We start from the raw sequence: 122763 nt of genomic DNA on the forward strand, positions 1-122763 counted from the left end.
TTCCCCATTCACCATGATAGTAATAAAAAAAAAAAGATAATCACCCCTCTTCACCTTATTGTCTCAGTATACTGGAAGATACATAATTTTGTTGTAGAAAAGCATCATAGTATGGTCAATAATTTTCAATCAAAACTTTTTATTTGGATAAAATCACAAAGGAAAATAAACTATTGAAATTTGAAATTAAAACACAATGCCATTTACATTAGAACCAAAAATAAAACACTGAGATATAAATCTAACTAAATACATAAAAGATTTATATGAAGAAAAGTACAAAGTTGATAAAAGAAGTCAACTCTAAATAAGTGGAGAGATAGTCCACCTACATGGATCAGAAGGCTCAATAGTGTGAAAATATGTTTCCCAACTTGAAATATGGATTCAAAACAATCTCAATTACACTCCAGGCAAGTTATTTTGTGTATATCAGCAAACAAATTCTAAAGCTCAAGTGGAAAGACATAATTCATAGACTAGCTAACAATATTGGAGAATAACAGAGTTAAGGACTGACATATTTCCAGGTTTTAAGATTTAACTATAAAGTTACAATAATGGAGACAGTGTATACTGACAAAATAATGGACAAAGTAATCAATGGGATAGAATAGAGGACCAAGGAATAGACCCACACAAATATAGACAATCAATCTTTGACAAAAGAGCAAATGCAATTCAATGAAGAAAGGATAGTCTTTTCAGCAAATGATACTGAAACCATTGAACACCCACATGATAAAAAGTTAACCTAGGCACAGGTCTTCCACAGTGAACAAAAATGTACTCAAATGCAGATAAGACAAAAAATCTGAACATACACTTCACTGAAGTATACAGATGGGAAGTAAGCATATGAGAAGATATGCAGCAACAGATGCCACCAGGAAGTTGCAAATTAAAACAACACTACACACCTATTAGAATGGCCAAATGCAAAAGCCAACACCACCAAATGCTGGCAGGGATGTGGAGCAACAGAAACTCATTTATTGCTGGTGAGAATGCAAAGGAACATAGACACTTTGGAAGACAGAATGGCAGTTTCTTATAAAATTAAACATGCTTTTATGATACAACACAAAAGGAACACAATTGCTCTTTGGCATTTACTCAAATGAGTTGATAACTTAGGTACACACAAAAAACCTATACACAAATGTTTATAAAGGCCTTATTAATAATTGCCCCAAATGGGAAACAACAAAGATGTCCTTCATTAGGTGAATGCATAAACAAATTGTGGTATCCACCCAGGGGAATATTTTTCAGCAACATAAAGAAATGAGCTACCAAGCTATGAAAAGATATGAAGAAACTAAAATTGAAATACATAAAGTTAATTAAAGTAGTCAATCTGAAAAGCTATATATGGCATGATTCCAACTATGAGACATTCTGGAAAAAGCAAAACTATGGAGACAAAAAGATCACTGTTTGCCAGAAGATATGGGGAGGTTGGAAGATTTGAATAGGTGCAGCACAAAGTATTTTTTTTTCAATATTTTTTAAAGTTGTTGATAGACATTTATTTATTTATCTATATGTGGTGCTGAGAATTGAACCCAGTGCCTCACACATGCCAGGCAAGTGCGCTACTGCTGAGCCCTAGCCCCAGCCCAGCACAAAGTATTTTTTTAAGGCAGTGAAGCTCTGTGAAGAGTTCAGGACATGTAACCTCCCAAAATGCTTTGGCATATTGGTTAGTTTGAACTAAAGGTGCTTGGAAAACAGCAGGTGCAGTAATGGCACTCTGACCTCCTCTATTTCTTCCTGAAAGCAGAAGGTGAAACTCCCATGTGAAAGATGCCCTTTTATACCTGGAAGAAAAAAATATTCTAATCAGGAAAGACAGAGTTGAGGCTGAGAGAAATCTGTACGAACAAACAAAACTAAACCTTATCTTCCTATTACTTTGCCACAATTGCTACTCTTACCTCAACCTAAGATATAAGCACTTATCTTTGGATGTTCATTTTTCTTGTGATAGTTTCATATATCTATAAATAAAGTTTATATGCCTTTTTCCTGTTAATCTGTTTTATATCAGTCCCAGCTAGAGACCCTACAAGGGTGAAGGAAAATTTAACCTTCCCTACATGATATTATAACAGTAAATATATGTCATTATACATTTATCAAAACCCAGAGAATAGGGCCTGGGGTTGTGGCTCAGTGGTAGAGTGCTTGCTGAGCGCATGTGAGGCAATGGGTTTGATTCTCAGCACCATATAAAAATAAATAAATAAAATAAAGTCATTGTGTTCATATACAACAAAAAAGAATTAAAAAAAACAGAAAATATACAACACAAAGGTAAACCCAAATGTATGTTATGTACTTTAATTATTTACACCAATATTGCCTTATTGTAATAAATGCACTACACTAATGCAAAATGTTAATAGGGAAAATTGCCTGTAGATAGGGAGTCAGAATATGAGAAAGACATTAATTGAAATTTTCTGCTTGATTTTTTTTTGTAAAAGTAAAATTCATCTAAAAATAAAGACTATTAAGACTATTAATTGTTTTTTAAAAAATCATACTGGAGGCCGGGAATGGTGGTGCATGTCTGTAACCCCAGCGGCTCAGGAAACTGAGACAGGAGGATCAAAAGCCAGCTTCAACAATTTAGTGAGGCCCTAAGCAACTCAGTGAGCTCCTGTCTGTAAATAAAATACAAAAGAGGGCTGGGGATGTGGCTCATTGGTTAAGTGCTCCTGAGTTCAATCCCCCATACCAAAATCCCCCATACCTGTAATCCCAGTGATTTGGGAGGCAGAGAAAGGAAGATAATAAATTTGAGGACCCCTCAGCAATTTTGCATGGCCCTCAACAACTTAGTGAAACCCTGTCTCAAATCAAAAAATAAAAAGGGATGGGGATGTAGCTCAGTGTTAAACCACCCTGGATTCAATCCCCAGCATCACACACACACACACACACACACACACACACACACTCTTTAATACTGGGAAAGTAGAATAGAACACAAGGACAAAAGAAGAATGATATAAATTTTCCATTTATTTATTTATTTATACTGGGGATTGAACCCAGGGGTGCTTTACCACTAAGCTACATCCCCTGCCCTTTTTTATTCTTTTATTTTGAAGCAAGGTCTTGCTAAGTTGCTGAGGCTGGCCTCAAACTTTCTTTCCTCCTGAGTATTCCAAGTGGCTGGAATCAAAGTGTGTACCACTGTGTCCAGCAATATTTCCTATTTTATTTTATTTATTTATTTTTAATATTTTTAAGTTGTTGATATACCTTTATTTTATTTATTTATATGCAGCGTTGAGAATCTGAACCTAGTGCCTCACACATGCCAGGTAAGTGCACTACCGCTGAGCCATAGCCCAAGCCCCAATATTTCCTATTTTGAAGGATAGTTCCTTAACTTTCTTAAATGAATAATGATGAGTATTGAATCATTATGATATCTGAATTCTAAGTGATAAAACTTTTATTTTAAAAAGTATAAATTTGTGGGCTAGGAATGCAGCTTAGTGGTAGATTGTTTGCCTAGTATATGTGAGGCTCTGAATTCAGTCCCCAAACACACACACATACACACAGATTTGTAAATTTGCAATATCCTAGTAATTATATTCCTTGCAAATATTTTAAACTATGATGAAAACTATGAGGAGGTTAAAAATAGTTTCTCAATGTTTTTTTTTTTTTTTTCTTCCTAGTACCGGAGACTGAACCCAGGGGCGCTCAACCACTGAGCCACATCCCAGCCCTTTTTTATATTTTATTTTGAGACGGGGTCTCATTGAATTGCTTAGAGCCTCCCTGGTTTTAAACTCATGATCCTTCTTTCTTATCCTCCTGAACCACTGGGATTTCAGAAAGATATTTCTGGTCTTTTTTGGTGGTGCATGCCTGCAATCCCCACAACTCCACTCAGGAGGCAGAAGGAACCGAAGTTCAAAGCTAATCTCAGCAAATTAGGAAGTTCCTAAACAATTTAGCAAGACCCTTTTTCGAAATAAAAAGCAAAAAGAGTTGGGGTTATAGCCCAGTGGTAAAGCCTCCCTGGGTTCAATCCATATCAAAAAGATCAAAAAACCAAAAAATCAGTAGCAACTAAAATCTTTGTGAATGATTATTGTCTCTTTCATTAGACAGGTTTTATAACTTTCCACAATTATTTAAAATGTGCTTCAAAAACTTTGACAATATAGAGTTTTACATTCAGATAAGTAAAAACGGGATTCATAGTAAAATGATTTGAAAGCAGGAAGATCTTTCTGCCTTTACATTGTATAGATGGTATTTATTGTGTGGTTTCTACTTGCCAGCTGCTGTTCTGTTCACATAACATGTACTGACTCATTAAGTCCACTCTACTCTATGCACCAGATACTATTATATCCCCATTGTACAGAGCAGGAAATTGTACAGAGAGGAGAGCCAGGTTTTCATTGTAGTCTAATTCCAAAGTTTGTGTCCTTAAGCTTTGTACTATATTACTTCTTGAACAGAAAGATGTAGCACAGAAATGTCACTAATGATAGAAAACAGATTATATATGATTCAATCTTTCACAAAATCTTTTCTAAAAGTTGTTTAATCAGCTAATCAAAGATCTCTGTTTACATCAGTAGGGCCAAATTGTTGGCTTGTGTGTTTGTGTCCACATTAATCATTCCACTTACTTCTCTCTAAATGGATTTGCCACCAGTATGAGTCCATGGGCAACTGAGAGAGGGACACTGTATCTCAAAACTGAAAAGGAATGGCTAAAATGCTGGCAACATTAAAACAATTAAAACTGATTACTGCATCAAAGCAAAAAAAAAAAGTCAATATATGAAACGTGCATTTTATATAACCTTCTTGGTCACTTAAAATTTGACATTCATAAATATTTGGCAAATCGTTAGAGAATCCTTTGTTTATATAAACAGAGGGTGATTAAACCATTTCCAGCAACTTTTACTGTACTTTGAATAGAGGATTAATGGATTTTTTTTTCTTTGACACTTTTTCAAAAGAATTAACCTTGGTCACAAGTGGAAAGCTTATAAAATGCCAACTAAAAAATATCTGGAATGTTTCAAATATTAATCTTTAACACCAGTACAGTGCCTGGCATTTCATAAGTAGTCAATAAATATTTCTTGAATAGTCAAAAAGATGAAAATCAATCTTCTTCAACAGTACTATATGTGACAATGTTAATTAATTATACAACATATGATTAAAAGTATTTTTATAATCTTTTCTTTTGATTCCAAATTATTTTCAAAGGGGAACAAAGTTTCCTCCTAATGTTGGGTGTTTATTCCTTTTGGTGCTGGGGATCAAACACAGGGCCTGGGCACATGCTAAGTATATGCTCTACCACTGAGCTACACTCTTATTCTTCTCCCTAAAGTTTTAAGTCCTCCTCTAGTGGGCAAAAGCTAAAACAAATTAACAGTAACCATAGAGAGAAATTCCCCTTTGAATTTAGTAATTTTTTCTTGTATTGAAGAATGTTATTGCTGGAGCTGCAGAACTTCTCTGAACTGAAGTGAATGTAAGTGTAGAATGAATGAATTCCTTTGGCTGGATACAGAGTTCAGAGGAGTCTAAGAATAAATGCATAAAACTATGATAAGCAATGACATTTTGCTAATTTTATTAATTAATTTTAATTAACCTCAATGATGTGGCTATTCTTAAGTCTTGTGATTCAATTATTTTCTGAAAAACAAAACAAAACAAACAAAATTGATGTTTTCTTTTTGTTTTTTTGTTGTGCTGGAAATCAAACCCTTGCCTGCTGGGCAAGCACTTTGTCATTGAGCTAGCCCTGAGCTCCTCATGCTGTTTATGTAAAAAAATAATTCCTAAGTTCCAGTCTCGGGCAGAGACTTAACCACTTAAAACTGAGGGATAAATAATCATATTTCATACATGAGTGATTTTAGATGTTAGGAATCATGAGACTGTGCTATTGACTTCAATTTTTATTGTCTATTTTAAATTTTTAATTGGTGGTACTGATAGTGAATTGTTATTTATTCACACTGACACACATTAATGTATTTGAGTAAACTCAAGTACTAATATACATAAAAAGATAAATCTGCTTAAACTTGATTATCTGATTTGACACTTAAACTGTTTGCTCTATAAGTTACTCTAGAGTGTTAAAAAAAAAAGGTTTTCTTTATCATGAGATATTAGTAAAAAATTAAAAACAAGGAATCTTAAAGGAGGTCTGGGGCCAGGTGTGGATCTCAGTGGCAGATCTCACAATTAGCACACTGGGGGACCCAATTTCACTCCCAGCATTAAATTTAAAAAAATTCTATAATGAATATCATTATTTCTACTATATTTTAACATTTTTAGCATAGATCATTTAATAGCAATTTATCAAGATTTTAACACTGTAAAGTTAGCTGATAAATATCCTAAAATGCAAACGAAATGACATTTATTCGGAGTTACTATATTTGTGTGTTGATGTGTATGGATATGTATGTACTTGTCTCATTATTCTTAGGAGATGTTTGTCTTGTTTCATGAAGATCTCAAAGGGATAATATGCAGGTAGCTAATCTTAGCTTGATATATTTTAAGATCATGAAAGCCAATTACACAACATATAAAACTCTGTAAGTAAAACTAAAACATGTAAACAATAAATAGCTAAGCAACCAGCTAATAACTGAAGTATCGGCTCTGTGGTAAATAGTATTGAAATACAAGTGCTCAGTAGCAAAGGATTATAAATGTATAGCTGAAATAAAAACATAAAGAAAGACGCAGATTTGAGGTGAATTAGATGCATATCTAGTTTTACTCTTTTCTGAAGCTCCATAAAACAAGTTTCCAAAGATGTTTTAATGAAAAAACTTTTTACATATATAAGAGTACATACACCCATAATCTAGACTCAGTGATTATCAAGACTTTACTGCATTTGCTTTCATTGTTCTTTTTGCCCCCTTTTCTTATTTTCTTAGCCAAAAGATTTAAAAGTGAATCAGACACCATCTCATTTTGTTCCTGTGTACCACAATATCAATCTGTAAGAAAGGACATTTTCTCGCAGGGTTTTTGTTTTGTTGTATTTTTGTGGTGCTCGGGATCAAACCCAGAACCTCACATATTTACACATGCTCTGTTTTACTGATGTAAACCCCCCAGCCTAAAGGCTATATATAAAACAATGATGAAACACATATAGAATTGAATTATATATACTATCATATATACATATTTATAGTGTGTGTTGAGTATATTTTAGGACATGTTTATACTAAAGGAATATTTGAGAAAAGAATTTGTCATTTATTTGAAATTCAAATTTACATGGGCATTCTGTGTTTTATTTGGCAAACTTTCATCAATCTTGTCTTTACCAATAATGGTAATTCCTCAAAATTTCAATATCTAACAATCTATCTCCCATCACTGCTCTTATAAGCAATTTCTTCTATCCAAACCAAATAATCATTCAACCCCATGGGGACCAACAATGCTCTTATCCTCAACACCATTACGATATCATGCACCCCTCCCCCAAATCCTCATGTCCCTTCTTAACCATTTTAAATTTCATGGTCAGCCATTTATATTTGCTACCTTACATACAATATAAATTTCTTTGCTTCTCTTTCAACTTTCTTGAACTTGGCTGACTAAATCACAGTTCTGGTTCACTCCCATTTGGCACCTCTGTAATTGACTGTGGTGTGTACATACCGATATATTCAACCAAGAAAAGATTATTTTAATTTTAAAATCATAAATGTCACAATGGGCTGGCCCTTGTTGCAACCCATCAATCATGCTGTATTTTGTTAGACTAGTAGTTCTCAAATTTTGGTGCCCATAACAGCAGCACTAGCTATCTGGCAACTTCTTAGAAATGAAATACTTGGTTAAGCCCCACCTCAGACCTGAATTAGAAAATCTGGGCTTGGGGGCACCAGGGGTGTAGTATAGAGATAGAGTACTTGCCTAGCATATACAAGGCCATGGGTTTGATTCCCAGCAATGGAAAGAAGGGAGGGAAAAAAACAGAATCTGGTCAGGCACAGTGGCACACACCTATAATCACTGATTTGGAAGACTAAGTTAGAAGGATTACAAACAAACTCAAGGTCAGCCTAAACAATTAGTGAGACCCTGTCTTAAAAAATAAAAAGAGCTAGAGATGTGGCTCAGTGGTAAAGCACCCCTGGGTTTCATGTCCAGTACCAAAAAAAAAAAAAAAAAAAAAAAAGGAGGAGGAGAAGAAAAATCTATGCTGGAACCTAGCAATATATGGTTCAACTAATGCTCCATGTGAGTCTGTTACACTGGGTCTCAAATATAGCATGCGACAGGATCACATGAAAAGCTTAAGAAACAAATTGCTGCACCCAGCTCTCAGAGTTTTTGAGTCAAGTTCAGGGTGGGACCAAGATTTTGCATTTTTAATAAATTCTCCAGTGATGCTGTTGCTGATGGAGTTGTACTTTGAGAACCTGTAGACCAATCATGCACTTCTTTTTGGCATACTTTTAAAAGTCAAACTTTTAATATCCTTACTGCTCTCTTCAAATGTTTTGTCTATTCCAAAATGGATTCTCAGCTGATGACCCTGTTTGGTACCTCATTGTCAGAAAATAAAAGCAATCAGAATAGAATTTCCCATGTTCCCACCAGAAATATCTGCCTCATCTGAGCTCCTTGCTCATATACACTATTGAGGTGTATTCCAACACTAACAACCAATTCTTCTATTTTCTGCAGACAGTAATTCATATTCTATAATTCAATTCTGATACTAACTACCTGGAGTTAGTTTTATGTCTTATAAATTAAAGGGTTCAATTCCATTACAAGCCTCCTCTCTAAAGTGGAGGCTTGTAATGTAATTGAACTCTTTAATTTATAAGACATAATATCTTATCAATATATTGTGATGGGGAGGTAGATTGTTAGATATTGATAATAGATCCCAATTGCAAGTCCCTAGTTGCCACTTGTACTTCTGACTGACTGACATAAGGGATCCCCATGACCCTAATTGATAATTTGCTATAATAACTCATGAAACCCTGGGAAATACTTTTCTTACATTTATTGGTTTATTATAAGGAATAAACTCAGTAACAGACAAATAGAGAGACACATGGGGCAAGAAATAGGATAAAGGATACAGAGCTTCCATGTCTTCCCCAGATGCACCACCTTCTTAACCCTCCATGTGTTCACTAATTCAGAAAGCTCTCTAAACCTCCTTATTTTGGATTTTATGAAGGCTTCATTATGTAGGCATGATTGAATAAATAATTAGCTATTGGTGATGAAGTCAATTTCCAGTCCCTCTCACCTCTGTAGTGGCCAGTGATAGGGCTGAAAGTTTCAACCTCTAATCAAAAGGCTGGTTCACCTAGCAACTAGCTCTATCCTGAGGGTATCTAGAAGCTTCAGTTTAAGTCATTTCATCTGATTAAATTCAGGTGTGATCAAAAAAAGGCTCTTATGAGTAATAAATGTAATCCTATCACTTGGGAAATTCCAAGGATTTTAGGATCTCTGTGGGAAGCTACTCCTGGGCTATTTAGTATCTTCACTCAGCCTTGAGCCAAGGAGATTTTGGTCAGGCATTACACGCTATTTTGTGGCCCCTCCCACTTAATGGATTACACAATGCATCTGACTTCAGTCTTCCTTGGGCTAGAAAGACTGATCTCTTAGCTCTGGAGTTGGGCGTGACCTATTGGGAACTGAACAGCCCACCTCCTACATTAGTTGGCTAAGAACATTCTGTAGAAAGTCTTTTAAGTTCCCTCACATAAATAAAGCAAACAGGGGCTCTCTCTCTTTCTTTCCAGCATTGAAGCTCCACCTTTAAGGTCAAAGAGCCTCCTGCACCCCGCCCCCCGCGACCCCCCATCTTTAAAGCTATTTTCTGTGTGGTGTGATTTTTCGCCATATTTCTTAGCCAGCCCACTCCACGTGGGGAACCCAGCTTCTGTCGCCTGCGCAGGCCATGGGTAAGAGATCTCTGTGCCTGGACCTGGGACAAAGATCAAATACAGTACATTTCTTATACCACAACTACCTTATCTCCAGATGCTGGAGATGAGCCTTCTATTTTCCTATCTAATGACACCTCTTTCAGTTGGACACTGGATCCTGTCACCTTTGGGCTACACAGGAAATAAATGTAATTGATTTTCCCATCACAATTTCACATCATGAAAATTTCCCTTTCTGCTGGATCTCCCTCAGCATTCACATATGGTATTATTTCTCACTCCTGCAAAACAAACAAAAAAACTCCCCAAGGCCACAATCTTATTTCTTAACCCTATTTCCTCCCTTTAGTTCCCAACTCATTTCTCTCCTTTTATTATAAAACCCCACAAAGGTATTGTCTGTACTTGTTCTTTCCATGTTCATTTCTCCCTATTCCAATCAATGATACCTAAATTGATATTTGAAGGGTCTGTAGTAAATTTCTGAGTGGAAAGGGGAGACTGGGCCCAGCAAAGTTACGCAGGAAGGTGGGGGCAAGGGGGAAGAATGAAGCAAAAGAATATGATGGGAGATTAAGCTGGAAGTGAACAGGGACTAAACTGGTCAGGCCTTGTGATATGAAATATATTCAGTGATGCACTGCATAGCAATATTTCTGTCAATGATGATCTAAATGTATAAGAGTGGCCCCCAAAGGTTGAAGTATAGCGTAGGTATGTAGTAGACTCTCCCATCTGGGTTGTATATGTCATTATAATATTTGTGCAATGATGGTATCAGCTACAACGCAGGCCTATCCTAAATCCCCTTTCCTGATATACAACTCCCAAGTCCTTGGGAATCTTCAAGGTAAGTGTCTTTGTATGCCAATGAGTTGAAGTTACCCTAGATAACTTCAGGGTGGGCCAGTCACTGGAAAGACCAAGGCAAGATTAGAGGACTGGAACCTTTAGCCCCACCTATCCCCAACATTCAGGAGGGAAGAGGGACTTACAGTTGAGTTGATTACTAATGGTGAATGACTTAATCAATCATGCTTAGGTAAAAAAAACCAAGAAGACTAGGTTTAGAGAGCTTCTGAAGAGCTGAACACATGGAGATTTCTGAACACATGATTTCTGGAGAGTAGCATACGCAAAGAGGAATGGAGATTCTTTTCCCCTTCCCACATACCTTGCTCTATTTCTTCTGTATCCTTTGTAATATATTTTATAATCTTCATCTGTATCCTTTGTAATATACTTTACAATAAGCTGAAAAACCTAAGTTTACCTGAGTTCTGTGAATTACCCTGTTAAATTAATGGAACCCAGGGAGGGTGTTGTGAAAACTCCAATTTATAGCTGGTTGGTCAGAAGCACAGGTAAAACAACTTGGGGCCAGCAATGAGTATTGGAAGTGTTTGGCGGGGGTGAAACTGAGCCTTCAACTTATGTGACCTGATGCTAATTCCAGATGGATAGTATCAGAATTAAATGGAGTTTGAGGACACCCTACTGATGTCCATGGCTGAAGGACGACCTGCTTAGTGTGTGAGGAAAACCCCCACATAATTGGTCATAAAAGTTTTCTATGTTGATTGTTAAGTTTGAATGGATTTGTTTTTTCTGAACTACTTTTAGATAAATTAGGTGCTATAAAGGCTTTTTCTGAAGTATTGATGCTGCATAAACCAATTTTAATTTTGGAAAAAAAAAATCACTGGCTCTGAAGTAGAAAGGGAATTGATAATAAAATTAGTTCCTGGAAGACCAATTAAGAGTTTGGTACAGTAGAGATGGGTTAAATGAGTTAGTGACAGTGGGGATAGTGAGTCCTTGGAACTCTTTTGAGAGACGTTTGAAAGATAAAATGGTGAGAACTTGGCAATTGAATTTGTTTATTTCTCTGCACTGAAAGGAGCTGGAGTCAATTTTGTAGAGTAAATAATTGGTGAAGCTTCAGTTGAAAAATGATTATGTAATTAATAAAAATTCATTATTTTATTATTTACAAAAAATGACTTGGGTCTGTGTAGTGGTAGACATCTATAATCCTATTGACTAAGGAGGCCGAGGCAGTTGTGTTGCAAATTCAAGACCAGCCTAGGCAATTTAGTGAGACCTTGTTTCAAAATAAAAACCAGTGGGGGGGCTGGGGTTGTGGCTCAATTGTAGAGCACTTGTTTAGCATGTGTGAGGCACTGGGTTTGCTTCTCAGCACCACATATAAATAGATAAATAAAATAAAGGTTCATCAACATCTAGAAAAATATTTTTAAAAAAGCACTGGGGATGTAGCTCAGTGGTAGAGCCTCTCTGGGTTCAATCCTCAACACCTCAAATACACACACAAATAAACAAACAAAAAACAACTTGGTGGTTACACCTTTTGCTTTTACTATCATATCAAAATTTCAAGTATTTTGAAAACTGGATTTTCCTATTACTTGGTAATAGAACCTATTCATAGAATAGGATCTAATTTTTAACTTTTCTTACTTAATCTAGAGATGTGATGCTCTAATCTAAATTGTAAAATTGTTTTTAACATAATGACATGCCAAACCATAGGCTTTTCTTTCTAGATACGACTAAGAACAATTTCTCTATAACCTCCTAAAACAATTGTATGAATTAGTTCCTGCTGTGGTGTGAATTGTCCCCTAAAGTTCATGTGTTGGAAATTTAATCCTCACACATGCTAGGCAAGCGCTCTACTACTGAGCCACAACCCCAGCCCCCCAACCCCAAGTGGTTTTTATTTTATTTTGAGACAGGGTCTGACTAAGTTGCCTAGGCTGGTCTTGGGAGATAGGATCTAATAAGAGGTGGTTAGTTCATGAGGACTGATTTCTCTTGGATTAATGGATTAATGTTGTACTCTTAAGAGTAGGTTAGTTATGGTGAGAATGGATTTTTTATAAAAGCAAATTGAGCACTAGAAGTATCAAAAAGGCTCTTGTCAGTTGTGGGCCCCCCAACACCAGACTTCTCAGCCACCAAAATGCAAAATGGTAAGAAATGAATCTCTGTTCTTTATAAATTACCCAGTTCTAGGTTGCCGCAGTCTGGCTGGGCACAAATCACCGAGCCGCCACAAAGCACTTGTATGTTCAAACAGGAAACTTTATTGCCTGAACTCCAACAGCACTCCACGCACACAACCCCGGGAACTCTCCCGAACGCCACCCACGCGGCTCCTCTCCGGGGCACACCACACCAACCGGAACTCCCTCCACCGGAACTTCCCCAACCAAAGCGAAATTCCCAGGAAATCCCCACGAGAACTCCAAAGTAGCCGGCGACCGAGGTGGACAGCAGGGGTCTATATACAATTGAATCAATCCAGCATCATCTTAATGGCTTGCCTCTCAACCATTACTTCTGGCAAAATGCCAGGGGCCATTCCGACCGGCTGTGGCTCTCAACACTAGGTATTATTTCAGCAGCCCACATAGACTATGGGAGTACCTCACTACAGAGCTCTCTCTTCCAGAACTCTTTTAAGAAGCCTGGCTATTGCTATAAATGCAAAGCCTCTATTCAAAGAGCTCATATGCAGGTAGTTGGGATATCCAAATTCTTTTTAGGAAGGATATTTTATCATTAGTGTTGCCTAGAATTGGCCATTGTTTGCATTTACTTGTATAAATGCTTTTCTGGGATACAACTTTTGGTGTGTGTGGTGCTGGGGATTGCATTCTTTGTACTTTTGCTGCTGTTGCTTCTTCTTCTTCTTTAGTTTTGAGAATAGAAGATAGTGTTAAGCAAGTACTTTACCACTGAGCTATGCCCTCAGCCCCTATTTTTATTCAATTTGTTATGGTCATTTGGTTAAGGGCCATGATAAAGAAAAGAAAAGAAAAAAGTTAAAAACTACGTAGGATTAGAAAATGGAAATAATGTGAAATTTAGTCCTATTATTGAAAGGAAAGTGAGGAACTAGGAGATAGGCAAGTGAGAAATGAAAGACAGAGACCAGGCAGAGATACACAGGAGAGTTTATTTGTCAGAGCTGACAAATAAAGGCACATCTCTCCATAAATGGAGAGAGGCAATACAGGCTTGGGTTCTGCAACTTTTATGGGGCAGACTCAGGGATTAGAGCCTGGTGGGTCCTAATGTGGTTGGTTAGGGTTGGGTTGGTATGAGGGAGTGGTGAGACTTTCTCAGACATGCCCATGGGCGGGAAAGTGAAATTTTTCTTAAAATGGCGACTGTCACTTAAGATGGCCATCCAGGTGCCATTACATTCCTCCCTTTTTTGTTTGTTATTGGGCTCCTTAAGATACAGGGCATAGATCAATCTTCTGTAGCCTCTTCCTGCTGGGAAGGGGCAGCATCTGGACCTTGTTAGGTGCGTGTGGTGGTGTATTGAGGCAATGGTGATGGTCAGGAGGTGTCAGGCAATGCTGACTCTCACCTTGGTGAGAGGTTAGAAGTTCTGTAACAGAAGCTAGTTCATGGTTTGCTTAGAGATCCATTGAACCTGGTCTTCAATAAATATAATGATGCAGGGGGCAAGCATTAGCAAAAGGCCTATGACAAGGAGAGAGGTCAGGAATGGAAGTGCCCACTGGAGAAGGCGTTACTTAGTTGCCATACTTCAGTCCCAATGGCAGTGGGAAGCTTTGAGGCTTGAAGGAGATCGGAGATAAAGGGGCATTAGTAATTGAAGTTCCCTTGGTGGTTAGGAATCCGCGGCCATCCAAATAGCAGAGTGGGAGAGAAGTATGTGGAAAGCATATTTAGAATCAACGTAGACATTGAGGGAGGCTTCCTTTGCCAAAGTGAAGGCTCTGATGAGGGCAACAGGTTCAGCCTGCTGATTTGACGTATTACTGGGGAGAGGAGCCGCTTCAACAACTGAGGTTAGAGAGACTATAGCATACCCTGCCCCAAGGAACTCCCTCCTGATAGAAGGAGGAGCCATCTGTGAACCATGTATATGTTGCCTGGAGCAAGAGGGCTTCCTGTATGTGGGAGGGAGTTTCAATGCATGAATGGGTAAAAGGAGAAGAGGTGGAAGAGTCCTGAGGAGCACAGAGGAGAGTAGCAGGGTTTAAAGGTGAGCATGTGTGGAAAGTAAGATTGGGATCTTCTACCAGGGAAACCTGAAGAGATAAAAGATGACAGGGGGGTAAGGAATGTAAGCCCTTGGAGGTGAGGAATTCCTTTAGGTGGTAGGGAGCCAGGAGGGTGAGTTGGGCCCCAAAGTTGTGTTTCTTTGACTCCTTAATGAGTAGAAAGGCTGTGGCCAAAGTTGGTAGGCAAGGGGAAAGTTAAATTGATAGTTTTTCCCCCCTTAGGCCTCTTATCAAGCCTGCTGAGTCTGTCCTTTGTATTTCAATGTTAGCTTCAGGGTCCCTTGTTTGTTTGGAAGTATGTCTCTGGAGGAATCCAGAGCTTTATTGGCAAGTAGAAGCTGGGAGGGGGAACAAGAGGAGCAAAGAGAAGGCTTAGAATAGAGAAAGGAGAAAGCCTGAATTTTCCTGAGAGCTCTCAAAAATTATGAAGATTGGAAGGTTGAATTGGTCGATGGGCCTTTAGATCAGGAGCCAAAACAGAATGGGGCTAAGTGGGCAAGGTGAGTCAGAGGTGAGTCAGGTGGGATTTGGGAGTTCCCCATGGCGAGTTGGAGTCTGGGACTGAGAGAAGGGAGTCACCTGCTACTTCCCTAGTCCCAGGCTTTGCCTGTAGAGAGTCTTGGTTGCTTGTCCAGGGCTTTCATGAGCTCTGCTAAGGAGCTGAAAACCGGAGAGTGAACTTGCCAAGGGGAAGGGATTGGGAGCTCCCCATGGTGAGTTGGAGTAGACTTGCCAATGGGAAGGGATAGGTGAGAATCTTGGTGCTGGGCCAAGATCTAAGTCTAGAGAGGAGACTTATCACTGCCATCTCTAGGGAGTAGACTTGTGAGGAGGAGGGGAGGGGAAGGGCGAAGTCACTTACCTAAATGAGTCTAGAGTGTGGATGAAAAAGAGCGCTAGGTGAATGGAAGAAGGTGTGTGGTGATTGTCCTGGGCCCTAAGGCCAGGATCCCAAAGCAGCTCAGATTCTCGGAGGGGACAGCAAAGCTGATGGAAGAACGTAATTGAGTCACTGGCATCAATGAAAGAAAAGTGGCACAGGACTAATCACACACACAGCTGGATAAGAAGCAGGTTTATTGTCAAGAACCTGACAATACTGCTCTGCAAAAAGAAAGGGACAGCAGCAGCAAAGAGGGAGAGCAGGTATTGTGATTCGGCCAGAAAATAGAGGAGGTTTTTGAGATGGATGTAAATGGGCTCATGGTGTGAGGCGATAGAAGGACTTGAAACATCCCAGAAGTAGGGTCCACCTCCCAAGCGGGTAATGGGAAGGCACTGGCAGACGGAATAGGGGATGGTCCTAAGGTAAGGGTGAGGATTAGGGGAACGGCAGGTGAGTCTGGATGGAAGCATATATGAGGGGAGAAGGAAAGCATAGCCCCTGACTTTGCAAGGATGTCCCCTCCCATAAGGGAAATAGGGCTCTGTGGAATGACCAAAAAGGAATGGTAAAAATTAGAGAGCTAAAAGCGCAAACAAGGCTAAATATCTGTAAAGTGTTGGTAGCAGGCCCCCAGAACTCCTTAAGGACTAAATATGTAGCCCCAGTGTCTAGGAGAAAGCAGACAGGCTTACCTGAAATACACAGAGTTACCATGGGTTCCTGTGGAGTGATGGTAATGCTCAGGTGATAGGGACTTGGGCCTCGTCAGTCCTCTGCAGCCAGTCCTAAGAGTTGAAAAGGGGAACCAGAAGGGCTGGATGGCTGGGGGGCCACTATGGACTCAGAGACAATCAATGGCCCAGTGTCCTTCCTGATGGCACTTAGGACAAGGGCCTGGAGGCTTGCGAGGCTTGGGACATGTACAAGCCAGTGACCCATTTGAATGCATTTAAAACAGGGTCTGGGTGGTCCCAAGAGTCCCTTCTACAGGCCAGTAGAACCAGGGACAGATGCTGAGGCCAGACGGATGGCTTGAGTGAGCATCTGATATTTCTGCTTCCAGGCCTTCTTGTCTCTCCCATATACACTTTAAAGGCCACTCTCAGGACCCCGCTTGGGGAATTAGGGGCCTCCTCTCAAGGCACCTTAGTTTGGCATTAATATCAGGGAAACTCTGGGAGAAAAGTAGGTCATTAGTAGTTGTCTCCCATCTGGAATTTCAGGGTCCAGATTAGTATATTGTAATAAAGCCTTGGTCAGGTGATCTAAAAATACTGAATGGTTTTCATTTTTATCTTGGATGACTTCCTGGAGCTTTTCATAATTGATAGCCTATGGGCTGCCTTTCTAAGTCCTGCCATGAGATAAGTAATACATTGGTTTCTACTAGTTATTCATCCAGGCAAATTATAATCCCAATTGGGGTCCGATCAGGGACTGCTTCAGTGCCAAACAGATGGGCAGGGGAGGTCTGATGTACCTCATCAGCGTAATTTCTAGCTTGCTCCCAAACTTGCCTGTGCTCCTTGGGCAGGAGGGTGTTAGACAAGATCATATGGACATAATGGAAGGTCAAATCATATGATTGGGTCAAACACTGAAATTCTTTGATATATGTGGTGGGGCTTGAAGTATAGGACCCAAGCCACTTTTCTATCTGTGAAAGACCTGACAAAGAGAAAGACACATGAATCCGGATTACACCATCCACCTCAGCCACCTTGAGTAGAGGATACAGAGATGCTGATTGGGTAGTGGCAGCCTATGAGCGTGTGGAGGGAGGATTGAAGGGTGGTGAGGCAGAGGGGCCAAAGGAACAGTTTCTGGGGAGGCTTCATTAGAAAGAGAATCATGGTTTGGTGGGGGCTTATCCACTGGGATGGAGTCCTGGAGGAGGTATCCTGGGTAGGATCTTCTGTCCCTTTGGAAACAGGCATAGGGGATGTGAGAGCTAAGAGGACTTATGTGGGAGAGCAAGAGTTGCAGAGAGGGGGCTTAGAATGTAGAGGAGAAAGCCTGAATGTATGATATCTCTTTTCATTTTCCCTAATGCTCACAATAGTTGAAAAGATCCCAGATAATATTGGAATCTAGAGTGCCGTTAAGCCGCAATTTAGAGTTAGGCCAGATCTGATTGCACAGATAAATTTTTTTTGCGGGGGTTTAGGTCTGGGTTAAGGGAGAGAGAACTTAGGTTACCAGGAGGCAGCCTAGAGGGCTATGGGTGGGAATGGATGAGGAGCTGCCCATAGTAGGAGGTGAATTTAGAGGTGGGGCGTTCCCCAGTCTCTAGTATCACCCAGTCAAGAGGATGGTTATGTTCAGTGAGTCATTACCACCGCTGGGTAAGTGTCGGGGGCAAGGCCCGTAAAGGTGCTTGGGCACCTGGCCAGGACTACGTGGGGGCAGAAGCCATAGAGGTTAATCTAAGGCCTAGAGATCTCACCAGGCACAACTCCCAATCACCCACAGTGGTTTTTCTCAAAACCCAGGAGTCAAATAAAAGACCACCTATAGACCCAGTCGACAGTTGGGATCAGCCACAGCTGTGAAAGCTGTGGCTGGGGGTGCCCCTGACCACATGGCAACCACGGGAGTGCCAGACAATTGATGGTCACTTCCCAGGACCCATAGGTTGTTTAGGTTGATGGAAGACAGGTGTCTTACCTGAAATGTCCAGTGGTGGGTGCAGAGAGGGCATTTAGCAGAATGGAGGGCCTGGTTCCATGATGGAATCTGGATTGGGGCCTGGGGACACTCAGTGACCCTTGAAGTGGGGCGCGGGCACACCCGGGAACCTGATCCTGGGTTTCAGCACCAATGAAAGGAAAGCAAAGAATTGGGAGACAGGTGAGAGAGAAATGAAAAATGGAGAACAGGCAGAGAGATACACAAGAGGAGAGTTTATTTGTCAGAGCTGACAAATAAAGGCACATCTCTTCATAGACAGAGAGAGGCAAAACAGGCTTGGAGTTTGGGACTTTTATGGGCAGGCTCCGGGATTAGAGCCAGGCGGGTCCTAATGTGAGTGGTGAAGGGTTGGATTGGTATGAGGGAGTGGTGAGACTTTCTCAGAAATGCCCTTGAGTGGGAAAGCAAATTTTTCTTAAAATGGAAACTGTCACTGAAGATGGCTGTCCAGATGCTAAGCAAAAACCTTACAATTATTTTCTAGCAAAAAATGAATTTCAAGGCAATAAATGTAACTTTAAACAAATTAATTTTATTTAATTTTACAAAAAAATTTTGACGGTTGGTTAAATATTTCTCTCTTTACACCTACCATACACATTAGGTTATTTACAAGGCTCACTGTATAGAAAATGGTATCAGGGCTGATGCTGTAGCTCAGAGGCAGAGCACTTGCCTAGCATGTGTGAAGCACTGGGCTTGATACTTAGCACCACACAAAAATAAACAAATAAAATAAAGGCATTATGTCCATCTACAACTAGAAAAATTTTTTTTAAAAAAGAAAATGATATTGATAATGAACAGGTAGAGATGGGCAGTGGGAACATGGAAAATGAGGGGGGGTTAATTCTAAAGACTGAGCCTATGTGCTGTCAACATGTTTTTAAAGAAACAACTTACAGTCATTCTGGTCCTGCTCTCACTTAATAGTCCCATAACACATTACTCACAGGGTTGAGGAGTGTTTGCCTAAACTCCTCCTTTGATAAGAAGACAGATTGCCCTTACTGGAGGCTGGAATGCTCAATAGCCTCAAGGTCTGCAAAAGAAAGTTCCAGATAAAATCAGTCTGTGCAATCCAAGATGATCAAAGTTGCCTTCAGATTGTTGGCACATTATTTAATCTTATTGTAATTATAAATTTTCACACCTCTGTGTTTCACTTAGACCCACAGAAGTATGACATATGCAATAAGGATTTAGAAATCTGATATAATCCAACTGTCAATCAAGAGCTAGGAGGTGGTACTCAAGTGAGACCCTCTGGAAATTTCCTCTCCTACTCTAAAATAACTGAGTTCACAAAGAAGTGAGTTGTTGATTCTTTCGGATGATCCATTTCTCCCTTGAGAGTGCCCCTGCCCTTCTTCTCTCTTCTACTAAACTTTCCTACACCTTCACTACACCTCAGGTCTCCCTTGAAATCTCATGAAGACACAAGAGTCAAAAGCACAACACAACTTTGTGATAATATGAATAATCCAGCAGATAGCATGAACACCAATTAAAAGTAGAATGATTAATATTTTGTATAATCATTTGTATTTTGAATGCTTAATAAAGTATGTAATAGCAAATGCAGAAGATACAAGATTATACAGGAGAAAGAAGTCTCCTTCTCATCCCTGTGCCCAGCCATCTTATAATTTCACTCCCTAGATACAGTTCCTCTGTATCTTTGCAGATAGATGGGTCTGTGGGATGAAATAAGGTTCCTTTGCATCAGGGCATGCAGGGAAATAAAGGACTTTCTCATCATGCCATCAAGATAAACCATAGACACATATTTAGGCCAATCTCATCTAGGGATATAGCTCAGTGGTAGGTAGAATGCTTGCCTGGCATGGGTGAGGTCCTGGATTTGATACCAAGGTTAAAAAAAAAAAAAAAAAAAAAAAAGGCAATACAATGGCAATAAGGAATTTGGTAATTTGTGGGAACACATTTGCAAAGCTGCAAACACCAGGAATATTCCTCACAATTGATTAATACTTTCTTTAAAAAAGAAAAAAGTCTATACATATATTAGTAAATATTTATTAAGTGCTAATATGTAACAATATAAATTCCCACCACCCACAGATTCTGGATTTTAAGGGTAGTTTGTTAGACCTAAGTAAACACACTATTTTGTAAGAGTTGTTACCTTTTTTTTTTGTGATAAACACGATCTAGTAAACTTTTGGTTCATTTTCAATTATTTTTCACTACATAAAATAAAACAAATTCAGTTTTTATTTTAAAATAGAATTTATTAAATACTATAGTGAATTCCATACATTAAAAATGTTTTTCTTGTCAGTATTGGCACATGATGAATAATTTTAAGGTACTGGTAAATTAACACTTCAAAAAATCTTAAACTTGAAATCATGTTCCATTAGAAAATAAAGCCTAGTAGTGTTATAAAAGTATTGATACTTACATATCAAAGTGTAAAAAAATTTTGAGTGCTTAATAAAGTATATAATAGCAAATAAAGTATATAATAGCAAACCATATTACTTTTTCATAAGGTTTTCATTTCAGCAAAATACAACAGAAGGTTAAACAATAGGCAAAAGCCAACTAATTTACATTGACTTGTCTGCCTTACTGGGAAATATTGCAATGTAAGTGGATGAACTACAGATATTTTAAAAATAAGTATATTTCAAAGGAATAGAAAAGCTGTTTACAATACTTTTTGTTTAATCAAAGTACCACATGATGACATTAAATATTCTGCTTTATTTTAGTTGTACCTTATTTGCCACTAAGGTACAACTAAAATAATTTACCCCCCAATGAACATTTTCATATATAAAGGCTGTCCTAAGTATAGAAACACTAAACAAGTTAATTTATATTTCCAGTCTTTGCTATATTAAGGCCTATATATTACTGTCAATTTTTTTTACCTTAAAAATTCAGTGATCAAACACAATAATCATATTCCAAAGGTTGAATAATTTGACTCAGATCTTTTGAAATTCACAGAGTATTTTTCTTCCAGGAAGCATAAAGTGATTTATAGTCAGCTTTTTATTTGCATTACCCTCATATAACCCCCTTTAGAATTATCTTCTAAGGTAAACAGGGCACTGAAAATGAATTTTTTGAACTGTAAAATTGATCATTTATCATCATCTTGAATAAATTCAACTTTTAATCTTACCAATGGAAAACTATAAAGCCTCTTTAAACCACTACCTCCCACTAGTCTGAAATATAATTCTTATGCTTCTGAAATTTCATTTGGCTATCAGGCTAAAATTGGAGCCCAAACTTAATAAATTAGTTCAAATATTTTTTAGTTAAATATAAAAATGCTTTTTGGTTATATTGAATGCAGAAATTGAAAGAATGAAGAAAATTGGAAAATTCATTTGTATTTATTATAAATGTATCATTCACCAAAATCTCTAGAGACATGTAACTCAAATATACAAATGACAATAGCAAAGGGGCCCAAATTCTATCAAAAGGGTAATAAACTTCAGTCTCTTACAAGGAATTGTTGATGTAAAAAAAAATCTACAAGCTAGAAGGAAATAAAATATATTAGTATACCAACAAGGTCTTTCCTCATAAGCCTATTTATTTTTGCTGACTTAAACTGATAGAAAAATAATCAGTCTCACAATCTGAGATAACTTGAGTTCTATTTGATAAGTCACAAAAATGTTCATAGGGACTTTCTAGCAGTAAATTTTTTTACAGTAAACATTAATAAGTATAACATATCTTGTTGTTTAGACACATTTGGAAAAACCCAGCATCTCTTCCTCTTAAAAGTTATTGGTGGTAGGAGAACACAAGAAGAAATGATAGAACTTTTTAAAGCCAAATTTTCATCTTCCCTATGCTTTGTTCATTTTGATTCCCAAAATAAAATATTCCTATATGTTGTCTAAATAACTATTTTGAACTAGTTTGCCAGGGAGACAGTTTAAGTTCAATAAAAAGTTGACATTGAGGGTGGAGAGACTCCAAAAATTTTACTTTTCTCTTTTTTTTTGTTAGTGGAAACTGAATCCAGGGGTCCTCTACCTTTACATCCCCAGCCCTTTTAATTTTTTATTTTGAGAAAGGGTCTTATTAAGTTGCCCAGGTTGGCTTCAAAACTGCAATCCTCCTGCCTCATCCTCTCGAACAGCTGGGATTACAGGCATCTGCATTGACTTTTTCCTTATTTCTATTTAGTAAGACTTCTTCCTTTTGGTTGTAGTACTGGAGTGGACGGCTTTGTATATGTTAGGCCAGTGCTCTACCATGCTCATAAATAAGCTTTTTTGTTGTTGTTTAAAAAGCTTTTATTTTTTAAAAGTTAATATGTGCATTACCGAAAAAATAAATAAGCTTTTAATAGGTAACTAGAACAAGATTTTACTTCCTTAATAAATAATGATTACGTAAGTTAGAATTTGTATCCAATAAGTCAGATTTCATATTTCAGTTAATGTTTTCCTGGAGTAAAATTAGATTAAGAAATCAAAATATTAGTTACTAGTTAATGAAATCAAATTATTTCAAGCAATTGTCTTACCTCAATGAAGTTTTTTTAAAAAAGCTTTTTTTCATAGTATATAGTTGAGGACTTTGAATATCATAAAGTTTGGATAATTTTGCTTAAAAAGCTGTATTTTGGTAAATATTTTATTGACATTATAAATGAAAATATAGTGGGAGTTTTAAAATGCCACTTAATTTGTTCTTCTCTTTATCAAATGTGCCAAATAAATTAGATTCCTTTGAAAAAACCCAAACTTGATATAAAACAAAGGCAAAATTAAGATTAACTCTTACTTATAAGATAAATTGTCATAAATAAGAGGACTCATAACTGTATTAAGTAGAAAGAAGAGTTGACTATAAATGTAGTTTCTCTATTTTCAATTTACTAAGCAAAAGTTAACAAATAAAAGCATCTAATGCTAAATTTAATACAAACATCAAAGGTCTGATCCATTTTGAAAGACATTAATTTTATCTTTTAATAAGTTAAATTGGTCTTAGAATGAGAGAGTAGATTTCTTCACTTTTTTTTAATGTGAAAGGATTTTGCTATGCTGTCCAGGCTGGTCTCAAATACTCCTTTCCCCAGTCTCCTGAGCATCTAGGACTACAGGTATGTGCCATCATGCCTGGCTTCTGTTCACATATTTTGTGTATTATTTCACAGAAATGCAAATCCTGTTGCTTTTGCAATCACTTGTCATTTAGAAATTTCTTAGAGAAAAATAAAAGAAAATGGAAAAACAATGTGCATTTCCAGGAAAATGTTCAAAGCCCCACCTGAGATTTTACAAAGAATGAGAAAAAAGATTTTTCCAAGTTGGAAGTTACAGAGTGAATAACTGGTTCAACCCACTCATTTTGTAGGTGGAAAAACAGATACAAAAGTACACTTGTACTTGTATGCTTCCAAGGTTAATAGTTGTTATTTATGGGGAAAAAGTGAAAATTAGAAAAAAGGTAACAGGGAGGGGAAAGGATGTTACACATAGTGAGCCACATATATTAATATATAATTGGATCAGAATTTTTTTTTTTAAAGATCAAACGTTAACAGCAGCAAAACCAAATTTCAAAGATCAGAAATACTAGCTACATCTTCAAACAATGGTGTACCACTACAAACCAGAATTCAGTTTTTGTGTCCTTTAAATAACTTCTATGTTTCTCTATATCTGGAAAAATATTCTAACACACATTGCAGTCTGAAGTAATTTAGTTTCTCAAGTTTAAAAAAAGGGTTGTAATTTTTAAAAAAAGTATAAAAATGTTTATATTTATTCCCAAATAATATATTTCTAAACTTGGTATGATATGAGGTCCAAATTTTCACTGTTATCTGCCTTCTTGCATGGTCTTAAATACTTCATTTTATAGAGGAGATAAAATATATCTAATCCTTTAACAAAAAATCTTGCTTTGATAGTTACACTGTGATCTATCATTAGAGTTGAAAGAAATATATTTCAGTAAGGAAAATACAGGGATTAATCAAGATTTTTTTAGAAAAATATACTGTATACAATACATCTTAGAAATTACACACACCATATACTTTTATTTAATGCGAAGGCACAACTTTAACATAATTAAAAGTAAATGCGTTTTAATTATCTATGAAATAATTGTCTGTATCAGCTCATAAAAATATATATTTGCAAACACATCATTGAAAATGCTTTTGAATTGTCAATTCAGGAACTGAATTAAAAAGTCAAACTCTTATTTGTAGAAAATCAATAACATTATTGCAGGTCCATATAATATTATTGTTGGGCAATCTGTTCATCGGTAGTCACTGAGTTTTCTTCATTTGTTGAACAGTCCAGATGGTCCATCATCTAGGCATGAATAAATAAAAGCTGTCAGAAAATGAAAACTTTTAACTTGCCTCCTATATTCAATAATTCAACAAAAGGATTCCTAGTTTCTATAAAAGACACAGTGGGCATACACAGAGGGCTCCATGGAACTAACATTCCTTTTGTAATACTGTTCTGGTTCAATAGCCATGCTCATAAGGAGATGGTTAGGGTAATAACAAATTTTTCAGGAAGCCTAAACATGTAACTCAGTGCCAATTTGATAACTGTTTTCTTTGGACCTTCCATTACTTTCATTTTGCAATGTGAATACTGCCCTTCATGGCAATGAAAATTCCACCACAAAAGGAAGATATTTCTGATGCTTATTCTAGGACATAATTCCACTTTATCTACCCATATAAGTGGAAAATCTAAAACTGGATCCAGATGTCACTGTGAGAATACCTACTGGCTCTGGGACAGTGTAATCTTATTGACACCTTGAACTGATCTTAAGATAATTTAAGAATGATACATGGAATTTTTGAAACATTATATAACAAAAATTTCTACTAAAAAACAAACTTGCAGGCACTTAAAGGTCAAATGATACTTGCAAACAAAACCAAGAATATGTTTGCTATATAGACTATTTTAAAAGTATTACCTTTAAGCTTTTCTCAGTTGGTCTTTTCAGCTCTGCCCATATTCCCATAAAAATCGTTTTATATTTGGGAATAAAGGAGAAGAAATTGCTTAACATTTTCAGCAATTTTTACCCTGTTCTTAAGATAAAACTACTTAAAAATAGAAAAAAAGTATTTGTCTTTGGGCTGGAGATGAAACTCAATAGTAGAGCATTTTCCTAGCATGCATAATGGCCTGGATTTGACCCCCCACCACCATCAACATTTAAAAAAAAAAAATCTTTGTTTTTCGTGAAGATCCTCGAAGACTTTTAGGCTAGTGATTAAATTTTAGTAATGTGATACACTATTTTTGTAAACTGGTTCTAAAAGCTTTAGAACACTAAGTTTTTTTTTGAAAAGTAAGAAATGGGGGTTTTGGATTTGCCAAATAAACAGAATACAACATGAGCTGAGGCTTTCAGTGACAATGTCTCAACCAATGGAGAAAACTTAAAAAGCCCAGACCTGTCAATTCTCTGGGTCATATCAAGTCCCCAGTCAGTTCTGTGGTCCTTATTTGCCAAAGATGCCCCCCGCACCCCCAGATTAATTTAGTTACATGTTCACAGGAATTATAGGGAAGAAGGGGGAATAAAGAAATTGGGATGTAGCTCAGTAGGAAAGCACTTGCCCATTATGCATGAAGTCCTGTTTTCTATTCCCAGTATCACAAAAACAAACAAACAAAAAATTAAATACAATGAAAAGTTTGGAATTATAATACCGTAGTTCAGAGATATTTATTCTCTTACATATTTCCAGGTTTGTGGTGTTTAAAAATAAATAAATAAAAGCCAAATTAAGACAGGTAACACGTATTAAGCACTTCACTATTTGAAATATAAGATGAAACTGCTGAACAGTTAATATTTTTTTTTACATTTTTTTCATTGTCAATAGACCTTTATTTTATTTATTTATATGCACTGCTGAGAGCCGAACCCAGTGCCTCACACATGCTATGCAAGCTTTGACCCCAGCCCATGAACAGTTCATTTTAGTCACAATTTAAATGAGGAAAGGAAAGGAGAAACATTGAAAGTATGAATGGTGGTAAAAGTCTTTCTTCCACAAGACCTGCTTACTCTCACAACCATCCCTAAAGAAATAAGGGCTTCCATATTCTATGTTATAAAATGCCTCTTCTTTCCTAATCCCCAGGTACCTCACCAGCATTAAAATCTTATCACTAAATATAGAAACATGAAGTAAAACACTTTTCAAAGTCAATTTCTTGAGAAGTAAGCATACCTATCCCCTATTCACTTTTCTTTATTGAATTTTTAAATACAAACTTAAAGTAAGCTTTTAGTAACACATCAACATAGATAATAAAGTTGACAAAAATGGTATAAATTTTCATAATATTTATAAATAGGCAATTTGTAGTTTGGAAAGGTGTCCCTTGAAATTGTGTCAGTTAACCTGGCACTTTCTGATAGCTCTACTTACTTAGAATTGAACCAATCTCCAGAAACAGTTTAACAAAACTCACTGAAGTAGGTAACTAGAGTTGTTGATCCTCAAGCAGAGTCATTCTAAGTATCTCTGTACTCTGACTTTTCAGTTACAGCTTGTGACTTCTAAAAATAAGTAAAGTACTAATGACATTTAACAGAGACAAACTATTTCTTAGACATCAACAAACTGAAAACTTACTATCTACCCAGAGTAGAATAGCCCACCGGAAGTTATATAAATCTAACTTCACTGATTTAATATTAGAAATAAGGAAACAAAAATCCCCTAAGATGGTTCCTCTTAATTGTTCTACATATATCAAAATAATTATGAATCTGTTTGATTTTTCTCTTTAGAGAAAAATATATTTATTTACATTAATTAGAACTAAGGCTTAGAGTAAAATTGAACCAATGGAACTGAGTCCTATAGTTCTTGAACCACTTCAGAAAAGGGTCAAAAGAAATATAGTATAACTAGCTTTGGGCTGTAGAAAAAAATAGTTAATATTTCCAAATCAGCATTATTTTAATGATAACCCTATAGAAACATTACTTCTTCTGATGTGAGAAATTCACAGAAAAGGCTGACTGTCCTGTTTTCCTCTCCCTCTCTATTCTCACTCACTCTCTGTGAATGCCAATGACATTGCCACATTTCTGTCTGCATCCAGGTCTGTCTCCTGCCCATCAGACCCATTTATTCAACTGACTGTTCTTTCTTTCTTTCTTTCTGGTGAGTCTATAAGTACTCTGAAATGTCCAACACTGAATTCACGTCCAGCACTTAACATGTCCAATATTGAATTCATCATCTTCTTCCCCAAATCTGTTCTGTCGTCCATTCTTTCAACTCTACTTCCTATGCCTCTCCTCATACTGAATCTATCACCAGACACCAATAATTTTGCCTCCAAATTTCTCTTGACATTGTTGACTTTACTTTATTGTGGGTTACAAGACTCTACAGACTCACCCTTGCTTCCTTCTCCAGATGTCACCTCCTGTAGCTCCCCTAACCTCCCTCAACATTATAGCCATCCTGAACTTCAGTTCCTAGCATGTGCCATACTCTCTCCCCTCCAAGCCTTTGAAGATTTGGTTCCTTCAAGTTGAACACATGACTCAGCCTTAAAATTTCAACATAAATTTAACATTCTTTAGAAAACTTTCCCCAAATTGCCTGTGGCCCTGTCCTGATAATACTGGATGTGTTGTCCCAACTCTTTATGAAGTAAACTTCGTTTAAAATGAGAAATGAATTTTGAGACTGACATGAGCCATTCATAGTTAGGAGTCCTAAGGTTTTTCACATAAAAAATATTCTAACATGCAGATATGCCTAAATAACATTGATAGAGCACTCATTTCAGGTTTAAATGGGTCAAGATTGGCCTTTCTTTAAAATTCCTAGACCAAAATCTTGACACCACAATGTTATGTTTAAGGTTTTTTCTTTATGGAAGTTCCTGATATTCCAGTAAAGTCTGTTTGCATTGAAATTAAGAAGTGTTGAGACACTCTTATCTACTGAGGTCAGGACCATCGCACTGAACCCTTAGTGAAGGCACTTAGTGGAGCAGTTACCTCTGCTTTGCCCTATCACAGAAAACTTCCCTCCTCCATCCATCCTTATGCCTGTGTATCAGTGGTCTCACGAACAAAATGAGAGAAATTCTGAGTGAGGGGCTGAAATTCTATCAATAAAGAAACAGTTCAAAGTTCATGTCCATCTGGTGGTTGGTCTATAGTTTCATTTGTACTGTTATTTAACAAGAGATAGTTAACACAGGCTATTATAATTGGAAAAAGCACTGGTTTAGAATTCTTCTGGTTAAATCTTGTAATTTCTTTTGAGATTTGGATAAATAATACCTGTGTTGCTTACCTCACAGTGCTGTTGTCTCAATTTATATTAAACTATTTAGAATATGTTTATGGCCACAATGTTCTTGACTAAGCTAGTAAAATAACTTTTAATTTTTCCATGAAGATGACACCCACACAGTTTTTTTTGAGTGTGCGCTAAGGATTGAATCCAGTAACTCACACATACTATGCAAGAACAGATTTTTTATTTTTAAAGATTTAAAAAGAAAAAATAAAAGTATATCCTGCAATACATATTCTACTACTAATCTTTGAATGCCACATCCCCCCAAAGAACCTCTTAGCCTTTATTTATTTATTTATTTATTTATGACAGGATCTCACTGTGTTGCCCAGGCTGGCCTTGAACTGGGCTCAAGTGATCTTCCTGCTTCAGCCTCTTGAGTAGCTGGAACTGCTGGTGTGCATGAGAATACCCTGCTCTTTTTTTTCCTTTTCCCTGGTAAAAAAGAATCATTGGTATTGACAGAAAAATCATTAGCAGTGTCTGGGATTGAAGCCAGGGCACTTTACTACTCAGCTACAATCGCCAACCCTTTCTATTTTTTACTTTAAGACAGAGTCTCCCTAAGTTGCTCAGGCTGGCCTCAATCTTGCAATCTTCCTGCCTCAGCCTCCTGAGTCCCTGGAATTACAGGTGTTACTGCATCCAGCCTAGCTAAAGAATACTATAAGTAGTTTTATATTTCTTTATTTAATAAATGTTTATTGAGCATATCTATGAGATAGGAATAAGTTATAAAAAGCCTATTCTCATGGAGCCTTGAAAATCAAAATCTTGCCTGGCATGGTGGCACATGCTTGTAACCCCAGCAGCTCTGGAGGCTAAGGTAGGAGGATCATAAATTCAAAAACCAGCCTCAGCAACTTAGCGAGACTCTCTCAAAATAAAAAAATGCAAAGGGCGAGGATGTCGCTCAGTGGTTAAGCACCCCTGGATTCAATCCCTGGTACCAAAAAGAAAAAGAAAAAAAAAAAAAGAAAGAAAGAAAGGAATAAAATCAAAGTCTAGTAGGGAATGCAGTAGTCACTAACAATAAAATGTGATAAATTTATTGGGAACAGTAGGTGCCATGGAGTCTAGTGCTTGTGAATTCAGGACAGGGCCACAGGCAATTTGGGGAAGGTTTTCTAAAGAATGTTAAATTTATGTTGAAACTTTAAGGCTGAGTCATGTGTTCAACTTGAAGGAACCAAATCTTCAAAGGCTTGGAGGGGAGAGAGTATGGCACATGCTAGGAACTGAAGTTCAGGATGGCTATAATGTTGAGGGAGGTTAGGGGAGCTATAGGAGGTGACATCTGGAGAAGGAAGCAAGGGTGAGAGTCTGTAGAGTCTTGTAACCCACAATAAAGTAAAGTCAACAATGTCAAGAGAAATTTGGAGGCAAAATTATTGGTGTCTGGTGATAGATTCAGTATGAGGAGAGGCATAGGAAGTAGAGTTGAAAGAATGGACGACAGAACAGATTTGGGGAAGAAGATGATGAATTCAATATTGGACATGTTAAGTGCTGGACGTGAATTCAGTGTTGGACATTTCAGAGTACTTATAGACTCACCAGAAAGAAAGAAAGAAAGAACAGTCAGTTGAATAAATGGGTCTGATGGGCAGGAGACAGACCTGGATGCAGACAGAAATGTGACAATGTCACTGGCATTCACAGTGAGTGAGTGAGAATAGAGAGGGAGAGGAAAACACTCAAGAACTGTGACCAAGAAGTTTCTGCCATTAGGGGCACTACTGATTAACTGTGAGGTAAAACAAGACAAGGAAGACAATATGGGGATATTTTGATTAGGGTTGACACAAAATCTTTGTTCAATTTAGAATTTGAACTTGGGGCTGTTAGTGAGAGCAACATTTACTATCTTATAGAATTATGTATGTTTCTTGTTATTTTCATCACTGACCATCTTGTTTTCTTTGATGCCTCCCACGGTTTGATGGTAGTTTTGACTCGAGTCACCCACCAGGTTTTTGGCATTAGATTGCAATGAGAGGTAAGAACTGATGTTGCAGCAGGTAGACATATATATTCTTCCAGCCAAACTCAGTGAATTGTTAAGTATAAGCACATACCTGGTAGCTGCTACCTTTCCAGAATTTTTTCATTTCCTTACGTCTCCAAGCAACAATTGAGGCAGTAATAAGTGTGCAAGGTACTAAATAGAGAAGAGCAGGTTGCCCCCTTTTCATCAGTGTCAGAACAACAAATGTAAGTATCATACCAACAGCATAGGCTGCAAGAAGAATATCAAGCATTAGATATTTCTACATGCTACCAAAGGTAGATTTCCTCCATTATAGTTCTTCAAATATTTTTGAGGACACTTTTGTAATGACTTCCTATCATAATTTCACTGTTTTCCTAGATAGTAATGAGCAGAGACAGTCTATAGAACTTTTGAAAAATTTAAAATTGGAAAAACATAATAACTTAAGAAAAAGTACCAATTGTTTCTTGTTATTAAGAATGTTGAGTTGTTTACATTTTAAATAACTCAATCTGTACCTATAGGAAGCAAGGGTTGCTTTGAAAAAAATCTTCCTAATACTAAATACATATTTCCTAGGCTTCTTTAATAAGCACACACCAAACATTATGTGAAATTTTCATAACGATTCATGGTTTCCTTATGAACATAGTTCTCGGACTATTAGAGCTGGAAGGACCTTTGCAGACAGTTTAGTTACTCATTTTAAAAATGAGGAAATGGAGGATCAGGGAAGTGGTGCAGGTTGCTCAGATTTACGGCAGAATTGATAAAGCCTCGGGGCTGGGCTCAGGGGTAGAGTGCTTGCCTAGCACATGCGAGGCCCTGGGTTTGATCCTCAGCACCACATAAAAATAAATAAAGGTATTGTATCCAATTACAACTAAAAAATAATTAAAAAAAAAGAATTGATAAAGTCTCCTATAATCTGTCTCAATGTGTTCTTTAGCCTGTCATGGTCATTAGTACTGAAATCTAACCCATTAATGTCTTTAAGAGTACCATAATTAGGGGCTGGGGATGTGGCTCAAGCGGTAGCGCTCGCCTGGCATGCGTGCGGCCCGGGTTCGATCCTCAGCACCACATACAAAACAAAGATGTTGTGTCTGCCAAAAACTAAAGAATAAATATTGGAATTCTCTCTCTCTCTCTTAAAAAAAAAAAAAAAAAAAAAAGAGTACCATAATTAATGACTGCAGACCAGCTTTCTTATTCCTGTATATTCTTTTCTTTATCTCTAACTTAGGTGTTCTTTCTTGTTGTCAGGATACTAATTCTTAGCAACATCCTTGTCTAGTACTAATATATATTTTTTAAAAAATAAATGATAAAGTATTTTGGAGGGGAGAGTAGAATCTTTATTATTCATTTATTTATTTTTAATGTGGTGCTGAGGATCAAACCCAGTACCTCACACATGTGAGGCAAGTGCTCTATCACTGAGCTACAGCCCCAGCCCACTATATTAATATACATTTTTAGTTTACTGGATTTAATTCCACTGTAGACTTGAAAACTTTGCTAGAACAGCATCTAACTGGCTCTGGTGCAGATCATTTACTTAAGCATAAAGTGCTTTGGTGTGTGAACTTTAAGATATCCATTTGATATGTTAAGAAATAGTAGGGTATATTTTGGCTTACTTTCTTTTATTAACTCTGTTCTCATTAATAAAAGTAGAGGTTTAAGTGACAATTACCTTTGCTGTTCCAGGTGAGATACTATTGTGTAATAAATTAAAATACAAACTTTGCATACCTTTTTAAAAAAATCTAGTAATAATCAATTTACTGACTCTTTGTGTGCCAGGTATTTTAATAAGCATTATACCTCTAGTTTTCTTTTTAAGACACCAAAACCTTGTGATATAAATTGTAAAGTATAATTACCCCTTTTGATAGAAAAATATATATTAATAATTTATGGCAAATAATTAGAATTTGGGACTCCTAAGTTTTAGATCTTTGTCTTTTCTTCAGGCATCCCAATTCAATATATATATAAAAAAAGAAGAAACAAAATTTACCAATTATAGAAGAAATATAGTATATAGAAGAAGAACCAGTCTGAACATCAAATCTTCTACAGTATGCAACCAACAGGCCTAAAAAACAAAAATAAAAATTCCACATTATTTCTTTAAAACAACACCAGTAATACAAATTCAATTATTAACTAAGGGGAACAATATATATTGTTCTATATTTCACCTTCCTTTTTGCATTTCGAGATCATTAAAGTACCTCAAATTCTGGAAAAGTTTGATATACTGATTTCCAAAATTTAATGCTATATTTTAAAAAGATTCCGTAGGGGCTGGGGATGTGGCTCAGAAGTAGAGTGCTTGCCTACCATGCGTGAGACACTGGGTTCAATCCTCTATACCACATAAAAATAAAAAATAAAGATATTGTGTCCATCTATAACTAAAAAAAAAAGTTAAAAAAAGATTCTCTAAACCATCAAACAGTGTTTAAAAACATGATTTTTATTACTTGGTCTTTCATGCTATGGAAAAAATTTTTTAAATGTTTCACTACAAAGTATATTGAATAGACAAGTGAGATTACATAAAACGAAAAAGCTTCTGCATAGCCACAGAAATGATCAAGAGTGAAAATATAACCTATGGAATAGGAATACTGAAAATCATACATGTGATAAGAGGTTGATCCAAAATACATGTGGTACTCCCAAAACTCAATGAGCAGAAAACATAACCCAATTTTAAAATGGACAAAGGAGGGGCTGGGGTTGTGGCTCAGCAGTAGAGTGCTGGCTTTACACGTGTGAGGTCCTGGGTTAGATCCTCAGCACCACATAAAAATAAATAAATAAAATAAAGGTACTGTGTCCAATAAACTCTAAAAAATAACAAATATTTAAAAAAAAAATAAAATGGACAAAGGAAGCCGATGTGGTGGCATGTGCCTATAGTTCCAGCTACTTGGGAGGGTATAAAGCAGTATGATCACTTGAGCCCAGAAGTTTGAAGCCAACCTAAGAAACATAGAGAGATTGTCTCAAAAAACAAAACAAAACAAAGGACAAAGGATTTAAATAGACATTTCTCAAAATAAGATATACATGGTCAACAGGTAGATGAAAAAATGTCCAAAATCACTGATCATGAGAGAAATGCAAATCAAAACCACAATGAGATATTACTGCAGAACTGTTAAAATGGCTTACATAAAAAACTGAAAAGATAAGTGTTGGAGAAAAGGGAATTGCACACTATTGGAGGGAATACAAATGAGTATAGCCATTATAAAAAATGATTATTTGATGTTCCTCAAATAATAGAAAATAGAACTATCATATGATTTAGCAATTCCACTACTGGGTGTATAATAAAGAAAGTGAAATCAGCACGTGAAGAGACATGTGTACTCCCATATTCACTGCAGCATTATTTACAATACCCAAAATCTAAAATCAATCTAAATGTGCATTAATGAATGAACAGATAAAAAAATGTGCTATATAGAAAAAAATGAGATATTATAAATCCTTTAAAGAGAAATTCTGTCATTTGTGACAACATAAATCAAACTGGAAGATGTTATGTTAGGCAAAATAAGCCAGGCACAGGACAGATACTGCATGATCTCACTTGCAAGTTGAATCTAAAATAGTTGAGTTTAGTTGGGTGTGGTAGCACATGCCTATAATCCCAGTGGCTCAGGAAGCTGAAGCAGAAGGATCACAAGTTCAAAGCCAGACTCAGAGATCTAGCGAGACCCTAAACAACTTAGCAAAACTCTGTCTCAAAATAAAAAATAAAAAGGGCTAGGGATGTGGTTCAGTGGTTAAGTGCCCCCAGATTCAATCCCTGGTATTCACACCCCCCCCTCTAAAATTTCCCCAAAACAAAAAATCCCCCCCCCCACCAAAATCTTGAATTCATACAAGTAGAGAGTAAAATGGGAGTTATCAGGGGCTGGGGTGAGATATTGCTCAAAGGTTAAAAATTTCACTTAAATTGGAGGAATAAAGCTAAGGTTTATTGTACAACATGGTAATGACAGTTACTAGCCCTGTGTTATATTCTTGAAAACTGCTAGGAGTAGACTTTAAGTGTTCTTATCACAAAAAAATTAGTATGTGATGGTGTATGAATTAAAGAAAGTAGACAAAATAAAACTAGTAGTAATTTAAAAAACCAGTATGTGAAGTAATGTATATGTTTATTAGCTTGATTAAGCCATTCCATAATGCATATGTATTTCAAAACATAAACACAATAAATACATACACATTTTGTCAATTTAAATAATATATATGTAAGTATGTTTAAAAATATACTTAAAAGGCATCAAGGAAGGCAATTTAACTGGGATCAAAAAAGTTTCCTTGGGCTAAAGATATAGTTCAGTTGGTAGAATGCTTGTCTAGTATGTACAAGGCCCTTGGTTCAGTGCCCAGCACAACCACCAAAAAAAAAAAAATAGGGCTGGGGATGTGGCTCAAGTGGTAGCGTGCTCGCCTGGCATGCGTGCGGCCCAGGTTCAATTCTCAGCACCACATACAAACAAAGATGTTGTGTCCGCCGAAAACTAAAAAATAAATATAAAAATAAATAAATAAATAAAAGTCTCCTTCCTGGTACCATAAAATGATTTGGAGTTTTAATATGAAAAATACAACAATGAAATACAAGCTTTCATTTGTAAACATGAAAATATGCAGACATGATTTATTCCGAACCCATTTCTTATAAGAAATTTATTGAACCTCTCTCTAAAGAAGAAATCTCATACTGTATTCATTAAGTAAATACTTCATAAAACAACAGAATGACATTCAACCACTTAAAAACCATAGATTAACTGGACTATCTTTACTGGTTGCTTGAATTAATTAGCTTTGGTCTGTCACATAACTAATAAAACAAGTTTTCTGTTATTTTTTACTACATTTGCTGTTTACACGTCTCTATGTGTTAAAAAAAATCACAACCCTCCTCCTATATTAGAATTTAGCTCTTAAGATTGAATCACTGTCAATAACTCTGCTCTTGGGGACATATTTCTGTTTGAGATTTACTGAAAGAATGTGATATTTATATAGTATTTTTACCAATTCTATGCCAAAAATTATACATAAAATCTTATATCACTTAGTATGACACTAAGTCAAAATGATATATCTAAATATCAAGTTTAAAGATATTCAAGAAACTATAAGGTTACTCAATAGAATGAATGCATTCCCTTCCTTCTGGATAATATGAATGAAAACTCACTGAACTAAGTTGCTATACTGGACTTCGTCATGTCAACTCATAAGGTATTATTGCTAGCTTTTTTCTCTTGTCTGTACCCACAACCCATACATACACATATGCATAGTTTTAGTAGGTAAACAGAAGGGCTTTTGCAAAAGAAAGCCAGTATTTTTCACTCATTCACAGGTAGTTAGTGCATAAGAAGACTGGAAGAATAGTAAAAAAGGATGAACTTCCAACTGATAGATAAATACTATTAATTACTTCTAAGCTATATTATTTTTATGAATATAATCTCAAGATTTTATTCATAATAAACAAGATATGAATCTTAGACCTGGATCACTGGCCCTTTCCCAGTTCACAATCTCTTAATAGCCAGCATTCTCTTAGACCCACAGATGGGCTCAACACACTCATGCCTCATCACAATCTTGGTAGTTTTAGCCTTCAGAAAATTGGCCACTCTGCTTCCAGTCCTAACACTGCTGTACCTTGGCAGAGAATTTTTGCCTTTTTTGTACTGTATTACTTAGTGGGACTGTTGCTTGTCATAGTTCTTATATAAGTCCAGCAAGTTTTAGGGACTTGCAAGAGCAGCTATTGGCACAGAAAGCTAAACTGTATCATAACTTGTCTGGGATTAAGTTAATTCAATAAGTAATCCAATAAGGACAATAAGGCACATTTCCAATATCTGTAAGGATAAGGTGAGTGAGTTCCCTAAAAACTTTCTTTTTATGTTAGAAAGCCATAAAAAATGGTGTTCTATTGTTTCTCCTCTCGAACATGACTTTGTGTAGTATAATTAAACTATTTCCCAAAACGTAACTATTATTAAAAACTAAAAGTAATAGAAAGTGAATGTTTGGCACTGTTATATCCAACTGCTAAAAAGGGTCACAAAATATACTTTATTGGGGAAGGTTAAACTAATCCTAGATGCTTGCTTTAAGGTACTTTTGAGCCATGGAAGATCTTACTTGATTTTTACTATTTGGGCTTTATCTTATATCCCTCAAAATGTTTTTTCCTACCTTGTTACTGAGTGTAGCTACAGTAAACAGCCAAAAATACTTAATATGAAATAGGTAACTTTTAACCGATACTGTACATGTGATGATTTTTTTAACCATCAGTATTTTTTACTAAAATTGTTATAATCACTTACCTGGTACAATAATGTCACCAAAACCCAATAATGAAACAGGCAGAAGGCACACATGCATTATTGAGAAATAAATCAGCTTTGGTATCTTGATGACTACTGGTAACTGTTGAAAAAAAAAAAGAAAGAAGGAAGGAAGGAAGAAAGAAAGGAAGGGAGGAAAGGAGGGAAGGGAGGGAGAAAGGGAAAACAAGAAGGAAGAAAGACAGGAAGGAAAACCACCAATAAACCTCTTCCCAATCTTTCTTTCAGAAAGGAAAGACATTAGAATGAAGAACATTTTCAAACTGACATTGAAAAAAAAAAATGAAATCAGAGGACATAAACTAGGCACATATATGTGTATGTGTATATATATATATATATGTATATATATATATAAAAAACATGTATGAGTAGATATATGCATATATGCATATATATGTATGTGTGTATGCATACATATATGTGTAACAAACTCTACATGTAAAGAAAAATTGAAAAATATAAACTTATAGTTTTGGGAAAATGAAATCCAATACTTGTAGGATTAAGCATATTAGTCCACTATACCCACATCTAACTTTTTTTTTGTTTTTACCAAGAATAGGACTCAGAATTTGAAATAATTTTTTTTTTTTTTTTGGGCAAATCTGGATTTTTTTCCCCCAAAGAAGAGTCTAGTCTCAGAGGGTATGATTTAAAGTCCAATGAACATATCTGAAATTCAGTCCTTACTTTCTCATGGGGAGCTGAGGGTTGAGCAGTGGCTTCCTCAAAGTTTCCAACATTCTAGGATGAAACCCAAGTCAATAGGTATTTAATAATCTAGAATAACTAAGAAAAGGGCTACATTTTGTGAGAAATAAGTTTATAATACCTTAACATGCACTACATGACCAATGAATTACACAGGAAGGCAAAAGTTAACTGAATACACATACATTCACTGGACAGGAATTTCTATTTAGTTGCCATTTCTACCTTTTCAGTATTTCCGAAAGGTCCAGCTGCAAGTTCAACCATGATACTCTCACCATTCTAAAGAGAAGGAAGATTAAAGAAGTTTAAAAAGAACAATTTGTCACTATTTACGAATGACTTACACATTATGGTATATGGCTTAAAGTAAAGTAATTGAAAATGGCTATAGACAGCTTTTTTCAAAACAGTCTGTGTGTGCAAACAGCAAAAATTGAACTAATCACAAACAAAAATCACACTATTACACTTTATTAAACTCAATAATTACCAGAAACTGGAGAAACAAAAACAACAAAAAAGGCAGGCACAGATTATTCAAAACTACCATGAGCTCTGGATTGCACTGACATAGTAATATCTAACATTTGTAATGGGTTATAAATTTCAAGTATTTTAATCTTTTATTATATAAAAGATTAGTATTTATATTATATACTATGTATTTACATTATATATATAGTATTTATATTATATACTATGTTCTTACTCATTTTCAGCAATATCAGTAAAGAGGGCCATACTAAGATCTCTTAATTTTAGCTTTGTAACAAACATAGACCACTTTATTTGAATAAATAGATATTTTACCTTCTGACTATTCACAACAACAAAACAATGAAGCCAAATGTGAAAAGACCCAACCCCACAGAACCTGAGGAGTTTCTCCAGCCTGATGCTGTCCAATTTCAGTGCTGCATGCTATGTTCCAATCAAAACATTTACCTTAGATGAATTTCCCTCCCTGTATCTGGCTAAAGTCTTTTTATGTGTTCTGTGTGAGGAGTTCATTTAAAAGTTTTCTTCTGATAGTCAGGTCTATTGTGAAGAGGGGAAACATTTTGTAGTAGGTTAGATGCATAAAATTCTCACTTTCTGTTTCACAGTACGATAAATATATCAGCTAAACTGGTAGATGGAAGATAAATGTTGAATTTTAGGAAAATGTGATTGATTAACTATAATATTTTCCATGTGGGTGGGGTGCAAATGAGAAATCACTGGAGTGTTTTCAAAGACCTCACTAATAACCTGAACCAAGTAGAAAGATAAAATCCCTAGCTAGGTTTACTTTGGTTCATTATTTAGTTGCTATTTAAGACATTTAGTTGAAGATCATCATGGACATCCTCCATACATTCAAAGATATGAGGAAATACTATATGAGAGATACTATAGGGTATATGCTGGTGGATGAAGAAACAATAAGTAAGACAGGCTCTTGGGGAGAAAGGGGAGGGAAGGAGGCATGGGGACAGGCGAGGTAGTGGAATGAGACGAACATCATTACCCTAGATACATGTATGATTGCACATATGGTGTGATGCTACATCATGTACAACCAGAGAAATGAAAAGTTGTGTTGCAAATGTGTACAATGAATCAAAATGCATTCTGCTATCATATATACCTAATTAAAATAAATTAATTAATTTTACAAAAAGACAGGCTCTTATGACTATACACCTACAGCCAGCTGTCCTGCCAACTCACTAGAAAGTCTAGTAATACATGGGTCAAGAACATGTTTAGAATACTGAATATTTAATCCTTCAAATTTACAGTGAATATTATAAAAATAAGCAAATAATTATCTGATTTTCATTTTGAACTACCTGTCTATAGCCTTAATTAAAAAAAATCAGACTGAGAAGAGTTAATATAAATCTATAATAGTGAATTCCAAAGATCACTTCAGCTTTTTTTCCACTGTATCAAATTGCTAGAAATCACATTCCTAGTCAGTAGGAACTGAGATGAAAAAAGAACATGAAAATTTTCTTAAGCACATAAGAGAGAAGGCTTAAAGACACCTTTATTATTATACTACACCTTCACATTTCTGAAACCTTGTATACATAGGGAACTGAAATCATTTGCTAGAAGACATGTTTGGCATTCATAAAGTGATATTAAGGTTAAATTGGAAAATTATTTTTAAAAAGTTTACTTACAGTTTCTAACAATATCCACTGTGTAATATACTGTGGGTCCTATAACTATGGACTATCTGCTGACTTATAGGCTTTGTAGAGAGAATGCTACAATTTCATTATAATATTTCTGATGCAGCATCCCATAAAAACATTTTTAACCAAATAAATTTACACAAATCAGGACAGCTTTAGAAAGACCTGAAGAAGTGTTTCAACAAATCACCAATTTTACATATCATCCTTAATACCAGTTCTATGCTTTTTTTTTAAGATTATTACTGCTCAATGAAGTCAATGAATCAAATGGCTCATCAATAAGGCATGGAAATGTGCTAGTAAAACAGTGTGGGAAGTGATAATTTAAGACAGTTAACTATTATTTGTAACATAGCTGAAATTTTAGCTTCCCACAGGGCACATATTTGTCCTTATGCCATCAAAGCAAATATTAGAAGTGCAGATTTTTATAGTGATTTCATAGATGGCAGAATATTAAAAAAAAAATGATTAAGAACCAGCAGGGGCTGGGGAGTGTAGCTCAATGGTAGAGTGCTTGCCTAGTATGTGCAACCTGGGCTGCATCCCCCGCATTGCGAATGAGAACAACAATAATAACCAACCACCACCACCTGAGGGGAAGAAAAGAAGTACACATCAAATTCAAAATATGAAAGAGTGACAAAGGAGGAAGAGATGATGTAGAAAATAAAATCAGAGAAATTGTGGAAAACTAAATAATAAATAATAACATATTCATGAGACAGGAAAAGGGTCGAAGTAAAAAAACTGGAAAAATAATGGACAACTATATATACCCCATACTTCTTATTTTATTGAGGAGCTAGTTGCAAAGCTAAGAATATATGACCTATGAGCTGCCAGTCATGGCAGCCAGTCTAAGAGAATGGACAAATGGACAGAGGCTAAAAGGATGCTTGTGGCAATGGGTTTATTTTCTCCTGAAGTCAACACCATCCTGGCTTCTAAACACACACCTGGGACCTTTTTAGGCTTAGGTTGGGTTCTGTCAGTTGCAACCAAAAGATGGTGTGGTGGAAAGCTAGCAAGACTTCCTCACATAACGAATTAGGAAACGGAGGCAGAAAGGACCAAGTCACTTACCCAGGGTTACAAAGTTACAGAGTTAAACTCTAGGCTTTCAGACTTCCAGTGCACTGCTCTTTCTTAGAGCTAGGACTTGGGAAATTAAACTAGCAATGACACATTTCTTTCCATACTTCCCCACTGCCTTCTTCCTTGTCTCCCTTCCTTCCCTCACTCCCTTCCTTCCTTTATCCATTCTCCCCTCCCTCCCTCTTTTTCTCTCTTCTTCCCTCCCTCCTTATTGACTATACTCCCTACAGTAGATATTTACTAACTTATGTAAGAAAAATTACTTTCAAAAGAAAGAAAAAATACAAACATTCTCACTATTACATCAGAAGACTTTTAAAAATCTAACATAAAGAATTAAAGGTTTGAAAATTAATACCCTCTATTAAAATACCCTCTATTAAAAGAGGGTATTTCAGTGACAATTCTCTAAAAAAGAACTGGAACTCAGCGGAAAACATCTGTAAAGTCAATAATCTATAAGCAGATTTAAGATTCTCATGTTTTAACACGCTTCTTCATGGATTAAAAAATGATCATACCTTTGTGATGAATGGTGTTATGAAAACAAAAAATACATCATAGAAGAGGAGAAGGCCTAGAAGTATCACACATGACTGTTGAGGAAAGAAATAAATTTAAAGATCAAATTTCCCATGTCTACATTAAGAGATCAAATTATTTTGCAAATATAAATAAGCACATGAAACACCTTTGAATGCTGTTTTTAAAGGTCTATTTTAGTTACTAATATGTGTACTTTTGTTCTACAATCCACATTAGAATCCTTTTCTTCTTTATCCCATTTGTTTAAAAAAAATCACTGAATCAAAGAAATGTTTCCCTGTGACATTTAGTCTGATAAGGATTTTATGAACTGGGCACATTAGATGCATGAATATTTTAGCTAACAAATCAGTGGTTGCCTTTTCCTGGGGATTAGGATTAATTTCAAAAGGGCATGATAGAGATTTTTGAAGAGAAAAGAGAAATGTTCTATAACTTTACTGGGATGGTGATTATAAAGTTATACATTTGTAAAATTTCAACAAACAGTATACTAAAGATGGGTGTATTTACTGTTTGAAAATAATATCTTAATAAAGTTGTTTTTTTAAAAGGAAAAATATTTTAACTAGCAAAGTAATACACTTTACCTTGAAGTTGGGTAACTTCAGTGTTTTAATTAAATTCAGACAGAAAGCAATCCCCAAAATATCCTGTAAAATCCAAGCCCACCTAGAATCAAAAGATATTGCCTTATTGTTTTATCCTGCTATGTTTAGATGAAACTTTTCAAAGAAACAGATCACTAAAGTAATATTACTCAATGGCTACGGTTTGACTGCTTGATTATTAAACACCTAGTATGACAGTAACAAAAACCCCGCTTATCCTTTCCATTTAGTAATTCACTGTTCTAGCAGAATAAAGAATACCATTATACTAAGAAAAAGTTGAAAGGCTACTTCAGGGGAATGTATATAAATCTTTGAGCTTATACATACATTTCTTTCTAGAAAGACAGCTGTTTACTAAGGACACTAGTGTTAGTATACATTCAAACAGCTTGAACATAAAGGAAGTGAGAGCTATGCAACTTTATCAGAAATTGACATACAAAATTATCAATTGGTAATCATATGAAGCTACCTAAAACTTGTATGAACATTGTTTTCTGAATTTTAAAACATTAAATCTTTTAGGTCATCATTACTTTTCTTAGTATGTCATTAAATTAACCTAAGTATATATATATTTTTCTGGATTTTCTTCCTGCAAAGGACAGATGCCTTCTACACCCTCTTCTTTCTGCAAAGGGACAGGTATCTTGTACATCCTATTCATGTTATCTAACATCAAAGGTACCAAACCATACATATTATTTTGTACTTTGCTCTTTTCTCTTAAAAATATATCCTGAAATCACTGTATATCAATTCATAGAGATCTTCATTCTTTAGAATTATATTATACCCCATTGTGTAGCTATATCACAATTAAGTACATATTTGAAGTTGAGGTACTTGATCATAATTCACATTTCCTTCTCTATATAAACTCAAATCATTAGCATAAGATCTGCTCATTAAAAAGTAGCTTGTTCCCATTGGCTCAGGAGGCTGAGGCAGGAGGATTGCAAGTTCAAAGCTAGCCTCAGTAACTTAGCAAGGCCCCCAAGCAATCAGCAAGACCCTGTCTCTAATAAAATATTAAAAAAAGGCTGGGGATGTGGCTCAGTGGTTAAGTGCCCCTAGGTTCACCACGTGAATGTAAAAGAAAACAAATTCTATAATAATCATAATGAATAAGTATTATGGCAAGTTACAAAATAATCCATCCTTAAATCTAAAATCAAATACATTGAGTATTCATACCTATCTTCATTTCGAAACACAGCCCAAACAACAGCTACTGCTATGCACAGTCCCGAGAGAAAAATAAGTCTCACTTCAATGCTTTTGCCATGACAAGTAATCCTAAAACAGATTAAAATATTTTAGTTTATGCTACCAATGACGTACAATGTTCACTTGGTATAAAAAGTTACCAAATATTAACCAATCCCAAGATGACTGAAATAACAATTCAGAAGCCTTCAAACAAATGAGACATAATAGTCAGTGAAAAAGAACTTTCTGTGGTGATGTGGCTACTGTGGTGGTGATTGTCCACATGTGGCTACTGAATCCTTGAAATGTATGAGACTGGGGAACTAAATCTTAAGTTTTAAAAAATATAACATTAAAATTTAATTAATATAACTTTTTTATTTATAACTTTAATTAATTTAATTTAAACATAAACAACATAGATCCAACACATATTGGACTACACAGGTTTTAAAATAACACTCTTACTTTTCTATGTATAATATTAAATTACAAATAATAATATAACAACATTTGGCATGAGAGATACATACGTGCATTGTCCACATGGTATATTATGAATTAATGCAGCAAGACAGTTGTACAGACTCATTGCTGATGCTATGCAGAAAATTGCTATCATAACATAAACTAGAAAAAAACAAGAGAAGGTAATGTGAGAAGAAAATATATAAGCAATATTAATTCTTTTGCTTCTTTACTAAATTATGATACTTTCAATCCAGTGAATATATTAGTATCTGAATTAGTTACTAAACTGAATATATTTAGTTCTTGAATTTTAAGATTGGGTATTTTATGTGTTTTTACATTCCTTTATACATGGATAGGACTGCTTAAGGGGCTGAAGGTGGCCCTGCATTTTTTATCATTTAATAATTAAAGTGACATGTTTGTTAAAGGTTTCTATGAAGTGAGGTATAGATATTTATGAATATTTAATTAAATGTAAGGAATAGAAGAGTTAATAAGCCACTAAGAAACATTTTTTTAAATGCAACTTAGAGATGGAAATGAACACTTGCCATAGACACAAACCATGTTATGTACATGTTCCTATGGAAAATTCATCTATAATAACTTGACCTGTGGTAAAACCAAATAGATTTAAACAAAATTCTTTGCTACAATATGATACTCAGGTAGTTAAGATTGATGAGTGTTTTACTATATTATTCATACTTATTTGAGAATTATTTAAAATTAAAGACATTTGCTGGGCATGATGGCACACATCTGTAATCCCAGTGACCTGGGAGGCCAAGGCAGGAGGATTGAGTTTAAAGCCAGCCTCAGCAACTTAGTGACACCCTGTTTCAGGAATAAAAAATAAAATGGGGTGGGAATGTGGCTCTCAATCTCTGGTACAAAAAAAAAATTATGTATATATATATATAAAACTTTGCTGATCCTCCTCAAAAATCTCATAATACAAACAAAAATTGTACCTGATTTTTTTGAATTCTACTTTATTTCACAAAACTATAGCTTTATTCTGTAAGAGAAAAAGAGAGACTAGTCTAGACACTGTAATTTAGGAATAGCCACTTTCTGACTGGTGATGCTGGATAAATCACTTTTTTAGTCCCTTGATTCTCATGTCTGAAATGTAAAATATAATAATACCTATTTTGGGATTATTGTGAGTATTAGATAACTAATATATATGAAGTGCTTAGAATATTATCTAGCACATAAATAAATTTTATGTTATTATTTTTATTATTGGTTATGTGTGGTAATGTGAGTAGGAAGATAGACTGCCAAGTTGATTTTGGTAAGCCGTCTATCAAAATTGCCTAATCCCAAATTTTAACACACTGGTGGAAATCATGCTTCTTGATGAATTTGAGTGAGTGCTTCATTCAATATTGTACTGTATCTTAGAAAATGATTACGTATGAGGAAGAGTTTGGTTACCATAACTCATCTTTGAGCGCTTTGTTAAAACAATGTTTTTAATATAAAATGGCAAGGGCAGCCTCAGCAATTTAGTATAACTCCGTTAGTTAGTATATTAAGAAATGGCAGCAATTTTGGCCATAGGAACAATTCTGAGAAAACAAAAACTTGCAACATCGTGACACAAGGTATTGCAAGAGTCATAATTAAATCCTGTGTCCTAGAGTAACTATAAAGTTGAATGATCTTCCTATATCAGAAATTACATTTATAAACAGAATCAACTTTTTAAATAGCAGTAAGTTTAAGAAAATTTCTTACCAAAAATTAAAATGTGCTTTAAGATAGTGTAGAGAATATTTTTCCTGTCCAAAAACCACTGATATATCAACTGAGGGTCAGACAAAGATTAAAAATTGAAGGCCAGGTATAAGATTACTAAACTCAGCTGCTCAATCTCAACATAATATAAAAATAATTTTAGTACTCAATCTCTCAGCAACAGATTGAAATGAGTAATACTCACAATGATTATTTTTTAGTCTTTGGAATTAATGCTTATTAATGATTATTTTTTAATCATTGGAATTAATTAATCATGGGACGCTACCAGGCTAGTTTTTTATTGTTGTTTTTAATTGGGAATTAAGCCTATTGAATCACATCCCCAGTCCTTTTTTAAAAAAAATTTTTTTTAGTTGTTGACGGACCTTTATTTTTTTTTTTAATATTTATTTTTTAGTTTTCGGCGGACACAACATCTTTGTTTGTATGTGGTGCTGAGGATTGAACCCGGGCCGCATGCATGCCAGGCGAGCGCGCTACAGCTTGAGCCACATCCCCAGCCCCGACGGACCTTTATTTAATTTACTTTAATGTGATGCTTAGAATCGAACCCAATACCTTACATTTGCTAGAAAAGTACTCTACCACTGAGCCACAATCCCAGCCCCAGCCCTTTTAATTTTTTTATTTTAGACAGGGTACCACTAACTTGCTGAGACTGGCCTCAAATTTATGATCCTCCTATCTCAGCCTCTGGAGTCACTGGAATTACAGGTATCCCACCATATCCGTCCTGCCTACTTTTTAAATTGCTGCCACAACTCAGGAGTAACTGAACAATAAAGTGAAATCAATAGTAGGGCCTCAGTTTTCTGGTCCAGAAATTTATGCTAATCATCTCCAAATAAGCATTTAGTGGTTTTTACAAGGGTTTTTGCTAGTTTTCATCAGGAACACTCCCCTTTTTCCTGGTCTTCCTCCTATTTGTACAGTATACTGGCCAGAAATTGCAAATTTTCACCCTGTCAGACCACTAATATGATTTGTCTAGGGAAAGAGCAAGCTATTTCCTTCAGTTCTTACACCTGCCTTCTTAAAGGAAAAAGAGTACCAGTTACTTTCTAGACCATGTAGGCAAGTACCTCTGTGTCTTCATATATGGTATGATCCTAACTGCTTGTGTAAGTAAAACAAAATCTAAGCAATACAGCATCTTGATTTGCAAATTGAAAAAAGGATAAACTACACCTTGGGAGTAAGCAGAGGCAACAAATCAGTAATTTTAATAATCTTTTATTCCATGTAGCTAAACATAGCCAACATGAAATCCTTAGTCTGCAACTTAGATAATGGGCTATCATCTCTAATCTGCAGAAAGGGAAATTCAGGAATCAGAGCCATTCTTTCAAGTCATCTATGAACACGTATTCTTATCTCAGAGTAATAGAAATGGAGCACTTTTGGCAAAATATCCAAATTGTTGACTAAAGTTTTTCAGATAGAATGCTTTAAACAAATAGATAAATCAGGCAAAGTAAATGAAAATAATATATACCAAAAGTAGCAAACATAAAATATAATTTCTTACCCAACCATTTGTAGAAAAAATAAAGCAAGACCATCATAACACAGCAGATGACCACAAATATTACAACTGTAAGAGGATTGATAGTTAAATATTCTTCCCTCTTTTTCCTCATTTCTTTATCTTCAGTGTTTGTCACTGCCTTCAAGTTTTCCCTGCATAAACAAACACAGGAACTTTGGCAAAGTTCTACCAAGCACAGTTATTTAAAAAAAAAAAAAAAAAAATTTTTTTAGCTGTAGTTAAACACCTTTATTTTATTTATTTATTTTTATGTGGTGCTGAAGATCGAACCTAGCACCTCGCACATGCCAGGCCAGCGCTCTACTGCTGAGCCACAACCCCAGCCCCCCCACTTCCCCACCGAAGTACAGTCATTTTCAAGATCTAACGCCAATTTAGTTTTGATTCTAACTATAAAAACCCCAACATAATTCTATCCTCCAGAGATGATCTATTCCTAACCACTAACTTTTGAAAAAGCAGCCCCCTCCCAGGCAAAACTGTTAAATAGATGATAATTTATTAGATAAATATATTAATATTTGGGGATACAGTAGAGGAAGGGAACTGAGATAGAGAAAGGAGGTATATCATTTGCTGAGCAGTTAAGTGTCATTTGTCAAGTATCATTTGTTGAATCAACTTCATTGTCTCTTCCCAGTTACATGGAACTTACCATATACTTTCCCAGCTCTAGTCCCCTCAACACTGTTCTATTAAACTCTAATTCCCCTTGGATGTGTCCTGGTCCTGCTCTTAAGTCTGGACTCAATACAAACTTTAGGTTAAAAAAAAATTAAAGTTTATTTTATCAAACCGCACATTTGCAACTATTTATCTACCAGCATACCACTTTCTTATTAGAAAACTATTCACTGGATGGCCACCCTGTGACTCCAGGGAGGGTGCCAGGGAAATGGGCAAAGAGAGAGTTGGTACCAAGACACAACAGTACCTATCTTGGAATTGTAGAATTGAATGACAGGGCATTAACACAAATTTCAATAATGTGGTATGTATTGCTAACCTTTGGTATCTGTCATTGCAAAAAAATGTAAAGACATTTTTATCATAGAACACATATATATCATAATAATGATTTATACATTCATATTCAGTGTATTAAAAATCTTTTCTTGGAGCAAAGCTTATACTAGATTTATATCACATTAAAATATTACAATTCACTTTTAAAAAAACATTGTACTCAATCAGCTTGAGGGCCACATGCAATAATTGAAGATAACCTTTCTTCTGTGTCATACTGAGGTTATAAAACTTGAGTACCACAATCTCATTGTAATAAGATTTTAACTCTTTGCTAAAAGTCTTTCTTTTTCTTTTTCTTTTTTTTTCTTTTGGGGTGTGTGTGTGTTGGTGTTAGAACCCAAGACTAGGCAAGTGCTCTACCACTGAGCTACACTCCCAGACCCTCCTTTTATTTATAGGGGGAGGGGCAGGTTCTAAGTTGCTCTGGTTGGCCTTGAACTTGTGATCCTCCTGCCTCTTGACTTCTAAGTAGCTAAGACTACAGATGTGCACCACAGTGCTTGGTTTGTAAAAGTTTTTCTATGGAACTAAGGCATCTTTCCTTTTTGCATAAGGTACATCTTTCATTTGGCAGAGTAATTTTGGGTTATGTGGTCCTCTTCTGGTAAATTTTCCCTTCCCTAAGCCTTATTCTGTCTTTACTTGATAAATGGTAGTCTGTATGTTTTTAAAAATTCTTGTTATAGAACTTTTTCCTTGATTCAGATTCCCTTATTCCTTATGGCCAGCCCCCTCATACACTTACTTCTTTCTAGCTTTGTTTTGTTCTTAGAATCAGCCCCCTTGATTTTAAAATTCATAATCCTGCAGGTATGGGACATCTCCTATCCCAAACTGGCTACTCAATGCAACAAGTCCTTTGTTTCTACCCACAGTCATGTTTCATGAATACAGAAGCTGATATATACTCCTCTTCAATCTCCAGTTTTCTTGAGAAGGAGTCTGTACTGACACCTATGTAAGTAAGATTGTTTCTATCTTAAGTACCCCCCAAATGCCATGTATGAAGGCCTGGTCACCAGCCTGTGGTGCTTTTGGGAGGTGTAGTTCCTTTAGAAGGTAGGCCTAACGGAAAGAAGTTAGGTCATCAAGAGTGTCCTTGTGGGTAATATTGGGACTGGCCACTTCTTTCTCTTTTTCTCTCTCTCTACTTCTGGGCCTCTATACCATGTATGTCCCACCATAAAATTTTGCTTTGCCACAGGCCCAAAGCAATAGTACCAAATCACCATGGACTAAAACCTCTGAAACCATGAGCCAAAAATAAATCTTTCCTCCATTTAAACTGTCTATCTCAGATATTTTGTCATACAGTTGCAAAGCTAACTAACACAACTTGCTAACTCCAAGTATGGTCCATAGGCAAGCAAAAATCACTGGAGACTTGTTAAAAATGTAGAATTACAGCCCATCCCAAACATACTAAATTGGAATTTGGATTTTAATAAGATATCCAATAGTCAGCATGCATGCTACAGTTTGAGAAATACTACTCTAGAAAAGAAAAAATTTACATAGTAATGGAAGTACAGTGAGAATCTATATAAAATAGTAAAACATGTTTGATCAATCAGTAGCTTTTGGAAAATTATAAAGCTTCATCAAATAATATGGAAGATGATTTTAGAGAGCTTAGAAATATTACATACTGTACTTTATGAAGAAAATTATGAAAAAACCATGCTTATTCACATTAAAAATGTGATATACGTTGAAACAAGCTTTCCAAATATATAAAATCAATCTATACATGTTAAACTCTTAAGATTTCCCTCTAAATATAAGTTAATCAAATTTTAGTATTTAAGAAATTGCAAATAAGCTCAGCTTCATGTAATTACAAATAAGCCCTTTTTAATAAAACCTATATAGACCAATTCAAAAACTAATATATTATCCTTTATACATAAAATAATATGCTGTTAGCATAGGTTTTCATTCAGAGTTACAAATATGAACTGATCCTTCTTTACTGTATTGCCTGTTTTAACCTAGAGCCAAAGTTACAAAAACTGTATGAAGATTGTGTTTAGGTTACTAATAAATAGGAAAATCCAAATTTTATGTACATTTGGAATTTTTATGTGCCTAATATCCTTAGAATTCCTAAATCATTAAGTACAATGATGAAGCCCCACTGTTGATGACTCAGGCAGAATAACTGAAAAACTTCCTTTCTTCTCTGCTTATTTTCTTCCAGTGTAAATAAATAGGCACATTAGGAATATTAAGTATTTTTACCTTTCCTGAGAGAGACAATTAAATATATAAGCTGGGTGTCGTGGTGCATGCCTATAATCCCAGCAGATCAGGAGGCTGAGGCAGGAGGATTTCAAGTTCAAAGCCAGCCTCAGCAAAAGTGAGGTGCTAAATAAACAACTCAGAGAGACCCTATCTCTAAATAAAATACAAAATAAGGCTGAGGATGTGGCTCAGTGGTTGATGCCCCTAAATACAATCCCTGGTACCCACCCAATACCCCCCAAAACTAAAAGCAAAAAACAAATAAGACATGATAGAAGACAAGACCCAAGGTTTTACCAGAATTCAAAACAAATGAATATCCTTTATGAATGTTGAATTGAGATATTTTGTGCCAAATGAGAGGTAAGTACTTTCCAAAAGGGTTTTAAAAACATTTCTTTTTAGTTGTAGTTGGACACAATACCTTTATTTATTTATTTTTATGTTGTACAGAGAATTGAATCCAGTGCCTCACATGTGCTAGGTGAGCGTACTACCACTGAGCCACAACCCCAGTCCCCAAAAAAGGGTTTTTTATGTGACTTTAATGTTTCCCTTTCAACAGAAGAGTTAGAGGAAACTATGACTCTCTTCTTCTCAGTGAAAACTTTATATGACTTAAATAAGGACAAACAAAAATCTGGTTTTATTGTCACTATGTTCTGAAGTCAGGGAAAGATTTTAAATGTCATTATATGGTTAAAATAAAATGATTACACTATTTTAAACCATTTATCACAAAACATAAAAGTTTAATTAAACTTACAATTCAATTAGTCCACTCCAGTATCCTCCTAATGCCACAGTGAACACAGCAATTACAAAAATAACCCCTATAGTATAGTCAAAGTTAGGTGACAATGGAGAGTACATTTTTACTGTAATGTCACTTCCAAAAGTCTGAAAGGCAAAAATGACATTTAAAACACAGAAATTCTATTATGGAATATGGCAGCAATATTCCACATGTCATTTTGGAATGGACACTGTACATCAGTCAAGAAGACTAGACAACATAATATATTTTCTAGCAAAAAATATGAGCATATACTTTGGTTTATAAAATCTCAAAAGTGCAATGTTTCATATAATCATTTTGTTCAGGGATTTAAAATTAAGATACAAAAAAATGACACAAAGAGATTTTAATAGAACTCAAATAAACATTTTTTGTAAAGCCAGCCTTTGAGACACTTTGTGTCAAATGAGAGGCAAGTACTTCCCAAATAAAGACTTCATAGGCTTTTAAGCTTCTTGTTAGCAAATGCACCATAGATAATAATCAAAACTAAGTATCACAGATTAAAGAGTTATATCATTTATAAATTTCAGCTACTTTATAATTACTAATGTACCTGTTTCATATCTTTAAAGTCTTTTTTACTTATAAAGGCAATCAGTATTTTCACGTCATCAAATTCAGACCTGTTCCCTGAGGGAGGAAACTAAAAGAAAAATACATATTATGAAAACTTATTAACTACTAATATATTTACAGAATAAAAGTGATACAAACTATTCTATTAAGAGTAAACATTATATCTTTCTTTAGCTATAAAACAAAGTTTGGGGAATTCTGTCTTAATATTATGAGTTCTCAAAATAGAATGAATCTTTTTAATGTGAACTTAAGCTAATATATACTATATATGATATCTGTATATGGTCCATATTCACATACACATGTATATGTGTGTTTGTATATACATATTCCTAACACAGTTTTTTCTAAGAATAGAAAACTACAAAACTTTTCAAATAAATGCCTATCAGATCCCAAAAGTTTACTGACAAAGAATCCTACCATCAGATTATTTATCTCAGTCCCTAAACCACACATAAGGAAAGTTACTTAATTCCTATAAAATTTCATGTCATGAGCTCCAAAGAAGCCACAGTTTTAAAACTTACTAAGACACTGTCATTGGCAACCAACAATGCTTCGGCACCTCCTTTTTGTGCAATTCTGGCTTTTTCAAGTATATAGCAGGTTCCCCATTGTACCACAACTGCTTTGTTCTTTAGGCCACCAGGTGGAATATCAGAAAGGCTACACAGTGGTGTAGTAGTCAGATTCAGCAAAATAATGGAAGTCTGAAAATAAGAAATGTCTTTAACATGACAAATATCACATATTACCTACAGGCATTCAGTGATAAACACCAGTATCAATTTAATTCAGTGTTCTTTTAGGCGCTGGGGGTATAGCTTAGTGATGTAGATCATATTCTCAGTATGCATGAGGTCCTAAATTCCATCCTCAGCACTAAGAACAAAAAAGTGCTCTTTTTAATTAGAAATATTTTATGACAAACAATGAGGTTTGGAGGTATTTTAAAATTACACAACTTACTTCTCTCATAGAGAGAAAAACACTGAGCAAAGGCAATAAAATAATAATTATTAATAATGACCCTGTATCTAAATTAGTTCACACACTAAAACGTAATTATCACTCATTTTCACTTTTCAATAGTTTTATTTTTATGAATAAAAAGTAACTCTGATTTACTTACTGCATTTTCTAGGGTACTTGGAAGCACTGTCCAATGAGGGTTATATAGAATGCAGTAGTCCTTAGACGGTAAATGTGTGCCATTTCCAGATGCATGCAGGACTGCTTCCTGGGCAGCTGTCTAAGACACAAATAATAATTTTCACACTGGCAATAATTGGGCTTTTAATAAAGCTATTTACATACAGGTTTCACCACATTTCCTTAAGAGGCTAAGTCTTCCAATGAATTTATTTCTTCTTGGTTTAGAGAATAAAAAGACAGGTTGGGAATATTGAAACTATCCACATTTGCACAGAACTCATTCTTTGAGGAAGACAGGTTATACCAGTCATATTCCAGGGAGTATTCTTGCTATCAGGTAATAACTAACTTCAATCCTGCCTCACAGCCTGAAACTTTCCTCTCCAATCTCCTATGAGTTATCACTTAATTGTTCATGTTGTATAGAAGAAAAAACAACTTTTTTTTAGTTGTAGATGGACATAATATCTTTATTTTTTATTTATTTGTTTTTATGTGGTGCTGAAGATCGAACCCAGAACCTCATGCATGCAAGGCAAGCGTCCTATCACTGAGCCACAACCCCAGCCCAGAAGAAAAAGTTTTAAATACACTAAAAATCCCTCAACCTATCTTACCTTCTGCACTCTACTGCTAACTGGCCTTTAAAAAGTTACATTATTATAAGTACTCTTGAGAAGAGAACCAGCTCAAATTTGATGTAAATTATTTTTATTCAAGTCTTCAAAATTCTGCAGCTCCCTATCCAAAAAGACCAATCCAAAGTTCAAAGTAAGGGAAAGAAAAGGCTAAAAGTGATTGAAAAGAATAACTATAGTACATAGGGATGAGGGGCGATAGAGATTATGAAATGAAGAAATACCCTAAAATGTTTAGAATATCAGTCCACATCACCAATTCTTTCAAACTTGGATCAGTACAGGTTCTTCCTCTTTCCTTCTGTGAGTAAATGTTTCTCTAAAACAATAAGGAAGAAAAGAGAGTGCTTGACAAATAAAGATGATATATCAAGCCTCTGCCATTAAAGCACAAATAGGTTGAATCATATGAAATTACTGATGTTTGACCATTTTTGATCTTGGGAATTTCAAACAAGTCAAACCATTTCAAACTATTCTTAATGAGTATAGAGATGTTCTAATCTATGCTCTCCTACCTGAAATGCTGCTTGAACATTTTCGATTAGAGGACTTTTTGGCATTCTTAGGGCTTCATTTGCTGTTAGTTCTAAGTAAATACAGGGAATTTCTGAGACATATCATCAAACTACACAAGAGTAATTAGATGTTGAAAAGAGTTTTTATTCAGCTATATACTTGGTAGCCATGAATGTTATGAGCTGAACCAATGTTATTTTTACTACATGCTACATTTATCTGATTCAATGCCATTGATTCACAAGTGAGGGTTCTAACACTAAAGAAGATACTAATATAACCTACCTAAGGTCATATAGTAGAATTATCTATGAGTCTATCTATATCTGCAGATATACATGAGAGTTGATTAGATTTAGGTTAAACATTTTGGGGAAGAATACTTTATAATTGAATTGGGCACTTCTTAACTGCATCCAAAAATAAATGGCATATAACATTAGGATTTCCCACCACTAGTGATACTGAGTTTGATCATCAGGTTCAGGCAGTAACTGCAGAATTTCTAAAATGCAAAAGTATTTTTTTCCCTTTGTGATTGGTAAGTGACCAATCTGTGCCCCATGTGAAGAGTCCAACATCATCTCTCCAGGGTTTTGGCATTCATGATAGGCTTTACCTGAAAATTTTTATATATTATACTAGGAACGGCAAATGGCAAATGATGTCTTTTTAATATTGTTATTCATGAGCTAGTATTCTTCTGTTTTTCTTTTTCTTTTTTAACAGTGCAGGAAACCAAATCCAGAGCCTCACATATGCTAGGCAATTTCTCTGCTACTGAACTAACACCTCCAGCTATTTTTTGGAGACAGGGTGTCTCACTAAGCTGCCAAAGTTGGTCTCAAACTTGTAATCCTCCTGCCTCAGCCTCCCAAATAGCTGGGATTACAGACAGGTGACAATTTGCTTAGCCTTAATATTTTTAAAAGGGCTTTATTGTTCCCCTCTATCACCTTTGTTCAGTATCACCAGAGTCATTTTTTAAAAACAACTCAATGCAGTATAATTAAAATTATTTGTTTGATGTTCAAATTTCCCCAAATTTAGTGAGCTAACTCTTTTAGTTAAGTCTTTATATCCTCTTTAGAAGACCTCATTTGTTTTTCAGGATTTCTTGCTTATTTGGCATAAGATATCCTGGGCTGACTTTGTCCTTTATCTGCTAAAGCCATTCCACTAGTTCCTTTTAGAGGGGAAAGATATTTAGATCAGGATCTGGATTTTAACTGTGCACACTGTTGCTGAAATGGTATAATCTTTTTATAATTAGTATTCATTAAAAAATATATAGAATCCTGAGTCATATCCTATAGATAAATAAATGCACAGATTAGATTAATGTATAAGGTTATTGACTACAATATTATTCACTTTAGCAAAAAGTAAATCAACAACTTTGACCAGCAAGGGAATGATTACATAACAATATCTATAGAATGCAGTTATTAAGGGAAACACCTAGATCTATCTCTAGAAACAGATAATGTCCATAGTAAGAAAAGCAAGTTCCAGAAAGGCATTTATAGTGCAATCCTATTTTTATGTAAATAATGACTTCTCTAAAAGCCCCTTTATATGTATGTGTGTGTATATATATATATAAATATAAATATATATGCATATATATATATATCTGTACATATGAATCTGTGTGGAGGAGACACACACATATCAAAAGAAAAAGTGAGAGGAAAATAAAGGCAAAGGCAAGGGAGAAGGCTGGGGTAGTGAGTACTTGCTTAGCTTATGCAAGGCCCTGGGTTCATCCCCAGCACCACAAAAGAATAAAACAAAACAAAAAACCCTAATGATTAGAAGAGAAATTAATAAAAGGAATAATATTCAGGCAAAATAGTTGGGTACACACAAAGTTTCTTCCTCTCATCCTCACACTCATTCTTAGGGGTTTCTTTTGTATCTTTCCAAAACTATACATAAACATTTAAGATAAATATATACATATATATTTGTTTACAAATTAGGGTCATGCTATACATACTGCTCTGTAGCTTTTCTAAAATTTAATGTATTGGGTTTTCCATACTACCTCTTGTTATATAACATTTTGTTTTTTTATACATACAAAACTCTAAAGGATTTTTTAAAAATCTTTAAGTGTCCAAGGAAGAACAAAGATGTTCAAACTGAGTATGATTTACTGCTATAGAGGGATTATTATTTTTTCTATAAGTAAGTGTACAAAATTTGTCAATGATAAAAGCAAATCTCATTGATGTATAAATTACTAAGGTAAAACAAATTTTAGTAAAAGACTAATATAAAATATGAAAGCATAAACACATATAATTTTAAAATGGTTAATACTGAATGTGGAGCATCAGTAGGCCTATACAACTTGAGCATTTCCACTACATCTTTAAATATCTTGGTAAAATTTCTCATACATATTGCATGGCTCTAAAAATTCAGTTTGCTACAATAGATATTATGTTATAATATGATAGGTAATGTTATAGAATATATAACATTATAGATAAAATGTTATTTTTTAATATAAAAATAAAAACTCTTGAGGTTTGAAATTAGAGTCCTAGGATAAAATGCCCGTTTCATGATTTACTAGCTATGTTATAAGTCATTTAACTTACCTTAAGTTTCAATATCCTCAGCTTTGAGATGACAATAAACACCTGGACTTCATAAAGTTGTCATAAGGATTAAGATATATTATGCAATTATTTGCAGATATAAAGTTCTTAGTAAATGGTAATTATTACTAATAATACTCTACCACCTCGCCAAGTACTTATATGATGCAAAAGAAATACAAAAGATTAATGGTTGGAAGATTAATGGTTACTTAGGGCTTGATGAAATGTAAAGGTGGAGACTGACAGCAAAAGGGTATGGAGCTTCTTACTTTTTAAATAAGGTTATTTTTATAGCAGTTTTAGGCTCACAGCAAAACTAAACATAAAGTACAGAGTTCCCATATATACCCTTATCTGACACAAACACAGCCTCCCCTACTATCAACATCCCTCCCATCAGAGTGGTACATTTGTTACAAGATATAAATCTTCATTGACACATCATCACCCAAAGTCCACACTTTGCATTAGGGTTCACTTGTGCTACTTTTCATTGTTATAATTTGGATCTTAAAGGACTCCCAAAGACCCATATTGCTATATAGGTTTGGTTACCAACCTATGATGGTATTAGGAGGTAGAAAACTTTTAGGAGATGGAAAGAAGCTAGGTCAGAAGGAGTATGGTCTTGAAGAAGATATTGGAACCACAGTCCATTCCTCTCCCTCTTTGCTTCCTTACCACCATGAGGTGAGCAGATTCATTTGCCATGGTGTACTGTCTTGCCACGGGCAACAGGACGAAATGATCATGTACTGAAAACTATGAAACTGTGAGCCAAAATAAATCTTTTATTCTCATAAATTGATTTTTTTCAGGTATTTCTGTCACAGTCAAAGCTAACACAGAAAATTGGTACTGAGAAGTGGGGTCATTGGTGTTAACTATACCTGATTATGTGGTTCAGAAGCCTTTGGAATTGGTCTGCAGAGGAGTCTAGAAAGTCTGGAGAAGCAGGAAACAGAAAGCTTAAAATGCTGTAAGCTGAGCTTAACTGGTAATTCTGGTGAATGCTCATAAGACCATAATGCCGACAGAAAGGTAGACAGTGAAGGCCAGGTTCACAGGTTTCAGATGGAAATGAGGACTGTACTGCGAATTGGACTAAAAGGTCATTTATGTTAAATTTTGATAAAGAACTGGTCTACATGTTGTCCGTGCCCTGAGACTTTGTAGAAGACCCAGTTTAAAGGTTATGGACTAATTAATCTGGCAGAAGTTTCAAAGCAGCACAGCACTGCAGGCTGTGCCATGGGTATTACTGGCTGCTTTTAGCCAAATACATATTTAGAATTGGGAGTAGAAGATAGAGCAGAAAGATTTGAAAAACTTGAAGTTTGGCCAGAAAAGTGTGTTTAAAACTGCGTGGAGCATTTAGTATCATTAAAAAGCAGCCAAATAATTTACATAGCAAAGATGCCTGGAGGTCATCTCAGAAATCAGCAGGAACTAAACCATCACAGGCTCAAAGGTGTAAAAGTGTAAACCTTTAACCTGAGGAGTGAGCATTGGAGTACCCCATTTGCACAGGGCCACTAGGGACTGTCTCCTCAGGATTCATTTTGTATTCAAGACCTTTGACAGTTCAGCAGTCAGGACATGCTGCAGCCATGCTTCAAGACAATCTAGGTATGGCTCCCACTGGCAGCAGACCTTGGCATTGCCCAAATGGTGCTGGTTTTGCTAGCATTGAGAAATGCAAGAGTAACGGGGTCACAGAATCTTCCACTGAAATTTCAAAGGAAAGACTGGGAGGCTAGGTAGTGTGTAGTGAAGTCAGGGTCTCTGCAAGCAGCCTGACAGGGTAATGCATAAAGTTGTGAGAGAGCAGCTGAAGATTGAGATGGAGACTCTTCCAAGTAAGAAAGGCCAAGAATGTGGAATGCCTGCTAAGGAAACTGCAGGCTGAGAGCGGAGCTAGCCCAAGAGAATATTTGTGTTGCAGGGAGCAAAGTCACAGGGGCTGGGCTATCCAAGCCCTTTAGAGCTCATGTCATGCTACTGTGTGCCCAGATTCTGAAATTAGACCTAGAGGATTTAATATTTTCCCTGATGGGACCCTTTCTTTCTATGCCCCTATTCTTCCCTGTAGAATAGGACTGTTTATCCTCTGCCACTGTATCTTGGAAATATGTACCTTTCTAATTTCTGTATGTGGTTCACAGTTGAGTTTGCCTTGAGTCTCAGAGGAGATTTTGGATTTGAAATTTTCAGCAGTGCTGGAATATTTAAGACTGGGGACTCTTGGAGATGGACTGAATATATTTTGTGTTGAGAGGGACATGAACCTTTGGAGGCCAGAAGCAGAATGTGATGATTTGGAATTTTTTTGGGGGGAGGTACAAGGGCTGGAACCCAGGGGCACTTAACCACCAAGCCACATCCCTAGCTCTTTTTACTTATTTTAAGACAGGGTCTCACTAAGTTGCTTAGGGCCTTGCTAAATTGCCGAGGCTGGCTTTGAACTTCCAATCCTCTTGCCTCAGTCTCCTGAGCTGCTGGGTGGTTTGAATCTTAAATGTCCCCCAAAGATCCATATATGCTGCAGGCTTGGTTGCCAACTTGTGGCATTATTAGGAGGAGGAGTCTAGTGGAAGAACATTAGGTCACTGGGAGCATGACCTTAAAGGGGATATATGGATACTGGCCCCTTCTTCTCTTTCTGCTTCTTGACCACCATGAGATGAGCAATTTCTTCTGTCGTGTAGTCTGTGCCAAGATATATTTCCTTGTCAAGGCTCAAAGGTAACAGAGCCAAAGGACCATGAACTAAAACCTATAAAACTATGGCCAAAAATAAATCTTTCCTCCTTACAAGATGATTTTTCTCAGTTATTTTGTTATAGTGATTGAAAGCTACACATCCATTCTATGGGTTTGGACAAATATATAATGACACATACCCACCATTATAGTATTATGCTGAACCGTTTAATTGCTCTAAACAGCCTCTGTACTCTACCTACTAGGTGTCTTTTTTGAAGTGATGAAATGTTTTAAAATTGGCTATGGTTATAGTTATAAATATCTGTGAATATACTAACACTGAATTATATACTTTACATGGGTGAAGTGTAAAGTATGTGGGTTATATCTCAGTAAAGCTGCTACAAAAGGAAATACAAGTCAAGAAATTATACTCTTATTGTGAAGATTAAAAACAATTCTCTAGTTATATTTAACATAATACCCCCTACTCCATTATCCATGCCATCTTTTAGCTCTTCCAGGACTCTACATGTTTTTCAATTTTCACCTGATACATATTAAGCTATTAACCTTTACCCCTGTAAATATTTAATTTCCTCAAAAGCCCTGCCAGATTAGTTATATATGGTTTTCTTTTTTTCTTGGATATTATACTTAGCAATTTGTGTAACCATTTCCTTCTTTTTAGTATACAGATCAATGCTTGCTGAACTTTAATGTTCTTATTAAAGTGTACATTCTGATCTAGCGGGTCTTAATCATGCTTCCTTCTAGCATGATTATGCATTTCTAACAAGCTTCCAGGTGATGCTCTGATGTTGGTCTAAAGTATATGATTAAAGAGTTTATCATGAATAACAATGAAAGACATTAGTCTTCTAGACAGTACAAGAGTGCTCTTAAGAATTTTTTCAAAAGATGAGAGATACTACATCTGCAGTTAGCTGATACAACCAAAGTTTGTATTTTGGCAAACAGTTCCCCCATTACTTTCTTTTCTTTTTATGCTGGGGTTGAACCCAGGACTTTGTGCACGGTAAGCATGTGCTCTACCACTGAGCTATACTCCAACCTCCAGTTCCATTTCTTCTATGTGTTCATTTAAAACTCCTCAGTACATACCACTGGGTCCTGGTGTACCACTCTAGGGTAGCTATCTACTACTCTCACAATCTCAAATGATACCCAGTTCATGTCAAATAAAATCTATTTTCTAAACAAGAATATATAAAGTGGCAATATAATTACTGGTAAATGCAGAGGAGGAACAGTTATATACCCATTACTCTTTAAATATGGGAAGTATCCTCTTCTTTACAAACATTTTTCTCCTTTACAAAGACATTCATTTTAAATCAATAGCAACAAAAAAAGAATTGAAAGGGGACTCAGAGAAAAAGTAGAGTTGGGACTATTATGTCTGAATCACACATATTCTAAAATCAGGCCTAAATAACTTTCTGATCACTCTTTCCTCTCTAATAACTTATGTAATCTAGCCAACTTACATTCTTACATTGTTTCCAGTCTTTTTTTCCAGTATTCAAGGATTATAAAAATGATGCACTGAAAGTGACCAGACCCAGACACACAGATTATTAAGCATAATCTTAATTACTTAAATAGAGGCTGAGTGGGAGCTAAGGCATCAAATAGAGATTTACAGGGAATCAGAATAGTCTGTGGGCCATGGGAAAAGCAGGGCCAGGATCATTTCTTGCATTTGGAGAATCTGAAACATGTAATGCAAAGGCTAAGAGGTACTAGGGTGTGGGGAAGAGACAAGGTAGTCATTCATTCATTCAAGACCCTGTAGTTTATGAGGTGTACAGGAGGCAGTAGAGAATGTCAAGTAAGCATTACTGTAATGGGTATATGTAATGGTTAAAGGTAATAAAATTCTTCCTCCCTCTCTCCCTCCCTCCCTTCCTTTCGTTGTAGGAGAAGGGAAGAGACTATACCTGGAGACTTTCTGGCCTAACTTTTGATAAACAGATCCAATTCAGGTGGTTTTATTTATTTGTTTTTTATGGTATCAGCAATCAAACCTAGGGCTTTCTGCATGCCAGGAAAGCTATCCCCCACTAAGCTACATCCCTAATCCTTCTGGTGGTTTTTTAAGAAAAAAAAAAAAAAAAAAAAATCAAACTTAAACATAACTTTTCCTAGCTTTAAATTTTTTCTTATAAATAAGATTCATAATTTATCGTATCAATCTTGTGTTCTATTTTAGACTCAGAAAAAAATTATAACTGCATAATTCAGTGGAAAACATGTTGAAAGACTTGAGTCTAGTCCCATTTTGGGGGAATTTCTATGATCTGGGACAAGCCAGAATCTTCATGAGCCTTTTCAGAATTATTTTGCATTTCAAAGGAGATTTACATGTAGCTATTACACTACTGATACACAGCCACGAGTGAATTAGAATGCAGACAATAGGATGAGGAAATTCAGACATCTCAGATGCAAGAAGGTAAGAGAAAAATCATGAAGAACATGAAAGTAAAAGGAGGAATGTGACAAAACCAGACAGCTCAGGCTGCTATAACTGTAGACTGGGTGGCTTAAAAAACAGAAATTTGTTTTTTCATGGTTCTGAAGGATGGAATTCTAAGATCAAAGTTCCAGCAGAGTCAGCTTCTGGTGAAGGCTTTTCTCCTACCTAGGAGACAGCAATCTTCTCACAGGGTCCTCATAGTGAGGAGAGAAATTGACTAAACTATCTGTATTTCTTCTTAAGAGGGCATTAATCCTGTCACGAGGGCTCAGGTTCTACCCTCATCTAAACCAAAATTATCTCCCAAAGGCCACACGCCTAAATACTGTAACATTGGAGGTCAGGATTTCAACATACAAATTTGGGGGGACACAATTCAGTTAACAGCAGCTCACCTCTAACTCTACCAAATTCTTGTCCTCTTACAGACAAAAAATGTTCATTCCATCTCCATAGTCCCCCAAATCTTAACATATTCCAACACAACTCTAAAGCCTATAGTCTGAAGTCTTATTTAAATCTAAATCAGATATGGGTAAGAATCAAGGTATGATACATCCCAAGGTAAAATTATGCTCTAGTTTTGAACCTGTGAAACCAAAAAAAAAAAAAATTGTTTCTAAACTATAAAGATGGTACCAGCATAAAATTTACATTCTCATTCCAAAAGGAAAGAACTAGAAGGAAAGAAGTGGTGATAGGTATTGACAAAGTCCCAAACTGAGTAAGGCAAGTTCTATTAAGTCTTGAGGTTCAAGAATAATCCATGGGCTTGATATCCCACCTTCCAGGCCATGGCTCTCTAGGATGACCCTAACTCTTTAGTTCTGCAGGGAATTGCCTCACAACTTAAGGCAGGTACCTCATGACTCACTGGCTGTTATGCACCCCAAAGACTCTGCGTAGAAGACATCTGACCTATTGAAACCAAGGTGACAGACCTAATGATCTCTAAATAGCCTTCACTTTCACTTTTCCCTTTTCTGGTAAAATAGCACATTCATAGCCAAATAGCTCTATTGCATTGTCTTGTCAAATACAAAATGTGTGACAGTCTTTCTTCATTTCATCTCTGTCTCCATCCCCTTCAGTTCAAACCAGCAGTATTTCTGCTTATATAATCCTATAACTCTTCATCAAATGGTTGTTCAACTACAGTGTTTTTTTCAGAAATATATTTCTCACTTTTAAATATGGATAGGCTAAATATTTTCCAAATCTTCAAGTTCTAGTTCCATTTTGCTTAAAAATTCCTTCTTTTTTTGGAGAGGGTACTTGGGATTGAACTCAGGGCACTCAACCACTGAGCTACATCCCCAACTCTATTTTGTACTTTATTTAGAAACGTTCTTACTGAATTGCTTAGTGCTTGGCTGTGGCTGAGGCTGGCTCTGAATTTGCAATCCTCCTGCCTCGGCCTCCTGAGTTGCTGGGATTATAGGCATGTGCGACCATGCCTGGCTAATAATTCCTTCTTCAATTCACTTCTCCTTTCATATTTTACTATAAGAAATCAAGATTAAGCAACCTATTTCTTCATTACTTTAATAAGAAATCTCACATAAATGTTCAATTTTTATCAACATACCTTATAATACAAACAGAGATATGATAAATTGTGGTATAAAAGTGTATTAAGAATTGTAATGCAAAAAAAAAAAAAGACAGCCCATGTATAATGACATAATTTGGCATGAACATACTTTATATACAGAGATATGAAAAATTGTGCTGTGAATGGATAATTATGATTGTAATGTATTCCTCTATTGTCATGTATGTAAGAAATAAAAAATTTAAAAAATGTTCAATTTTTTCACTCGCTAAGTTCTATCTTCCACAAAACACTAGAACATATCTCAGCTAGGTTCTTTGCTCTTTTTGTCAAAGGCTGCTTTTTATCTACAGTCCAATAACATGATCCTCATTTCCACTTCAGACCTCATCAGAATGGACTTTTTTGTTCATATTTCTACACGCACCTCAAAATTCTTCCAGTGCTTACTCATTATCTACTTCAAAAGTTACTTTTATGTGTTTAGATATTTGTTATAATAGTACCTTTTAGTACTCATTCTTGGCACTAAAAGGTGTCTTGGCTCACCCAGCCACAACACAATACCACAGAGTGGTTACATAAACAACAGAAATATTTTTTCTCCACAGTTTTGGAGGCTGGAAGTATAAGATAAAAGTGCCAGAAGGATTAGTTTCTAGGGTGGACTCTCCTCCTGGCTTGGAGATAGCCACCTTCACACTGTGTTTTAACATGGTAAGGAGAGAGAACAATATGCTCAGAGCTTCTTCTTAGAAGGGCACTAATTCTATCATGAAGGTTCCACCCTGGGGACCCTCATACTGGGGGTTAGGGCTTCAGCATATGAATTTGGGAGGGGCCATATTCATTATATAGCACAGAAGCTTAGCATGTCTTGAGTAACTTGACTGCTTGAGTAACATCTTTCCCCTGGAGGTTGGGAGAAGAGGACAGAAAAGAAAGAATTAATTAAAATTATTTGAGTTGGGATAGTGTACAAAAAGAATGTAAATTTTTTTGAAAGAGAGAAAGAGAGAGAAATTTTTAATATTTATTTTTCAGTTTTTGGTGGACACAACATCTTTATTTTATTTTTATGTGGTGCTGAGGATCGAACCCAGCACCACACGCATGCCAGGCAAGCGCGTTACCGCTTGAGCCACATCCCCAGCCCAAGAATGTAAATTTTCAGAGAGATTTTTCTTCCTGGGTTCCTAATTATCACCTCATTTAAGTAGTTCAAACAGCTATGTAATACTTCAAAACCTTTGAAGTAAAGAAAAAATGGAGAAAATTTTGATGAAAAACATTATGAGAAATACTGAAGAACCTTCAGAGAACTTTGAAGTAATTTTAAAAAACAGATCCAGATTAAACATCACTTGTTCTCTCTGAAAAAATACCCTATGACTGGGTCCACACTGTGAGATAAAGATCTAATAATTGGGACTGGGGAAGGAAAAGCATGAAACAGAATTATGGCAAGGTCAAGACAGAATTAACCACCCACTAGGAACTCTTTTTATTTCTAGACCTAAGTGTTTAACATGTTCTAAGATGATCAGAATAAAAGTCAGGTGTGGTAGCTCATGCCCATAATCCCTGGAAATGCCTGTAATCATAGGACACTGAGGCAGGAGGATAGAAAGTTTGACGCAAGTATGGAGAACTCAGCTAGATCCTATTTCAATATAATAAAAAAAAAGGCAGGGATCTAGTTTAATGATAGAGCACTTGCCTAACATGTGCAAGGCCCCGGGTTCAATCCCTAGGACCACCAAACAAACCAACCAAACCAAACCAAATAAAAAAATTAAAAAAGCTAAATACGCTATAGCTTAAGTTCAAAATATACAGTGAGGTCACTCTGATAGGAAGAAAACAAGATGAGGAGGGCAGGTTAAATGATCTTTAATGGCCTTTCCAATACTAAATCCTCTGCCTCTTCTTCAAAAAAGTGGAAGTGCTTTCTGAAAATTATGTGCTGTTCTAGATGAAGATGTTGGCCCTGACTAAGGGAAAGAAGTACCAGCTTCAAAAGCCTAGAAAGAAGAAATGAAATGACTGAGTTGGCATCATTAATTCAAATGAACTTAGGCCACCTACAACTATAGTTAGGAAAAAGAAAAAAACAAGGGCTTCAGGGAGAAAATGGTAAAAGACTTCAGATAGTGCTGGAGGAAAAAACTAGCTATTCATTAAGAAGGAAGTCTTAATGCTTCTGCTGAGAAAAAGAAAAGGAATGAAAAGAGACCATTTTAGGGGATTGAAGGAAGGAAGCTTCAGGAAGAAAATAAATTCAAAGGCAAACAAACAAGAAAGAATTTAAAATAATAGCTGGAATTGAAAAAGACCTTCACAATTTAAAGATTTTGTCGACTTATTCACAGTCATTAACAGTACCTACCATATAATAAATGAACACCAAATACTTGTGGGGTAAAAAACAATGTTACTTAATTCCCACAACAATCTTGGGGCTGAAGAGTACAGAACCCAAGATTAATATGGTAAGATATCATACAGAGGTACAATCTTAAATATCCTAAAATCTAGAGTGTGGGAGACACAAGCTAGTTACAATTTAGAACAGGGATAACCTTTAGGTTTGTGAAGCCCATAAAATTGTGAATATTCTCCTTATATTTTTCTGGTGAGATGTTCAGAGCTTTTGGTAAGAATTTCAATGTGAGTTTATGAGGAATTGATGTATTATTAGGCTAAATATAGTGGGAATATGAGATTATATCAATATTTACATATAGATATAATCAGCTTAAACAATTCAAATAAAAATTAGTGCAAACACACTTTGCTAAGTTTTATATGTAGGTTATAAGTTTGTGTACATTTACATACTCTCTGAAATTACTATCCTTTGGATAGATATGACCTGTCTGATTACACAGCAAACACCTCAAAAACCCAGACTAAGGCTGCTACTTTGATATTCATTTTATAATGTATTTTCGCACCCCCTCAAGACAATTTTTATAAGTTCATTCGGGTTTCTAATGTTACCTAGCAAAATTATGAATACATCAAAGACATTTAACACTTTGTGGCTTAGATTTTCTTAATAAACGTTAAAGCACTTTCATTTTGAATATATTCACTAATTATTATCCTTTTAAACTGGAGAGTAGACAAAATATACTCTCAGAGAAGTTACACATTCTAATGGAAAAGAAAGACATACAGCATATAGATCTTATATAAATAACCTTTAAATGTTCTCAACCTGAAACTCCCTAAGTGAAAGCCAATAGGCACAAAAACTGAAACACTGAACAATGACCTCCTAATCACCCACTGAACCTCATATTACTTGATAATTAATTTTAAAACATTATTTTCTGTAATTATGAAAACAAACTCGGGAGCACTTATTGTGTGTTTTTTCCTTCTCTTAGCTGATATTTCACGCCTTTAAAACAGACAACTGAAAAACCACTAAAGGCATTACTTTGTTATTTTAAATCATTACTATTACAACACAAAACTAAACAAACCCTGACAAAGGAATCACATAGGCCCCCAAAGACGAAGAAGGAACTAAGAGGGGTAAGGAAAAACTAAAATAATAATAATAACCAAATAAGCTGAATTAGTGCAATTAAATTAAAAGCGCAGTCCTTGAACCGCTAAACACTCAGGGGCCTTTATTCACAGGGGAAAGAGGTTAATAGGAGGTAAAATGGGCCGGACAATACAACCAACTTGCCAATTGAAAAAAAAAAAAAAAATGCCTACACAATGAAAAATTAAAGAGGCACCCAGGTCAACGTCGTGTAAGGGACTGCGCGGATATCTTTGATGGGTCGGGAGGGAACAGGGTGATGCAAGAAACAGGGATAAAAAGGAGGCTGGAAGGACGGAGTGAGCGGCGGCAGGTGAGGGGAGCCGAGAACGAAAGCAGGCCGCGGCGCGCGGAGCGAGGCCCGGCGGGGCCGTGGGGCGGGCGGAGGGGGCTGGGAAGGCGCCCCTGCCCTCCGGGCCCCGCCCCGCCCCGGGGAGGCCCGACGCCCGCCCGCCCGCCCCACTTACCAGCGGCAGCAGGAAGCCCCACATCAAGGCGGCGGCGGAAGCGGGCAATCTCCACTGCGGGCCCATCGTACTGGTGGGCGCGCAGCCTCCGCGTCGCTCTGCGGGTGCCTCAGTGGCAGTGTTCTGCCCGGACCGCGGCTGCTGCCGGGGCCGCTACAGCAGCGCGGACTTCCTCTTCCGGCCCCGCCCGGGAGACGCGGAAAGCCCCGCGTGGGGCTCTGAGTCCCAGCGCCGGCCGGCCACGCTCTGCGGGTCTGGGCGTGCCAGTGTCCAGCTGTCTGACCATCACTCCCTCCAGACCCCGGGCAGGCCAGGGGACCTTCTCAAGCCCTTTCTCCTGGAAGTAACTGCCCAGGTCCTGGAGCCACAAATCTACGGGTCATCCTTAATTCATTAGCCCATCAGTAGTTTCTGGCCATTCTAACTCACACACATACCACCCAAACGTTCACTCACTCCCAAATGTTGCGACCACCTTATCCAAGCCACCAACGTTTGTCTTTTTCCAAACTGGTCTCAGCCAGCGTCCAGACAGCTCCTTACCCCGTGGTCCCAGAGTGATCTTTTTAAAAATATAAATCAGATCATGTCATTCTTCATCAGCTTGCATAAAATACAAACTCTAGTTTGGGCATGGTGGCTTGCACCTGCAGTCCATACATACTAATCTCCCAGCTATTCAAAAGATTGAGGGAGGAGGATCACTTGAGCCCACAACATAGTGAGTCCTCATCTCAAAAAAAAAAAAAAAAAAGAAGCCTAGAAAGTCTAAATAATTTGGCCCTGGCCTTCCTCTCCGTTACCATCTTCACTATTTTCCTGTGCATTAAGAAGCATGGTCCTTCTTTGGTCTTTCCTTCCTTCCTTGATCCTTCTGGCCCTATCGCTAGTAGTCCTTTCTGCTAGAATGCCCTTCTCTCTAAAACTCACAATGTATGACTTGTTGGTATTCACTTAGCTTAAATGTCACTTCCCCAGAGGGAACTTCCTGACATACCCAATCTAAAGAAGCCTTTAGTTGCATTCATATCATGATTTATTTTAATTCTCTGCATAGTACTTTTCATTCTCTTACATATCTTTGTTTATCCATCCATGTATTTATTTATTATGTTGCATACCACTTGATAGCAAAGAGTGTCCTTACTTTGCTGCTGTATGCCTTACACCTACAAAATCTGGCAAATAGTATATCCTCAAATATTTGTTGGATGACTATTTCATACCAAACACTGCCATCTCCCAGCATGAAGGACACAGATGTGTGAGCCAACACACTTCATAGTGACTCTTTTGTTTGTACAAGGTGCTAAGAAGTATTAAAAGGAGGTATAAATGGGGTGCCAGGAAAGATTCCAGCCTGAGCTGAGTCTAGAAGGGCGAGATAATTTTAGCAAGGCAAAGGGTAGAGGAAGGGGGGCACTTCCAGGAACAGTGAAGCGCTAGGGTTAAAGCCAAAAGTGGCATTGGAGGAACTACAAAATTTAAGCTTGGCTGAAGCTGTGACAGATGAAAGATGAAATGTGAGAAGAGGGCAAAAGCCAAATCACAGTAGACTGGGACTGCTTGGGACCTTAGGATTCATCCTATGAGTGGTAGAGAAAATGAATAGTAAATAGAGCAATGACACACAATTTCTGTTTTGGAAGCTCTCTGTGATTGTCAGGGTGGCAAATGGATTAAAACAAGGCAAGAAGTAGAAGCTGGGAGACCTGTTAGACAACTGTAGAAACTTAACCAAGGCAGCGCAGAGTGAGGATCTGATACAAGAGTATGGCAGAAGAAATGGGGAGGAGAAGATGGATCTGAAAGATCTGGGGCAGATTTTGGTAACTGAGAGGAGGTGGGATAAGAAAGAGGGATGATTCCCAGGATTCTTCCCTGGGCTATCTATTGAGATGGATTGGCACAAAAAGGGAGGGAATAGCTGAAGAAGGCAAAATACTTCTGGATGTGAGTTTGAAATACTTGTGTAATATTGAAGTGCAAATGTATGTAGGTTGATGGCTACTTGGGTTGGTCTGAATCTTAGTGTCATGGTAAAGCCAAGAACTTGGGAATCCTGCCTGTCAATCTGGACTCTTCATATGTTCTGACTTCCAATGTAAAACCAAGTTCCCCTTTTATAAAATGGTTTTGATGAACTGGATGACTTCATCTCTAAATATTCCCTTGAAATGTTTATTCTTGTAGCCCATTGCTTAGTAAGTCTCTAACATGACTCCTGGAGCTATCTGAAGATTTCTGGTTTTTCTGCTTACATTTTCCTTCACCTTTATTAGTAAAAATGTTGAACTTGCCTGTGTTACAGGCTAGTTCCATGTGCAGTCTCTCTTTACATAGGTTTTTTCATTTGAAAAATGTTGACACCAATATCTGTCCTACCTACCTCATTAGTTGTAAAAATGTCATGCTGCCAGGCACAGTGAGTGGTGCATGCTTATAATCCCAGCCACTCAGCAAGACCCTGTCTCAAAATAGAAATAAATAATAAAATTAAAAAGAGCTGGGGATGTAGCCCAATGGCTATGCATCCCTGAGTTCAATCCCCAGTATGAATAAATAAATAAGTAAAAAAAATTCATAAATTATAAAATATGAATAAAGTTACTCTGAAAATTAAAAGAAAAAGGAGGAATGAGATAGAGAAGGAGAAGAAAAATAGAAGGCTGTGCTCAAAAGTGTTAGCACTGTTGTCATAATTCTTGTTATCAGAATGCTTTCTCCTTGGTCAAAGTCCCTGTGAAGGATGAAGTGAAGAATGAAAGAGTTAATGGAACACTAAAATGTCCTCATTCAATGATTTAACTTCTGGAAAGGCTACTAAGGTTTCTTTGTAGTACACATCTGTTACCCATCAATTTCCCTGCAAATATTAGAGAGGATGAAGAGTAACTGGATTTTTCTAGTAAATATTTTTCTTCTCTTCAGAAACTATAGAGTAAAATAATATCATTAGATTAAAGATCATTTTGAGCCAACATGGTGGTGTACACCTGTAATCCCAGCTACTCAGGAGGCTGAGGTAGGTAGATCACAAGTTTGAGGCCAGCCTCAGCAATTTAGTAAGACATTATCTCAAAAATAAATAAATGAAAAGGGTGGGCTGGGGTTGTGGCTCAGCTGTAGAGCGCTCGCCTAGCACTTGCAAGTCCCTGGGTTCGATCCTCAGCACCACATAAAAAATAAATAAACAAAATAAAGGTATTGTGTACAACTAAAAATAAATAAATAAAAATGATTTCCTCTTAAAAAAAAAAAAAGGGTAACGATGTAGCTCAGTGATAGAGCACCCCTGGGTTCAATCCCCAGTACCTCCAAAAAACAAAAATTAGGTGTTTTTTTTTTTTTTTAATTTTTGGTATTGGGGATTGAACCCAGGGGGAGCCTAACCACTGAGCCATATCCCTAGCTCCCCCCTTTTTTTTAGTAGTGGATGGACACAATATCTTCATTTTATTTATTTATTTTTATGTGGTACTGAGGATCGAATCGGCCACTGAGCCACAACCTCAGCCCCACAAAAAATTAATTTGATTTGTAAATATACTTAGTTAATAGAATTTCTTTTTCCAATGATAAAAAAGGATGTTATTTGTTGTCAGAAAATTTCTATTTTCTAGGAAATGAATAAGAAATATTGGCTTCATTTTACAAAAGAGGAAACTGCCAGGTTGACAGCCAAGGAGAAGGAGCTGAAACCTAGTACCCTGCTCTTCACACTAGATCATTCATACAACCTGTTGTTTGCTAGCACTGAACAGTGTTGTATTTTTAAATTTTTTTGTAGTTGTAGATGGACAGCATGCCTTTATTATATTATTTTTATGTGGTGTTAGGGATTAAACCCAGTGCCTCTCATGCACTAAGCAAGTATTCTGCCACTGAGCTGCAGCCCCAGTCCCCGAATAGTGTTTTTTACACAAGGAACACTAAAGAAGAGTGGTAGTAAGCCCCAAATAATTTCCTGGGCAAATGGATAATTACTTTAGTATAGAACAGTAATTCTCAATCTTGGCTACTTATTAGAATCATATAGGGAACTTAAAAGGATACTGATACTCAGGTTTAGTCCTGCTAACCACCTCCCACCCCCAGATTCAGATCCTGAATTTAATTGGTCTGGATGTGGCCTATACATCAGGATTATTTCAAAGCTTTCTTTGATCATTCTAACACGCAACATTCTAAGAGAAACCGTCTTTTAGCCAAGAATTTTTAAAGTATGACCTCTGGACCAGGTCCCTGATAATGGTGTCAACATCACCTGGGAACTATAAGAAACATAAATTCTTGGGCTGGGTCCCAGACTCCCAGATCGCTGGGATTAGAGCCTAGCAATCTGTTTTAACAAGCCCTAAGTAATTTTAATGTACCCTAAAATTTGAGAACCTTTGGTTTACAGCATTTCCCTATAAGTCTGGCTATATATTAAAATAATCTGAAAAATTAAGATAAAAACAAACCCTATGCTCCAACATTAATGAAACTGGAAGTCAAAATAGATGAATTCATAATTATAGTTAAAGGATTCAACATCTCTCTAAAATTGAAAGAACAAATAGGCAGAAAATCATTAAGGATACAGAAGACTTGATCTAACTGGCATTTACAAAACATTTCACTCAACAACTGCATAATTATTTTATTTTTTACTTCTTAGTTGAAGATGGACACAATATCTTTATCTTATTTATTTCTTTTTATGTGGTGCTGAAGATAAAACTTAGTGCCTCACATGTGCCAGGCAAGCACTCTACCACTGAGCTACAATCCCAGCCCCAAAACACATAATTTTGAGTGTATGCAGGACCTTTATTTTAAAAAAAATGTTTTGTTTGGTGTGTATAGGAAGGACCTTTACTAAGTAAATTATTTAGCCATAAAACAAATCTTGATTAATTTAAGAGGGTTCAAATAATACAAAATATGTTTCTTAACTACAACAGAATTAAATTAGAAATCAGTAACAGAAAAGTAACTGGAAAATCTTCAATTAATTAGAAAGTATACACACATTTCTAAATAACACATGGGTCAAAGAAGAAATCACAGGGATTTAAGAAAATATTTTGAAGAAAATGTAAACATGACATATCAAAAACTACAGGAAACAACTAAAGTTAAAAAGTGCTTAAAAAGAAATGTGTAGCACTTAACACTTTTAATAGATATATAAACCTTTAAAATCAATGACCTAAACTTTCACCTTAAGAAACTGTAAAAAAACAAGGGGGAGAAATGAATTACAGTAGATGGGGTAGAGAGAGAAGAGGGGAGGGGAGGGGAGGGGGGATAGTAGAGGATAGGAAAGGCAGCAGAATACAACAGACACTAGTATGGCAATATGTAAATCAATGGATGTGTAACCGATGTGATTCTGCAATCCGTATACGGGGTAAAAATGGGAGTTCATAACCCACTTGAATCAAAGTGTGAAATATGATATATCAAGAACTATGTAATGTTTTGAACAACCAACAATAAAAAAAAAGAAACTGTAAAAAGAAAATTGAATTCAAAATGAGCAGAAAAAGTAAATAAAAATATATGAACAGAAATAAATGAAATAGAAAAAAAAGGTAGAAAAAAAATCAGTGAAGCCAAAAGACCAGCTTTTTAAGAAAACTGATGAAATTGAAGAAACTCTACCCAAACTGATCAGAGAAAGGAATAATATACATATTACTAATATCAGTAACAAGAGAAGGGATAGTACTAAAGATCCTAAAGGTATTTTTAAAAGAATAACAAATATCATGAACAACTTTGTGCCAATAAATTTGACTTAAGTGAAATGAAGATATTCTTGAAAGACAAAAACTATTGTTTAGGGGTTGGGGTTGTAGCTCAAAGGTAGAATTCTTGCCTAGTACGTGTAAGGCGCCGGGTTTGATCTTCAGCACCACATAAAGATAAATAAATAAAATAAAGGTATATAAAAACTAATGTACAAGAAATAGATATTAGTGATAGTCATATTATCTATAAAAAATAAAATTTGTAGTCAAGTGCTGTGGCATGCACCTGTACCTAGCTACCTAGGACACTGAGGAAGGAAGATTGCTTGATCATAGGGGTTTGGGGCCAGCCTTCAGCAAAACAGCAATCCCTATCTCTTAAAAAAACAAAAGCCTGCTGTGGTGGTACATGCCTGTGATCTCAGGTAATCCAGAGGCTGAGGCAGTAGGATCCAAGTTCAAGGCCAACTTAAAGCACCCCTGAGTTCAATACCTAGTACAGAAAGAAAGAAACAAGAAATCAGCAACAAACTTTCCCACAATGAAGACCCTAGGCCCATTTAACCTCAATAATGAATTTTATCAAATATATAAGGAAGGAAAGAAAAAACAACAACTCTATATACTTTCAGAACTTAAGAGGGAGGAATGTTTCCAAATCATTTTATGAAAACTGCATTACCCTAATACTAAAACCAGATTAAAAAAAAAAAAACTACAGACCAAAATTGTTAATTAGCATAGATGCAAATATCCTTAACAGTTTTAGCAAACTGAACCCAGCAAAATATAAAAATAAAAACATGTCAATTCCAGTTAGAGTTCATCCTTAAAATTCAAGATTATGGGCTGGGGATGTGGCTCAAACGGTAGCGCGCTCGCCCGGCATGCGTGCGGCCCGGGTTCGATCCTCAGCACCACATACAAACAAAGATGTTGTGTCCGCCGAAAACTAAAAAATAAATAAATAAATAAATAAATAAATAAAATTCAAGATTAGTTCAACATTTGTAAATTAGGTTATGTAGCTCACCATATCAATACTACAAGATCAATATACATATATAGTATATATTTCTATATAGTAGCAACAAACAATAGGAAATTGAAATACCAAATATTTACCAGGACATAAAAAAATATCTAATACTCAATAATATTTTGGTAAAAGATGTGCAAGATCAAGACAATGAAAACCACAAAACATTGCTTTGAGTAATTAAAGGAGACCTAAATAAATATGGAAGTATCCTATGATTATGGATTGAGAGATTCAGTATCATTCTTTCTAAATAGATTTTTCAAAATAATGCAATCTCAATAAAAACAACTGCTAGCTTTTTTGGTAGGAACTGGCAAGCCAATTCCAAAATTTATACAGAAATACAAAGGAACTAGAATAATCAAAACAATTTTGGGGGGAAAAAAAGAATCAAATTTGAGGATTTAATCACCTGATTTCAATATTTTCTTAAAACTATAGTAATAGAGACAGAGGAGTATTGGTATAAATATAGACTACCAAAACAGAAAAGGGAGTCCATAATTAGACTTACACACATATAGCCAATTGATTTTTTTCAAGAAAGGTATCAAGGAAATTCAATGGAAAAAGGATAATTTTTCAACAAACAACTGCTGTTGGAACAACTGGATACCTTCATTCAAAAAAATGAAACTCAATCCTCACCTGTATGTCATATTCTAAACTTAATCCAAAATAGATCAGAGACATAAATGTAAGAGCTAACATTCAAAATTTTCTAAGGGAAAATAAAGGAGAATAAATAATCTTAGTTACCTTAAGATTTCTTTAGTAGGACACAAAAAGAAAAAACTATAAAAGAATGAATAAAAATCAATATATTAAACTTCACCAAAATAAAAATTTTGGCTCTTTGGAAGATACTGTTAAGAGAATGAAAGCTCCCCTAGACTGTGAGAAAATATTTACAAAACATGTATTTAACAAAAAACTTGAATCCAGAATATATAAAGAATGCTTATAACTCAGTAAAAAGACAAAAAAAGAAGAAAATATTTGAATATGTAATTCATCAAAGAATGTGTATGAAGGACATGTAAGCCCATGAAAAGATGTTCAACATTATTAGTCACTAACTAAATACACAGATATCATATACCTGAAAGAATGACTACAATGAGGAGATTTACTTCACCAAGTATTAACAATGAGATGGAGGAATCAAAATTTTCATACACTGCTCATGGAAATGTAAGACAGTATCACTATTTTGGAAAACTGGCAATTTCTTATAGTTAAACAGATACCTATTATATGATCCACCTGTTTAATTTCTAGATCTTTTCTCAAAAGAAGTGAGAATATATGAAATAGAATTATATGTCCATATAAAGACCTGTACATGATGATCTAAACCTGTTCTATTTTAGTAATCCAAAACTGTAAACAATCTGCTATGGTTTAGGTGTGGTTTGCTCCAAGGGTTCCTGTGTTGGAGGTTTGGTCCTTAGTGTAGTGGTGTTGAGGTGGCAGGAACTTTAATGGGGGGGGCTGGTCCTTAGGTCACTGGGGGCATGCCCTCAGAAAAGATTCACATAGGTCTTGTGGGACTCAGGAGTTAAGTTTTCCCTAGAAAGTTTTAATAAAAGAACAATCATGGCCACTCCCCAGCCTCTTTGCCTTTCTGATGATGATGTGATCTCTTCCTTGCACAGGAGTTCCTGCCATGATGCCATCTGTCATGAGGTTCTTATCAAAACTGAGCAGATGCCAGCACCATACCCTTGAACCTCCAGAACTGAGGTTGACACTCAACCTTGGGTATTTAATTATAGTAATGCAAAATCACTTCAAGTGCACCACAGATGAATGAAAATTTAGTCTATACATACAAGGAATACTACTCAGCAATAAAGATGAATGAATCATTGATGCATATAACAATGTAGTTAATCTCATTAATCTGAGTAAACAAAAACAAACCAAAAAGATAGTGTATACTTTGTGATTTCATTTATGTGAAATTCTAGAAATTGCAGTCTTATCTATAGTAACCAGAATATTAGTATTTCCCTAGGAATGGGTATGAAAGGAAAGATGGGATACATCTTGGAAAAATTTTTATCTTGATCAGAGTGATGCTTGCACAAATATATGCTTACATAAAAATCACGAAATTGTAGGATTTAAGCATGTGCAGTTTACTGTAGGCTAATCATACCTCAACAAAGCTGTAAAAAACAATAAAAGAATAAATGATATTTTGCCCAGACTTCATCACCAAAAGTTTCCAATTTGATTCGGAGTAAGGCCAGGAAACACACACATACACACACTTGAAATTTTTTTTAAAAGCTGGGGTTTTCTATATTAACCAGTCTGGCCTCAAAAGAATTGGGGCTTGAGCCAACCTCTTGCCTCAGTTTCCCTGGTGTTTGGGACTATAGGTGCATGCCAATGTGCCCATCTTTCAGTATATTTTAAAAGCTCACTACTATACGTCCAGAGTTGGGAACTCAAAGAATTTCTAGGAGTTTTCAGCCAAGAAGGCAATGAATCAGATCTCATTTCTTTGTTCTTCTCTCAAAGTGGGAAAAAGCATCCCATCTTCTTTTCTTTTTAAAAAATTTTAATTAACAAATAATAATTGTACATATTTATGGGATACAATGTTTCAATACGCACATAAACAAACAAACAAATAAATAAATAAATAAATAATACACACATACACACACACACACAGTGGAATAATCAAATCAGGCTAATTAATATCCCCATCAACTTAAATACTTATCATTTTTATGGTAAGAATTTTAAAGATCTATTCTTTGAGCTATTTTGAAATATACATTATCATTTTTATTATCACCATCATCATCATCATTTGCAGTACTGGAGATTAAACCCAGGGATACCCTACTATTAAACTATATCTCTAGACCTTTTTATTTTTTTATTTTAAGACAGGGTATTGCTAGGTTGCTCAGGCTGCCCTTAAACTTGCAATCCTCCTGCCCTGGCCTTCCAAGTAGCTGGGATTACAGGTGTGCACCACCATACAATACATTATTATTAAACTGTAGTCACTAGGCTATGCAACAGATCACCAGAACTTACTAACTTACTGTCTAACTGAAACTTTGAGCAACATCTCCCCTTTCCCCCACTACTCCCTGAACTCTTTCAACTTCTATGAGTTTGAGATTGACTTATTATTTTTTTTACCATACGATTTATTTTTATTTTTTTTAGTCATACATGACAGCAGAATGTATTTTGACATATAATACATACATGGAATGTACATACATCAATCATATTGTCTATTCTATTCTGCTGCCCTTCCTATCCTCCCTACTCCTCCCCTCCTCTCCCATCCTTTCTCTCTATCCAATCTAATGTGACACACTTTTTTTTTCTTTTTCTCATCATAACATCATATATGTATTCTGTATAACAACGAGGTTCTCCTTCCATCTTCCGTGCAACTCCCCTTCTCCCTCTTTTTACCTCCCACCTCTCTTCCCTATTTAGTGGTAGTCTTCTTGTCATGCTCTTCCTCCCTATCCCATTTTGAGTCACCCCCCTTATATCAGAGAAGACATTCGGCATTTGTTTTTTAGGGATTGGCTAACTTCATTTCGCATAATCTGCTCTAATGCCATCGTTTGCCTGCAAATGCCATGATCTTGTTATTTTTTAGTGCTGAGTAATATACCATTGTGTATAAATGCCACATTTTTTAAATCCATTCATCCACTGAAGGGCATCTAGGTTGGTTCCACATTCTAGCTATTGTGAATTGTGCTGCTATAAACATTGATGTGGCTGTGTCCCTGTAGTATGCTGTTTTTAGGTCTTTTGGGTATAGTCCGAGAAGGGGAATAGCTGGGTCAAATGGTGGTTCCATTCCCAGCTTTCCAAGGAATCTCCATACTGCTTTCCAAATTGGCTGCACCAATTTGCAGTCCCACCAGCAATGTATGAGTGTACCTTTTTCCCTGCATCCTCGCCAGCACTTATTGTTGTTTGACTTCATAATGTCTGCCATTCTTATTGGAGTGAGACGGTATCTTAGAGTAGTTTTAATTTGCATTTCTCTGATTGCTAGAGATGGTGAGCATTTTTTCATGTATTTGTTGATTGATTGTATATCCTCTTCTGAGAAGTTTCTGTTCAAGTCCTTGGCCCATTTGTTGATTGGGTTATTTGCTTTTTTGTTGTTTAACTTTTTGAGTTCTTTGTATACTCTAGAGATTAGAGCTCTATCTGATGTTTGAGGGGTAAAAATTTGTTCTCAGGATGTAGGCTCCCTATTCACCTCACATATTATTTCTCTTGCTGAGAAAAAACTTTTTAGTTTGAATTTGTTCCATTTGTTGATTCTTGGTTTTAACTCTTGTGCTATAGGTGTCTTATTAAGAAATTTGGGGCCTGCCCCCACGTGATGAAGATTAGGGCCAACTTTATCTTCTATTAGACGCAGAATCTCTGGTCTGATTCCTAGCTCCTTGATCCATTTTGAGTTGACTTTTGTGCATTGTGAGAGAAAGGGATTCAATTTCATTTTGTTACATATGGATTTCCAGTTTTCCCAGCACCATTTGTTGAAGATGCTATCCTTTCTCCATTGCATGGTTTTAGCACCTTTGTCTAATATAAGGTAGTTGTAATTTTGTGGATTTGTCTCTGTGTCCTCTATTTTGTACCATTGGTCTACCAGCCTGTTTTGGTGCCAGTACCATGCTGGGTTTTTTTTTGTTTTTACTGTTGCTCTATAGTATAGTTTAAAATCTGGAATCGCAATACCATTAATTTCACTCTTCCTGCTTAGAATTACTTTAGCTATTCTGGGTCTCTTATTTTTCCAGATGAATTTCATGATTGCTTTTTCTATTTCTGCAAGGAATGTCATTGGGATTTTGATGGGAATTGCATTGAATCTGTAAAGTGCTTTTGGTAATATGGCCATCGTAATAATATTAATTCTACCAATCCATGAGCAAGGTAAATCCTTCCATCTTCTAAGGTCTTCTATTTCTTTCTTCAGGGTTCTGTAGTTTTCATTTCTTTTGTTAAGTTGATTCCCAGGTATTTTTTTTTTTTTTGAGGATATTGTGAATGGAGTAGTTGTCCTCATTTCCATTTCAGAGAATTTGTCACTGATATACAGGAATGCCTTTGATTTATTGGTATTGATTTTATATCCTGCCACTTTGCTGAATTCATTTACTAGTTCTAGAAGTTTCTTGGTTGAATTTTTTGGGTCTGCTAGGTATAGGATCATGTCATTGGCAAATAGTGCTAATTTAAGTTCTTCTTTTCCTATATTTATGCCTTTATTTCTTTCATCTGTCTAATTGCTCTGGCTAGTGTTTCAAGAACTATGTTGAATAAAAGTGGTGAGAGGGGGCATCCCTGTCTTGTTCCAGATTTTAAAGGGAATGCCTTCAATTTTTCTCCACTTAGAATGATGCTGGCCTGAGGCTTAGCGTATATAGCTTTTACCATGTTGAGGTAATTTCCTGTTATCCCTAATTTTTCTAGAGTTTTGAACATAAAGGGATGCTGTGTTTTGTCGAATGCTTTTTCAGCATCTATCGAGATGGTTATATGTTTCTTATCTTTAAGTCTATTGATGTGGTGAATTACATTTATTGATTTCCGTATATTGAACCAGCCTTGCATCCCAGGGATGAATCCCACTTGGTCATGGTGCACGATCTTTTTGATATGTTTTTGTATTCGATTTGCCAGAATTTTATTGAGGATTTTTGCATCTAAATTCATTAGGGATATTGGTCTGAAGTTTTCTTTCTTTGAAGTGTCTTTATCTGGTTTTGCAATCAGGGTGATGTTGGCCTCATAGAATGAATTTGGAAGTACTCCCTCTTTTTCTGTCTCCTGAAATAGATTGTAGAGTATTGGTATTAGTTCTTCTTTAAAGTTCTTGTAAAACTCTGCTGTATATCCATCCGGTCCTGGGCTTTTCTTGTTTGGTAATCTTTTGATGGCTTCTTCTATTTCCTCACTTGATATTGGTCTGTTTAGGTTGTTTATATCATCCAGACTCAATCTGGGTAGCTCATATGCCTTAAGGAATTTATCGATGCCTTCACTATCCTCTATTTTATTACAGTATAGGGTTTCAAAATAATTTCTAATTATCTTCTGTATTTCTGAAGTGTCTGTTGTGATGTTGCCTTTTTCAACCCGTAAGCTAGTAATTTGGGTTCTCTCTCTTCTTCTCTTTGTTAGAGTGGCTAGTGGTCTATCAATCTTATTTATTTTTTCAAAGAACCAACTTTTAGTTTTGTCAGTTTTTTTGATTGTTTCTTTTGTTTCGATTTCATCTCTGATTTTAATTATTTCTTGCCTTCTACTGTATTTGCTGCTGACTTGTTTTTCTTTTTCTAAGGCTTCGAGGTGTAGTGTGAGGTTATTTATTTGTTGGCTTTTCCTTCTTTTAAGGAATGAACTCCATGAAATGAATTTTCCTCTTAGTACTGCTTTCATGGTGTCCCAGAGATTTCGATATGTTGTGTCTGAGTTTTCATTTACCTCTAAGAATTTTTTAATTTCCTCTTTGATGTCTTCTGTAACCCTTTGTTCATTCAGTAGCATATTGTTTATTCTCCATGTGATGTAGGATTTTTTCTTTCTTATTTTATTATTGATTTCCAATTTCATTCCATTATGATCAGATAAAATGCATGGTAGTATCTCTACTCCTTTGTAATTGCTAAGATTTGCCCTGTGACATAATATATGGTCTATTTTTGAGAAGGATCCATGTGCTGCTGAGAAGAAAGTGTATCTGCTTGATGTTGGGTGGTATATTCTGTATATGTCAATTAAGTCTTAGTTATTAATTGTATTATTGAGCTCTATGATTTATTTATTCAACTTTTGTTTGGAAGGTCTGTCCAGTGGTGAGAGAGGTGTGTTAAAATCTCCCATGATTATTGTGTTGTGGTCTATTTGACTCTTGAACTTGAGAAGAGTTTGTTTGATGAACGTAGCTGCACCATTGTTTGGGGCATATATATTAATGATTGTTAAGTCTTGTTGGTGTATTGTTCCCTTGAGCAGTATGTAGTGTCCTTGTTTATTCCTTTTGATTAACTTTGGCTTGAAGTCTATTTTATTTGATACAAGTATGGACACCCCTGCTTGCTTCCGAGGTCCATATGAGTAGTATGATTTTTCCCAACCTTTCACCTTCAGTCTGTGTATGTCTTTTCCTATCAGATGAGTCTCCTGTAGGCAGCATATTGTTGGATCTTTTTTTTTTAAATCCAGTCTACTAGCCTATGTCTTTTGATTAGTGCATTTAAGCCATTAACATTTAGGGTTACTATTGAGATATGGTTTGTACTTCCAGCCATATTTGGTTATTTATGTTACTTAACATGATTTGTTTTTCCTCTTTGATTAGTTTTTCCTTTACTGTACTACCTCCCGCTGTTGGTTTTCATTGTTATTTTTCATTTCCTCTTCCTGTAATGTTTTGCCAAGGATGTTTTGAAGAGCTGGTTTTCTAGCTGCAAATTCTTTTAACTTTTGTTTATCATGGAAGATTTTTATTTCATCTTCAATCCTGAAGCTTAATTTTGCTGGATACATGATTCTTGGTTGGAACCCTTTTTCTTTCAGCGTTTGAAATATGTTGTTCCAGGATCTTCTAGCTTTCAGAGTCTGTGTTGAAATATCAGCTGTTATCCTGATTGGTTTACCCCTAAATGTAATCTGCTTCCTCTCTCTTGTGGCTTTTAAGATTCTGAGATTGACTTATTTTTTAAAAAATATTTTTAATTGTAGGTGGACACAATACCTTTATTTTATTAATTTATTTTTATGTGGTGTTGAGGATTGAACCCAGTGTCTCACACATGCTAGGCAAGTGCTCTACCACCGAGCCACAGCCTCAGCCTGAGATTGAGTTTTTAATGTTCTATATATAAATGAAATTATGTGGTATTTGTCTTTCTCTATCTGGCTTATTTCACTTAACATAATGTCCCCTAAGGTCATCCATATGGTCACAAATGACAGAATCTCCTCCTTTGTAAAGGCTGAATAGTATTCCATTGTGTGTATACACTGTATTTTAAAATCTATTCTCCTGTTATGGGCACTTTAGTTGTTTTCATATCTTGGTTATTATGTATAATGCTTCAATAAATATGGAAGTATAGATCTCTTTCTGACATATTGACTTTATTTCCTTTGGATATATGCCCAGAAATGGGATTGCTGGATCTCCTCAGTTTTAGTTAAATGATTGTGTAGTTGGAATTGGGTACAAGGATCCCTATCTATCTTTGAACCCAACTTCTAGGAAACAATGTGCTTATTGCTCTTTTAGTGACTATAATCAACGTTACCATCTCAGTCTTGGTAATTATCTTGCCCTCAGATGAAATAGCTGCTCAGAGTTTCCTGGTAGTATTTTTTCCTCAGAGACTATCTGGCTTTGGTTAAATGCTTTTCCCCTCTGACGCCTTTTATAAAGTATTTCTCCTTGAGTGGAATGAATTACTTATAAATGCCTCCTGGTTCACAGACGTGACTAGGAGCAGAAAGGTGAGCCGTAGGCTGTGGTTTCATCACTGTACCTTCTATTTACCTTGTCACATATATTTATTGCTATTTTTGACAGAGTGCCTCCTCTTTGGAATTACATCAATCAGTGAAATATCCTAGATACTTCCTACATAAGAGGTGGATTAAAATGTTAACTTGAATCACAGAGAGGTCTTATAATAAATGGTAGTATTAGGAGAAAGGATTTCACATATCTCACAAGTGAGGGGATAGCCCATAACCCAAGTTAATAGACCAGAATTCAGGTTTTGGTCTTTCTTCTCTCAGAAAGAGAATCTTTATAAACTCTTAACAAGGGAACTTCTTCAAGCAAAGCCATGAAAGCTTTTAATAATGTCTCATAAACTGTTTTTTTGTTTCATTTTAAAAAAATTTTTTTTATTAGTTGCTCAAAACATTACAATGATCTTGACATATCATATGTTTGATTCAAATGGGGTATGAATTCTTATTTTTCCACGTGTACAGATTGCAGGATCACATTGGTTTTACAGTCACGTTTATACATACAGCCATACTAGTGTCTATTGTATTCTTCATTTTGTTTTCTTTTGTGGTGGTGGGAATCACACTGAGGGCTTCGTGCCAGCTAGACAAGCACTCTACCACTGAGCTACATCCCCAGCCCATTTTTTTAAAGTTGGCATTCATTGCTTTGTTAAATACATTGTATACATTGTCTAATTTAATTCATTTGAACCAATTTTATGAATTTTTCTCCTATTTTTCAGATGAGAAAATTTAGAGGAAGAACTATGCATATGAAATCTCCCAGCAAAATTTGGGGCAGGAATTTAAACCGTCATTTGGATTACTATTTGTATCATGGTACATACTTAGTCAATATTTACTAAATTAAGAAAATTTGTTAATAATTTTAAGAAGCTTATGTTGTGGTTTTGAATATTTTTGAGTTCGACTAAATTACCTTTGAAGTATCTAAAAGCATAAATAAGTCTAGGATCTACTTTCAAACAAAATCAGTTTGTATTATTTTTTTCACACTCCTTCCTCACCCATAATTTGGATTTTAACTTGCTTAAAATTCTACAGAAGTAGTTGGGTGTGGTGGCAAATTGCCTGTAATCCCAGTAATACCCAAGGCTGAGACCAGAGGATCTCAAGATTGAGATCAGCCTCAGGAACTCAGTGAGAGCCTATCACAAAATTTAAAAAAGGTCAGTGGTGTTTCATAAAAAATAAATATACACATAAATAAGTAAATTAATTAAAGGGCTGGGGGTGTAGCTCAGTGGTAGAGCATTTCTGGATTCAATCCCCAGCACCACACACACACACACACACACACAAATCCAAGAGCTCTTCATTGATAATGAGGAAATAGAAACTTGATTTGCAGATTCAACATTAAATTGTTTTTTTTTTTTTCGGGGGGGGGGAGGGTGGGTCATAAAGATTATTAGCAGGGCACAATTGTGCGTGCCTACAATCCCAGCAATGTAGGAGGCTGAGGCAGGAAGATTGAAAGTTCAAGATTAGCTTCAGCAATTATTGAGGCTCTAAACAACTTAGCAAAACCCTGTCTCAAAATAATAATAAAAAGGGCTGGGGATGTGGTTTAGGGGTTAAACACACATGGATTCAATCCCCTGTATTCCCCCCACCAAAAAAAAGATTATTAAACACACCCACCCACCCACACACACACACACATTTTAAAGTTATGCAACTTTCTGAGACAATTTTAAGCTACCAAGTGAGTCCTTGATAATAACTTGGATTTTTTTCCCTTTAGGAAACATTGCTATAGTAGATATGAATAAATATAACCTGATACCTACATTAAATAATCTTATAGAGATTTTATGTAGGTACATGTATATTCTTTTGTATGAATGAATTGTTATGGAAAAAGAGATAACCTATTGTAAACTAGAGTTATATTGTTCTTGATGTTGAGGCATAAACATAGTGCTATTGTTTGTATCAATCAGTGTGCACTGGTTAATTGAAGATGTTGCTGAGAAAGGAAAAACTTAGTCTGTTTCTAAAGTTCTCAGACATAGTAGATTGACTCACATATTACCCCAATCCCCCTCTGGATCCAGATAAATTGACATATTTTTCTTGAGTGAGCACCACAGTCTTATCTATTGGTATGTGAAGAATACTTTGGGCTTTTAAAACCAAAGTTGCATAATTATAGGAGTCTCCAAATTAACAGTCTATACCCAAAGCAAGTAAATACAGACAGGTACTTTTTGATGGACAAGGATAGTTTTAGATTTCTCAGGAGCCATTTGTTAAGTTCATTTTCACATGAACTTTCTGGCTATATTCTACTATGGTTCTATGAACTATTGCCTGCTCAAATTGAATCAGAATCAGAATTTTTGACTAACAGTGTAGTTTAAATAATAGCTCCTATTAGCAGTTACAGAATATTTTGATGATAAAACAGGGCTCTTCCCTTCCCCAACAGATCCATAATGATACCAGTTCTTAAAAATGAATTAATATCTTCAACTAATATTTTGTCAACTGTCTGATTTGGCAGGAATGTTATATTTACAACAGCATGTGACCTCCCCCCCCTGAGTTATTTGCTGAAAATGTAAAGTATATAATTATATTTTCTCATTAACAAGCCTTGCCATTATTAGCCATCCCCTCCTTTTTTTTGTTTATCATTAACCTACAACTGGCATTCTGTGTCAGGTGTACATGCCAGAGATCTTGATGATAGGGCCACGTGATATCACCAGCCTAGTTCAGGCATTAGTGTATGACCTGGTCAATAAGTGCAGCCGGTCATTTCCAGCCTCTTGGATCAGCTGAGATGGGAATATAGGTTTAAATAAAACTGTATTTAGGGAGGTGACCCACTATCACGAGATATAGACTTAAAGCCATGAGTTTAAAATTCAACAACAAAAGGGTGGAGCTCAGGAAGTAGGGAGGTATGAGAGAAGTATTTTACAACTTATGAGGATAAAGCAGCAGAATATATTCTTTCAATTTACTTTTTCTTGAAGTATAATGTACAGACAAGAAAGTGTGCCTGCGTAAGTGTACATTTTGATGAATTTTCAAAAATGAACACATCTGAGTGACCAGCACCTGCTCAAGAAATAGCATTATGAGTCTGGAGTTAGCTCAGTGGGAGAGCATGTGTTTAGTGTGTTTGAGGGACTGGGTTCGATTTCCAGTACCAAAAAACCAAACCAAGCCAAAATAACAATAAACTACATAACTAGCTCCTCAGAAGTCTTTCTTGTGTTCACAACAAGCTAGTATTTACTCCCAAGAAGTCCTGTTTTCTGACTTCTATCGACATGTATTACTTTTGTCTCTTCTTATACTTCAGGTTAATAGAATTGTACAGTTTTTACTCTCTTCATCTTGATTCTCACTTAATATTATATGTTTGTGAAATTCATTCATATTGGCCATTTTCATTGCCATATAGTATTACATTTTATGAATATCCTATAATTTATTGTCCATTGTTTGCTTATGAGCATTTGGATGATTATTATATCAGTTAATGTGCCTCAGTGGTTGTGCACCCCTGGATTCAATCCCCAGTACAGAGAGAGAGAGAGAGAGAGAGAGAGAGAGAGAGTCTAACCAAGTTGCCCAGGCTGGCTGTAAACTCCTGGGTCCAAGAGATGCTCCTGCCTTAGCCTCACAAGTAGCTAGAATTAGAGGTTTGAGCCATTGCAGAAAATATGCTTTTTTTTTTTAAACCATCATTCTTGAAAAGCAGCCTTATGTAGTTGGGTTAGATAACTGGGACTATTTTAAAGCCAGATTAAAAACAGATCTGCATCAAGGATGGGGGTGTAGCTCAGTGTTAGAGCATTTGCCTTGCATGCAGGAGGCTCGGGGTTCAATTCTCAATATCAAGCCCACATATAAAAAGTAAAACTAAAACACATACAAGTACACAGCGAGTGCAGAGGAATGGTTGTTGGTGGTAGTAGTGGGTGCTTACTGGAGAAAGAAACATCTGAATTGAGACCTAAAGGAGGAGTGGGAATTATCTAGGTTAAGAAATGGGTAGTAGAAAACAGGAATTCTAGGGAGAGAGAATAGAATGTTCAAAGCTCTTCCCTATCTGGATTCTACTACAGAAATTCAGTTTAATTGGAACATTCAATGAGATCAGGGGGAATGACAAGAGCAAGAGAAAACAGATCTATCTGTGGCAGGGCTGAGATGTAGCTGTGTTAGAGCACTCGCCTTGCATGCAGGAGGCCCTGGGTTCAATCCTGGATTTGGAGGGACTCAACCTAGTTGGTGGGTGGGAAAAGACTGGTTCGAGTTGACTGAAAGAAACTTTTAGGGTATTAGCTATAAATATAAATTTTCAGTCCCTATCAAAGATCCTCTTAATCGGAATCCTCAAGGAACCCCTCCAATTACTAACCCATATCACCCCCTTAGCTGTTATCCAGCTAGGTTTTGACAGCAAAGAATGGATGCAGCTCAATGATGTAGCGCTTGTAAGTTCAAGATCTGAAATTAAACTCCTAGCACAAAAAAATAAAAATAAAAATAAAAAAGATATCAGAGCATATACAAACCACATAAAGGACTTTCTCAAACAATTCTCCTTCCCTTTAAGGATCAATGTTCCAAAATGCAATTGTTACTGATGGGATTTTTTTATTCTTGGAAATTGACATGGTTAAAAAAAAAGGTGAAGAAATATACTCAAAGGTCGAGCACTTGGCTCATCTGCAGGTAACTAGAGGATAGGGGACCTTTTGACTACATTTCCTCCTTAGTTACTGATTGACTTAGTCTGTAATGCTATTGGACTGATACCAGAACAGAGCTGAGACCATCTAAATTTTTATCCTTATAGAATACTCTCCTTTATCCCCAATCTCCTTTTTTTTTTCTCCTGAACAAAACCCAATTAAGTCACTATAAATTTAGGGCCCTCAAGAGAAAACAAAACAAAACAAAAGAAAACCTGAAAGAGCTGTCTATACGCTCTATGAGACACAAAATGAACAGATGTCCCTTTTGCCCCCTGTACCGGCCATTTGACTTGTTTTTTTCCATTATGCCAAGGAGAAACAGGGAAATTTAGAACTTTCCTCATGTATGCCAAAAATATGAGCAGATGACCTGCTTAAATGAGTAATTCTTTAGGAAATCATTCTTTTAATCAATATTTATGCTGTTCCTCTTAGAAGTGCTTTAGCTAGGGGTGTGCAGGAGCTGTCTTGAACTACTGACTGTGCACGTAACTGCCTAACTCTATGTTCAATGACTTCTTGTTGGTAGCTTGAAATTGACCATAGTAGGAATATTTATACCATAAAATTAGGCAAATGCTACAAATCAGAGTGTTGCCCCACCCCACAAAAAGCTGGCTGTTAAATATTTATGCATACACTGCTGACTACAGAAGTAAACCAAATAAAAATCCTTGCCCCATTCTAGAGGGAGAAATAGACAAAATAAGTAAATGACTTTTCTTAGAAGTATATTAGAAAGGGATAAAAACTAGAGAGAAAGATAAAGTTGGGGAAAGAGTTAAGGAGTACAGGTGGTGGGGGCATTATGATTCTAAATACAGTTGTCAGGAGAGACCTCACTGAGACATAATATTTGAGCATTAATTTGAAGAAAGTGAGGGAGCAATCCATGCAAATAGCTAGAAGAAGAGGTCTAGGCAAAAACAAAACAAAACAAAAACAATAACAACAAAAACAGCAAATGTAAAGGCTCTGAGGCAGAAATACTGCAATGAACTAGAACTGAGTTAAGTGAGGGTATAGTGGTAGGAGCAGAGATCCCATAAGTAATGGTTGAAGATGGGGAGGGTTAGGACACCAGATCATGAAGGATCTAGAAGGCCAATTTGAACGTTTGAGAGAACTTAGTTTTTTATAAAGTTATCAAATATGTTAGATTCCTTGCTGGATTCAAAGGTGACTTCTGAATTGCTTACTTTTTTACGGGGGGCAGTACTGAGGATTAAACTCAGGGGCACTTGACCACTGGGCCACATCCCTAGCCCTATTTTATATTTTATTTAGAGACAGAATCTCACTGAGTTGCTTAATGCTTAGCTGTTGCTGAGGCTGGCTTTGAACTCTCAATCTTCTTGCCTCAGCTTCCCGAGCCATTGGGATTACAGTCGTGTCCCAATTTGCCTGGCTTGAATTGTTTTCTTTAGATTGGTTTAACATTTAGACTTGAGTTGTTCAATCAGGTAGCCATTAGTCAGTTGTGACTATTTGAATTTAAATTAATTAAGCAAAATAAAATCAAGAATTCAGTTTCTCTGTTGCTTGTAATCAGTAGCCACACTTGGCTAATAGCTACCATGTTGGACAGCACAAATACAGTACATTTTCATCACTGCAGAAGGCTTTAGAAAGAAAACCTTGCTGGGGTTAACACAGGCTGGGTCCTCATTCTTAATCTTTTTGTGCATGGTACATTTGCCCTAGCAGACCTTTGGACAAGGATACCTTGGCACAGGAATCCTGGAACCATCTGATTTCTGCTCAGATTGTAAGTTTCTATTCTAGGACCTTATTTCTGAAAGTAGCTTTACATAAAACCTGTAATCTTCTCCAGAGAAGCCTCCAGTTTACTTATACATTCATAAAAAGTGAGTGGTCCCTGGCTATTACCTTGCTTATGCAACCTGTTGTTGTACAAACCAAGGATGGGGTTGATGTAAATTACCGGTCAAAAATGGCCCAAATTACGGCCTAGAGACTTAAATTTATTCATTTATTTATTTAGTGGTTGTTTTTTGAAACTATGGATTCATGTTAAATAGTGATTAAATCTGAGATATAAATTGCTCAAAGGCAAGAAATGCAAAACAATGCCTTAACCTTTTCCTTGAGATAGAATGCTTTGTAGGGTTGACTAAAGGTTGTTCATCCAATCCTTCCCCCATGTTTCCACTATGAGTCAGTTAGGGGTCCATTAAAACTTGGTTATATGACCGGGGACTTTTCTCTAGCTTAGATTATTTGGGCTGAGAAAGCATGGCTGCCACCTGTGGTTGCATATGGATACTTCTCTGGGTTGAGGTGGGAATGAATGATCAAGGACATCTTTGGACCTCTCAGGCTTCCCTTATCTGATACTCTTTTCCCTTATCTCTTAGTCAAAAATGGCTCAGAGTTCTATAGAATGGGTATAAACTCCCTCTAAACTTGCCCTCTGGCAAGAAACTCAAGAATTTGTTCATTTTAAAATATAAATGATAAGATTTAGTGTTTACCTCTCTCATGAGCTTAATTTTGTGGAAACTGACTCAGTCTCCTTGTTGGTTAAGGTCAAAAGAATAAAGCTCTAATTTTGTCAGCTAAACTTCTTTCTATTGTTGAAATAACACCTTGTTTACAGGTAGGGGAACCATACACAGTTTGCCTGGGACAGTCCTGGTTTATACCTATTGCCCTTGTATGTATATTAATAGTGCTTTCTTTCACTCTAAAAATACACGGATGATAAATTAAATAGTTGCTGTATTTTATACCCCTTTCTGCTTGTAGTCTAGATAATATATGCTAGGCAGAAACTTCTTTTAAAAAATCACTTCCAGGAGTTGGTGTCCTCTAAGAGTCTCTATGCCTTTCTATCTTTTTTAAAGTTTCATTCTCAAATTGGAAAGCACCAGGATACAAATGATAAGGCCTAGAATATTATTTTCCCCCAGAAATTGGTTAAATAATACAATAAATCTTGGTTCTTGAATGAAATCCTAAAGGAGTGCATCTTTCCTAGGCTATCCTTATCAATTTAGTAACCCTATTTTCAAATACTTCCCATTTTTGTTTTTCAGGAAAACATGCTTCCTTCCGTCAATTATTTCTTTATACGGCATTTCAATTGGATTGATTCCATTTTCCACTTCTGGAACTGCAGTGACATTGTTCACAGAATTTTGTCCGTGAGTATCCAATTAGAATTTGTTCCAGTATTGCCTTTGGGCCTTATATCTTATGAGAGATAAGGGCCTAGAGTATCTTTCCTCCGTAAAGTTCATTCCAAGCTAATATAGCTTAGAGGCAAACTGGAACACAGTCACTCACAGTGTGCTACACCTGGATGCATATAAATGGCATTTTAAGAGGAAGAAAGCATAAAGCCACAGAGTCATAATGTTCCTTTAGAGCTGGACTATAGCTATAAATAGCACATAATTAAGACACATTTTTAGATTCTCTAAGTTCCCTATTGGTGTTATGAAAGAATCTTTAAATTCATTTGAATTTTTATATCAGGAGGTATTTTAACTGTTCTCTTCATGGGTACAGATGTTTTTCTTAAATATATTGGTTATACATCTTATAACTTACCTGTATTAAAATCCAGGCCCCAAAAGATTTATCTTGACTTTTTGTTCAGCATTTTATTTAGATTATGGAATTTTGAAATTCAAACTGACCTAAGAATAATCATGATTTTGTTTCTATTGCCCTTTGATTCGAGAGGGCTTGAAATTAACCCACTTAATGTCCTTTAAAGAAAATAGTTAAATCCTAGCATCAAGGTTAACTTAAAAACAACAGTTGACCTGTGCAAACATTCTTTTCCATTTATGAATACACTCCCACCCCGACTTGATGTGCTAGTTTACTATTCAGTGAGCTGGTTTTCCATTTATAGTGTCTTTATCTTAAATGTTATCCCTCAAATGTCAGGGGTTATTTCTAAAACACACAAAAAAGATATATCTACTTTTATTCCATAAAAACTCCATTGACCAAGAAAATTATTCACAGTAGTAATAGTATCAATATGAAAACAATTAGTGCAAATTAGAAATTTATCCATGGTTGAATAACAGCCAAACTCTTCCCAAAGAACTTAATTAGACAAAGAAAATAGTAATTGAATGTAAATAAAAATGAAAATATATAACCTCCTATCTGAAGGAAAGGAAGTTTGTATTCTAACTAACAGAAAGATGAAATCCAACTTTAATATCTAAAATCTTCCAAATTTATAGTTGTAGGTAGAAAGAGACATGATGTTTGCAGACTAGAATTTCTGGGGTGGATGGGGGCAGCTTTGATAGGTGTCTGGGCCCAAGCTCTTACTCAGCTTTATAGGCTCTTAGATTCAATGTTTTTTCAGGAGATCTATCAAATCACAAGAAAACTAAGGAACAAACAGGAATTTTCATGTACTCATTGTTTAACTTAAAATTTGTATGGGTACATATGTATATATAGATAAACATATCTATATATGTGCGTGCCTCCATGTGTTAATGTATAGCAATACATTTGGGTTTTAGGCGCAGAGGGTTGAGTTAACGATATTCTTTAATTACTGACATGTTATTGTTGTTGGTTCCAACAGGACCCCTCAGTTTTGTTTATCTGTCTACCCACGCATCCATCCATTCCCTTTTTTGTTGTTATTATTATTGGTTTTTGGTTTTGGTAGTAGGGATTGAACCCAAAGGTGCTTTACCACTAAGTTATGTCCCCAGACCTTTTTTCCCTAAGTTGCTTAGGGCCTCACTAAGTTGCTGAGCCTGGCCTCAAACTTGCAATCTTCATGCCTCAGTCTCAAAAGTTGCTGGGATTACAGATGTGTGCTACCACACCCAGAATTCTCTTTTATCATCATATTCCATTCCCATTTTAGTACTCCTATAGACAATTTAACATATTTAATGCATGTATTTTTATTTGAATGTTATGAAAATTGTTTTATTTTATGTGCTTGTATGTTTACGTATATGAGCAGTATTGTATTACATATCTTTTGTCACTAAGTACTATGTTATAAAGAGCTATTCATGTTTTTATGGTGTAATTTAATTCACTTCACTCAGCCTATTTATTCTCTCAGTAATGGTCATCCAAGTTGCTTTCAACTCCCCAGAACCATAAACAGTGCTTCAGTGAATATCCTCTTGTATATTCCCTGAGAGTCAGTCTAATCCATGTAAACTGATATTACATTTTTTGGTACTATTTTTTTTAGTATTTATTTTTTAGTTATAGGTGGACACAATATCTTTATTTTATTTTTATGTGGTGCTGAGGATTGAACCCTGTGCCTCATGCATGGTAGGCGAGCACTCAACTTCTGAGCCACAACTTCGACCCCCTAAAAATTTATTGGTTTTTAGTTGTAGTTGGACACAATATCTTTATTTTATTTTTATGTGGAGCTGAGGATTGAACCCAGGGCCTCACACATGCTAGGCAAGCACTCTACCTCTGAGCCACAATGCCAGCCCAGCATTTTTGAAATATTATTTAAAATGTGCTCTTTGCTTCTAAATTACACACACACACACACACACACACACACATTTGATGTGTGGTTTCACTATGTTGCCCGGGGTGATCTTGAGCTCCTGGACTCAAGTGATCCTCCTACCTCAGCTTCTCGAGTGCTGGGACTACCATCACTGTCTCTGGTTGGTCTGTATTTTTATCTGTTAACTTTATATTTACATAGGTAGCTTTACAATTCACATTTAGGTTTTTAAGTGATCTAGATTCCATATGTGATGTTGGATATGGATTATGTTTTATTTTTTTCCATTCAACAAACCAGTTTTCCCAACATCTCCTAAACAATCTGTTCCTTTCACAATGATTTGCAATTCTACTTTTATAGCATATTAAATTTCAGTTTGGTCATGGATATGTCTCTGAGTTCACTTTGCCCAGATGTTTCTTTCCAATAGGAACTACTTACTCTTAGAGAAACAAAATCTTCTCTGGTAGACTAATCAGAGAATGCATCCTCCATTTCTGATATCTAATTACCTGGCAAGTCAAATGAAGATGCAGAGATTTCCCCGGTAAGCCTGAAGTCAAGATAAGTCTTTTAAAGGGATAATTTTATGGATATAGATAAACCAGATGAATAATCTCTGTTGCATACAAGAACAGCTATCTGCTGAAGCAGAATCTTTGTGACTTTTCACCTTTAGGCACCAAACAAATCCATTCCCTTCTTTATAGTTCATTCATTCTTCATCTTGTGACCATGAGGAAATAGCTGAGGATGAAAAAGTAAGCTTGCTTATGATGAAACATCAAAAAGATGAAAAGAATCTGTGTCCTAAAGGAAATTGTATAGCTGCTGAATCAACCTGGAACCACTTACCTTCAAACCTCTCATTAGGTAGGCAATAAGTATTCTGGCATAGTGCAAGTCAACAGAGTATGTTTAGAACAATCATACTCTAAATTTGCCTTCTGAGATTATTCCAAGTCCCATCAGCTGTGGTTGATTCAGCCTAAGGGAGGTGATGCAACTTTGGACACAGATTGATTTGAATCCTGGCTATGCTGTTTCTTAGAACTGGCAGACAGCATATAATGCTCATCTGTGAGCTTTTTTGCCTTCTACTTCTCCCACCCCTAATTATATCCAACCTCACGTCTTCCTTGATTGTGTTTTTTTTTTTTCCAAGTTGGCAATGTGTCCAATCTCAGGGAATAAATCATGTTTGTAGTCACATATGATATGTCATGCTTGGAGCAGAGGTGGCCATCTTGTGACCATGAGGAAATAGCCAAGGTTGAAAAAGTAAGCTTGCTTATGATGACACATCAAAAAGATGAAAAGAATCTGTGTCCTAAAGGAAATTGTACAGCTGCTGAATCAACCTGGAACCACTTACCTTCAAACCTCTCATTAGTAGGCAATAAGTATTCTTGTGGCTTAAGCAGTTGCTACTTAAAGTATGGTCTGCAGTCTACCATGGGCATCATTTGGTTGCTTATAATGCAGAACTTCTTCCCTATTCTTCCATAATAAATTAGAGTCTGAGGTTTAACACAATTCCCAAGTGATTATTTTTTTAAAATTCTTTTCTTTTTTAAAATATTTTTTTAGTTGTAGTTGGACACAATACCTTTATTTTATTTACTTATTTTTATATGGTGCTGAGGATCAAACCTAACGCCAGGCGCATGTTAGGCAAGTGCTCTACTGCTGAGCCCCAGCCCCAGCCCCCCAAGTGATTCTTATACACATTAAATTTTGAGAAGCTCTGGTATAAACTCATAAGTTTTTATTTCTTGTAATTGAATCCATCCTAATTGATACTGAGACATTGGTCAAGACACCCAATAGTATATAAGCCTCAGTTTCCTTACCAGTAAAACAGGGGTGAAAATAATAATATCCACCTTGTAAAAATGCTGCCATGATTAAGTAAGTACATAAACTCTACAGTGCAGTGCCTGGCACATGTTAAACACCCATGTTAACTGTCTTTACTGGACTCTTAGTGTGGGTGGTAATACTTGTGTGCAGATGCAATGCTCTGCCCTTCCAGGATGGCAACTGGGTGTTTCCAGGACATCTGAGAGGTGAGGTTTTTATTGTCATTATTGCTGCCAGAAGTGTAGGACAGACTGCTCATAGCACCTGTTTTCCCAAGAATTGACAACTGACAACATGTACCTACAAACAGCAAGTTTGGTTTTTATTTTCTGTCCTTAAATTGAGTAATAGATGTCATTGTTTGGAAATTACTAGGTCTATTTAGCTGAACAGTAAAAGTACAGGTCAGCTAATGAAAGCAAGGCACATTAAGAAGGACTGTAGGACAAGAGTGAGATTAAAGAAGGAAGAAATTTTAAAGTTTGCTTACATGGTGACTTTATAGTAGAGCAACTGGCTGGAACCTTTGTAAACCTGCATATTGAGTCATCAAAACTTTAAGATATGGGTAGGTTTGATTTAGCACAATAAAATAATGTGTGCATGATAAGCATATACTAAATATAGTACTATATATCCATATTGCATAAAAATATAAGGCCCTAAAGTCATTAACTTATTTGTGATACTCTATAATTAAAACATACTTAAAACAAGAAAAGCATCCATTATAATACTAAATGCCAATGGGGTGGTGGGGGGGAAGGGGAGCCCAGATGCCCTCTCAACTGTGCCATGTCAGAACCCCTCTATAAGGTACCACTCAGGCTGGAGAGGAAGGTCAGGAGGACATCTGGCTTAAGGCTCACCCATTCCAGGTGGTGCAAGGTAGTCATGGGCCCAAATGCATGTAAGGGTTCTGGCAGCTCAGCAGGACAGAGGGGCCTTAATGAAGGGAAATGGACATAGTTGAAGCACATGGTTGATCTGCTAACTAGGGCCAAGGGTACAGCATAAGTGTGGGAGGCAAATTATGAAAACTCATGACTTCAAACAGAAAACTGGTTCCAGGATGCTTACCATGGTTAATTAATATGAAATGAGCATCTGTAGTAGGAGTTTTAGCTCTAGAACAGGACCCACAAGAGCAAAGCAAGTTCTCATTCTTAGGAACTCCTGGTATAATTAGGTATAATTAAACTAAAAAGCCCCAAATCAGGTCTAAGTTGTGTAAGCAGAAATGAAACTCAGGCTCAGGAAGCAGTGCCTGTTACCAGGCCAGGCCACCTCATGGGCATAAGAAACTGCTACTCCTTGGTCCTCCCATGGGAAAGCAGTAGCCAAGTCCACGGTAGATCTGTATCAAGAAGGAAGTGTGGGCACCTAGGAGTCCAGTGGTCAGCATGCACATGCAAGGACCTGCTCCTTCAAAACCCTGATGGACTGAGGATGATGACTGGGGTATCACAAGCTGTTTCAGTGCTTTTTATTCCACCCCTAAATTGGTCAGGGGTGAACAGAAGACTCTAAATAGAATTAACAATCCAAAATCTCAATGGTTAAACACAATAATTCTTCTCTCTCTCTCTCTCTCTCTCTCTCTCTCTCTCTCTCTTTCTTTCTTTCTTTTCATGTACTGGGGATTGAACCCAGAGGTGTTTTATCATTGAACTACATTCCCAACCCTTTTTTATTTTTATTTTTACACAGAGTCTCAAAAGTTGTCCAGGTCAGCCTTGAACTTGAGATCCTACTGCTCAACCTACTGAGTAGCTGGGATTGCAGGTGTGCACCACAGCAATGGCTCACAATAATTATTTCTCGTTCATGTCACAGTCTGGTATGATTTGATTGGGGGTGAAGCAGGTGAAGTTTAACTCCTCAGTCATTCAGGGACTCAAGAGCTAAGTATCTTTCATCTGGTGGCTCTAGTGTCTTTTGGGGCTTGGAATTCTCTACTTGTTCCTTAGCATCTTATCCAAGGGGTAACAAATGAGGTAGGATTTCAAGGACAGTGTTTTATGGACTGGGCCTGAAGATAGGTACATCAGTTCTGCTTACTTTCCATTGGTGAAACCTAGCCACCAGGCCCTTCCTGGTTGCAAGGCAACTCTTGAATGTTTTCTGTAAGTATGCTAAGGAAGAGAACACAAATGTAAATGAAATAGGTAGCCATTCTGCCATGAGAGAAGAACTCAGAGATAGCAGCAGAAGGAAAAAAATAGGAGTGTATAGGTATTATGTTAAAAGGGTTTCCTTTTTAAAAGTTAGTTTACTTATGGGGAAAGACAAGCTATAAGCATGTATTAGTTGGTTGATTCGTTAGTGTATTCATTCAATCAATGAAAAGTCTATTGAGTACTGACTCTGCTGAGAATATCATGCTTATTAGTTATTAAATTGTGATATCATGAGATATAATAACATATATGTATACATTTGATTTTCATCCTTGTTTCTTGGCATATAGTCCTTAAAACTCTTGAAGTCTCAGAAGTGTATCTTTTATATGCTAATAACATGACTGTTGGCAGGGAGTTCCTAAATAGCATTGGGATGGGACAGGTCATCAGAAAGACCAAGACATGACTATAAGGACTAGTTAGGACTTTCAGCCCTACCTCCCAAACTCCCAGGAGGGGAGTGGGGCTGAGGATTGAGTTAATCTCCCATGACCAAGGATTTAATCAATCAAACCTATGTAATGAAGCCTCCATTAAAAAAAAAAAAAAAAAAAAGAACTGGGTTCAGAGAGCTTCTGGAGAGCTGAACAGTAGAGTGGTGGTTCCCAGAGGGTGATTCCCAGAGTGGTGGTTCCCAGAGCTCTCAGAGGAGGCATGGAACCTCTGTGCTCCTTTCCACATACCTTGCCCTATGCTCCTCTTCCATCTGGCTGTTTAACTACGTACTTTGTGATCAATGGGGAAATGTAGTTTCTGAGTTCTGTGAACCTGAGGAGGGATTCATGAGAATACCTGGTTTATAGCTAATGGGTTAGAAGTCTAGGTGACAACCTATTTCTTGTGACTCGCATGTGTTGTGGAGGCAATGCTATGAACTTAAGCCCTCATCCTGTGGGATCTCCAGATAGATAGTGTCCAAATCAAATTGAATTAGAGGACATTCAGTTGGTATCTGTTCTGGAATTGTTCAGTTGGTGTGTAGGGAAAAACCTATACACATCTGATTTCGAATGTTTTGTGTTAAGTGGTTTCTGTAGTAAAAACACTTTGTTTTTCTTATCTTTAATACAAATATTTATGGAGCACCTATTATTGCAAACAGTGTTCTAGGTGCTGAGACTAGATTGTGAATAAAATAAGACAATGCCATTTTCACTGACTTCTAGTTATTCAGAAGTTAATGAGGGACATAGACATGGATACAAATAAATATAGTACAAGTCAGTAATGTGAAGGGGTATAGAAACCTAGAGGAAATGATTTCTCAATTCAGCTGGGGTGTAGTGGCCTGGGAATAATAATATATTTAGTATTATTGAGCTTTTTCTATGTGCCAAGCAATTTACATTGTGCTAAGAAATTTGCATATACTATGTTATTTAATCTCTTAATCACTTAAAGAAGTTGTAGTCCTCACTCTATATTTGAGGAAATGAAGCAAAAAAGGTTAAATAACTTCCCCAAATTCACTCAATTTGTAAGTGATAGAACTCATGTTTGAGCATTATGTTTAAGGGACTGCTGTAAATCAGGACAGATTAAATTAAGGTATAATGACCAACAACTCTCAAACTCAGTGACTTAGTACAACAAAAATTCATTCCTCACTTGCATACATTGTTCCAGTAAGGCAGGCAGTGGTCTTGCTCCACACGGCTGCTCAGGGACCCACAGGGCCACTTAAGTTAGAGTGGCAAAATAAGGAAATCTAGAGAATCAGGCTTTTTATTTGTCTAAACCTGAAACTGACACACATCGACTCCTTTCATAGCTCATTGACGAGAGCTAGTCATGTGGTCCCAACTAACTACAACAGGCTGGGCAGTTTACGAGAGAAAATGGAGTATTATGTGTTACTGTCTGCTATACCTTGCACTTACTTTATTTTTTTTAAATAATAAAGATAGCCAGAAATGATGGCACATGCCTTTAATGCCAGTAACTTAGGAGGCTGAGAGCAGAAGAATGGCAAATTTGAGGTCAGTCTCAGCTTCTTCATTAGATGCTCAACAACCCTGTCTCAAAATATAAAATAAAAGAAACTAGGGATGTAGCTCAGTGGTAGAGTACACCTGGGTTCAATCTTCAGTACCAAAAAGAAATAATAATAACAACAACAACAATAATAAATGTAGAGTGCATCAAAGAGAAAAATTCTGATTTTGACCTAGACCTTGGTGACAAGTCTGATTTTTACTTGTCTCAAGTCATTCTCATTGAAGGATTTCTGGAGGGGCTAGATCAAATTCTAAGTCAAGCCAAGGTTTTGAATCTTTCTGAGATAGCAGACAGGACCAGACTTTTAGATCAAACCTCCCTTAGGTACAGAACTGGACCAGTGGGCTCCATGGAACATAAGATCAATGTGCGTTGGGTCAAACCCCTTGGCATTTGGATCAGATAAAAGTGTACTGAATAATATAACTTCAGGATGTTTTCAGTAATTTCATGAATGTTTTTATCATAATATGACTTATGATATTTTAGTTTTTAAATGAAAGTAAAAATGATTTTTTATTTCATTTGTCTATAAATCTTTTTTTTATATACCTGGGATTGAACCCAGGGGTGCTCAACCACTGAACATAATATCCCTAGCCCTTTTTATGTTTTATTTTAGACAGGGTCTTGCTAAATTACTTATAGCCTCACCAAGTTGCTGAGTACAGCCTGTTTGCTTTTTAATCTCATTTTAACAACAATAAAGCGGCAAAATCATCCCCTGGTACTTGCCACTGGTCAGTCACTATACTTAGAAGTTGGTCATTTCATTTAATCCTAATAAAAAAATTCCCTTGTGTGCTATTATAATCCCACTTTACATATTAAAAAAAAGTGAAATAACTGTCCAAGATGTCAAGTTGGCATTTGAAACCAGACTGACTGATTTCAGAGTTCAAGCTTTTTCCAGGTTCAGGTAAACCTGGAAGTTCAGTAGACAGGGGGAGAAAAAAATAGATAATTTTTATCTGTTGGAATGTATTGAAATCTGGGCCATCCAATACAATTTTCAAAGAAATTATTTGTCTATTTTAGTAATTCTCCCATGCAGAAAGTGTTCTTGTTGCATACCCTTGGGGATTCCTATTTAAATCCCTGCAAGTGTAGTTAGGCAGAGTCTACTAACATTCTGTAACATGAAATCAGCTGTGACGGTTCTTTCTGCCTCCTGTCATCAGCTTTTCAAGTGTCAGAGAGGTGGCACAACTAGTACTTCCAGTTTATACTGTCACCAAACAGGAAAAAAATAAAAGTACTAGGAGTACAATGTGCTAGTCAAAGGCAAAAAGATGTTAATTTCTCTCTCCTTTTTTAGACTATTGCAAATATTTTATTACAAATAATTACATGTCTCCATATGTCTCAAATAGTATCAAACACCATTTCATAACTCTAACACAGAGAAAATAGGCATTCAGTACTTGAACTGAGTGAAAAGTGTTAAATTTCAAGCTTCTGATCATATCACATGGTGACCAGGCAAAGCTTAGATGTCATTTTCACACATAATACAACTGTGTGTTTCAAACATCTCATCGTCTCAGTGGAGACAAAAGCTTGGATTTCATATTTTAAGTGCAGGAAGTTGAGAGAGATAAAATCCAGTGAAAACACATAAACAAGAAGAAGAAGGAGAAGGAGAAGGAGAAGGAGAAGGAGAAGGAGAAGGAGAAGGAGAAGGAGAAGGAGAAGGAGAAGGAGAAGAAGAAGAAGAAGAAGAAGAAGAAGAAGAAGAAGAAGAAGAAGAAGAAGAAGGAAACTTAAATTAGTTGTTTATTCAGGGGATAAAGGGAAGAGAAGGCATGGGATTAGGAGCAAAACTGTGACAAGGGCTGATAGCTATAGATGGCATGTTGTAGCTCTGGAAACTATCTGTCATATGATATTTTAAAATAAACTGGCTTTTGTCTCTTTTGGTATTGTAAACATGTGCTATTTAATATTTTCCAAATTTAAAACTATTTTTTGCAAACAAAATTTAAAGCCTTTAAGACAAATATCTTTCTAAGAAAAAAAGAAAGTCATTTGTTACAAAACTGTGAGGATACCCAAGCAACACCCCACTTAAGATTTGTTAGCATGAACTTGAGAGGTTTTGTCCACTGTTCCTTGAAGTTAAACTGGGTTTTGATGGAACAGGAGCTGCCACTGCCTCCTGTGTCTTCAATCTTGGCTTTTTCCACATTCGTCCTGTAAGGAAGACAAAATTGTGTTTTGCCTTTCTCTACCTCTTCTTTGAATTGCTGTACACAGTCCAGGAACGCCACCATTGCATAATCAAATTTGTTGTCCCAGAAAAACTGCAAACATCCAGAACAATATAATGGCAGCTCCTTAGATTTGTCTGTCAGAGACTCCAGATATGAATGATTTCCACAGGGAACAAGTCAATATCTCTGAAATTTCAGGCCCATCTTATTGGCCAGGGCATGAAGCAGCAACACAGTCTGTCCCCAAGCAGCACTAATCTCATTCCATTCCACAGGAACACTGGGCAGATGACCCATCTGAAATTATTAATTGTGCCAAATTATCCACTGTGCCAGACATGGAAGGTCGCATTAAAGATGTTGGTTTTCTTCAGCTTGTCCAGCTGCATCTGGGCATACCGCATCTGATTTTCTAAACTCTTCAGCTCATCATCCAGCTCTAGCTGTTGTCATTTAAATTCACTATATTCTCTCTGATTCTGAGCTTCCTCCTGATCCAGTCTCTTAGTCTCAGCCTGGACCTTCTCCAGATTTTTTGCCACTACCTTGCAGTCTTTTTCACATCTTCCAGCTCCTGGATCAGCCTTTTCTCCTCTAATGCCAGCTCCTTCAGCTCTCTCTGTAGTTGTTCACTGTCATCCTCATTCATTTGCTCTAGGATATCCAGACAGCATTTGTAGTTCTGACACTCATTTTCAGTGACATTGAGCTGAGTATCCAGCTGGTTTAAAAGTGTATCTGAGTATCCAGCTGGTCTAAAAGTGTATCTGTGCATTCTTCACACAGCTGGTGATCCACATCTGTCTGGCCCGACATGAGGTCAAAAAGGTCCCCAGTGACCTTCAGTTTTCGGCTGAGATTCTCCATAGTGCTACCATCAGATGCCTCCCGGATCAAAGTGAAGCTGTTAGCACTTTCTGTAGACATCATCCTGGTTGGGGGGATGAATCTGCAAGAGACACCATCCTGGCATTTCAATAAATGACTCCTCTCTTGAGTTAGCCTTTTCCTCCAGGGTGTTTCCTGATTTTGCCTGGGCTGTGGCAAATAATGGAGCTCTTGGATGGCAATACAGTCCAGAATCTTGAAGCTTGTGTCCAGTTTCAGAGGCTGGCTGCAGCACTGGCTATGAAGCTCACCTGTGTGGTGCTGCTAGACATCTTAGACCCCTTCATCCCTGGAGACCCAGAGTCTGCTCTATCACTGGGGCCTAGCAGCATCAAGCCTTGTCCGGAGCGAGGCTTCCTGAACTGCCATCATCCAGTCTTCTTAATTTCTTTTTAATAACACAATTATTCCATTAGGCCAGATATTTACAATGGGAAGTTCAATTCAGTGGTGAATAATTTTTTTTTTAACTTGAGAGATCCAATTTTGTAATTCCAAGTGATCGAACTACATAACAGATGTATTCATTGTGACTAAGCCTTATCAAATGTAACCTTTACAACTAAATTCCCCCAAATAAAAGAATAATTTAACAAACAAAGAAAGTAAACTTTAGTGAGAAAGACTTGTTTCCAGTCTGATATTCAGATACTTTCAGAAGATTTTAATTGTTCTGTTTTCTAGTTTTTATTTGCAATGGAAATAGATTCAAATTTTTTATGTCTCTTTCCTGGTTATTTTTTACTGGAACTTAAAATTCTATAGGGATGGAAAAGGGTAGATTGTCAGGGTCCCCAGAATCACAGGTTTGTGTTCAGACTGATAACACAGAGGCATTGATGACAAGGATTCATGGGCTAGATCTTGACGTCCCAACATTTATTGTGGAAACAAGAAGAAGGTAAAGCATATGCTGCCCAGTGACTCTGGTTTCTGGCCCACAACCCCGAGGAGCTGTAAGTGTTCCTCTTCTACTTGGCTGTTTCTGACTTGTATCCTTTATGACTAATAGATTGAGTCTTTCCCTGAGTTCTGTGAGCCATTCTTACAAATGATTGAATCTAAAGAGGAGGTCATGGGAGCTTCCCACTTAGAGCTAGACTGTCAGAAGCATGGGTAACCACCTGGACTTGGGATTGTTGTTTGATGTAGGGGCAGTCTTGTGGGACTGAGACCTTAACCTGTGGAGTTTGCACTAACTCCTAGTAGTTTGTGTCAGAATTGAGTTAAAATGCAGGACACCAATTGTTGTCCACAGAGATTTGGAGAATTGCTTGGTATGGAGAAAATCCCCACTTATTGGATGTCAGAAATGTTGAGAGTGGTATAAGTACAGAGAAAAAAATGCTTTTCTCTATACCTTTGGTGCTTTTCCATTTTTACACCTCCCTTCTCCCTCTTTTTACACCAGCTCTGTCTTATACAATAAGGGAATTTGCATACATGTGTGCTTATAGCCCAGTTTGCACATCCAAGCTCTGTTCACTCAACATGCCACCCCTGCCCTAAAGTCACTTTTTAACTATTTTTTCAGGTGAGGGGATGTTCACAGGGCACACTGCCTTTGGGAAAATGGAAACTGGAAAGAGGCTGGCTCAGGCTCTAGAAGTTCAGGGCCATTGGGCTGATAATTCTGGGGTCTCATTTAAGTGGAGCACATTTTAGAAAGGAGAGGTGTGGGTTTTGGGTGTATTTGTCACTTGCAGACCCTCTTCCCCATACAGAGAGGCATAGTGCAAAAGGGCCAAAGTAGACCCCCTCCAGGCATGGAATCCAGGAGGGAGCTCATTTCTCCTGTGTCTAGGTGGTATTGTCTTTGGGGGTGGATGATTCTACTACTTCTGAGCAAAAATTGAACCAGAGTTCCACACTAAAATTGGTAGCCTTGAAGTCTATGGTCAACCTATCTTGCCCCCTCAGATGTACCACACCGTGACCCAACTACTGGGTGGAGAATATTATAGGGTACATGTTCCTGATTCTCTTGAAGCCCATAAATGCATCCCCCTAAACATGGGGACATGCTTCCCACAGTTTTTCTCCAATGTTGGCCTATACTTCTCCCACTCCTTTGTGTCTCTTGCTACCTGGGACAATCCAGCAGTTATTACTTTCAAGACAAGATGGAATGTTGTTTTCTGGTTGTCAGGCAACTTTTTTTTTTTTTTTAATTCAGGAGGTATAACCCAGGGCCCTGTTCTTGCTAAGCATGCCCTTTACTACTGAGCTACTCCTCCACACCTCAGACCAACTTTTAATTTTGGCCTATAGCATTAAAGTCATTAAATACCGCTGGAGGCAGATTTGGTTACTTTTCTTGGGTGGGAGAGGCAAAAATACCTACAGCCAAAGAAAGACAAAGATTAACATCTTAAACAGTCACCCTACCAGATACACCTTAGCTCCTTCATTTCTTACAACAGTCTTATTGAGGAAATAGAATTTCAGGAAGATTAAGCAACTTCCTTAAGGCCATTAAAGAAGGAGAAGATCAAGAAGTCATTCCCAAGGCTGACTAATTTCAAGGCTTTTGCTTTTTTAACTACTCACACTACTATATTTTTCTTTCTTTCTTTCTTTTAATTGATTTTATTTTTTAAAATACACGACAGCAGACTGCATTACAATTCTTATTACAACATATAAAGAACAATTTTTCATATCTTTGTATATAAGGTATGTTCATGCCAATTCATGTCTTTATACATGTACTTTGTTTTTTTGCATTACAATTCTTATTACACATATATACCACAATTGTTCATATCTCTGTTTGTATATAAAGTATGTTGACACCCATTTTGTGTCTTCATACATGTACTTTGGATAATGATGTCTATCACATTCCACCATCCTTGCTAATCCCCTGCCCACTCCCTTTCCGTTCCACCCCTCTTCCCTATCTAGAATTCATCTATTCCTCCCATGCTCCCCCTCCCTACCCCACTATGAGTCAGCCTCCTTATATCAGAAAACATTCAGCATTTGTTTTTTTGGGATTGGCTAACTTCACTTAGCATTATCTTCTCCAACACCATCCATTTACCTGCAAATGCAATGATTTTATTCTCTTTTATTGCTGAGTAAAATTCCATTGTTATATATGCCACTTTTTTTTATCCATTCATCCACTGAAGGGCATCTAGGTTGGCTCCACAGTTTAGCTATAGTGAATTGTGCTGCTATAAACATTGATGTGGCTGTGTCCCTGTAGTATGCTGTTTTTAAGTCCTTTGGGTATAGACCGAGGAGAGGGATAGCTGGGTCAAATGGTGGTTCCATTCCCAGATTTCCAAGGAATCTCCATACTGCTTTCCATATCTATCACACCCAAGAACTTTGAAGAACACAAATTTGTGAGACTGCAGGCAGAAGTGTGTTATCTTGTGTAGCTGTGCCATTTGTTATGTTTTTTTGAGATTCCAGAGTATTACAAAGGATGTAACAAGAATCGAGGCCTGTTAAAAGATGTATTTCTATTATGGGTTGAGTGATGATGTATCAATCAGTACATATGATTCATTTTATCAAGTCATATGCCAGACAGCATCAGGGGATTCATCAATTTGTTTTGCATTGCCTTTTTAGTTCTAAAATACCACTGAGGTTCTCATCAAAAAAAGCAGATATTGGGGCTGGGGTCGTAGCTCAGTGGTAGAGCGCTTGCCTAGCACATGTGAGTCACTAGGTTTAATCCTCAGCACCACATATACATAAATAAATTAAATAAAGGTATTGTGTCCATCTACAACTAAAAAAAGAAAAATTAAAAAAGAAAAGCAGATGTTTTTTAAAATGTCACCTATAAATAAATTAGAATTGATTGTGAAATATTTGTTCAGTTCTTATTGTTTGTTCATTTCCTTATTCCTATCATGCTTCTCAATGCAGAGCAAACATGTCCTCCTAAAGGGCAGGGCAGAATGATTCCTCTGTTCTAATTTTGTTGATGGTTTATAATGTTCATAGTGAATTTCAAGAATATACACCCAGGGTGAATAATACTTCAAAAATTTAAATCATGGAACATAAAACATTTTCCCCATTATTTTATTGCTAAAATTCAAACACTATTAAATTCAGAGCTTAACTGCCTTACTAGCTGCTGTTAAAAAAAGAATGGGGGTGAGGAGAATGGGGGGAGCAGGACAAGTGACAAAGAAAGAAGCCAAGCAAGGATGCAGTTTCAGATGAAGTCCTGGCCTAGCCTGATCCTGTGGGAGCTCTGGGACTTGAGTTACACCCCAAGGCTTATCTAACCTTGAGGCATCAGTCAGGCAATGACTATGGTTACCCTGGGGCAATTCTGGGTTCCCCAAAATAATAACAAAGCAGCTTCATTGGAAGGGAAGCAAACAGAAGTTGGGAGATGAACCCCAGAACTGATTTTAAAAAACAAAACAAAACATCAGAGGGGCTGTGGGCAGTGACTGACAGCGGTGACTGTGCCTCAGACCATCTGCTCTGTAGTTTGTAATTCTTTTACTGTAGGTCTGACTCTGAATCAGCAGACACAAGTCCCATAAATAACCAGTATTTGTGGAGAAAGATACTCTTAGGGCTTTGAACTGTTACAGTAGCCTAAGGAATTAAAAGACCTCCTACCCAAGGTTTTTGGGAAGTCAGACTGGCAGGAATATGATCATATCTATATAAAGAGATGTTAAAAAAAAACTTTTAAGCAGTTGCTCACTAAGTATATGCCATGCCACCAGCACTTCAGGGAAGGCAAAACATTTATGAGATTTAGACAATTTTTATCTTGGGATTTTTATACTACAGCTGGATAGATGAAATTCACATGCATGAAACTAGTATGCTCAACACCAGATACTATATAATTAAAGGCTGTTGTATTCCAAGAAGAGAAATAGACGCCCTTTGGTCATACTTTTTCAGAGTCTTAGAGTATGAATGGTGAATGAGATCAGATCAAGCCCATGCCTGCAGTCATTCAACAAATCTGAGATGTCTTTTTGCCAGTTGATAAGCACATTAGGGCTGACTGGTTACATGTCACAAGATAGTGTAACAAGTATAATGATACAGGAGACACTTTGGGGGATTATTTGGGTACTGTAGTATTTTTTAGTTCAATCCCTTATAGTTCATGGAATCCAAATGTCATGAATTCAAAGATAAGCCATTATTTTACTTTTTCATTGAGAAAGAAAATATCAGTCAAGCAATACAATGCCACCTTTTTATTTTTTCAGTACTGGGATTTGAACTCAGGGCTGCTCTACCACTGATCTATGTACCCAGCACCACTCCTGTCCTTTTTGTTTTTATTTTAAGACAGGGTCTTTTCAAGTTGTAGAGGCTGACCTCAAACTTGGTGATTCTTTTTTCTCAGCCTCCCTAGTAGCTGGGATTATATGTGTGTGCCACTGTGCCCGGCTTGAAATTTTATTAATTATAAGGCAATAATTTTTTTTAAAGGCTTCAATAAAAAAGTTCATTTTAGGAGGCTATAGAAGATTGCATTTCCTTGTAGAGAATAGATAACAGAGGCTCACTTTTCTTTTATAGTTCCATATTATTAGTCCTGAGTGTTTCCTAAGGGAAGAGGAAAAGTGCTTGATAATAAGAAGGCCTTTGGTTTTTATCTCCTACTGAGGACAATAATAATATTTGAAACAGCAGCCAAATATTCAGGTGCTTGGTATGGATCTGGCCCTGGAATAACTGCTTTTTAACTATTAGTTAATTTAATTCTTTCTTAATCCACTGAATAAAGTATTTGTTTTGTGGCACTGGGGATTGAACCCAAGACTTTGCACATGCTAGGTGAATGCTCTACCACTGAACTGCACTCCCAGTCCAGATAAAGATTTTAATATCCCCGTTTTACTGACTGGGATTCAAGTCAGTAAGCAACTGGCCTGAAGTCATACTGCTGCTAAGTATCTGAACTGAGATTGGCATGCAGGTGCATCTATCTCTGTTTATGTTCATGTTTTTAACCATTTTGCCAGTAAGTTGTTTGATAAATCCTGATTTCCTGCAAAGGAAAAAAAAAAGACATTTCATTTCAGTCAGCATTTATCAGTAATGTCTCTTCTTAGGGAGCAAAACATTGTTTTGCAGACTAAAGAGGAGACTGAGTGACCTATCTTAAACCATGACTATATTCCTGATGTTGCTATTGCATAACTAGTCTTTATACAGTCTTTGCCAATTATACTGCTGGATAATGGATTTTAAATTGCATGTTTAAGTAGACTAAGAACTCTGCAGTTTGTGGGTTACATTTTAGAAACCGCAGAATAGATAAGGTGCACAATTAAAGAGTACGCTTCTTCCAAACCCCTAATTTGTGTTAGGATATTCAATTACCATCCTCTATGTGCAGGCATGACTTTTGATCCAGTAGTGATGAAGTCTGGCCCAGAAGTTTGCAGACTCTGAACTATTTATCAGAAGGTATTACTTAACTTACATCTGACACAACTGTTTATCTTCACAGACAATTTTGGGTTATCTGAATTTAGAAGAGGTTGGCTAATCTTTGATTAACCTGAGGTAATGGCTAGAATTTTAAGATAGAAATGTCAGTTTGTTAGCATCTTAGTCTGATCACTTTATAAACTGAACCATCAAATTTCAACCTTTTTGGTCTCAGGACCCCTTTACACTCAGAAAATATATTAAGGTCCCCAGGACTGGGGATGTAGCTCAGTGGTAGTGTGCCTGCTCAGCATGTGTGAGGCCTTGGGTTCCATCCACAACACTCTGAAAATAAATAGAAAATACTGATGACTCTAAAGGACTTTTGTTTATGTGTAGTATAACTATTGCTATTTACAACTTAGAAATTTAAATAGAGAAAAAAGCATGTTGGCAGTGCTGGAGACTGAACCCAGAGCCTCATACATGTTAGGCAAGGTCTCTACCATTGAGCTATATCTTCAGCCCCCTAAAATGGAGACATTTTAAAAGTATCAACTCACTTAAAATAACAGTAATCTCATTACATGTTAACATAAATAACACATTTTATGAAAAAACAATTTTCCAAACAAAAATTTTTCAGATGAATGGCAGTTTCCTATTTTTTACAAATCCCTTTAATGTCTGACTTGATAAAAGACAGCTGAATTCTCCAATCTGCTTCGGCATTCTGTCATTTGTAACACTGTGTGTCCTGTGACCTCTGCAGAACTCCAATGTGTATTGAGAGAATAAAGGTTAAAACAAAGAAGGCAAAAACCTTCCAGGCATGATGGCACATGCCTTGTAATTCTAGCTACTTGGGAGGCTGAGACAGGGGGATCCTAAGTTTGAGCCAGCGTGGACAACTTAGTGAGATCCAGTATGAAAACAAAAATTAAATAGGACTGAGGATTTAACAGAGTGGTAGAGCACCCTTGGGTTCAATTTTCAGTACCACAACCACCATCACAACAACAAAGGAGGCAGAATACAGTATATGAAGACAGTTTTATGGAACTTCCTGAAAAGTTACTGTGGAGACTTCCCAGGGTCACTGGGAGAACCACATCTTTAATATTTCTTATTTCTTGCTAATGATTTAAGAATACATTATTTAGAATATGGAATTATTTTTATTTTCCTTGGATTTTATCTAATAACTAACACTCAAAGAATATCTCATAGATTTAATATATAATAAATATACAATAGAATACATATAAAGAATTATGAGTACTCTGAAAAATGACTTTCCTCATGGCTCTACAGCTTTAGGGAGTTCTCAAACTAAACTAGAACATACAGATAGAAAAAATTAAGATGGGAGAAAACAAAGTTTATTATGTATTGAGTATACACCAGACATTGTTCTAGGTACTGGCGATATAGCAGTGAACATAATGGAGTCCCTGCCCTCAAAGGTGAACTATAGCCTATTATAGTAGTTCTGAAATGGTAATCCTCAGACCATGAATAATCAGTGTACTTTCAGGTATGTTCTGGGGTCTGTTGAAAAAACAACGGTTCATCATTATGTTAGTATTTATTCTTCATCAATGGTGCAACACTGGACAACTTTGGAAGACAAATCCGATAGCATGAATCCCTGACAATGTAAGATTTTAGGGAAAGATGCCTATAAAATGTTGAATACCCATGTTTGCCAACACCCAGGACTTCAAGGGCCAGAGGAGAAGTTTCTACAAGTTCTTTCTAAACATAATAGAGAACTGGAAAGGACAAGGAAGATAAAGCTTACCAGAGAAAAGGAGTGGGCAGTTCTAGGTATGTTTGTTCTTAGGTGTTACCACCCTGTAAGTTCTGGGCAATGGGAAAAGGATGGGCTTAATTAACTTCCTAGTTGTCCTTCAGGGAGCTCCAAAGCTAAGTAGCAGAGGGGTTCATTCACAGCAGAATGTTTGCTTTTATCTATTAATTTTGGTGGGAGCAAGTGTTACAAGTATTTTTCTTCTCTTACTAGCTTATCTTTTCTCTTCAAAAAATGAAACAAAAAAAGAAAACCTTTGCCACAGAAGAATTTTTAAAGTAAAAAAATTAGTAAATTGCTTTACATTTGTTTCTTTCGAGTGCAATGTTTATAAAATTTTCATGAATTACAGGAGTTATTCAAATTTTATTGGTAAAAAAACTAATTGAGTATGAAAACTCTAATTTTGGTTGGTATTTTCTGAACATGTACAGAAGCAGATCCCAACACTCAACATATTGTATACTATGAAAGTTTTCAGTAGAACACAAGGAGCAATGCCCCAAACTTCCAAGGTTTAAAAATACACACAATGAAATAATCTTTAAAAGATTCTCTTAAATGCTTATTGTTTCTTCTGAATATACACAAATGTTACACAGGTTAAAGAGATGTCATGGAGACTGTAATATAGTGGAGGAAAAAAGAGAATAGTTTTATGTTAGAATAATGGCAAAGAATATCACATAAAAATTTTGAAATGGTCAATGGTCAATAAGATTTAAGACTAACAATGTAGAATGTGATGTTTGTCCAAGTATTTCTTGGATTACTGTCAGAGACCGTGTGTTTTAGTTTTTCCTGTCTTCATTGATAATGGAATCTGGTTCTAAGTTTCTAATATGGTTTGTTTTGGCTATTCAGGACCAGGTTGTAACTGATGCCTCTTTTGTTAGCTATCATGTTCACCAGCATAACAGGAGATGCCAAAGAAAACAGGGAAACACAAGTTCAAACAACTCAGTATCAGAATCAATTGTGTCTTAACAAAGACTATGAAAGTTGGGTCCTTGTTGGTAGCCAGCCAGCCAGCCAGCCTTCCTTCCTTCCTTCTTTTCTTTCCTTCTCTCTCTCTCTCTCTCTTCCTTCATTCTTTCAGTATTTGTTGGGTGCCTATTATGTGCCAGGAATTGAGGTAACACTGCATGTACAGTGTGAAGCAAAGTAAACCTTGACCCTCTTATCAGATCTGTTCAAATTTATTTATTAATTCTGTAATGATATTGCTTTCATCCTCTTGCCAGTTACTAACTATTGTCTCTCAGCTCCATATTTCCCCTTCCACATTTTTGTTTTATGATACTGGGATGGGGACTGTGCAAACCACCTTTATGTTTTTGCCAGTTGCTCTGTTAGGTGCTACCAATCAGGAGCATCAGGGGAGACTAAGAGACTGAAGGAGGGAGAAGGGACTTCTTCTCCATTCCAGCTGGTTTCATGCTCTTTTCAGGGGCATGGGAGCCTTACTTCTTCACCCTGGTTGAGTCAGATTCTATGGTGTTTATACTCACAGTTTATTTAACACTTACGGAACCAGCCTCATCACACTCCCTCAAAGACCCCAGTACCGGTTGGTCAGCACACCCTTGGAGGTTTGGGTCTTGGTTCCCTAGAACCCCTTCTCTGAACTAAGAGATATTAGCAATAATCAAACAGCACTCCTTTTCATACTTGGTTTCTTGGGGCCCCTCCTCCAAGTGTCTCAGTTTTCATTATTCTAACTTTTTCCCTTTGTTCCCTCAGTTCTGGGATGGAAAATTCTTCTTGAAATGTGTCTATATACCATATATTTATCTAAAATCTTAGTGCTCTCTTTTTTTCTTTTTGATTCTTCAGTGCCTAGTTAGCAATTCTTCACCTCTCTCTGTTGCAAGAACTAGTATGATTTCTGATTCCTGATGGTTCCTAACTAACACAGTTTTGATTTATTTCCTACATTCTGCAACATCACTTTGCTGTTTTATCATTTTTAACAAGTTGTTATTTAATCGTAAACATGCTAACGTGAAAAGCTCTTGCATTTTTCTAATCTTCCTGTTGTTTTCCAGACTGTACTTCATAGGCCATGCTACTTTCCTTACTGCTGTTTTCTTTGTTAAGTTTATTTTATAGTTGCTATGTGTTTTCTCTGTTCACATTTTTCTTTTCATCCTGTGCATGCATACCATGGGCAACAGTTTTCTAGATCTGATTTGCTCTGATTCCATCTGAATAAATCTTTCTTGGTAACTTCTCTGCCTATTTGACAAGTGTTTGTCTTTTCTATAGCTAAAGTTTAAGGAATAATAACAGAAATGAATTTATTAAGGTCTATGAAGTGAGAAATGAATAAACCATATTTTCTTTTTATATAATAATTGTTACATAATGAAGTATCTTTTTGTTGTACTGCGACCTTTCCTAATTTTAGAAGTTTGTCTGCTAATATGAATTATCCTGAACAGAGAATATGGTTATGTTTTTTATCAAAAGAATGGGCCACTTAGAGCAATTTGTATTGCATATATAACTAATTAACATTCATTAAGAAATTGAAATTTTTATCTTTTAAGTTACAAACCCTCATGTAAAGTCAAGATTAAAGGGAAAATAAATGGACCATGTGATCTTGCTATCCTTTAGACCAGGGCTGTGGACACTGGATCCTGGTAAGAGATCCATTATGTAGTCTTATATGAAAACTGCTCAACAAAGGCCCTAATATTGCACAGTGAATATCCAAAGCAATCAGATACTCCTTTTGAGGACATCTGAACTTAAGAAATAAGAGAAATCCTTTGGTATTAGTAAGGAATAGTAGAAATAGAGGTAAAGAGTATCCAGGTCTCCTTAAAATCAGAGTACCAGAGCCTGGGTCAGTGGAGCCCACTGCTAAGCCCAATGATGGGGAGGCTGAGGCAGGAGGATTGCAAGTTAGTGGCCAGCCTGGCAAATTAGAGAGACCCTGTTTCAAAATTTAAAAAAAAATTTAAAGGACTAGGGATGTAGCTCAGCAGTACTGTATCCCTGGGTTCAAGCACTCTATAAATAAATGAATAAGTGAATAAATAAATAAATGATTTCAGAGTACCAGAGCTGGGATTAAGAGGTTAATGTTGCTTTGATGACGACAATGCAATTTAATGTCTTTAAGAGATTCCAGTTCTGGAATTATGTGTCATTATCTATGTGTTATGTTATTATCTCTCAATAAACCATCATTAATTAAGGTAGCTTGAGATGTAAGAGTGTAGTTTACAAAGTCATTTAGCTTGTTTCTGGTCTTTCTTTCTCTCTTTCTTTCTTTCTCTCTTTCTCTCTCTCTCTTTCTTTCTTTCTTTATTTCTTTCGTGCTGGGGATTAAACCCTAGAGTGCTCTACCACTAAATTGCATCCCCAGCCCTTCTTATTTTTATTTTGTGATCAGGTCTCACAAGATGCTGAATTTGTGATCTTCTTGCCTCAGATGCCCTTGTAGCTGGGATTATAGCTAGCTCATGTTTCACTATTATGTGTAAATAAATTCCTTCATATAACTTTAATTTTCTGTTGATTTTTTACCATAGCAAAAATTCTAGAAGTGGTCTTAATGGCTTCAAAAAATAAACACTATTTTTCCACACATGTTGCTATATTATTTCCTAAAAGGAATGTAACAATTTATCAGCAACGTTTAAGTCTGAATTTCACTATAATCTCATGTGTTGGTTTTTCCCCTAATTTTATTAGTATACAACTCTAACCTGAAAGTTTTCTTGGTTTATGTTTTTTATTCATATCAAATATTTTTATTAATTTTTTATTTATACATGACAGCAGAATGTATTACAATTCTTATTACACATATAGAGCACAATTTTTCATATCTCTGGTTGTATACAAAGTATATTCACACATTCATGTCTTTATACATGTACTTTGGGTATAATGTCCACCACATTCCACCATCATTTCTAACCCCTTACCCTCTCAAAAAAAAAAAAAAAATGAAAGAAAGAAAAAATAAAAGCTGGGGATATAGCTCTACTGGTAGAGTGCTTGCCTTGCATGCACAAAGCCCTGGGTTCAATTCCCAGCACTACAAAAAAATAAAATAATAAAATAAAAATAGTCATATCAACTCTTTTTTGAGAAAATTTTTATATTCTTTAGGCAGATACCAAAGTTTTCATGCCCTTTGGATCAGCTGACGTACTTCAAAGCTGTAATTGATGACATCAGAGTCAGCAATGTGTAAATCTTAGATTGCACTTCTAGTATTAATTCACTTGCAAACAAAGGCCTGATTATACATAGACTGCAATATGAAATTGACCAGTTTCAACTAGATGTGATTGAACTAGACATGACCTCATCAGTGCCTCAATGAAAGACTACTATGCATTGCATTAATTTTGATCTGAGCAGTAATCAGGATGAAATGATCTCAGAAAGTTTTTGGTTCTCAGACCAATTTTCCACTGGAACCCATTTATAAATGCCAATCCAGTGCTTCTGTGTGCTTCTACTATGATATAGTAGTAGCTTTTATTAGGATGTCTTCAGATTTTATGGTGGTCCTAAAGTTACCTGCTTTGAATAAAGAAAACTCTTCCAATTTTGTCTCAATGATTCCAATGGTTAAGAATTTCCAGCAGTTAGAATTTTTCTTTGATCTACTCTCTGGTTTCTTAACATCATCTGTTTCAAAGATAGGGGGAAAAAAAGGTAATATGGAAGAACCCAGTCAAGTTGGTAAACTGAGTAGAATCCTTTTGCCCCACTCTACACATTGAAATCCTGGACCAAACTTTTTTTTTTTTTTAATAACTTAAGAAGTACATGTTCAAACTCAAAGCAAGCAAGCAAACAAAAAAGAAAAACAAAATGAAAAACCCTCAAGAAACCTATGGTCACAGCAAGGAGCAGTTCAAGCTTTACTGCTCATAGAAGGACTCACACCTGCCTCTGCTTTTGAAGTTGGCCAAATCTAGGATGGGAGTTTAGATTGCAGCCCTGTGCCTGGTGCCGACAGGAAGCTGCTCAATTACCCCACGGTCTATGAATAGGAACCAGGAAAGCTCAAAGGCCCGGAGTGGCTGCAAATGTAAGCCAGCTTGGCATAGATGAAAACAGGATGACCTGAAAGCAATGGAAACCTCAGGGACTACCTGAGAGTGGGATTACCCTAAAACAAGGAAACAAAAAGTAAAGTTTTTGAAATCCAAAACTTGACAATGAAAGTAAGAATAAAACCACCACAGAGCGAGGCTTCCATCACCCGACTATTCATGGACACCACAGAAATTACAAATAGCTGAAGAGAAACCCTCAGACCAAAAAAAAAAAAAAAAAGAAAGAAAGAAAAGAGAAGAAAAATAACAAATACATTTTTAAGTTAAAAAAACAATTAACATCTAGATATTTGTTAGTGAAATGGATAATGATGAAAAAAGGAAAAGGCTAATACTTACAAGCTTAATTAGAAAGGAAAAACAACAAATTTACAACAAATTTATTTAGGGGGAAAAAAACCCAGAAAACAATAGAATAATATCTTCAATATACTGAAGTCTCATTATGACTATGTGGATGTGTTATATTTAATGGTTGACAAAATAAAGGTCTAGATCTTTATTAATTATCCTTAGGAGTTAAAAGGCCTTTCCAGATGTACAACTACTGAGAGTTTATTATCCATGGATAACTTGAAAGAATACCAAACAATATCAGAGAAGGTACTTCAACAAGAAGGAAAGTGAATCCTGAAGAATATGAAGACACAGAGAAGTATTGAACTTGGGGGGAAAATCACATGTAATTTTTTTTAATTTTGCCTTGGGAAATGCATTTGTACTCAACGTCTAATATTATATTGAGAGACAAGTTCTTGCCTCTGCAAATTTTTTCCAATTGACATTGAAGTATAACTGTTATAAGATATATAAAAAACATTTGACTTTCTTAATGTAATGCCTAGACTTGAACCACAAATATTATAAACTCTTAAAAATGAAAATTATACATTCACACAGTCATAATTAATCCTATAGTTAGGGGCCAAGTGAAAAGAAGGGTCAGCTTTTAATTTATAATTAACTGTTTAAAATTCCAGTACGAGTTAATGCTTAAAGTGAGATGAAATTCCCAGTATTAATCCAGGATAAATGACTTCAATCTCTAAACATCCTAAACTTAGTCTGAGGTGAGTTGGTCCGATTCCCTTTGACTTTTTGTAACCTTTAACTTCTCTCTTGAATTGAAGGGTTTAAAGAAGATTACAATGCTTGTTATTGCAAACCTGTATTTCTGTGGTTGTAACAGGCATATTAACAGGTCTGAGGTTGACCTCAGCTTTTAAACACCTTATCATTTGATATCTCATTTGAACATGTTATTTTCTACTTGCTTCTGCCATTAGCATTTTTCTTTGTATGAAGTCAGGTGAGTTACTTCAAGATGAGTTACTTCAAGGTGAAAACAGTTGCTTAAATGAATTTTAGCCACTTCATGCATTGCACAGAGCATTTATTCAGTTAATTTAAGTAATTTTAGTTGACTTAAGAAACTTACTGTACTATTTGCCTGATGTTGTGTTTCAACCACGAGCTCTCTTAAGATGTTGATAAGGAGGTTATGAATGTAAGACCTGGGCCCTCTCTGTGTGAAATAGACAGTTTGTTAGAATCTTGAGAAGCAAGGAACTTGATGGGTCCAGTTTATAGGTGTCTCCATTGACAGACTGGAATAGTTTGGATCTGAGTCGATGAAAGACCTGTTGACTTTCCAGGGTAAGCAGATGATGTACCAAAAGTTATGTTTCATAATAACATAGGTATAAATCTAAACACTATCTGATAATCTGTGCAGTTTTTGCCAATTCTTTGTTACCTACATCAAGGCTATTTACCTATTATGAGAAATAACTTCAGTAGACTTTCAGGCTAAAAATGGAGTCAGCCTGTCCCTCAGCATGCCTTCCTTACCATCTGTTAATGTGTCCTTTGGAATGCAAATTTTAACATTTGCCTATCCAAATATAATTAGAAAGATAACATTGCTGTCAAAAATCATAAAATCCAGGATAAATGATTTACCCTATCGTCATCCTTTTGGCTAAAATCTGCATTTTTTGACATTATAAACCATTTTTTTTTTTATGGCTTCTATGACACACCACCATCCTGGTTTTTTTTCTTTTTTAATTATAAAAAAAATACAAGGAAAATACATTTGCAATCTAGTTGTGGGGGAGGATGTTTCAAATAAAATGCAAATGCAATCCATGGGGAAAAATTAGGGCTATGTATGGTTGCATATGTTATTCACAGCACAATCTCAGGGAACCATTTACTTAGATTTTGGTGCTGTATAATGTGGTGGCCTGGTGAAAATGAATAGACTTGATGAGACATGGAGGACAGAGTAAGAGAAGAAATTTTTAATGTTTAAATTAAACTGAGAATTAATATCCACAATAACACATTCAGTAGAAATAAAGTACCAACCACAAATATAAGCCAGCCACCCAAGTTATTTTAATTTTTTTGTAGCCACATTATAAAATGTGAAAGTAAACATGCAACATTAATTTTTAAAATATTTTATTTATACAATATATCTGAAATATTATTTCAACATGTAATACATGTGAAGATTATTAATAAAATATTTTGTATTCTTTGATTTTGTACCACGTCCTTGAAATTTGGTGAGTATTTTACATTTATAGTACATCTTAATTTGGATAGACCAGATTTAAAATACCCTAGAGTTTGTTGCTTTGTGTTAATGACTACTATATTGGACTGTATAGCTCTAGAATATAAATTATGCTTCCACAAATCAACAAGTAAAAGGAAACAACAGAAAAAAAAAATGGGGAAAGGATATGATCAGAAGTTTATTGAGAGATATTCCATATCACTAGGAAAAAGTTTGTAAAGTTTACAACTAGATGCAACTTTTTTAAAAAATATTTTTTTAGTTGTGGTTGACACAATACATTTATTTATTTATTTATTTATTTATATGGTGCTGAGAATCGAACCCAGGGCCTCAGCACTAGGCGAGCACTCCACTGCTGAGCCCTAGATGCAACTTTTGATCTGTTAAATTGGCAAAAACTAGATGTTATTGGGAATGAAAGTGCACAGAAATGGGGAACTCTCACAATCTGCTGATGTGAACTGTTGCAGCCACTTCTTTTCATTTCTTTTTAAAAATGTTTTATTGTTTTGAGATAAGGTCTCACTATCTCACTGTGTTGCCCAGGCTGGCCTCACAGTCCTGGGCTCAAGTGATCCTCCTGCCTCAGCCTGTCAAGTAGTTTGGGAATTCAGGCACCCACCACTATTAGTTGTTTCTTTTCTTTCTTTCTTTTTTCTTTTCTGTTTTTTTTTTTTTTTTTTTTTTTTGGTACTGGGGATTAAATGCAGGGTGCCTAACCACTGAGATATATCCCCAGCCCTTTAATTTTAATTTTAATTTTATTATTATTTTTTTGTTCTTTTTAAAAAATTGTTCTAATTAGTTACACATAACAGCAGAACACATTTGATTCATTATACACAAATGGAGTACAACTTTTCACTTCTCTGATTATACATGATGTGAGTCACACCATTTGTGCAATCTTACATGTACCTAGGCCAATGATATTTATCTCATTCCATCATCTTTCCTGCCCCAATGCTCCCTCTTCTCCCATCACTCCCCTCTGGTCAATCCAAAATTCCTCCATTCTTCCCAAGTCCATCCCCCCATTTTGGATCAGCATCCACTCGTCAGAGAAAACATTTGGACTTTGGTTTTTTGGTATTGCCTTACTTTGCTTAGCATGATATTCTCCAGTTCCATCAATTTACCTGCAAATGCCATAATTTCATTCTTCTTTAAGGCTGAGTAATAGTCCATTGGGAATATATACCACAGTTTCTTTATCCTTTCATCTGTTGAAGGGAATCTAGGTTGGTTCCACAATTTAACTATTGTGAATTGAGCTGCTGTAAACATTGATATGGCTGTGTCACTGTAATATGCTGATTTTAAGTCCTTTGGGTAGAGACTGAGGAGTGGGATAGCTGGGTCAAATGGTGGTTCCATTCCAAATTTTAAGTTTTATTTTGAGTCAGGGCCTCACTAAGTTCCTGAGGCTGGCTTTGAACTTGTGATCCTCCTGCCTCAGGCTCCTGAGCTGCTGGGATTATAGGCATGTGTCATTGCACCTGGCCTGTTGCAATTATTTCTAGATAACAATTTGGCTTTCTGTACTTAGAGTAACGAGATGTGAGAAGTGAAAAAAAAAAATAATGTAATGAGGTCTGCAGCATAATACCATTTATTTAAATTCAAATACATAAACTCCACAAAACCCCATATATTTTCAGGGACATATTCATATTTAAGGATATAAAGGGGCATCTGGGGTAGAGGGATAAAATAGGATCAGGTATAAAAATGAAAAATGTAATACTATTTATGGTAAAAAAAAAAAAAAAGTTCACAGTTCAGAAGTTTTCATTTTAAATTCCCCAAACTGGCCAGGTGTGGTCGCGCTCGCCTATAACCCCAGCAACTTAGAGGCTGAGGCAGGAGAATGGCAGGTTGGAGGTCAGCCTGGACAACTTAGCAAGACCCTGTCTCAAAATAAAATATAAAAAGAAATAAAAAGGGCTGGAGAAAGTAGCTCAGTGTTAGAGTGCCCCTGGGTTGAATTCCCAGTACCAAAATTAATAAAAGACTTCCCCAAACCTCCTCTACTGACTCCTTTTGTGTGTGTGTTGGGGGGGTGGGGCGGAAAGCTTCTCCTTTTTCCTCACAATTTAGAGGAGAGTTCTCAACAACTTCTATCTGCTATTTTACATATTCTTTAAGACAGCTTGGTCTGAATTTAACTGTCATCTCTATTCCAAATTCTCCTAAATCTGTCCGTCTATTAAGTCCTCCTGAAATACCTTTGTCTTCCTGCTGCACATTTTTACCACCAACTAACCTCAACACTGTAAGCATTGACTTCCCTCCAGTCCAGTTGCTGTTGTCTAGTTTCTAAACTAATTTCTACCACTAACCATTCCTTCAGTCTCTATGAAGAAAATTTGGAGTTATCTTTGATTCTCTCCTCTCCTTTGACCTAATATATTGCTATCCTCTATCCATCTCCACCCTCTAAAACTAGAGAACCCACTATCTGCTTTCAGATTTTCATTCCTTGTCCCTTTCCAAATCAACAAACCTCCCAAGGTGCTATTTTTATCACACTGATTCCTTGTCCAAATCTCTAATGGTGCCATTGGGGGCATTTATTTCTCCTTGACATTTCTGTTCCCTTTGGGGGAATTATCTCTTCCCTTGGGATACAGTTTGGAAAAATGTTAATCTAGTGCTTGTCTTCTACTAAGGGAAGGGTCTGTAACTCAAGCTGGGGCTTTAGAATTTGAATTCCTCAGCAGCTTGATAAAGATTCCACACATGATTGGCTATTCTTTCACCTGGCATAGTGCTCTACTTGCTTTAAGACTATTTTTCTAGTTTCTAGTTTTAGTCCTTGGAGACCATCTTAGTGTTTCTAAGCCTGGTTCTCTAGCCTTCCCATTGGCTCTGGGAGTCCTTAGTATTTTTGCAATAAATTCCTGTCTTGAGCTTGCCAGAACTGGTTTCTGATGCTTGAAGCACCAGGTTCACCCAGGCTCAACTGCTCCTTTCGTCATTATACAAAGTATAATCTTCTCTCCTGGTTCCAGATCCTTCATAATCTGGCCCCAGCCTTATTTTCTCTTATGAAAACCACATTTGGCTGGGTAACTTCCTACTCTGGAAAATGTCATGTTAGTCTTGTTTCTGGAATGACCTACTTTCTTTCACACAACTATATTATTTTACCGATTCCTTCCCAGGATTTGTTTTCATTATGAAATCAAATTTTATGTATATTGACTTGTACTATCTTTGAAATCTGTTAGTACTTAGTATATGCTATTAATTTTCCAGTTGGAATCAATTTTTGTATTTATAGGAACATTTGATAGGCCAATCTCTTACCCTCCCCAAACTGTTTTGACAAGGACCTAGTCCCTATTCCATTGTCAGACAACTATAGTTAAGAAGTTTTTCCTAAAAAAAGAAAAAAAAATTATTTCTTACAAGGAACCTAAATTTCTCATAATTTGTTAATTCCAGTACTGGTTTCAACTTGGCATTTCAGTAAGTTAGGAATATCTCAATTATAGACTCTGTTCTTTAGCTAGTAGCTATTCCTTCCATCTTTGTGTCATCTGAGAATTTGAAGCCTGCTTTTAATGTCTCTATCTAGGTTGTTGGTAAAAATATGAAGGAAAAAAGGGCAAAAGACATGTACTGTATTGAATATGTATATCCAGATACAGTCATTGAGTTGGGAGTGGTGGTGCATGCCTAAAATGCCAACTTCTTGGGAGGTTGAGACAGGAGGATAGTGAATTCTAGGCTAGTGTGGGCAACATAGTGAGACTCTGCCTTAAAGAAAACACACAAACCAACAAACACCCAAACCAGCAGCTATAAATCACTTAATTCTTTTCATTTTACATATTTTCTAAAATTAGGGGCTCGGGATGTGGCTCAGTGGTAGAACACTTGCCTAGCGTATGTGAGGCCCTGGGTTTGATCCCTAGCACCACAAACAAAACAAAACAAAACAAAACAAAAACTAGCTTTACCAAAACAATGCTGTAGAAATATTTGTAAAAAGCTTCTCTGAAGTTAAGATTCACTGATTTGGGGCTGGGGATATATTTCAACTTGGCATTTCAGTAAATTAGGGATATCTCAATTATAGACTCTGTTCTTTAGCTAGTAGCTATTTCTTCCATCTTTGTGTTAGTTGGTAGAGTGCTTGCCTCACATGCTCAAGGCCCACGGTTCAATCCCCAGTACCACACCAAAAAACAAAACAAAC

The 122763-nt window shown here is 36.2% G+C and overlaps 1 protein-coding gene and 1 pseudogene across 3 annotated transcripts; both read right to left on the reverse strand.

Moving 5' to 3' along the window:
* Positions 1-21989: 21989 nt before the first annotated feature.
* Positions 21990-68113, reverse strand: Sppl2a (signal peptide peptidase like 2A). Of its 3 annotated transcripts, XM_071608257.1 has the most exons (16): positions 67951-68112; positions 53363-53482; positions 52758-52940; positions 52202-52291; positions 51613-51746; positions 47553-47704; positions 44311-44407; positions 43763-43864; positions 42542-42623; positions 41927-42001; positions 38338-38394; positions 38092-38145; positions 37378-37480; positions 33003-33080; positions 31062-31222; positions 21990-24976 (listed from the first exon to the last, which is right to left on the reverse strand). In XM_071608257.1, exons 1-16 carry the CDS (start codon positions 68014-68016, stop codon positions 24902-24904), a joined length of 1629 nt encoding a protein of 542 aa, XP_071464358.1. In that variant the 5' UTR covers positions 68017-68112; the 3' UTR covers positions 21990-24901. The 3 variants fall into 3 exon arrangements, with proteins under 3 accessions (XP_071464358.1, XP_071464359.1, XP_027781631.1); XM_071608258.1 differs by lacking the exon at positions 31062-31222 and having other exon boundaries at positions 67951-68113; XM_027925830.3 differs by lacking the exon at positions 38092-38145 and having other exon boundaries at positions 67951-68111.
* Positions 68114-101590: 33477 nt separating this feature from the next.
* Positions 101591-102954, reverse strand: LOC114085060 (beclin-1 pseudogene; annotated as a pseudogene).
* Positions 102955-122763: the final 19809 nt, after the last annotated feature.

This window comes from Marmota flaviventris, chromosome 2 (genome assembly GCF_047511675.1).
Source record: "Marmota flaviventris isolate mMarFla1 chromosome 2, mMarFla1.hap1, whole genome shotgun sequence".
Taxonomy (NCBI): Eukaryota; Metazoa; Chordata; class Mammalia; order Rodentia; family Sciuridae; genus Marmota; species Marmota flaviventris.

Bases quoted from the DNA above. Each gene is read 5' to 3' on its own strand.
- Sppl2a (XM_071608257.1), bottom strand. From the start codon at position 68,016: ATGGGCCCGCAGTGGAGATTGCCCGCTTCCGCCGCCGCCTTGATGTGG. The intron at 31,223-33,002 runs GTAAATTTTGTT...TTCTTCTTGCAG, and splicing joins CTATATTTCTTCTATAATTG to CCTATGCTGTTGGTATGATA. The intron at 24,977-31,061 runs GTATGTGCTTAT...ATTCATGCCTAG, and splicing joins GGAAAGGTAGCAGCTACCAG to ATGATGGACCATCTGGACTG.